The 102,267-nt window shown below is 40.8% G+C and overlaps 2 protein-coding genes across 5 annotated transcripts; one reads left to right on the top strand and one right to left on the bottom strand.

The window, feature by feature from the left end:
• Positions 1-1,593: 1,593 nt before the first annotated feature.
• On the bottom strand, positions 1,594-55,240 carry dcun1d1 (DCN1, defective in cullin neddylation 1, domain containing 1 (S. cerevisiae)). 4 transcript variants are annotated; one of them, XM_078563960.1, is made up of 7 exons: positions 55,036-55,240; positions 46,772-46,988; positions 24,136-24,304; positions 16,289-16,419; positions 12,010-12,092; positions 4,288-4,384; positions 1,594-3,418 (listed from the first exon to the last, which is right to left on the bottom strand). In XM_078563960.1, exons 1-7 carry the CDS (start codon positions 55,036-55,038, stop codon positions 3,339-3,341), a joined length of 780 nt encoding a protein of 259 aa, XP_078420086.1. In that variant the 5' UTR covers positions 55,039-55,240; the 3' UTR covers positions 1,594-3,338. The 4 variants fall into 4 exon arrangements, with proteins under 4 accessions (XP_078420086.1, XP_078420084.1, XP_078420087.1 ...); XM_078563958.1 differs by lacking the exon at positions 55,036-55,240 and adding an exon at positions 54,326-54,344; XM_078563961.1 differs by lacking the exon at positions 55,036-55,240 and adding an exon at positions 53,767-53,875.
• A 4,402-nt stretch (positions 55,241-59,642) lies between these two features.
• On the top strand, positions 59,643-101,285 carry LOC144693854 (uncharacterized). The gene is made up of 8 exons (XM_078563953.1): positions 59,643-59,900; positions 60,840-60,998; positions 73,891-74,016; positions 76,920-77,060; positions 79,557-79,684; positions 96,668-96,800; positions 97,163-97,316; positions 98,382-101,285. Exons 1-8 carry the CDS (start codon positions 59,690-59,692, stop codon positions 100,900-100,902), a joined length of 3,573 nt encoding a protein of 1,190 aa, XP_078420079.1. The 5' UTR covers positions 59,643-59,689; the 3' UTR covers positions 100,903-101,285.
• The last annotated feature ends 982 nt before the right edge of the window (positions 101,286-102,267 follow it).

The following is a 102,267-nucleotide window of genomic DNA, read 5'->3' as shown; positions in this document are numbered from 1 at the left end:
TTTAAGACAGCCACCTCACCCTGAAGGTGGAACTTAAATCCTGTTTAAAATTCCACGATTAGTTACTCACCAACAATTCGCCATCCTGCTTGCTCCTGTCTGTACATGTTGCTTTGTTTTCAAGTTTACATAAACTTTAAAAAATTAGCAAGGTTATATTTCTCTTTCATACAGTTGGTTACTCAAGAGAGGTGCAGCTTTCATCATCGTAGGAGGTTCCAGATGAGAGTACAGACTCACAAAAGTACTCGAGATCCATAACAGTTTGCATGTCCAACTGAAGAACATTCTCATTAGAATCTTGGTTACTAAATGACTTTGTGAGGGAGAAATCCATCACTGCAGTTGTGATCTTATAAAAACAAGGGAAAGAAACCTCAAAATGAAAATGAAAGGACAATGGAAATAATGTGCAGACATTACAGACCTGATAAGGTCCATCACCAGCTCTGCTCAGTACACAAAAAGAAAGATCTGTGCATTATGAGATCTTGCATATTTTATGCATTGTATGTAAATTGTTCACTATACCAGTAAACTGAATTTCTCCAGATTCAAAGAAGCGCACGCTGGAAGAAGCAGGCAAGTAGATTGCACTGGTGAGCAACAAATCAAAATCTACCACTTTAAAAAGTGATTCATCTTTAATATCTTGATTTAAAAGTCTATATTGGCATCAGAAGTACCTAAATTCAAGCCATAACCAAAAATCATTGCTTAACCTTAGCTTCAAAATTTCCTTAGCTTACATTGTCTATATAACCTCATTTTAACAGCTAAGCCTTCTTTTCTTAGGAATCTTCTAATCTCATGTGCAAATGACAGTGGAGTTCTAACTGACTCCATGGTTCATACAGTACTCAAGTACATCACGTTTGCACAGTATAAGCTGCAAATTAGAGAAAATCTGCACAATAAAGCTGTATTTTCCATATTTCATGTACTTATTATAATTAGGGTCGACTCCATCTGAAAACTTAGTGTCACCAAAATATAAACAGTAGAACTGCACTTTAAAATGTACCATGCATCTTCAAAAGAAAACTACTGAAAGTATAATTTCCAAATTAAAACGAGAAAATAGATCTTCTAAAATGGTCAACCTTCTTTGATCACTTAAATGTCTTTGAATTGTTATGATATAGTGGAATAAAAAGTAAACCAGAACCTTATTGAAACTTTTTGAATTACCTATCAGTATTGAGTTGAAGTAATGCATTTTAACTGACGAAGAAACAGTTCAGTTTCAAAACAGTGGTAAAGCTCAAAATATTGGGCCGTTAACTTTTGGGGAAAAAAGTATGCTGCTCAAATAAGAGCCACATTTAGTTTTCCAGTATTCTAAGCAAGATGAACAGGCTTGCTTTACTCTTTAGGTGTATTTTAGTCATCAATATTGACTGACAAGTTTCACTTGGATTAACAAAATGGCTGAAGTCAAAAACTTATTTGGGCATGTAACAAACTGTGGAACCTAATTGAGATGTCTCTGCATTGGCTGCATGTCACAAATAAATGAAAAGAGCCTGTAACACAATTTCAGGATTCAAAGCACAGGTGAGTGAAAACTGATTGAAAGTCAACTGCATTAGATGGCAGTGTAACATCAGAACACCTATAAATTAAAGTTTATTAAACAATTTTAAAATGCATTTGAGATTAGCACAGGGCATAAGATACAGGTTGTTTGCATTGAAAACCCAAGTATGAAATCCAGATCAAGGATATGTAATAAAAAATAAAACATCCCAATGGCTATAGTCTCTTCCAGCTCTAAGCTTTTACCTGAATAATGCATCATTAGACCAACATGGGAGTCATTTACAGTAAGAATCAGATTTCGATTACTATTTAAATGATTATTCCACATATTTTAAACTTGAGTGTCTAGTTAATAAAAAGGCTCATCTTAAACCTGCATGGAACACTGACCTGAGAAATTAGTTTTTGAAACATTTCATTATCCTCTACTTTACAACCATTCATATGTATAGAGGGAATGATAAACAGACATGGCAACCTATGTGAAAGTTATGAGGAAACTACTGGTAAAACTATGCTAAGCGTACAAGCATCAATATCCATCTCACACAAACAGAAATTTTCAATTCTTCTCTCTGTCCCCCCCTCCCCGACCCCAATCCACCCCCCAAATATCAATGATAGTTGCCAAGTCAATTTAAACATCCCACTTTTCATACAAGTGAATTATGAGCTGGGTTGCAGGATCAAAACAGGTATAAAATATTTGCCTTTAGTACTTTCTTTAAAGCACAGACCATTTTAAACTCAAATAATTGAATGACTACAAACACCAATGAAAAGACGAAGGTATTTCTAGTCAACTTCCCATGAATTTCCTTGGATATAAAAAAGGAAGGTCTGTACTGTTTTCTTTATGTTAAGCATGGCCTGCCCAAGTTGAAAAAGTGGAAGAATTTCAGTTTCTCTTAGTCAACAGCACAAAACCTAATTTTAATAATAATACTGCAGTTGTAAAGGAAATCTGAAATACCATCCAGGGCACTACATATTGCAAATATCCAAGGCCAAGATGCAAAATCCAGTATCAGAATGGTGACAAGGTGCCTCTTGTATTATACCCGACCTAAATATGTTTAGCAATATGCTAATATCAGATGGTGGTTGGGTGGGGAAACTTCATTCTTGTCAAACAGAAAAACAAACAGTAAGTACCACAGATCTCATTTGTAGGATTTCACCATTCTAATGCCACTTTCGTTATGGAGCGGAACCAAATTTCGTGCATAGGCATGGTATGATCCAGTCTTCATAGAAAAGTAAGACTTTATGACAAGTAATCTGCCATAGAACAAGAAATAGCTGAAGTATTATTAGCTAAAGTAAGATTCTGTGATGGTCTAACTGCCTGTTTACATAATTTAAAAAGTACTAAGATCAAATCGAGGTTTCCATTTCAAACACAGATTTCCGGTGTCCGAGAATGCTGTTCAGCTCCTAACTGAAGGCAGCAATGTGCTTGATGTCGAAAAGCACTATAAAATTATCCTTTCAGAAAAGTCCTCCAAACAGGATTCCAAAGAATATACAGACGGAACTCACACTCAGTGTTGATGAAATTACATAAAGAGGTCCTGACTAAGACAGAAGCCCAAACCACCATTAAATGAATACGATATGATTGAAGAAAAGTCCTTTTTGGTGTTAACAACCCTCTGGATAGAATAAAAGGATTGATCTTCACTTCAATCCATTGATCTGCATTTTATTAACTAATTGTGAAATGACTGTGCATTATTTGCTGTATTTTTCATTCTGTACACATCATGTACATTTTGCGACAAGGCTTCCCAATGCTACACTGTTGTACTTTTTGTCCCAGTGATTTGTGGTCGTGCAAATTCCACAAAGTCATCAATAAGCACCGGCCATGCTCCTGAAACACATCAGAAAGTTGCGCATGTAAATTTTTTTTTAATCCCTCTAAAAAGCATTTTTATTTCATTTAAGATTATTAAATAATTTAAACTATTACTACGTACAAACTGTCAGCTTTTGTTCAGTAAATCTTATGTTTGCCAGGAGATGAGTACAACTGGAAAACTGAACTTCTACCATCACTTAAGAGAAAGTGCTCCCAAATCAGGTATTGCAAGGGTTAGATGCAGGGTACAACTTTACATGTTGCACCTCAACTTTGCCTCAAGTGAGTAGTCCTCCATTTTTGTACAAATGTAACATTTCTGTGGTTTTTTTAAGTGAATGCCAATTTTGTAACAAATTCAGGACGAGTCTGTTTGGCTCATCCCTAGCAAGGCTAAATCCGGGTTACCCAGATACACTTTCCTGAATTTGAGGTGTAATGTTGCGGTCAACCAATCAAGTCTAGCTGGATTCAAACTCGGGCCAGAGGTAATGGCCAGTATTCAACCCCGAATCTAATGTCACACTCATCTTTAACATCCCTATAGTAACTGATGCGATCTTGGCAGCTTTTGCTGACAAATTAAACTACTGAACAACAAACTGATTTGTTGTGACCTACATTTTTCTGACACATTTACTAGCCTATCTACCTCATTTAAACTGACTCCCTTTGATAATTAAAATCATAGAATTCACAGTAATGTTTGGCAAAGCATAAATTTACTTTGCAAGTAACTCACACTACTAAATTACAAAGTGAAAATCTTAGTGAATGGTTCCAAAGTAATTATCTAAACAGTTCAGCACTGGGTAAATAATAATCATGTAAGCTAAAGCAGCTACAGAATAATCTTTTGACAATTATTTTAGATAGCATACCTTCTTCATCATAATTGGACATGTCATCAGCAATCATACAGCTGAAGTCTAACAGGAGGTTCCAGGTGTCTTTAGGTATTGATCTTTTATGATGTTCCTAAACATAAATATGCACCAATTCTTTAGACATCAAAACCATAAATTGTGGCTTGAAAGTACGGAGAAACAGTAAAGTAATCTAAGCTGCACAAAACTAAAAATCTGTTTCTGCAATTTATGTCATGTTCACAACCTACTGCAATCCAACATCGACCTGAAGTAAACGCTAAAAATCTAAAAGTTCAAAGTAAAGGAGGTCTGTTATATTTACCACAAATCAACTAAGAATTTTACAGAGAAAGTTATAATGCATTAAGTGAATAGAGCATCTTCAGTAGATATTGCTGGAATGTCTGTCTCAACCAGGACTCGAACCTTTGCCTTGACTGGTGTTTTCCAGACTTTTCAGTAAAGTGAGTTTTACGATTTTCTCTGTTGGCCTGAGAATGGAGGATGAAGTGGCCAAAAACTTATACTGGGTCCCACTGTAGTCAGCATACTTATTGGAAGGCAGATCCACCAATCAATTAGACTGGGGTTGATCTGCTAGCGAACTCCATAGACCTGCCCCATATCTCTCAATATTTTTGGTTAATAAAAACTTATGAATCTCAGGTTTAAAATTAATGATTGATCTGTCATCAATTAATAGAGTTTTCCAAACTTCTATCATTCTGTGTTTAGAAATGCTTCCTAATTTCAGATCTGAAAGGTCTCGATCTAATTTTTAGACTATGCCCCATAGTTCTAGACTCCCCAACAGCAAAATAGTTTGTATCTATTTACTTTGCTCCCTTTAATATCTTGAAAACTTTGATCAAACCTTCCCATAACCTTCTAAATTTCAGTGAATACAACCCCAGCTTGTTTAATCTCTCCTGCAATTTAACCCATAAGTGTCAAGCTATCATTCCGGTAAATCTACAGTGCACTGCCTCTAAGGCCAATATATCCTTTCTAAGGTGTGGTGTCCAGGACTGCTCTCTGTAGTCCAGCTGTGATCTAAACAGGGCTTTGTGGAGCTGTAGTGTCATTTCTATCGCCTTGTATTCTGGTCTTCTAGATTTAAATTCCAGTATTCCATTAGCCTTTTTGATTATTTTCTGTACCTGTTCATGATATTTCAGTGATCTATATGCCTGGATCCTCAAGTCTCTTTGGATTTTCACTGTTTCTAGCTTTTCACCATTTAGGAAGCACCCGGTTCTGTTCCTTCTACGTCCAAAGTGGACAATCTCACATTTACCTACATTGAAATCCACTTTTCACAGTTTTGCCCATTCACTTCATCTATCAGTATCTCTTTGTAATGTTATATATCCATCTACACTGTTCACAATGCCGCCTTTGCATCGTTGGTAAATTTAGATATGTGGCTTCCTATCCCGTCGTAAGTTCTGAACAAATACGGTGAAGAATTGAGACCCCAACACAGACCCTCGTAGGACACCACTAGTCACTTCCTGCCAAATAGAGTTCTTGTCCAATATCTCTACTCTCTAAATCCTGTCACTTAGTCAATTTCCTAACCAGGTAAATAATTTGTCTTTAATTCCATGAGTTTCAATTTTAGCTAATACTTTCTTGAGGGACTTTATCAAATTATTTTGGGAAGTTCATATAAATAACATAACATCCTAAGACATTGCCCTGTCCACTACTCCAGACATCTCTTCAAAATAAGATGCGAGGAAAATCTTTTTCACCCAGAGGGTGGTTGGAGTCTGGAACAAACTTTCTGAAAGGGTAGTGGAGGCAGGTTCAATCGATGTATTCAAAAGGGAATTAGATTGCTACCTGAAAAGACAGAATGTGCAAGGTTACGGGGATAAGGCAGGGGAGTGGGAATAGGTGGAATGCGCTTTCAGAGAGCCAGTGCAGGTTCGACATGCTGAATGGCCTCCTTCTGCACAGTAAAGATACTGTGATACTGTATCAGGTTTTAAGATATGACCTACCTTCTAAAAGTTCATGGTGTCTCTTTCTCTCCCTGATCAGCTGAAAATTTTCAAGGTGTTCAGTCACTATCCTTAATTATAGACTTTAGTCATTTCCTGACAACAGATGTTAGGCTAACTGGCTAATAATTCCCTGGTTTCTCACCCCTCCTTTCTTAAATACTGGGGTAACATATAATTTTCCAATCTGAAGAATGGTTCCTGCATCAAAACAACTTTGGAAGATTATAGTTGGGGCATTTGTCTACTTTCTTTAAAACCCTGGGATGGAAACTATTTGGTCTTGGGAATTTGTCATTCTTTAGTACCATTATTTTCTTCATTACTATTATTTTGCTCATGTTAATTTTGGTGAGCCCTGTCCCTGATTCAATATTAGTTTGCTTCGGGTTTCTGGCATGTCAACCTTTGTGTCAGTATTGCAATAGAGGAAAAGTTATTATTCAATATGTCCACCTTTTTCTTATTTTCATTGATAATATCATTATCAGTTTTCAGCAGCCCAGTTTCCTCCTGGCCAGCCTCTTTTTCCCGTTGATTGATATTCCTTGCGAGTTTCTTTTCATATTCCATTTTTGTAACTCTCACTTTTTTTTCTCTCATAGGCTTTTCTCTGTACCTTTCCCATTTGCCAGGCTATGTTTTTTTTTTGCATTTCGCATGCTTTTACTTTTTATGTTGTCTGTTACCTCTTTAGTCGTCCATTGGTAATTTCCTTTGGCAAGTGGAGCTCTTGCTCTTTAGGGGCATAATCTGGTTCTGTATCACAGTAAATTATTTTTTGAACATCTCTCATTAATTCTTTGTTGCATTTACTCATTAACAGAAGTGTCCGGTCTCTATCTCTCTGCATTTCAACTTATTGTTTTCCTTTTACCTGTAGTGCCTAAATCACAATTTCTAACTGTTACTCTACTCTCTTCCCTTTAGTTTGTTTTCCAACTATTATCATTCTCACTGGAGCCTTCCCACAATGCACTAATTAAAATCCTGGTGACCACTCTCTTTATCTTTTCTGTCACAACTCTGGTTCAGATGGAGTCCATCCCAACCCCTTCCTCTCCCAGTACTAGTGCCAGAGACCCATGAAATTGAACCCTTCTTTCCCCACACCACTCCTTCAGCAATGTATTCACCTCTGTACTCTGCTTAGCCCTACACCAATTTGCACATAGTTTAAGTAATAATCCAGAGATTATAACCTTTGAGGTCCTGGCCCAACATCAATCACAATGACTGGATCCTCCCCTACCCTCTTCAAAATCCTTTCAAGGTGGTTCAAGATGCCCCCCGCTAGCACTACACAACATCAAATTCTCAACCTTGCTTACAAGGAATCCTATGAATCACCTGCAACTACCATATTACATTTTCCTCATCCTCTTCTCCACCCACTTTGGACAGCCTCATGCTCTAAAGTTCCATAGTCCTAGTGCATGAATCTCAAAAGGTTAGTATGTAGGTACAGTAAGTAATTAGGAAAGCTAATAAAATGTTATCATTTATTGCGAGAGGAATTGAATACAAAAGTAGAGAAGTTATGCTTCAGTTATACAGGGCATTGGTGAGACCACATCTGGAATACTGTGTACAGTATTAGTCTCCTTACTTAAGGATGGATGCAAACACGTTGGAAGCAGTTTGGAATCAACCAATACCTGGGCTGCCTTATGAGGAATGGTTGGACAGGCTAGACTTGTACCCACTGGAGTTTAGAATAGTAAGAAGTGACTTGATGGAAACATACAAGATCCTGAGGGGCCTTGACAGGGTAGATGTGGAAAGAATGTTTCCTCTTGTGGGAGCATCTAGAACTAGGGGTCATTTTAAAAATAAGGGGTCGCCCATTTAAGACAGATGAGGAGCAATTTTCTCTCTGGGGGTTCAGTGTCTTTGGAACTCTCTTCCTCAAAAGACGATGGAAGTTGAGTCCTTGAATATTTTTAAGGCAGAGGTAGATAGATTCTTGATAAGCAAGGGAGTAAAAGATTATCAAAGGTAGGCGGGAATGTGGAGTTGAGGTTACAATCAAATCAGCCATGATCTTATTGAATGGCAGAGCAGAGTTGAGGGGCTGAGTGACTTTCTCCTGCTCCTAATTCGCATGTTCATATGCAGTCCATATTCTGAAAGCAATCCACTTGATTAGCATCCATCTACCACCTTAAACATTCGTTCCCTCCATGGCTGGCACACAGTGGCAGCAGTGTGTAGCATCTATAAGATGCACTGCAACAACTTGCCAAGACTCTTGGACAGCACCTTTCAAACCCATAACCTCTACCACATAGGCAAGGGCAGTAGATGCTGTCCTGACTTTGAAATATATCATCGCTCCTCACTGTCGCTGGTTCAAAATCCTGACACTCCGTTCCTAACACCACTGTGGGTGTACTTACACCACAAGGACTGCAGCAGGTCACCACCACCTTCTGAAGATCAATTAGGAATGGGCAATAAATATTGACCTTGCCAGTAAGGCTCACTCCCATATACGAATAATAAAAAAAAAACAACCTGGTTCTGAACCTGCAACTTTATACAAGTTGTGACTGAAGTCTGAAGCAAACTGTCCAGATAATTCTTGCCCTCCCTTTTGTCTCAGATGTCTCCACTTCACTCTCCAGCTCCATGAATCTGAACCTGAGAGATGTGAGACGGGAGACATCTCCTGCCAACGTGTTCACTTGGGATAGTTTCACTGTCCACAAACTCCCATATACTGCAGTCAAGACTTAGAACCTGCTCTGTCAAATCTTAGTCTAAACTATATATAAATATCTATATATACTTTTTCTTGTCTTCAGTTTTTTTTAAATACACACTAACTTGAAAACACTAAAACACCGAACAATTTTTAAAAAAATACTTGCTGACTCAAGCTAACACGAATCACCATAAGTACTGTGGACATAAATCATCTCTTTCCCCCTCCCCTGCATTGAATTCCAACCTTGCCAAATTTGGAACTTTTATACTTTATTTACGTGCACTAGTTTACAACCAGAATGTTAGTGTAATTAAAATTGGGGATGTGCAAGAGGCCAGAATTGGAGGAGCGCAGATATCTCTGATGGCTGTAAAGCTGGAGGAAGTTAAACATCGGGAGGACGAGACCTTGGAGAGAGTTGAAAACAAGGGTGAGAATTTTCAGATAAAATTGGTGCTTAATTAGGGACAAATTTAGGTGCTGATAGTGACAAAAAGGTAAGATAGCAGAATGCTATCAAGGCAGATCCAGGCAGATCAAGGGTCAGTGCTTTGTAAAATCACAACACAGAAACACATGACAGATGCCCCTATGGCGGCGGGGTGGGGGGGAAAGGGGAGATAAAAAATAGAGATTAAAAAACAGGTTAAAAAGAAATTTTAAAATGAATAAATAAAAGTAAGTAATAAATTAAAAATTAGATTCAAAAAGGGGTAACAATGGAAGAGAGAATTCATGGTCTGAAGTTACTGAACTCAATGTTAAGTCTGGAAGGCTGTCGAGTTATAAAGTGCCAAATCAGGAGATGAGATGCTGTTCTTCCAGTTTGCGTTGGGCTTTACTGGAACATTGCAACAGGCTAAGGATGGACATGTGGGACTGAGAGCAAGATGGGGATATTGAAAAGGCATGTGACAGGAAGGTCTGGGTCATGCTTGCGGACTGAGCAAAGGTGTTCTGCAAAGCGGTCACCCAGTCTGCGTTTAGTCTCCCCAGTGTAGAAAAGGCCACATTGGGAACAGTGAATACAGCAGACCAAATTGAAAGAGGTGCAAGTGAAGCGCTGCTTCGCCTGAAAGGAGTGTTTGAGACCTTGGACATTGAGGAGGGAGGAGTTAAAGGGGCAGGTGTTGCACCTTCTGCCATTGCGTGGGAAGGTGCCATGGAAAGGGGCTGAGGAGCTGGGGGTGATGGAGGAGTGGATCAGAGGTCCATGACTATCAGCACCTTTAGTCTTTAACACTACCATTAACACTCCCTTTGTCTTGTGTCCATGGCAACTTTGTCAATCTCTCCTGAGCCCCCACTTATCCCTGACCTTCTATTTTACTCCATTTGCTCCACCCCTTAAGCAGTATAAAATCCATCACATTTCTACTTCCCTTTAGCTCTGAGTTTGGATGAGTTTAAGTTTAAGTGGATGTTGGTAGGCTGGCTAGCAGTGTCTTGGAATAATCAGGTCTAGAAGTAACAAAAGCATTGATGAGTGTTTCAGCAGGGTCCGAGTTGGGTGATGTTACAGAGGTGGCAACAGGTAGCCTTAGTGATGGCACAAATACGGTTGGAAGCCTTTCTTGGGGTCAGATAGAGCAGCAAGGTTGCAACAGTCTGGGTCAACCTCAAAGTAGCCAGGGTGAGGGATAGAATTGGTGGCTAGGGAATGGCATGTGGTGATTTATCAGTAATGAAGATTTCAGTTATGTAAGGAGATTGGAGAAGCTGGAATTGTTCTCCATAGAGCATGGAAGGTTAAGGGGAAATCTAATAGATGTATTCAAAATTAAAGAGATTTGATGAAGTCAGTAGGAAGAAATTACCACCCTAGACAAGTAGGTCAGCAACAAGTAGCCACAGGTTTAAAACAATGGCAAAAGTACTAGAAAGGAAAGGAGGACAAATTATTTCATTTTGAGGGTTATAATCTTGAAAGTGCAGCGGTATCAGGTTCCAGAGGAACTTTCAAAAGGCAATTAGACATTTATCTTAAGAGAATTAATTTTTAGGGTTAAGGGAAAAAGACTAAATTGCGCAGCTCTTTTAAAAGAGCAGGCATAGGTACGATGGACCAAATGGTGTCCTTCTGTGATGCAAGAGTCTATGATTCTGTCTTCAGGAGGACATGGATAAGTTAGTTGATTTGATGACTAGATAAAGGTCAGGAAATTTAAATGAGAAATGAGAGGTAGTACATTTTAGGTGGAAGAATAAAGAGAAGTCATATGATTTGATGGTAAAATACCAAAACTAGAAAAGTAGGGCCATTCAGGAATTCAGATATACAAATCTTTAACAGTGGAAGGGCCAGTTGTTGAAGTGGTTAAAAAGTACATAATGGAACTTAAGATTTCTAAATAGGGATATACACCAGGAAGTAATGCCAAAATTACAATAACAATTGGTTAGGTGCAATTAGAATACGGTGTTGTGTTTTGGGCGCCTTCCTTTGAGGAGAACATCAAGGAGATAGAGATGTGCGGAAGAGATTGAGCAGGGTGATCTCAAGGATAGAGGGTTTGGTTATGAGGACAGACGAGAGAAGTTAGGCCTCTGCCTTAAAACAAAGATGGTTAACAAAAGCTCTAACAAAAGGCTTTTGAAATTATGAGAGATTTTGCTAACCGAGAAAAACTATTCTCACTAGTCATTGTATCACTAGCTGAAAGATCATGTCCAAAGAAAAGGGAGTGGTTAGAAGAAATATGCACAGGGTTTTTAGGACAGGAAATATCCCATCAGAATTCATGGTGAAAGCAGAATCCATAAGAGGGAAGTGGATAAATATTTGAAAAATAAAAATTTTAAAGAATGGGAATGGAATAAGTGGATAGCTCTTCGAGAGCCAGCACGGGCACAAAAGCCAAATGACCTCCTTGACTGTAAAGTCCTGATCATAACCTGGTGTCTGCATTGCATAGAGCAGGTTTAACTTCTTTAGGGGCTGTCCTAATAGAAATCACTAACCCTGAAAACAAAATATAAATTAGATTAATTGGAAATGTTAATTCTTGTACTCACCAATAAAAACTTATTCCATAGATCTAAGAATTTGAATCGCCCAGCAAGTACTAAATTCCAGTATGCAATTGCCATTTCTAAATCTGCAAAATAAAATATTAAGTACATCTTCAGGTAAACGTCTACATCCATTCGAGAGCAGCATTACAGGTGTTGTAACCAAGTAATTTTTAAACATTAACTTTATGTAAATCTTCCTCCATGGCTGCTGTAACTACTATTTAATTAGAGGAAAAGTGATAAAAAAAACTAATTAAAATAGTAATTTAAAACACCGTTTCAGCACTTGATCAGTAGGAAATGTCTACAGAGATTAAGCTCACTAAAGATACACCTGTAGGAAGTTTAGAAAAGTACTTAAACATTTTAAGTCCCAATAGCTGGATGTATTACTGTTCTCAAAATATTTAAACTAAATCTATGTATTTACAGTTGAATTGTGCGCTAGTTGATAGCCCCATTAAACCCAATGTCATAAAAGGAGATGCTGCTTTACTTATAAAGGATAGATAAAGAACAATTCAGTATAATCTAATACTTACTAATACTGCACAACATGCCCATCCAAAGCAGACAAGTGGGGTGAGCAAGGGCAAATTAGCCAAGTATCAGCCTGTCAGTCATCTTAAAATCAATGGAAGTGGCCAGACACAGAACGGATTTTTAAAAATTGAATCGTTCATGGGCAGTAGGGGAATATTTTTAATATTAGTAGAGAGAGATTTTGGATCCATTGTACATTAAGTTCCATTTGTACGCAACTCCTGCCAACATGCAAATGTTGTTCCATTTATAAGCATCAACGACTGCTGAGTAATTAAAATAGTCACCTGATTTTGCTTTCCAGCTTATAACTGCATACTCCTGGTCCTATTTATGTAATTTTTTTGGTTAAGAGGAGGGATTTCAATGAACATATTTTCCTTCTTTTGCACCAAAGAGCATTCTCAGGTTAGGTTCAATATAGGCTAGCTGCAGAATACAGCTCCCTCTATAATTGCTCCAATACTGTGCCTATAGCCTAACCCAAATAGGGCACTTCAGATGATAGTCATCCTTACATGACCTGAGCACCAAATGCAGGTTGTTTTGTACTGCAACACTGAGATGCCAGGAACTGGATTTTGTCAGTCCAGAGTTAAATCTCCAGCTGTTTCTATATTTTTAATTGTTCACATTATGAAATTTGGTATAAAATTGTGGATGAGCTTAAATTCTTTTCTGGGATTTTGCCATCTGCCAATAACTGACCTGGGTTGAAAAACCTAGATCATGCCATCATGTTTTAGAAACAACTGCACAAGTTAATGGAAATTGTTTGCTTTTTCGTTAGTAATAGTGTAACACTTGTAATGAAACAACCAACATTCAGAATGTTCTTTACAAAATGGGAACCAAGTTGGATAGAATGCTTTGAAGTCTACAAAGTTAGATGAATTATTTTTACTTCCAGGTTTCTCAATTCTGCAAGTAAATTTGCACAAATTGAGGAGGCCATGTTCTCCAAGTATCTTTGTTGATGCCAGTAGTGAAGATTTATTTGACTCTGCTCTACCCTTTCAATCAAAGGACTAGACTACTTTGACCACATCATGGAGCTGATATGGAAATCAGTAGAGAACGATCACATTACTAATGCTCAAGACCACTAAGATGGGTTTATAAAAACAAACTGCATTAAATGTTGGTTATTCCGTTCATTATCACCTTAACAAATGTTAATTTTACAGGCAGATTAATTTTCTGTTGAAAGAGTAGGCTTCAAGTATAGAAACACAAATTCAGAGGTGCATAAAGATTAGGACAGATTTCTCATGACCTGGCGAACCTTCCATGAGTAGGTAAACAAAGACAATGACATACTCCACATTCTGCTAGACTGCCAGGAGAAAACTTGGGGGCACTTCATTTTTCTCTATTCTGTCTGACCCCACAAAACGAAACATTTTAGATCTAGAATTTTAAACCAAACCAGATGCAAACCATCAAAAACAATCAAAATCTTAATGCAGGGCATGTTAAATGGTGTTATCAAAGCATACTGCTTCAGGAATCCAAATGATCACATTTTGTGTTCCTGTACATTCTTTTTTTTTAAATAGTCAAGCACCAAAGTTGATTTTTCCTAAATTTGGGTTTCACAAATAAGTTGGAATAGAGCAAATTCAGACTACACTGACTTTTAATTTGTTCATTCATATTTAACCAGCAGTTTATTTGATACTTTGTGACCTAGTCAAACTTTCAAAGATAACCGTTTAATAATTGAAATAAACTGTTCAAAGTATGAACTCATTTTCAAAAATTTATTTTATAACAGTAAGATCAGCCAGAATGCCTGGAGGTAAAGGCACTTATTTTGCCAGGAATCATAAAAATCACATATTTAACAATCAGGCCAAAAGGATCAAGAATCTTCTTTAACTGATCATCTTTACACACGCAATGAAAGGTGACAACACAAGGTAACTTCCATCAGCTGCAGAATTAGCACTTGCAGTGGAAGAATCAAACCATCAAGTCTATACCAGCTTATGTTTAGCAATCCACATGTATTTATCAGAATCAGTTCTGACACAAAATCTCTACACAAAGCTTTGGCATGCCATTTCTCTTTTCAGATGAAGGATCTTCAGAGTATTTCCAACATTTTAACCTTTTTGCTCTCTCTGGTTAACTTTGCAGTTTATTCTGCAAAGATCACAACGGATTAAAATAAAAAATTCAAAATAAATTTAATTATTGCATGGCAATTTTGTAAAGCCATGAATGGTAATCATTATATTTTTTTAAAAACATTTTGCTAAAATTAATCTATGTTTATACCTTTGAAAAATTAGTTCTGCCCCTCTTGCATTCTGTTGCATGTGAAGGTCCTGAAGGTCTGCCTCCACACTTCTCCCTATTCCTCGTTATGGCAGCCTAGGTCTTGTTCCCAAGCCTCCTTTAGATTTTCTGTGTTGTCTGCAGACATGGAGATAAATATGGCGCAGATATATTTGGAAATTTTCCAGAGTGTGGGCAAATAGATTAGATGGGTCAACTTGCGCTGGAGTTGATTATCACTTGGTCTCAGAAGAAGTGAAAAGGCTAGATAAGATACTGGAAGGCCTTGTCTGAGCTATCGGACTCTAAAAGGGCCTTATGTCAGCTACTTGAATCTACCCGGTGACTACTTCTAGTTGTTTACAATTATACCAACGTGAATAGAGAACATGCAAGAGCATGTTTAATGAAGTATCTCTTTCTGGACTAATGGTACTATAAGACATTCACAGGCCCCTGATAGCCCTGTTTGGGAATCTAGGAAGGGCAGGCTGTTTTTGTGGGTTCACAGAGGCATTTTTCACTTCCATCTTATCCACCAATTCTGTTGGAAGGCTAAATCCTAAATGTGTGTCCAACAGCAGCACCTGAAGTTTGGAAGGCCGAGTGTTCTGCTCCACTTGGTGGGTTAAATGATGCAGGGAAGAAATTACCTGCTGTAACAGACTTAGTCAGGCCATATTGATATATAGAGAGAAACTATGTTCATTTTTATTATTTGTTCTTTAAGAACTCAGTTTGCATTAAATAATACGGAAGGTATTATCCAGGAATGATTTCCTGCGTAGCTATTGTAAGGGGAAAAAGTGAGTATTTTGTCGATAAATCCATGTTGCTACATATATATTGATCTGCGTTCCTCAATACATACTGAAATTTGACTTCAATATCATGAATGTAGTCAAAAATAGAAAATAACAAACCATTAATATCAAAGTTTTGTAAAAATGTTAGCCTAAATGTAAAAGCACTAGTCTAGGGCAAAAAGGTTCCAGAAGTCTTGATTAAATTGCTCTGATTGCTTGACTGTAAATAATGTCCCAAAGTTAAAAAAGTAAACAAGACTGACAACTTAAATTTACCATCCCTTACTTCTACCTAGACAACGACCAACACCAACTCCAAATTGCAACTGCCACATAAAACAATGCTTAGGTAGATTACAGTCATATGCCACTTCACTTTTTTCTGTCCTGTTATTAAACAGCCCCTACTAAAACAATTAAAAAAGGACAAATGATGACTCAAACATCAAGTCTGGGACACATTAGAAGTTTTGTATTCTTCTGCCATAAGTTTTCTCTTTGCATTCAGTGAAAAATCCATTCCCCACAGGTTGCATTACTCTGAAGCAGCTACAATAAATAAAGTCCATCAGAATGCTGTTCGTTTTTAGTTTACTGATGTACTGATTTTTTTTGGAATGTAAACAGATCTTTTATACTGCACTTACCTAAGCCCTTCTGGCCTGGGTTCTTTGCAAAGTTGAATGTGAACTGGTAAAAATCCTTAAACTTTGCTTGATCTTTTAATTCTAGTTCCAACTTTGGCAGTAGGATTTTCAGTTTTTCTATGCTGTCACACCTTAAGCAATAAGAAAAATGTTTTTCTTTAAATCAATATATCACATATTTCATCCATAGTTCTTACGGAGCAATTAAAATTCCTTCATCCTCCCTCTATCTTTCCAATCAGAAAGCTGTAGCATCTTCATTAGGCTTTAAGATCTGATTCAAAACACTTTTTATTCATTACTGCACAATGAAAGCCCAACAAATTAAGCAAAGGAGCTGGTGTCAAACTTACGAGTTTTTTAAAAATTCAAAAAGATCTGCATGCTTACCAATCACACTTTTAAAAGGATGATTCAGAATTCTGCAACTTAAAACATGTCAGTATATTTGTATGAAAGATACAAATAACTGAAATTCATAGTAAAATTGGAAAGGTACTGCATTTGGATGCCCTCAGAGCTTTGGATGTTACCATAAGGCCCCAATTCAGCTATTCATTTCTCTATATGGTTTTGTATTTTCCAACTATGTCTGAGGTAAGAGTCTATGCAAGGTCAGTTCCTTCCACCTCTTGAGAAGGAAATAGGTAGCTTGGAACATAAGGCAAAAAAGTTTGAGACAGAGTGGAAGGAAGGAATGGAGGAGGAAAGGCAAACAAGCAGGCAAAGTGCTAGCCCTTATAGTTTGCACTTTGTTCCATACAAACACATTTTGAGCTTTGTCTAAAATTTATCTGGTGCTCATGAGTTTTCGTAATCACAAAAATAGTACCTCTAAACAATTATAGGGTATGTCAAGTCATCAAACTTATGACGTTAACTAACTTCAAATTTTTGGAAGTGCATAGATGCCTGTATCAAATTCTGAATTACTGGTCCCATGGAATGACGTAACTGCCAAAGTGTTACAATGCATCAAAGTCACAACTGTGCAGTACCTTTGAACTAGTGCACTATGATTCAACTGAAAATTGATCATCTTTACAATACAGAAGAGAAAAACAGAACTAGGATTTTGGAGAAGACATAGTAAGTACTCTGTACACATGTGAAAATGCATGTTTGGGTAGCCCAAGGCTATTCCTAGTTCATGAATGTAGCATTTAGCTCTTAACCAGTACTGTTTTATAGATGTAAGTTATTACCTGGAAATAAAATATTTTGTTTCAAATGCAAAGTTTAAAAGTTTATGTTTTGGGACTGTGTTTAATTTAAAGTAAAATGCATTAGTGAAGGGGGACATGAGACCTGCTCCACAAAAAGCCTGGGTGGCTTGGTTGCTATGGAGCCAGCGAGGCCCAAATTGATTTACTGGGAAGAAGGTGCAAGATTTTCACACGTGTAAAGCACGACTAGAGCAGCTGCACTGACAGTGAATAGGCTTTTAGCCTCCAAGTCTCAAAGGGAAGTGTTTGGAAGATCAGGCTTTATGAACAGTCATACTTTGAACTGTATATTTAACTCCAAGATAGAAGTGAGTTGTGGGAAAGAAAAAGTAAGGAAGCCAGCCCACAGAAGCTAAGAATCACTTTAGATTGGCTTCTGGAGACAGTGTGAAGTACAACCGTAACATGGAATTTTCCCATATATCAACAGTTAAACAGTTAAGTTTTCTGTAGTTAAAGTATAAGTTGCCTACAAAAATAGCATTTTTTTCAATGTTGCTTTTAATTAATTTGTCTTCTGACCTTTCCAGTCAGTCATAAGAATATAAGAAAAAGGAGTAGGCCATTCGACCCCTCGAGCCTGCTCCGCCATTCAATAAGATCATGGCTGCTCTGCTTGTGTTTCGAATTTCACATTCCCATCTACCCCCGTTAACCTTTGATTCTCTTGCCTAACAAGAATCTATCTACATCTGCCTTAAAAATATTCAATGACCCCGCCTCCTGAGGCAGAGTGTTCCAAAGTTGCACAGCCCTCAAAAAATTTCTCCTCATTTCTGTCCTTAAAGAGCAACCCCTAATTTTAAAACAGTGCCCCCCTCCTAGTTCTGGACTCACCCACGAGGAAACATCCTTTCCACGTCCACCTTGTCAAGATTGTTCAGGATCTTATATACTTCAATCATGTCAGTCAATGGAAGTTCAAATTTCTTTTAAAAAGTTATCGGTCTTTCCATGGATTGTAACAATTTACACAATTTCATTAAGAAAGCAACTACACCAGCAGTTTCCAACACACAATTACAAATTTCTACGTTTTTTGTCATACGTCACGCTGTGGACTCAAAATTCCTCTTCCTCCATAAAATCTTCATTCGCTGAAGCTTGACAAATCTCCCTTATACGGACACATGAAAAATTTCTCAGGCCAGAGTTTTGACAAGTTACCAATAATTTATTTTTTGGACAATGCAATACTGGCACCTTACATGCTCTCCAGTTTGTATGATCACTAAATGAATTGTCAACAGTGGTATACGGTAAACCACGCCAGGAATAGATATAATGAAAATGTAGCCATATAAACTAGGCAAGCCTGATTGCCCAAATATCCTATGACCAATAGAATTTTCCTCTCCCAATGAACCTCAAGTACTAACTTATTAACCTGCACACTCACTTGCACTCCCATCCCCTCACCATGTAGGCACACTCTATATTTCAGTCAGCTACTTTTATCAATTAGCCACGGTAAAAACAAACGCTCCAGGCATTTAAATTTTTTTGGGCACTGCAGCTACCTCCATAGCCATAAAAGCTGAAGATATAAGAACAAGAGAAAGCCAGAAATAATAAGTTAATGTTTCAGGTCGACGTTTCATCAGATCTGATAAAGGGTCATCAACCTGAAGTGTTAACTGTTCTCTCTGCAGGTGCTGCCTGACATGCTGAGTATTTCCAGAATTTTGCTTTTATTCCAGGTTTCCACAACTGCAGTATTTTGCTTTTGTGACAAGAATTGGCCATTCAGTCCCTTGGGCCTATACACTATTCAATTAGATCATGGCTAATCTGCATCTCTACTCCACTTTCTCACCTTTGCTCTACCCATACCCCTTAATACCCTTACATAACAAAAAAACGATTTCAGTCTTGACAGCAGCAATTGTCCCAGCATTCACAGCCTTTAGGAAGAAGAGCATACAAATTTTCACTACCCTATGTGTGAAAAAGTGCTTTCTGATTTCTCACCTGAATGCCGACACTCTTATTTTAAGACAGTGTCCCCTTACCCTCGATTACCCCAGCAGAGGCAATATTTATTTCGATCCAATCAAATCCTTTTAAAATTTTAAGCACCTCGATCGCCCCTCAACCACTTATATTCAAGGCAAGTTTATGAAATCTGTCCTCACAATTCAACTCTCCAATAAAGGACTTATTACATTTGGAGAGCCTGCATTCCCTCATAGATCCATGATGACATCAATGCTGCTGGACACCAGGAGATCTCCTTGACCTGGAGCCAGATTCAAACTAATGTGGGAAAGGGGAAATCCATGCCACAGAAACTGCTAAATCTTTCTACACAGTTTTCTTTGCAGTCAGCAGCAAGCATCTTCGTTTCAGCACTGACTGTTAAATCCAAGCCTATATTTTTTTTTAAAACATCCATCCAATTCAACTCAACAGTCATTCGTCCTTCACATCTTTGGGCAACATCAGCACTGAGGTACAGATTTTAAATGCGACAGCAAAGTGTAATCCCTAAATTGGAACAGAATCCCTTTTTTTTAAGGCAACATTCAAGAGGATGATGATAGTATGGATGGGGCAACAAAGACTATCCAACTGAAGCCTAATGTCAAAATTGGTTGAAACCTGCATCAATGTATTGCAATATAGGATTAAGTAATAGAGTGAATGCAGAGTCATCCTGAAGTACTCCACTCATTCCCTCTCCATATACTCATTCAATTCATTTGAAAGCCTGCATAAACTGGACCTACTCAGTTGACATATGAGCAATATCATCAACAGCATCAGCAATTTGCTTTTATATAGCAAAATGCCCCATGTTGCTTCAGAAGTACAAGGACAAAGCAGACACAAAACCAAATGAGATATTAGGAGTGAGGAGGAAAAGGTTTGGCCAAAAAAGGTGGTGCTAAGGAGGAGAGGGAAGTGGAGGGAGGTAGGGGGATGGAGTTTAGGGCCTTCCTGCATACGAGCATAAGCAGCTATAGGCAGAGCCGCCAATAATGGAGTAAAAAGATAGGGATGCACGACTCTGCAGTCAGACAATCAGAGCATACTTCAGTCTAGGGGGGAGCTTGTAGCACAAAGGAGCCTACAGAGATGGGGAGAAATGAGCCCATGGAGAGAAATTGGAACAAGAACAATTATAAATTTGAGACATTCGGAGACAGGGCGCTAATGTAGGTCAGCAAGAAGGGCAGCAGAGTCATGAATCTGCTGAATTTACGCAGGATGGAAGGCAGCCCAGGACAGCATTAATACTGTTGAGTCCACATTTGGCAAAGCATGGGTAAGAGCTTCAGTAGCAGATGGGCTCAGGCAGGGGCAGTGGATAATAAAGTCATTTTGGAAGAAGTGCCAATCTTTGATTGGAAGGAAATGGAGTTGGAAACTAAACTCAGGGTCACACTGGACACTTGAGCTTGCAAATAGTCTGGTTCAATCTAAGACAGTGACCAGGGAAAGTACAGAGCTTGTGGTGAAGCCACTGCACCGAACGACTTCTCATCCTTGGTAGTTTCAACTTCCATTTTATTTCACCATCCTCTCTCTTCTGAGTTCACTGCCTTCTTATCCTCCCTAAATTTCTCCCTCCATGTTCATATTCAAGGCTACCCCTTGACCTTGCTGTCACTCGTGGTCTTATTAATCCCATTGTCAAACACAAATAAGGCCATCTCTGATCACTCCTTTGTATCACTCTACACACATATTCCTTTCCAAGTCCCAACCCCACCTCCTTCTGTATCTGCGCCTGAAAAAAAAAATCCCCTAATTCATTTACAACTGCACTTTCAAAATCCCAACTTTCTAACCTTTGGCCCTCTGTCTGCCACATTTCTTAGCTACTGATTTATTCAACCCCACCCTTTGAAGCCCGAGTCCCAATAAAACTAATGCTCTCTCTCACCCTGGCTTCTCCCCTAGTACGCTCCTCATCTCCACTCCCTTACGTCCAAGGGACAAAATACTTAAAAGAATATGGTGAACAGCTGGTTCAGCCATTCACAGTTAGATCTGGCTGGACCACATAAAGCACCATCAGGCACTGCCTGCTCTCGTTTGCTGAAACTGCTTACTATTCCACAATCATTCTGGAAACCAAGGATAACACCTTTTCGCTACTTCAAACTGTCATCTTAAACCCCATTTCCCTCTCTCCTCCACCCTCACCTCCAACAAAAGGTGTCAAGCTCATGGACTTCTTCGTCACTAAGGTCAATACTATCTCATGAGCTGACACTGCCTCATCCCTACCTTCCATGAACCTACCGGGCCAAACTTCCTCTAAAACTCCTGCCACCCCCGGCCTTGAGTGTGCATCTTTCTCTAGTTTTTCTCCTATTCCTCCTCATGCCTTCATCTTGTCCTTGATACCCACCTCCAGCTCCTTCGACCCTATTCCCACTAAACTGATGAACCAAATTCCATTCTTGGCCCCCAAGTTAGCCAATATGATTAATAGTTCTCTCTTTTCAGGTGCTGTCCCTCTCTCTTTTAAATTGGCCATCATCCCTCTCTTCAAAACTTAACCCTAACCCGTCCTTGCAAACTACAGTCCCATATCCAACCCCGCCTTTGTGTCCAAAGTCCTGGAACATGTTGTTGCCTCCCAAATCTATTCCCATCTTTCCTGAAAAACCAGACTGTTTGCAACCTTGCTGTCATATTTGACCCAGAGATGAACTTCTGACCATATATTCATGTCATCACTAAAGACTGCTTATTATTTCCACCTCTATAACATTGCCTGACCCCATCCCTATCTCAGTTCAGCTACTGCCTAACTCCATCCCTATCTCAGTTCATCTACTGCTGAAATATTCAGTCATGCCTTTGTGACCTCTAGATGACTACTTGGACTCCTGGCTACATTATAACCTCCATAAAACTGACATTCCAAAACGCTGTTTGCAATACTCTTAACTTACATAAAGTCCCATTCACCCATCACCCCTATTGCTCACTGACCTACATTGACTCGTGGTCAAGCAACATCTTGATTTTAAAATTCTAATCCTTTTTTCAAATCCCTTCATGGTCTCGCCCCTCTCAATCTCTGTAATCTCGCTCAGCCCACAACCATGTGAGATATCTGCACTCCTGTCCCATTTTTAGTCACTTCGCCATTGGTGACCATGCTTTCCATTGCCTTGGCCCCAAGCTCTGGAATTCCCTGCCTCTCCACTTCTCTACCTCATTTTCCTCTAAGATATTCCTTAAATCTATGACTTTGATAAAGCTTTTGGTCATCTGACCTAATATCGCCTTATATGGCTCGGTGTCATATTTGGTTGTATTATGCTCCTGAGAAGCACCTTGGGATAATTTGTTACTTTAAAAGGTGTTATAAGTTGTTGTATTTGGAGCCAAAGACAATGACTTGAGCTTTCCCAAAGCTTAGCTGAATGAAATTGCGGCTTATCCAAGACTGAAAGCTGGACAAGCAGCCCAACATCAGAGATAGTGGAGGGGTGAGAAAAGTTGTGAAGAGTTAGAGCTGGCCATCATTGGAGCACACATGGAAACTGACCCCATGTCTTCAGCTGATGTAACAGATAGGAAAGGGGGGTGGGCAGGGATAATTCTTGATGGACACTGCAGGTGAGGGTATAGGGGTGCAAAGAGAAGCCACTGCTCTGGGTACAATTGGGTAACTCGGGTTAAACCAAGCAAGACAGTCTCACCAAGATAGACAAGTGAAAGAGAGGTAATGGAGTATGGTGCGGTGGTCAACCACAAAGGGGTTGAGAAACATTGGAAGGAATAACACATTATAGTAAGAGAATATTATTTGTCACTTTTACTAAAAGATTGAGTAATTCTGAAGGGAAGAACCTGTTTAAACAGATAGTATTTTTTATTACAGCTTTTTATAATCTACCTTTTAAAAACGGTAGTTCAAGACAAACCATCACAGAAACTGCGGGAGTTAAAGTTTGAAAAGCACCAAATTGAAGTGTTAAGATCAAAAGGTTTCCATGTTGTTGAAAAAAATGATTCTTGAAAGGCAACACGTACAACTGACCAATATGATTTATTTTCCAGACAAAGGGTGATACAAGCTAGAATCCTGTCTTCACCATAAGTAGAAACTTTGCTGAAATCAAATAGAGAAGCCACAAAACAAGGGATTAATGCAAATGGCTGAAGTATTCCCACACCATGCAGAATGTAAGCAATTTCACTACCAGTTCACTGTACAGCACTTGCTCAGCAGCTGCCATTATTAGAACAAACATAGTCAAATATTGTCCAAAACAATTACGTGTATGAGTGACTACTGCTTGCATATATATATAGTTTCAACTTTGTGTTTCAATCTGGGGGAGCCCTGTATAAATGTAGCTGTGAAATCCCTTCTCTATACAGGAATGGGCAACAGAGCTTCAACACTCTTCTATGGCCTTTTGCTGTCTCTGTTGCTCTCTTTGCTGTTAAAGTTACCCTGTAATGTAAAAATTGCTTTAATAGAAGGGAAGTCCAAGATTTCAACCTACAGAACCAATTCTTGAAAACTAGGACTATAAAATCTATATAACTGCAACATGGATTTGAAGGGTTTCATAGTGAATAAACAAACAAGCTTATTAAACATGAATTTCTATTTCTAGACATGTACAAATGTATTATTTTACTTACCCTAATTCTGTCATACCATCTATGAATTCTTGTTTTGAGAATTCACACTGTGTGGCTGCTCGAAATTTCCATGCAACGACCAGTACACTGATACTGGCTGGATCCAATCCTAAATCATCACAGAACTGCTGAATACCGTCTATTCCTATTTTATTTTCATCTTGCGGATCTAAAAGCAAAGAAAAGTACACATTTACTCAGAATGTGCTAATCTTTCTCGAAAAGGTGTCTGGCTAACCCAGTTGGTTGCACGCATACAATTGAGTCTGAAGTTTGAGAGTTCCAGCTACACTTGAGCACATAATCTAGGTTGGCATTTCAGTGCATCATCAGAAGAGTGCTCAGATTTTGAGATATCATCCTTCAAATGAGATGCTAAATTAAAGGCCTGTTGTGGGATTGAAGTGAACATTAAAAATCACAAAGCATTGTCCAAAGTGAATTGCTCTCCTAGCATCCAAGGAAAATTATTGTCCCAATATCCTGGCCAACATTCTTACCCTCAGCGACCGCCAGCAAAACAAACGACTTACATTTATGTAACCTATATTTATATAGCACCTTAATAACAAATTTCAGCAACAGATGAGCCAAGACGGGGTGAAATTGGACAATGTTACAGCAGTGGAAATAGGCAATCTTAATGATGGCACAAATAAGAGGTCAGAAGCTCATCTCGGGGTCAAATATGACACCCAGGTTGTGGATAGACTGGTTCAGCCTCGGATTGTTGTCAAGGAGAGGTATGGAGTCAGTAGCCTACATGTCTCAAACATCTTAAAGCTCTTCATAATCAATTTTTTTTAAAATTCCTGTCCCAAAAACTTCTTTGCCTCCCTCTTCTCCTCCTCTAAAGCATGGCTTAAATTCTAAAACTGAGCTTTTAATCATCTTTCCTAACATTTCCTTATGATAAGCAGAAATTTCCTCCGATTAAATATTGGGAAGTCTGAAGTCAGCTCCTTGGCAGCATTACAAATTTAAAACGAAGCTTAAAGCATTCACAGGCAAGCTAACAGGTTCCTTGGAAATAATTTTAAAAACAAATTTTTTGTGGGGTTCAATTATTCTGCAGTGAGTGCAAAAAAAAACTGGTTTCCTATCAATGCCGAAACTTAATTTGGGCCCAGATAGGAATAAACAAACACCACCAAGGAATTCCCAATAAAAAAAACACTAAAGAAACTCTCCAGTGCCTTTACAGTGAAAGGGGAGATTGATGTATGGCATATGGGAATCATGGGATACTTGATTTAAAACTGAAAACTGCTAAAACTTGTATAATGTCTATGAGGCAGAGTGTCATATGAGAAGATCTAATCAAGAGGAAACAAGATCAGGGGAGGAGACAGAGCCATATGAGGAAACATGATTAAGAAAATACGAGATCAGAGAAAGAGGCAGCGTTAGGTGAAAAGATCCAATTAAAGAGGAGGCAGCTGGTCAAGTGAACTTTTTGTAACAGTATAAATTGACTGCTTAAACTATAGAACCCCTATCCGTGACAGCGGAGCTTCTCCTTGCATGCTTGTAATAAAGATCACTCGCTTGAACAAGACATCCAACTTGCAAGCTGTTTTTGGGTACCAAGGCGAGTCCTCACCCTTTCATATAGCGACGAGGATGGGATATGGCACATCTGGACCACGACAGTGAGGAACTGACCAAGGGGTGAGTATCTTTTATTTTACCACCCATAGTTAGGAAAGATCTACCATGCAGTCGCAGGACTGGCAACTTAAGTGGGTATCAAACAACCAACACCTGGAGACTCGAGTGTCGAGCAATCAAAGCAAGTGCCAGGGTAGAAGGTAGCAAGTTGAGAGGGCCAGACAGACAGCCATGCTGAGAAAGCCACAACACAAAGCCAGATAGTAGGTGAAGCCACGAGGGGGGTTTGGGAGGTATCCCGAAAGCTGTTACCACGCAGGAGACCGCACTGAGAGAGACCGCAAAGCAGACCTTCACAAGAGATCGAGCTGCACAGGGGATTTAAAGGGTATCCTGTAGGTCAACACTGTTCAGGCAGACAATACTCTGGCAAAATGACCGATAGTGCTGAAAAGCCTGGATTGGAGACCAGAGGGGTTCCTTACCAGGTTTATAGCAGATAAATATGAGAATCTGATCAGGAAAAAAGATGGATGAAAATTTAATGACCCACCAGAAGCACAAGGAGAATGATGTAAGGGCCAAATGAAAGATAGGAAGGATAAAGCAATTATGAACATAATCAATTCTTATTTGGGATTCTGCCAGCGAGTTCAGGAACAAGACCAGGCCAATAAAGAATTGGTGGTAAAAACAAACCCAGAGAGCAGTCAGGGAAAGTTTAGTAGAAATTACATTGGAAGTACCATAGTAGTCTAGAATGCTGTTGGAGGGACAAAAGAAGGAAAACTTGTGTGTGCGTGTAAGTCTATGTTGACATTTGGTCTCTGTGCGTTTGGAAGCTGTTGAATAGCAAATGTGTGTGAAATGTCTCTGAGCAAAGTTGCATCAAGTGGATGTAAGCTAAAAAAGAAGAAACTAATCATGATAAAAATAAGAATTTGAGTGATTGGAATGACTTGAAAGGCTGACACATAACCTCTTGGAGAGTTTGTCTGTTTGAGAGAATTTACTTTTTGCTGTCATTTCCAATAACAGTTGTTGAAAGACATTCGAAGAAAGAAGAATTGGGATTGTTGACGTAATTGATTTATTTCTGTTTACCTTCCTTTAAAAGCACGTGCTGCTCTTTTCTGGCTGTGTGTGTATGGATTTATTTTTTGTATGCATGATGTTTGTATGTGTGAATGTGTAACTTTATGATTAGGGTTAAGGGGAGGAGTACTTTATTTTGAAATGTTTGGAGTAATTATAATTCATTCTAATTAATTCTGAGTTGGATTGGATTGGTCTTGTGTTAAAAACTTCCTGCAAAGTTCTCAAAAAAAAGAGGGAATTTATTCTTAATATTCTTAATGTTACTAATTGAAACTTGGAAATAAACATTTTAGGACTGAAACAGCGGGTGATCTAAATTCAAAAAAAAGAGAAACAGAAGTTTGGAGACAGATGACAATTAATCTAAAATCCTGCAAGCCACAGGGTTGAGGGAAATTAACTAGGTTTAAAGATTTAAGTTACTGGGTAAGAGTGACTTTCAGGGAAACTCTAAAGCTAAAACACTTTGGCACAACTCTGGATGAAGCTCTAGTAATTTTTAAGTTCTAAACTTTAGTACCAAAGTTACAACATATACATGGAAAGTAGGTCTGCATTTGGACTGTAGTAGGTAGTGCATGATTACATGATTGCCTGAAGCAGGTAGGAGGTCAGATACAGAAAAAAATAATTAGGAACCTTGTAGAGGCAGCAGGACTACCAAAGAAAGTTGCAGTAGTTAAAAGTTCTCTAGGAGATCATTACCCCAATCCAGCAGGGAAATGCGTGGGTAGACCAGGCACAGGGGGAGGCAACAAGATATGGCGGACCTGATTAGGACCACCGGGGACAAGGGAGACCTGGAGATACTGAGAGGGGCAGTCAGGTAATCCTTAAAGTGTTACTAGAGAAACCAGGATGGCAAGCATGGTGAAACAAACCCGATGACATTATGATGAGTAGTGACACTTTGTGTGTATGGACCGTAAGGGTAGGTGAGGATGGAAACACTGGTCACAAGTAAAACCATTTAATGGCTGATTTGTTTACTCTACAGGGAGATCAAGGTGGATCCCAGAAACTAACAATATTGTTACAGGTTGAATCATGGGCGACCGATACAGATTGCGATATGCATTGGACTACTGGCTACAACAGTATCCACATATGCCAGGTAGTTCGGGAAGGAACAAAAGACAACCCTTACGGGACCTGACCAATGAAGTGTGCTACTCTGCCCAGAACTGGAAACAGGTCCAGCAAGCGGATTAGTGTTAGTAAGAGAAAACAAAGGTATTATGTGACAATGTACACCACCAGCTGATACCCAAAGTACTGAACATCAGAGTTAGGCTTACCCATTTGGTGCTCAACTAAAACTTGGGCACTAACACAGCACTGCTGAAGCAACAAGCAGTCCAGGTCAGTAGCAGAAGCAGGGGAGATCCCCACCTCCAGAGAAAGGGGTGGAGGAAGCGCAGCTTGGTAAGTGACGCTACTGTGCAGTTTAATACAGGAACCTCAACAGTAAGTTCGATTGATCTGGCCTTGGTGGGCCATAAGGTCTGTAAATTAAGCATTCAACTTAAAGAAATATTTTAAAAAGAGCAAGGAGTCCAGGCCTAGGCAACTGTATTGGAGGGTCACACTCAGACCATTAACGAATTGATTAATGAAGGCCATAATGCCTCACGTAAGACAGCCCAAAATGATGTCTGTAGTACTTGTGGGTCATGGGTGCTTGAACAGACATGGGGTAATCTAAGGCAAATTCATGAGGGAGAACTACCCAAGTGGATTACAAACAAACAGTTGACCAACCTGTCTATAAAGGCAGGGTCGAACATAGCCGGCTGCCAGCTCAGGGGTTTAATTTATGTGTATTCAGCAAATACTGAATGTGTTAAGAAATGGATTGTTGTTCGGCATGGTCTTAGCAATCCTGCTTTTGACAGAATTAACACCAGGAAGAACCTTGTATAGAGTAGAGAATATAGGAGTAATTAGAGGGGATTATTATGTAAGACACTGTGTTGTGTCATCATACGTAGTAGAGAAAGGGGGAAGCATGATAAGTACCACTTTAGGTGAGTGCAGTGTAGGGTCCTCCACAGTGGTGTGCCCCCACCCAATATACGAGAAGGCAGAGACCAGTTGTGGACTTACAGCAATGGCTAATTGTACAATGGAAGCTATAGCAGCTGAATTGGAACCAACACGAGTAGCATATCTGGGCAAAAGGAGATATTGTATCACTACATCATGACAGGAATACTGCCATGGGAATCACCCATGTCCACTGACCAACCATACCGAATGTCTACACCCCTGGTGCAGCTCGGATGGGAAGGGTTGAACTGGTAGACATCCACAAGCAGGAGAAAGTTTTTATGCAAGTTGAGGGAAACATGAAGGATAACCTGGCACAATATGTTAGCCAATTCTCCTACCAATACCCACACTGCCTGAGCACCTTGATGCAATACGGGGGGCACTTGAAAGGGTGGATAAGACATACCATGCTCTGCAGTAAAAGAGCAAGGACATTGAGCAGATAGACGACACCACTTAGTGGGAGGACCTCTGGAATCGGGACCTCAACGTGCAGATCCATCTGTGGATCCGGATTATCTCCCACGTTTTGGTGGTTGCCCAGTTGGTGATGTTGCTGTATATGACTTGTCTCTTGTGCAGACTAAAGAGACAGCAAAAAATGTCACTGGTCAATGTTCTGGAAGGTACAGAAAGAGAACTTTTGAAAGGTGGGAGCACCTACTGGGGAGGATCAGTTTAGTCCTTAGTGTACCCTAAGCAGAGATTGCAAGCAGGTTATAGTTTAGCTTGAGTAGAAGTTTAACCCGGGTTATAATTTATTTCAGCACATTCTTAGCATAATACAAAGTATCAATTACAGTCTAAGCCTGGTCACTAGGACACAGGTGAGGTTGTAAGAGGATCCTCGGTAAGGATTCGAGGCTCGTCGAAACCGGTAGGATCCCTGGATTATTCGATGGGCAGTGGGTTCTATGGTAATGCCTTCCTTGGGCCAGAGATGTTGGCCAAGTGCCAAGACGGGGCGCTCTGACAGGGGGAATTGACATATGGCATAGGGGAATCATGGGTAACTTGACTGAAAACTGAAAACTGTTAAATCTTGTATAATGTGTGTGAGGCAGAGTAGATCTAATCAAGAGGAAATGAGATGAGGAGAGAAGACAGAGTCATACGAGGAGACATGATCAAGAAAAGACGAGAACAGGGAAAGACACAGACAGGTGAAAAGATCCAATTAAAGAGGAGGCAGCTGGTCAAGTCAACTTTTTGTAACAATACAAATTAACTGCTTATACATCGTGTTGTAAAACCCCTACTCGTGAGAGTGGGCCTTCTCCTTGCATGCTCATAATAATAATCGCTAGCTTAAACAAGACATCCGACTCTCAAGGCGTTTTGGGGTAAGCCCTCATCCTTTCAACGGACGTTGGTGATGCAACGTAAACAAAGGTGAGGTGAGAGTGACTGCCCTTGACATCAAGGCAGCATTTGACTGAGTGCGGCATCAAGGAGCCCTAGCAAAACTGGAGTCAATGGGAATCAGTGGGAAAACTCTCCACTGGTTGGAGTCATAACTAGCACAAAGGAAGGTGGTTGTGATTGTTGGAGGAAAATCATCTCAGTTCCAGGATATCACTGTTGGAGTTCCTCAGGGCAGTGTCCTAGGTCCAACTCTCTTCAGCTGCTTCATCAATGACCTTCCTTCCATCATAAGGTCAGAAGTGGGGATGTTCGCTGACGATTGCACAATGTTCAGCACCATTCGTGACTCCTCATATACTGAAGCAGTCCATGTCCAGATGCAGCAAGACCTGGACAATATTCAGGCTTGGGTTAACAAGTGGCAAGTAACATTCGTGCCACACAAGTACCAAGCAATGGCCATCTCCACCTTGAGAGAATCTAACCATCGTCCCTTGACATTCAATGGCATTACCATCACTGAATCCCCCATTATCAACATCCTGCAAGTTACCATTGACCAGAAACTGAACTGGACTAGCCATATAAATACTGTGGCTACAAGAGCAGGTCAGAGGCTATGGGTCCTGCGGCAAATAACTCACCTCCTGACTCCCCAAAGCCTGTGCACCATTTACAAGGCACAAGTCAGGAGTGTGATGGAATACTCACCACTTGTCTGGATGAGTGCAACCCAACAACACTCAAGAAGCTTGACAGCTTTCAGGACAAAGCAGGCTGCTTGACTGGTACTCCTTCCATAAACATTCACTCCCTCCACCACCAAAGAAGGGTGGCAGCAGTGTGTACCATCTACAAGATGCACTGCAGAAACTCATCAAGGCTCCTTAGACAGCACCTTCCAAACACATGACCACTACCAGCAGAAGGACAAGGGCAGCAGATACATGGGAACACCACCACCTGCAAGATTCCCTCCAAGCCACTGACCATCCTGACTTGGAAATATATCGCCATTCTTTCACTGTCGTTGGGTCAAAATCCTGGAACTCCCTCCCTAACAGCACTGTGGGTGCACCTACACCACAGGGACGGCAGTGGTTCAAGAAGGCAGCTCACCACCACCTTCTCAAGGGCAAATAGGGATGGGCAATAAATGCTGGCCTGGCCAGCGATGCCCACATCCCGTGAATGAATTTTTTTAAAAAGCTGGAACAATAATAACACCTACCCCCAGCACAAGCTAAGAAATACTCCACATTTGTCTGCCACTTTGTGCACATTTCATACCTATAGACCCAAACATTCCTCTTCCTTTAGCAACCTTTAATTGCCATTAATTAATTACTCTCACTCTTTCCTCCTATGCCATCTGTTGATGTTCTATCCCTGTGTTACTTTATGCTGATTGGTGTTGAATTTTTCTATGCATCTATCATTGTACTGGGTCTCCAAATTTCCCATCTGAACATTATGCCCTGCAAATTTTTATCTTTTATACAATCTCACGTAATCAAATTAAACATTCTGCATAAATGGTAGTCATTCTAACAGGACATCACTAGCTACCATTTCATAGTTTTAATATTCAAAAAGCTATGTTTAGATGAATTAACTGAATAGTAGGCTACACATAGGCTGGTATCAACCAGCTACATTAGAGAAAAGCTTGCAACATATAACCAAGACAGAGGAATGGAACAAGATGCAGACTGTTGCACATGAGACCTGCATCCAACTTAGATAGAGCTACAAAATTCTGTAACAGAATTTGTGATAACTTTATCTCAGCAGCAAATTTAATACTTTGTGGGCAATTAGAATATAGGCCCAGAATTTGCTGGAGCTGGGCATTCCCCAGTCTAGAAAAATCTAATGGGTATTGTAATGATACTCAAAGGAATCTGTCACATCTTTGGCTAGAGTGGTGTAGCTATTTTTGTCTAAAGTATTACATAATTGCTAGGACCTAATGCAAGTTTTAGTAAGAATGCCCAAACTTCCTTTTGACTCATTTAGAATATATTAAGAATGTTGAGTATATGAAACGCTTCCCAGAAATGTCACACTTAACTTCCTATACTTTCTTAAATCACATTTTACTGATAACCCACCCTTAGTCAGAGGCTATGCAGTTTTATGACAAGGAGGTACATCACAAGAGATCTACTATCAATATATTAAAACTCCTACATGTAACATGTACTTCCTGTAAATGCCACACAAATCAATTTTTTTTTAAATTAACACAACTATTTTGGCTCATTATTTCCACAATTCACTCCAGCTCTGGTCCTCCTAGCTTTTGACTTGCATCCTTTAGCTGCAGGTGGTCCTGTTCTTAATAACTTCATTCATCTGTTGCTGAAGACTTGCCCAGCCAGAACTCTGCTGGGTGCTCCTTACACAACCCAAGAGCCAACGGCTCTGCCAGCCCCACCCAGCTCCTAAATAAGGGCACGTTGAACACCAGCTTTAGATTCTTTGAAGGACTTGTTAAAGTTAATAAAATAGCACAGGAGCCATTTCAAAGAACTTAAAGCTGGTGCTCAGTTAAAAACTTGACATTTCAAGGGTTGAGGTGGTCAGCAACAGCTTCTCTATTTGAAGTAGTCCCTTGGCTTTTCGAAGCACAGAGAGCTGACAAGCGGTCAGCACACAGTATATGCAAACCAAGTGCTTTAAACAAGAGCCAGTTTCCAGCTCAGGGTTGGGAAGCCATCCTTACAAGTCCAAATTGTTAAAATGTCATGGGAGAATGGATAGACAGGTCAAAGCTGACAGTTTCCATTCTCCTATACTCCAACGTCCACCAGAAAAACTGCCAAAAATAATCGAGCCCTACTTTCTATGCTTCCAAGAACCCAGCATCCTTCTCAGAGGTTCTCCCAAACTCTCATTCTCTCCTGCATAACCTTTGGTTTGCTCTTGTCCAGATCCCAGGAGTAGGTCTGAGTAAACCCCCACCTGAGCAATGCCACACCACTTTCGCACAACAGTAGCCTCTATTCTACCTTCTTCCACTATATCCTGAATTTTTTAAAAAAGCTTTAACAAAGATGAATTGAATGCATAAACAAAAATAATCAAGATCACCGATGCATATTTTCCTCAAAATATAAACATAAACACTTAATTTGGACCAGACAAAAATGCTGACACTCCCTGGGCACTTAATAAAAATGTAACTTGAATTATTCAGTGTCTTGATACAATGGCATGCTACATGAAATAAAATAGCATTTCCTTTGACTAACAGAAGTCCCACTAAAATATTAAAAAGCCACGTCTGCACTCGGACATAAAAAAAACTTCAAAATACTAAATACTATGCATTTCTGAGTTGGCACCTGCAATTCATAAATAATATCTCTGAACAAAACAAGGATTCAATGACCTGAAACTTTGTTTTAACAATATAAACAAACAGGTATAAATACATAATTACATTAAAACATACATATTTTGCAGCCATCTTTTCTTCAAATTCAACATGCATTGCAGAGATCAATCAGTTGTAAGATTGACTATATATACCATAGGACCTCACTATTGATTCCTACCTCTGCCAGCTCTCATAGCAGTGCACATGCAATCATTCTTCCATTCAAGCCTTTGTTCGCAGTTGTAGCATCTCAGGCGTTGCTTCTTTCATAATCTTTTTCGAGGTTGGATCTATTCCATCACCATTCGAAGATCTCAGTCTTCAGCTATATAGTTAAATGCCCTGACCATCACATTTAACTTGCTAAATCATGCTCTGGTGCAGAATGGAAGTCACTACTCCTTATTATTTAAGTGTTGATCATTTACTCCTAGTGTATACAAGCACTTAACTTTCACACAAACTAAAAAAAGGATCAGTTCTCAGATTTCAATCTCCTTTTCCTATGAATCAGCTCATATACAAAAGCCATTATGCTGCAACTTCTGACTTTACCAAATACCCACATGTCTCTATATCTCTTGGCATGCAAGGTCTCCTACCTGTGGTTTTGCCAACAGCAAGTATATGCATAGAGACACTTGAGCCAATTTTCCTGACCTATTGCCTTTCAATCATCAAGAACCCCTTATAGTCCAACTGCAATAAAGTGTAGAACAACAACAACTTTGTTAAACCTGGCCACAAAAGCAAACAGTGTAAGAAAGGAGAAACTTAAAAAAAACTGTACCACAATTGTAGGCATGGGTAGTTCGTATCCAGGGCAGAAAATTTGTCCTATGTCAGAATCCGATACATTAATTACTGCCACTCCACTCTCTTAAATTACATCTACATTCCTTCTGAAATGCTCAAGCTGAACTAGTATCTAATATACTAAGTAGCAGTCTATTCCAGGCACTGAATTTTGTGGTAGAAGCAAATAAATAAACTGTAGATAAATAAATTAAATAAATAAATAAATCAATGCTCACTGAAATTAAGGTGCAAATCAGACCAGAACTTCCAGCGCAGATACATATGCATTTAAACACAGGAATCACATTTGCTGTTCAAGATGCACTGTCCTTCCAGAAGCTGTGCTGAACTGGTGCCTCACTGAGATTCTCAACATTCAAACAGATGCAGTGTGAAGTTGGGGTACGTGTATGATAGATACCCAATAAACACACCAGAAAAGGTTAGAGTTTGTCCATTCAAGTGTAAGTGATTTTTTAAACAATGTGTTAAGTCTTAATTACTAGCACTGAAAATTTACTTTTACAAACATGGAGACACATTCCTGCAGATTTGAATTATCATCGGGAGATTTCGAAAACAATTTAAAAAATTTTTTTAAACATTGCAAAATCTAGATCAATCAGCAGTGAAGCAATGGTGCTTGCTGCTGACCTCAAAGATAGATGCCCACAAAGATCTACTGCTTTCTCTGGCTTGGATTTCTCCTTTCCCCGTATCAGTTTGAATCTGATCAAGTTAAATGGGATCTTTAGTCATCCAGCAATAGTAATATCATCGCAGGATAATCAGCCAATGACACAAGTATTTTCATAGCAAACCAGGAAGCAAGGTGCACTGAGACACACAGTCTAAATGAGGAAGTTAATTCAATGGAAACGATGTATAGAAAGCGAAACAGAAATGGAAAGAAAGATGGGATTAGGAGAGAGAAAAGTAAGAGTCAGAAAGAAAAAGGCCCAGGTTTCACTTCTAATTAAATTTCACATAGAGCTAAATAAATGATTCAGACATACTTGAGGTTAAGGAAGAAGTTGAAGTATCAAACTAACTTTTAAAAAGGATTTTAAAATGAAATTCCACAAATATAAAATCAGTTTCTCAGGGCCTGTGAGGCTGCTCAGCAGTAATTCTAAAACTTAGTATGCTGTTAAAAACCTAGTCACACCTCATTCAACGAGTGTAACTGTTTCCCAGTGCTTTTACAGCAAAATTAATTCCGTAGGAGACAAGTTCTCGTCAGTTCAGTCCCTTCTATTTGATTGCAGTCTGGGGAGACTTCAACAGCACATCGCGCATGTGTGGACTTCAGAAGTTGCTGTCAAAGCAAACGCCGACAGATTTGCAGTCATTGCAACAGCAAAATTTGGGCCTTTTTCTTTCGGACTCTTACTTTTCTCTCTCCTAATCCCATCTTTCTTTCCATTTCTATTTTGCTTTCTATACTTCATTTCCATTGAATTAACTATTCTAATTTATACTTCCTCATTTAGACTGTGTGTCTCAGTAAGCATTCTTTGTTCTGATTAAGGAGACACACTGTTGCTTGCTCTTTTCACAAGTCTCAGATCCCTATAGAGGGCACCACACTGTTATTGAGTTTTAATAACAGCAAATCCCAGTACAAAAACCCATAGATAGTCTGTGGACAAGTGTGAATGTAATGAATGGCGAATAAAAAGTACTAGCCCCTGACTACAAAATCCGAGCCAAAATGTTCCATGTGGCTATTGCTTATGCTCTCATTACCCTCAATGTAGGTATACTCAAAATATTTCTACATTCATATCAATTCCTTTTATTTTAAGAAAAACCTTGATAATCCCACCATATGTTTTTCCGGTGATAACAGATTTAGCATTAACCACGATGATTAGCTTCAGAATGGTTTCAAATGTAATTTGCCTTCTAAATAACTTTAGCATGGGTCCATCATTCTAGTGGAAAAATGTCACAATCAAGAACTTCCCTCAGGAGTTTCATGTTTTGAAGTCATGATAACCTTGCACCATTCCAGTGTCTCTCACTACATTAAAACCCAGCCTACAGATGGTTTCTCAATTCTTTACAAATGGGGATAGACTAGCCTGCAGTGTAGACTAAGAGAGATAACTTTCTTAAAATTTACTCATAATGGCTAAACATTTAATCTATTTAAAACAGTTGGAAAGGAAAATTTGAGTGAGAAATGTGGAGGAAAAAACTAACACACTTTGGAAGGTAAAAACAAAAGTAACCATCTTTCCTTCATTCATTCACCTTTCATGTAATTTTCAGGGTATATTGTAGTACTAAAATCAGATCAGTCAGTTCCAGTCTGCTTAAAGGATCAATGAGTGAAAACTCAGACCAAATAAAAACTTAAAAACAGCAAGAAAATTATACTAATACAAAATTATACTGCTGCCTTTCAAACCGAGTCTTTTAACTTCGAGTTATGGTTATGTCATAAATCAAAGTGGAAAGTGAAGGGAAGAGTAATTTAGAGACAGACTCTGGTAGCCAGTCACATGACAACATTGACAGCAGCCTGATAGCAAGCCATGCACCTGTAACCCAGCGGGCAGACTTCAGGTAAAGTGGTAAAGGGGATTGAGAGAGAGAGAAATGTAACTGGTGCCCTGTAAAAATTAAGCTGAAGCTTATACAGTTTGCCATTAGTTTGACAGTTCCAGTTGCCACTGGTCCAAATCTGTAAAAATGATTACATGTGCAGATTGACTGTTGCATTTCCTCAATTATAATAGTAACTACCACTTCCAAAGTGCTTCATTAGCTGTGGAGCACTTTGGGGCCAAGTCATGAAAGGTACCATATAAATGCAAATCTTTTTAAGAAAAAGGTCATACGTTCCAATTGTGTACCCCAACACAGAAAGGATTTCCTTTGTCCTTTACACAAGTCAATGTTACAAGCATGTCCTCTTTTTCATTAGCATGCAATGCATTTCACAGATTTCTCTTCCTAACAGCACTGTGGGTGTACCTACACCACGAGTACTGCGGCGGTTCGAGGTGGCGGCTCACCACCACCTTCTCAAGGGCAATCTGGGACGGACAATAAATGCTGGCCTAGCCAGCGACGCTCACATCCCGTGAAAGAATAAAGAGAAAATCAGTAGACTGCTACTGGAAGAGAATTTAAATTGTTAGTGGCCTGGTGAAATCATTGTACAAGGTTATAAAGAAAAAGCCAGCTCAGCTTCATTTTCCAACCATTTCTTGCAACAACAAAAAAAAGTCTTTGTAGTTTTGGATCTTAGTCCAAACTGTAAATAGGTATATAAAAACCCAACATCATAGAGACAAAACAGATTACTGGTTTTCCCAAAACACACAATCTGTGCATTTATCAATTAATTTTAAGGTAAGATACAATAAAAAACTGATAAAATTCAAAGACGTGGTCAACTGAACATTTGTTCTGTATTTGTGAGGAGTGTATAAAGACAGCAGGACATTTAAAACAAGGAATCTAGAACGTGATATTGTGAATGTGTCCTTGTCACACAGGGATAAATTCTTACTAGAATACAACCTTAAGTATGATTATCCATTTTTGTAATCTGCATAGTGTAGAAGTGTGTGGAAAAGCTTATCAATGTGGTATTTTCAGTAACTAGCAACAGCATAATAGACAAAGTATTGTGCGAAACTGAAAAGTCATTGGCTTTTTTTTTTAATTAACGAGTTGTCATTTGATACCTTTTTCCATACAGAAGCCAATTGTACATAATCTGGGTTTCGTAATAATATTGCAAACGGACTGAGGAAAGCCATGTCAAATTTAATTCCTGTGTATCAGATACCATGTATGCATGTCCATATAGAAGCATAGGGGATAAAGGCAGTCAGGGAACACACACAACACAAAGAACATGGAGGGGAAAGGATTCCAGTAAAAGTCACCTATTCCTACTAACAAATACAAATTTGGCACTCGCAGAGGATGTACCCTGAAGGCAATATGATTCATGTGGTGCTAATTAGGAATACACAATTTAGACAATTTCTGGAGGCAGATTTCAGAACAACTATATTTACCATTCTAAACAATTACATCTTGTTTTAATTAAAATATTTCTATCTATATTTGGATTCCAAATTTAAGTGTGGACTTAAAATAAAACAGAAATTAGCAGAAAACCACAAATAGGCCAAAGTGGAAGTTAGCACCTCAAAAGCAAAGATCCTGACAATTTTTTGGATATATTATTTCAACTCGGGTTCCAATATTTTATCACAAATATTGTTAAATCATTTCTTAAACTTAGTCAGAGAAAAGTTAATTCAGTAATCTTTGCAGTATGCAGACCTAATACAGATGGGCAGCTTACATGTACCAGAACTAGATGTGAAACGTTAGTCGCATGATTATAACTTCGTATACATCTTATTAAAAAATTTCTCAGTGAAACACTTTTTTTTCTCTCAAGGAAATATGCTTGTGTTTTGGCTGCATACTCTTCACTCAAATGGTATCGCATTTACCTAGTTATTAATAGTCCAAACTTGCTCTTAGCAGTAAATGAGAAAGCAGCTTTACAGCAAGCACCACATACTAGTGTCAGCAGATCAATCTATTTAGTAACTAACTTCTTTCAACCCTAAAACCCTCCCTTTTTCTGACTAGAATACTGGAAGGTGACCAGTGCCTGCGACAGGTCAAAGGTTCGTAATTTCCAGGAGATCTTTGCCATTGTAAAGGCACACTAACACTGCAGGGCCCAATTTACAGTCCAGAATTCCCAGGAAATAATGGGGTAACTTCAATAGTTACTGATACGACTTCATAATTTCCTGAGACTTTTGGTGCCACCCAGCCATTCCCTTCAACAATACAGCCGAACAGTGAATTATAACTCTGGCTAATTAAAATAAATGGAGAGACTGAATTTGCTGAATTTAACAAACTGATTCCACCACTGCCACTTAGATTTTTGCAAGATGGCATTGATGAGCAAAGTATACAAGACAGAGACAAAATCGCTTTTGGACATATAATAGTTGCTATTTGGGAGGAAAAATGGAAAGAGGCGATATATACTAAATGGTACAATTTTAAAGGAGGTGCAGGAACAGAGTCCTGGGGGTTCACATATACATTTCTGAAAAATTCATTCACTGTATCTGGATGTCACTGGTAAGGTCAATTAAGAGTCATTCACATGTGGTTATGGAATCACATGCAGGTCAAACCAGGTAAAATGACAGAATGTGTTCCCTAAAAGACATTAGTGCACCAGATTTTTTTTTAAAAACAAAAAGTAGTTTCATAGTCATCATTACTGATGTTATTTCAGATTTTATTTAATTAATTTAACTTAAATTCCTCAGGTGCTATGGTGCTGGTTTGAATTCATATCTCCAGATCATTAGTCCAGGCCTCTCCAGGTATTAGAACTGCTGTGCTACTGTACCCTTGTTGGTGTCAGGACAAGTGTATAAAGCTATTAAAAGAGCATTTGGGAAATGCTTTATAAATAGAGACACAGTACAAATGCAAGGAAGTTACATTAAACCTTTATAAATAACTGGTCATATCCCAGCGAGGGTATTGCATCTAATTATGGGCACCGCACTTTAGGAAGGCCATCAAGGCTTTGGAGGGAATGCAGAGAAGATTTACCAGAATTATACGAGGGTTGAGTATGTGGAGAAGCTAAAGAAGTTGACAAAGTTTCTCTTCTCCTGCTCCAAGGAGAAAATTAACAGAGGTGTTCAAAATTATGAGGTGTTTTGATAATAGATAGAGAACTGTTGCCATTGGTGGGTGGGTCAGTAACAGGGATACATTTAGCATAATTGGCAAAACAACCAGGAGAGATGAACAGAATTTATATTCACACCAAATTATGGTCAAGAATTCACTGCCTGAAAGGGAGGTGGAAGTGGATTTCGTACTGTAGTAACTTTCAAAAGGGAAACTGGACAAGCACTCGAATAGAAAAAAAATGCAGGGGCAATGGGGTAAAAAAGCAATGAATTGGGACTAGTTGGATAGTTTCTTCAAAAGAGCCAGTACAGGCACCGTGCACTAAATGGTCTCCTTCTATAAGATGAAAATCGATGAATCTATAGTGCCTGCATTCTACATTTACCTGATCAAATCAATCCAAGAACCCACCCCTTGTAATTGACTGTAATGCAAATGTGAATATCTTCACAGAATCACACAGTGTAGAAGAGGCCCTTCGGCCCATCGAGTCTGCACCGACACGTGAGAAACACCTGACCTACCTACCTAATCCCATTTACCAGCACTTGGCCCATAGCCTTGAATGTTTTGACGTGCTAAGTGTTCATCCAGGCGCCTTTTAAAAGGATGTGAGGCAACCCGCCTCCACCACCCTCCCAGGCAGCGCATTCCAGACAGTCACCACCCTCTGGGTAAAAAGGTTTTTCTCACATCCCCCCTAAACCTCCTGCCCCTCACCTTGAACTAATGTCCCCTTGTGACTGACCCTTCAACTAAGGGGAACAGCTGCTCCCTATCCACCCTGTCCATGCCCTTCATAACTTTACTTATATCTCACATTGCTGAATGCTAGTTTTTTTCCATTTATAGGGTAATCCTTGATACACTGTGAAATTGTCTCTTGGGACAACTGTTTTCTGCTCTGTTTCTTGAAATCATTCTAATGTTAATCAGGGATACACTACAGCACCCATTCTACACTCAACAGCTCATAGTCAGTCTTGATTTATATTTGGAGAGTTAATGAACTGCTATTTTTCTAATAATCCTTTTTCTTATGCCAGTATTTATTTCCATTCATATATTTTAGTGTCTTGTGGCCAGCTATAAATAAACAGAATAGATTGAAAGTCCCACAGAAAACAAGCAGCAAAATAAATTCTTAAATATCCAGTGATTCCCAATCTGCTGCCGTTCTCATTATGGAGAATTTTAATTTTTCTTCCATCAAATTTTGAAAAATTCATCACAGGAGACCAAACAGCACCATGGACTAACTAATGCTGTTTGGTGAATTCCAGATCATTGGCTTTGAGACAGGAACAGGGGAGGGGGGAGAAAATTTGTAGAAGGTAAATAAAAAGACCAACTAGCTATTCTTAAAAACCATGTCTTTGCTAACAAATGCTCACATTTTGAAAAAAGTCAATACTTCCACCCACTCAAAAGATTAAAAGTTGAACATACACAGCATTAGATAAAAAGAAAACTGTCTGAATTGCCAGGAAAAAACTTAAATTTTGATTAAAGTAGGCTCAGCCATTTTGATCTAAACAAGAGTTGACATTCTAGATAAATGGAATACTGCTGAAATATTCTATGATAATTGTAGGTTAAAATGCATTTATATGAAACTTGACAGGAAACATGAATCTCAACAGCAATTATCTGAAAACCTATCATTTTCACTTTAATACGCTGAAGCATTTCTTTCAAACTTCATTGATCCAAGTGAATAGAGCAAAATCTTGAGCATGTCCATCATTAAAAAGAAGCAGATAATGCCAAGAGGATACAACAGTAAGTACACTTCAAGACTAGTTCACTGGCTGTGAAACACTTTGGAACATTCTGGTATTGTACTTAACTTGAGGTGTCAACCCAGTGTTCAGACAATCCTACAACAAAAGTCTTCTGCTCATCTCCAACACAGGCAATGGAGCAGTTATTAATAAAATGAACGCCCTTCACAAAAAAAGAAAGATGCACTGCAGGCTATTTTAATAAGAAAAAATCATAAAGGATGCTGAAATGTTATGGAATAGCAGGATAGAAAAATACCAAATTCTAATACATTAAACTTTTCATAAAGCAAAATCAAGAATTAGATGCAGAAAGCTTTTGACACAATCACATTTTTAAAAAAAATTAGTTGCAATCAGTTGAGGTATGTAGAATATTGACAAACTAGAACACAAATTTTGATGTTTATTCAACTTTCAAAAAGATAAGTATATTCGTTTTTATAATTCCCTCATCAAGTACAGAGGTCACACACAACTTTGATGTAGCAAGACCTTTCCAAAATATCAGCCTCTACTACAAGTGCAGTACTGTCGTTCTGCAAGTTTGCATCTCCATTACTTCAAATATGCTCAAGGAATGGATTGGATTCAATTTTTAGAAGTCTTCAGTGCGGTTTTAACTAAAAGCAGCAAAGATGATCACAAATGCAGTTTTTGAATTTTACTAAGGCCAGTAATATCTTTTCCATTATTCTGAGAAAACCTGACCAAATCTGAAGTTGCACAGCTGTTAATTCCGTTAAAGGAGCAGGCGGTAACTTTGAACTCTTGTTTGGATTCCAACTGTTAGCTCTACAAGACTACTGTGACAATTAAAATTCAAAGTACTCGCATAGCATTTTTCATATAACCCTGCTTTGTCTGAACAATTCAAGACAAACCACAGACTACTATAAATCCTTAAAAGTGAACATATTTCAGCTAAATTGTCACCTTATCCCTAATGACATAAAGAAACACATTTAGCAGCATCTTTTATCCATCTGTATCCCCATTTCCCCCGTCACTAGGCCAAACTTCCTTAATGCTCCTTCCCCCACCCTAATGCTGAACTTGCATATTTCTCTGCTTTCTCTCCTGGCTCTCCTCGCCCTCTCGGAGCTGATCCTGTCCATGAGACTCACATCCTGATCCCTCGATCCTATTCCCACTAAACTGATCACCAACTTCCCCTCCTGACCCCCATGTTAAGCAATATTGTGAAGAGTTTTCTCTCTTCAGGTATTGTCCCTCTCTCTTTAAATCTGCCTTCAATCACACCTCTTCTCTAAAACACAATGCTTGACTGTCCTTGCAAACTACCATCCCACCTAAAAGTTTCTTTTCCCTCTACAAAGTCCTAGAAGATGTTGTTGCCTCCCAAATTTGTTCCCATTTTCCCCAGTACTCCATGTTTGAATCCCTCCCATTAGGTTTCCGTCCCTGCCACTGTACCAAAACAGCTATCAAAGTCACAAATTAAATCTATGTTATTGAGGTAAAGGTAAACTTTCCCCCCTCATCCTTCTTGACTTGTCTGCAGCCTCTGACACGGTTTACCGCGCCACCCTCCCCAAACACCACTGCACTGTCGTCCAGTTGGGTTTGATTGCTCTCATCTGGTTCCATTCTTATCAAGCTTATCATAGTCAGAGTATCATCTGCAATGGGTTTTTTCCCTGCTCCCACGCAGTTAACTCTGGTGTCTCGCCCAAGGATCTATCCTTGGCCCCCTCCTATTTCTCATCTACATGCTGCCCCTCGGCACCATAATCCAAAGGCACAATGTCAATTGTAATATGTAAGCTGTTGACACCCAACTCTATCTCACAACGACCTGTCTTGGCCTCGCCACTGTTGTTAAATTATCAGACTGCTTATCTGGCATTCAGTACAGGATAAGCAGAAATTTCTTCCAATGAAAAATTGGGAAGATTGAAGCCATTGTTTTCAGTCACTGCTCCAAACTCTGCTCCCTAGCTACCAACTCAATTGCTCTCCCTGGCAACAGTCTGAGTCAGTATGTTCACAACCTTGGTGTGACATTTGATCCCAAGATGAGCTTCTGACCTCATTTGTGCCATCACCAAGATCAAATATTTCCACCTCCATAACATCACCCAACTCCATCTGTCTCAGCTCGTCTACTACTGAAAATCTCATTCATGCCTTTGTTACCTCTAGACTCATCTATTCCAACGCACTCCTGGCTGGGCTCCCACACTCTACCCTCCATAAACTTGAGGTCATCCAAAACTCTGCTGCCGGTGTCTTAACTCACAGCAAGTCCCTTTTCCACTGCTATTCTTGTGCTCACTGACCCGACATTGGCTCCCACAGTCAAGCAATGTCTTGATTTCAAAACTGTCATCTTTGTTTTCAAATCCCTCCATGGCCTTGCCCTTCCCCATCTTTGTAGTCACCTCCAGCCCCACAACCCTCTGAGATATCTGCACTCCTCCAATTCTGGCCTCTTGGTATCCCCAGTTTTAATTGCTCCATCACTGGTGAACGTGCCTTCAGTTGTCTAGGTCCCAAGCCATGGCACCCTCTGTGGATCTCTACCTTGCCTTGTTGGAGCGGGCTGTGTGCTTCAATGATCCCTTGAGAAATGCCATCAGGACCTCCTTGCTCCTGGTAGGGCACCCATGGCAGCAAGGTCAGGGAGAGTTGTCAGACAAACTTCGGTCCAAAAAGTCCTCATCAGCAGAACAAAGACTGTGCATTTCACCGGCTGGTTCAAAACGCCACCTAAATCTGACCACCAACCTTTCAAGGTCATGTGTACAATGACGGCACCCCAAGATCCCCACGTTAAACAAAGTCATATGCAGGGCTCATCCTGTGGCGTTGGAGAATTGACAACCAGAACAGGGCTGTGAATCTGCAAGTCACTAATCAAGATTCTGCACAAAGGTGATAGAAGCATGAAAATCACTAGATACCTGCGTTGGGACAAAGGTGTCTTTGGGCAGCAGCATCTGTGACTGAGCAGTCCTCTTCTGGATACTCTCTGCTTACCTCAAGTGGGAATGGGGTTGGAAAGGTGCCCTAAAAATAGGCTGTTCCACTTTCTTTTGTCTGGGGAACCACACCCTGTGGGATCACTATCTGTGGTCAAAGGAGGAAAACTTTAAATTTTGCAACTCTGAGTGTTAGAACATTCATGGATAATTTCAAGAGTGGCCAATCATTCAAAATGGCAGCAACATGTCCATCAAGCTGCATCATGTTTTGAGTCACAACATCTTAATGATGAAGCAGAACAATGACAGAAATGGAAAGAAAAGGATGCAAATCTTGCACTCCGGATCCCACTACCTCGTTGGACATTCTGCCCCATGTACCCAAAGAACTGTGGGTCGAAAATCAGTCTATTCAGTTATCTTAAGACCCATGGCAGAAACCCACGACCCTGAGCAGACATCACCTTTGAATCAAGGGACAATAAATGACGAGATCCCAAGCTCTGGAATACCCTCCCTACGCCTCTCCACTACTCTACTTCGCTTTCTGCTTTAAGACACTCTGTAAAACCTTCCGCTTTGACCAAGTCTTTCTGGCCTAATATCTCCTTATGAGGCTCAGCGTCATACTTAGTTTTAGAACACTCCTGTGTAGCACCTTGGGACATTTCATTATATTAAATGTGATATATAAATATAAATTGCTGCTGTTCTAATCCTCTAAGCAGCTGTATAGAGCTCCCCTCCAAATTGAACTTTGAGTTAATGCACTATATACACTGTGACTCAATCATACAGATCTTGCATGTCCCCAGGTTTGATCCATCAGACAACTGCAAAGAGGCCACTACATTTGGATTTAGTGACCTCAAGGTTTGAGTGATGCAGAAAAATAAATGATCAGGACTCATTCCTGATTGCTATGCAGCAGCTACCCTTGATAGAATACATTTGGAATTCAAGAAAAATACAGGAGTGGGCACAACTGTGACACTCCCACAGATGAATAGTTTGCCAACATTTACTATCCAGGCACACATTAAGAGCTGCTGTTGAGTGAGGTACCAGAGGTCTTCTTCCAGCCATAAACCATAATCTATCACATCACCATTTGTGAAGAAATGGGATAACGGTAGAAAAATCAATATTAAAAAAGCAGAATTATTAGTTAAAGCCTAGATATAGATAATTTGCAAAGAACCCTCAAGTCTAATCATGCACAACATAGCAGATTGTGACCCACACATCCCACAGATGTCTTACACGCAGAAAAGTTTACAAGTATATCTATTTGCATCATTGAATATCATGTGGCAATTTAGCAGAAAGTAGTCAAACTGTAATGTTTACTGTCCCATATAACTGCACACATTAGGAAAACAAATGTTGGGAACGCTGCTCACAACATGGATGCCTGTACGCGGATACATCTGCAAACAGGATCAAAGCCTTGGCTACAATTGTTCCATACCAATGCCTTTTCAGTCAGTTACTAAAAGTGTACATGCGTTGATTTGCCTTCAATTTGTACTTCCTTGCAAAATGTGCCCTGTCTATTTTTAATGACATGGATTTCTCGTGAAACATAGGTATAATCTATGATACAAAACTGAAATGAAATCAGCCCATTCTACTATGGCACTGGAATACTTAAAACAACTAGTCCAATTAGTTCCTTCTTTGAAAAAGTAATGACCTCTTAGGAGTGGACTCAAATACTACAAAAGCTGTACAGAAGGCCAGGACATATATTTCAATAACTCTAAAAAGATCCTAAAGGCAAAGTGTTATAGATCAAAGCCATTGACTGTAGCTTTGAAAGAAGTCCCACACTTTAATGAAATAAATTTATGCTTTAAAAATGCAAAAATTGCACTTACCTCGGTATCTATGGTATAATTGTTCTAATCTCTTTCTATCCAATGAACCTTTCAGACTTTCACGAACATAAAGTTCTGGATTTTGAAAAAAATTGTCTGTAGCAACATCTAACTTCCAGTCATTCTGCGATAAACAACATACTGCAGTTTTCTCACTGGACTGTGTGAAGACCATAAACTGACGCACTTTATCCTTCTGTGAGGACTTCAGCTTGTTCTGCATAGAATAAAGGAACAAGTTGTTAGTGCTTAGCTTATGCTTTGATTACTTGGTCAAGTTTTACAAATATGCAGATACTTAGACACACAACCAACCAAGTCCCAGAGCACTTAGCATATGCCACTGCAAAAAAAAAGCTGATCCCATTCAACATTAAGTTTTATTTTTAAAAAAAGATCATCAGCCTTTTAACTACAGGTGCCCATTGTAATGATCCTGCATAACTGATGCATAGAGTATGGCTCATTTTTTCATCTCATTCTTCACTAAATTTAGCAACTATATTAGTTATATCTGTAAATTATAAGCATTAATACCATAAAAAGGATGCTTTATTGCCCAAATACTTGTGGATTTAACTTTCCAGAAAAGTGAAAGAGTGAAAGTTCAATAGCTGCAGATGAATTCACTTTCATAATTGGGTTTCCTTGGTTTAAGTCAAATTATTAAACAAAATATTGCTCAAATATTGTGCCATTAGAAGTTGGGGAATATGTCAACTAATTCAGCAGCTCAAATCATATCGTGAGATCATAGAGGAATCCTGATAATACTGGGAAACCTTCAATTCAACCTAACCAGAGAAAGCCAAGTAGGGGAAAATAAGCAATGTACAGTAAAAAATTTTTTTTCAAAAGGTGTTAATTTGAGGTTACTTTGTTTCTAAACTGAAATATAGACAGACATCAAGAATAATGGGATAGAATATTTCCCATAAAGCAACAAAGCCCCCCTCCTTCATCGCATCTAAGTCAACTGGAAGAACAGAGGTTATAGACAACTTGTAGCTTCAGATGTTATACTGTGAGCAATTTGGGAAATGGTGATAGACTGTGGGTGAACATGAGGAAACTTATTTTATGCTGCGAGTGATTAGGATCTGGAATACATTGGCCGAGCATAAGGTAGAGGCAAATTTAACTGTGGCTTTCAAAAGGGAACTGCATATGAGTAAAGGAAGGGGAGTGGGGCTAGCTGAGTCACTCTTACAGACAGCAAGCATGAACATAATGAGCCAAATCGCCTTCTCCTGTGCTATTACCATTCTATGATTCTATAACATGCAGCTCCTAAATGAAAAACATGAGGCGCAGATATCAGCTAGTCCAGATTAAGTACACAGGTTCTACACAACATAATCAAAGTTGCAGCAGTTCTACTTAATATGCCAAACAAATCCATTAGGATAACAAATAAAATATATGCACTTATGTAATTAGTGTAAGTTATAGAAAATAGTACACTGACAAAATGATTTTTAAAAAGTTTAAATAAATACATCTATAGTTGCAGTATGAATTAACACATTCCTTTCAAAGAACGACTGACAACCTGTTGTGTCTATACATATGAATGCAACTATTACATTTCAGCAAAAAGATCTGCTGCTTTGTCAGCACTTCACAGTCAACCAAACAATGCAAAAACAACACATTTACTGAAGACAAACGTCACAGAGACAAAGATTTTAAGAAAAGGGACAGAGCCAAAGCAAGAGATCTTAGATGCACTGACTAAAAGCTTGGTAAAAGAAGCGGTGTTAAAGAGTTATTAAAGACAGGGAGATGGGAATGTGAAAGATTTCGGAGGGGGTTTATAGGGCTCGAGGTAGTTACAAAATGAGGGTGGTGAGACCTCTTAGGGGATAAGCATTTTAAATTGGAGGCACTAGGAGGCACATTGTAGGTCAGCAAGGGCAGCTAATGCAATAGAAAGACTTGGTGCAGGATGTGACAGAGGCAGTGGTGAGGCCAAAGATGATAACTTGGGTCTTCTCAATGTTTCATGGCTTAAACCAAGGCTGGCTGTCAAATAAGCAGTCTGTCAAGGGAGCTGATGGAGAGGTTGAGCTGGGTATCATCAGCACACACAAGGAAGCTGACTCCTTATCTGCTGATAAAGTTGCCAATAAGCAGCACATAGAAGAGGAACGAGGGTTAAGGGTGTAAACTTCGGATTTCCAACTCCATAACATTGCCTGACTTCACCCATCATGCTGCTGAACCCTCATTCATGCCTTTGTTACCTCTCGACCCACCTATTCCAATGCACTTCTGCCTGGCCTCCCATATTCTACCATCAGTAAACTTGAAGCCATCCAAAACTGCTGCCTGTGTCTTAACTCACAGCAAGTCCCATTGCCCTATCATTCTTGTGCTTGCTGAACTACCTTGAGTCCAATCAAGCAAAGTATTCAAGCAACGTTGTTGCAGGTGAATGGATTGAGCATTTAACATCTTTACTTTAAAATTCTCATCCTTGTTTTCAAATGCTACCACGGCCTTGCCCCACCATCTGTACAATCTCCTCCAGTCCACAATCTCTACAATCTCCTCCACAACCCTCCGAGATACCTGCATTCCTCTAATTTTGGCTTCTTGTGTATCCTTAATTTTAATTGCTCCACCACTGCCTTCAGTTGCCTAGGCCCCAAGGTCTGGAATTGCCTCCCTACACCCCGCCATCTATCTAACTCATCTTTATGAGGCGCCTTAAAATCTTCCTCTTTGATTAAACCTTTGGTCAAGTATCTCCTTATGTGGCCTGGCATTATACTTTCTTTTATAATGCTTCTGTGAGACATTTTTTGATAATTCATTACTTTAAGGCACTATATAAATACAAGTTATTATCATTGTCATTGTCGTTGTCCTCCAAGATTCAGAGATACAAAGAGAGGCCTGTAGTAGAAATGATATAGGTACAGTGAGGTTGAAGAGCACATTAAATGAGATGACAGAGAAAGAAAAGACAGATTTAGGTCCAAAATAGACAATATTGGAGGGAGAGATAGGGGCTCTGAGAACCCCTGACCCCTGCAACACCCTTCCTGGAGCATGGGAAAGGTTTGCCTTAATGGTCAAGAGTAGGGAGTTAAGCAGCTAAGGAAAGGATAGGTTCTATTTTAGTAACAAAGAAAATTTAAGAGCTCATCACACTTGTTAGAGGGGAGGATGAAGGGACAGGGGAGAGAAGTTCAAACTCTTTCGAGTTATCAACAGTCACAGATTGCAACTCTTTCGAGTACAATCACAGTTCTTGGTTTTTCCGGGAGTGGGACATGATCCCACAACCCTCTGATTCAAAGGCGAGGGTGCTATGAACTGAGCCACAGCTGACACCTTCAACAGGAGTGATGTTAAGTGTGGCTTATCTTTATTGCCCAGGATGATCGCAGAGTAGTGGGCAGTTTTGGCAGAGAAGAACTCAATGTGGACCAGCCAAATCTGGCAATGGGTGGCTTAACGGAGTTGAGGTGAAGATTGAAACCAGAGGGTGAAGCAGTAACCACAGAAGCAAACAGCTATCAGCAGAGATAATTGAGCACCATAGGAACAGCATCCAGAATAGGATGGGAACCAGGAGGAACAGATCAGATCTAGCCAGCAGAGTGAAAAGTCTCAGGGGGAGAAGCAGAAACTGAATCTACAAGAGCACACAAGGTAGTGGAATAGAAATACTCCAAAGAATACAGTTTCATTATAGAGCAGGAAAGCTGCAAATCACAATAGAGCTCAGAAATTAACAGAGAATTGGGATTACATTCAGACGAAAAATTCTATACAAGGCCCAACGCAGCACAAAGTGGAAAGCCACATTTTTGTTCAGTAACATATTTATCAGGACGTGTGCAACAAATATTTAGTAGAATATTCTTTTTGTATGCTAATGGAAAAAATATTTTTACTCAATAAAATTTGAAGTTGTTTGAATATTTTGGACATGGCTTAAATTATGCTATTTTAATCTTCCCCATTGTAGCTAAAATACTGAAACAAAAATAAGGCCTAGGTGAGCTAACATATGGAAGTAAAACAGAAAAACACACACAAAATGTAGCCCAACTCTATTTAAGCATAACCCAATCATACTTATCTTCTATGCTTGTGTAAATTATTAAGGAGCCAAGGGTACACCCCCTACCTCAAAATGAGCATTGTACTAACATTTTGTTACAGGCACCACCAAATATGTTTTTGTCCTCCCTCATAGAAACTAAAAATAGCTTCCTGGTGCCAAAAACAGGATTGATCTGGCGCATCCCAATGACATTAGAGCATGTATTTCTGGACTGAAACCCAAGATGCTGTGTATCTGTCAAATGGATTAGATCTCACGAGAGATCAGATTTCGCATATACTTTTCAAAATGTTACAACTTCTTAATTAAATATTGTGATTTATTAAGTGTTAAATGATTAAGAGATAAGAAATTATAGAAATAGCTACAATTGTTTAAATGGATTCAAGACACTAGTTACACAAGTCAAATAAAAGTTGAATCTTAAAATTTCTTAAATTGGTTAAAGGTCTTATGATAACAATTTGTAAAAATCGAATTCAAATAAAATAGCTTATTTTAAATTCTTAGTTCCATAGTCCACCATTCAGCAAATCAGCCAAAATATAAAAAGTAAAAACATTTATCAATTGTAATTAATCTTCAAAAGTAAATTGTAGTCACCATGCTGAGTTTTAAACAAAGTTAGGAAATCCTTTATGCATAGATCAGAATTTTCCATTCAAATGTTATGCTCCAGAAGTTAGTGGGATGTAGCATGGTTCACTTGAATTCTCTGCATTTTTAATGGAGTTAATTATTAAAATTTAGATGTTTTAAAATCTGCACAAAGGAAGATTTATACAATCTGTGAAGAAGATTCCAATAAAACAATTTTCTTACAAAGTAGACAAACAATATGGAGCACAGTAATATCATAGCTGTCCAACTATGCTGAGAAACATGATTTCTGGTATAAAAAATTCACAGACTCAGTGGGATGCATTTTCTCATTGAACGTATACACAAAATCTTACTGCAAAGCATTCAAAAGTATAACACTTTACAATATGCATCTAAACATCCTGCATTTAATTGCAAAATGTAGCTTTAAAAAGTAACTCTGCAACCCCAAGAAAGTTACTGGGATTGAAAACAAATGTTCCTTTTTCAAAATCCACATACTAAGGAAACTCACACATTAATGCATAACTAAAATAGAGTAACAAAAATTGACCTGGTCATTCAATAACTCTTTACTAAATAAAGAATTCCAAAAAGATATTAAGCGAGCATCAGTTCTTTTTCCAATCTCAACATCTTCAAAAAAAAGATGGAGTTTGTTTTCCTTCTTTCTAATTTATTTCCTTCCCCACTTCATTGACTACTTGCTGCTGTTTAGTTTCACAAGTTGCAGGTGTTCCCTAATAGCTTGCCTAGATAGCCATTATTCATGTGAATCTTGACTGTGTGTCGAGGTGTCAGCTGTGGCTCAGTTCATAGCACCCTCGCCTTTGAATCAGAGGGTTGTGGGTTCATGTCCCACTCCCGGAAAACCAAGAACTGTGATTGTACTCGAAAGAGTTGCAATCTGTGACTGTTGATAACTCGAAAGAGTTTGACTGTGTGTCAGTGCACTATTCAAACACTGGGGGCATCACAGCTGATCCCAATCCAGATAACCTTACCCAATGTCCACACACATGGACTTCCAGGCTAGGTTGCTGAATTACAGTCAAGAAGCAGGAACCCTGGCTCATTTTGCCCTCTCTAACCCAGCAACTCAAACCAACTGTAGAACTCCAAATTGCAACTTAGCTGAGATCAACTAACTCAGACCAGGATAAAACCTAGGGATCTTCCTGGGAAAGACAGAAATGTTAAAAATCAATATTAAAGATAAACACATCTTACTTGCATACATAATGTAATTTTTTGCCTAAATTTGCCAAGCTAAGCACAAGTGATCCAAAAACAAAGCACAAACTTTTATAAATTTTAAAGAACTAAAATTACAAAGTCAAAATGAGCTAGTCTGATCTGAGAAATCTAATAGGTTTGTTCAATTTGTTACTAACTTTTGAAAAGTCTTAGGAATTTCTAACCAAATTTCTGCTAAAAGAAAAATAATAGTTCAATGTAGTGAAATGGACATGCAGCGTCCTGTAGACTAATGATGTATGACAGTAGTACAAGAGATGTGTGAAAATATTGTTTGTGTATTTTAACATAATTTTCAGAACCCATAATGATAATATAACCTGCAAAGCTGGTATTACAACGGTAATTTTGTCCCACTTTTAGTCAGTTTCAATTCAACTTTTATAGTGTTTCATTCTCAAGACACAGGCATCTCTGACATTTATTGCCCAATCGCTAGTTGTCCTTGAGAAAGTGGCAGTGGACTTTCTTTTTGAACCACCACAGTCATTGTGGTGACACGTTGTGCTGACAATGCTGTCAGATGAGTTTCAGGGTTTTGATCCAGAGAGAAAGAGCAATATATATCCAAGCATAGATGCTGTGTAGCTAGAAGAGGACACTGGGGGTGATGGCTGTTCCCATGCACCTGTTTTCCTCCTTCTAGGTGGAAGGTTGTGGGTTTGGGAGGAGCTTTGACAACTTGCTGTAGTGTTGTTATCTGTCGACAGGACACATCACAGCTATAGTACACTTGTGGTGGAGGGAGCAAATGTTTTCTGTGTTAAATGGGGTGATCAAGTGTACTGTATTGACCTGAAAAACACCCTAAGATGCATTTCACAAAAGCATTCTAACTTAGCTATCAATACAGACACCAACCATTATCATATTCTATGTTCTTGATATTCTGTGACATTTACACAAGGACTGAACGATTAGGCTATCACCATTGAAGTGAGAGCATTTAGAAACAGTAATTGCTAAGAAATTCCAAGGCCAATATATATCAACATGCCCATCGTTATAAGATAAAGAACAGAAAAGCAATATTCAGTATTTAAATCATGCTAACCTCGTAAAGAATTAATATTGTTACAAATGGCCTAAGTCAACAGCACAAGAGCTGCGCAATTTTTTGGGGGTTTGAAACCTTCGATTACACGACTTAGTTCTTCATTCAGGGGTAGTAATTTGTTTCTCCATATAGGTTCAAAATTGCATGATAAATACGGAAGCACAAATGAATGCAGCAACTACTTTTGTCCCTATTTGCAAAGTAGTTCTCAACAAAGGGTTTCTTTGCAAACTGTACATTCAGCTTGACCAAAAATCAGACTTGCCACAAAATATTAACAATGTTCAAGTATGATCAAGTCCTGATTAATAAATCCTACCAAGGAAAGAATCATTGAACAGCAGCAAGGTACTGTGCAAGAGCTGCATAAATAAAAATGTATCCAACACAATCCTTTCAACTTTTGGTAAACTAAAAAGCAGCCTTCCCCATGGCAGTACTGATAAACCTAAAACAGAATTAATAAAAACTAACATTTACAGATGGTTGTTGCAAGCGTTGGCATTAACTACAGAGTATTCGCCCCATTAGAAAATGAGTTGCTATTCCTATTTACCAGATAAATACAAACGGAGTAAAACCCAAGAAACCCTCTACAGTGGCGCAGTTTAGACCAGAAAGGCATTGGAGGAGAGGAGAGGAGGGGGGGGAGAGGAAGAGAGCATTTTATTTTTTAAAAAGGCACAGAAACACGGGAAGAGGACAGCAAGAGTTTATATAATGCAGAATATGAAGGGCAGCCTGTGAAACCGACCCCCCCCCCCAGTCCCCGCTACACAAACTCGTCCACATTTCAGTTTAAAAATAAATCATGGAGAGGAGGGGGGGGGGGGTTTAAAAAAAAACCCCCAGCACACATCCGTCTGCTGTAGGCCTGGAAAGCAGCGGGCCTCGAGTGACGATGGCGCCGACCGCTTTCCTCTAGGCTGCCGGTAGAGAGAGTCCCACGGAGGGGAGGGCCTGTCACTCGGGCCCTCCCTGATAGAGCTCACACGGGGCGGCGGGGAAGGGAAAGCTATTCAATGGTGAAATGTGTGTCGCGCGCGCGGGGGGGGGTGGGGGGGGCGGTGTGGGAGTAGAGGCGGCGGCGGCAGCAGCCGGGGCCCGGCTTGTGGCGAAACCGGAGGGCCAGGCCAGGCCAGGCCGAGCCGGAGCAAACCCGAGCGGCGGCCGCCGCTCCAAAGGGAGGGGGGAGGGGGGGATGGCGTGGAGTCGCCCGCCCGCCGGCGCGATTACATTGTGAAAGATCATTTGAGAAACACTCACCATCTTCAAGCGCTCGGGCCTCTTTAAAAAATAAAAAGAAAAAAAAAACGGACAATTAGCAGTCACCGTGGGTGACACTCATGCGCAGTGCAGCGCACTCTCCCTCTCCCCCCTCCACACACACACACACACACACTGAGACTGAGAGACTCTGAGGGGAAAGTTAGAGCCGCCCGTCGCTCGCTGCCTTGCAACCCCGGTCACTGCGGCCACGGCCACGGGGCGGGGAAGGAGGGATGGGGGATGAGCCAAACTTCACTGGCAAACTCAACTCCTCCTCGACTTCACTTACAACCCACTGTAGGCAGCAGCAGCAACGCTATACCAGACCACTCAGTCTCTCTCTCTCTCACTCTGCAGCCAACTATCTGCTGAAAATATTTCACAAACACATTGAGGAGGAGGGGGGGAAAAGTTGAAAAAAAAATATTATTTTGTGTAGGTCGTGAGGGTAGGGTCATTAGAGGAGGAGCTTTCGAGGGGAAATAATTTTTAAGATGTATATTAACATAAAATAATGCACCACTTCTCCATAACATACACAAGCACACAGTTTCAAGCTGTAACTTGCAAAAAGGAAAAGCCTTTTACAGTCTCGCTGCGTCAGAGTGCCATGGGAGGGACTTTACTCGCTCAGCATCAGGTGATTGGCACAGCGCTGAAAATTTAAAATGTTCATGACATTGGCATCTCCGATTTTTTAAAAGATGCAATCTCGTTTGGTTGATTTTACTATGCTCCCTGCACGTCTTGTTATGTCAGCTGTAGCTCAGTTTGGCGAGTAGCGCACTGAGTCACAAGGTTGTGAGTTGTATTCCCAACTCCAGGACTTTAGCGCAAAAAATCAAGGCTGACGGCTTCAGTGCAGAACTGAGGAATTTCTGCTCTGGCTCAGATGCTTGTTTTGGATGAGACCTTAAACCGAAGCCCCATCCGCCCTCTCAGGTGGACATAAAAGATCCCAGGGCAATATTTTGAGGCAGGGGAGTTATCCCAATGTCCTGGCCAATATTTATACCTCAATCAACAACACAAAAACAGATCATCTGGTCATTGTCACATTGCTATTTGTGGGAGCTTGCTGTGTGAAAATTGGTTGCTGCATTTCCTACATTACAACAGTGACTACACTTCAAAGGTCTATGGCTTCTCTGGCTCTAAAAGCGTTGAGAAGTCCTATAGCAGTGAAAGATGCTCATGAATGCAAGTCTTCATTTTCTTTCTTTTACAAAATGTATGGTTGTATTTCATTCCCTGTTTCTAAATTGTAGATCTACAGCTATACCTCCAATCTCTTTTTAGTGATGCAGTGGTCATCCTTTTCTTTGAGTAAGAAAGTGTCTTATGACTAATCTGGATATATTCAATGGGTGGTTGTAGGTAAAATTCTGGTCTGTTGGGCTAAGTACTGCCTACCAAATTTTTGCTAAGCATGCTGAAAAATGTCCAACTGGGGCCAAGATCCCTCTTGTCCCTTTCGCTCTTATAGCTTCACAGCTAAAGTAAACCTTCAAGATTAGGTAGCCTTACCTAGTAATGATGAGAAGATTTCTGTATGTATTTCCCCACAAATGGTTATATATTATGATAAAAGCAAAATACTGCCGATGCCGGAAATCTGAAATAAAAACAGCACGTCTGGCATCTGTGGAGAGAGAAACAGAGTTTACATTTCGAGTCGAATATGAATCTTCTTCAGAACAGTTATTATGGTGTTTGGCTTGACGATGCATCCCCTCTCTAACTCAAATTGTAATGATTTACCCTATGAAAATGTGGTGTATTAGTTTGCAATCTAAGAATTACATAGAAAGTCAGATTCAGCGAGTCGTTGGTCATGAAGTTGAATGTTATTTAAATAATCGGTTGTATAAAAAGTCAAATTCAACAAGAGTATAATTTATATTATATACCATTAGTTGCGCAAAATAGTTTTGCTTTGGCGAGTGAGCCCTATCAAAATTCTGTGTGTGTGTTTGTGTGTTCCAACTACACTGATCAAAATTACTCCGCGGAATACATGGCATGCTGTACCCTTGTCATTATGGAAATTTCATCTACGGTAAAGCAACTGGTCGGCTTCAATAATGATGGCGGAATTTGGCATAAATAATATGAAATATACCTGTGGGATAGGACTTGAATACATTTTGCAAACCCTTGCCTCAGATTATCAAATACTTGTAGATAAAGAAAAGGAAGAAAGAACTTACGTTTATATAGCGCCTTTCACGAACTCGGGCTGTCCCAGAGTGCTTTACATTTATATGTTTACCATAGTACGAAATGCTCGTCAAATAATATCAATATTATTACAAATATCAATCTGCATAATACAACGTTTTGATTTTAAAAAGTCCCAGCTCCTCAAAACCAAATTTACAGAACTATACGGAGTCACAGATCAAATTATAATTGACCAAATTAATTACACTCTGATGTAAAATGTCAACATTCCTTGTCACTGCTCATTTTCCAGCCAAGAAAACGCATTTGTAGCAAATGTAACGTTATATAATTTGACGAGGCAAAAATAAGCGGAACCTCCACCTTCAGTAGCAAAACTGCTGAAATCATACCTGCATGTTTAGACAACATTGAAACAGCACGATTCCACGGCATACTCAGCATATTATTTGGATCAACTGTTACTAAGTTGTTGACTCAGTAATATAATATATTTCCCAAATTTCTTAATGACATTTTGAAGATCCCGCCTTCATTCCTCAAATGTGGCAAGCATTAGTCATTGCGCAGGAGTGCCTCCGGCTATTGGTTTTCCATTCAAGTAATGGCAACAGAGAGAAAGCATAAATCCTGATTACATTGCTAACACAGAAATGGGTTTTGTGATCCGATCTCCAAATTTCAGTTACAGTTGTACTTATACAAAGTCTGGACCTATGTGTAGACGCCCAGTCACATTTTGGGTGAACATCATACCTAAACTGGAAGATGTCTTCCATTCACAACTAACAAGGAAGCGTTAGTTCAGTATTTTTTGCAACAAGTTGGGGAAACTGTTAGGTCTGAAAACTCAGATAAGGTGCCGTAGATTTAAGATATGAGTTTTATTTATTATCTAACGGACCGTTAGTGACACGGTGACATCGTTTATGAGGACTTAGGTGAGTATTAAATCATGTAATACACAACTTGTGTGTTAAGTAAACACACCTTAAGGCAACGTTTAATTAGTGTTTGGTGCGGAGATTTTGTTGATTAGAAAGTTCTTGAGGATTTCAGGCTCCACTTTCCCTTTGCCTGGGTGTTTTGCACTTCTAGCCTCTGGTGTGTGACATTTGGAGTGTGAAAAAGACACACTCGTATAGTATGTGTGTATTTAGGTTAGTTTGATGCTTTGTGCCATTACCCCAATACAAGATAACATTGTAAATGGCTTGCTAACCACAGTCTATGAAGCCTGTAAGATGAGATATAAATGCACGTCGTTGTTGTCATGTATTTGTTTATTTCTATACTTCACCCGAATCTATAACCGTGAAGAGAAAACCCCTCCCTTCTTTCAAAATGGAAATGAAACACTAAATGTGAAATCAGACCCTTCCCCGTAGCCTTGTAAATGTTCCCTTCTAGTATTTATGGTGCGAACGTCAGTATTGAATCTGAGCACGAATACTATTTCAATTCATTGAGACCTCTGGTTATTAAAAGAGGCGGATTTGTTTTAAATCGCAAGGCTGCATTATATAAAATTACATTATTCACAATCAGCATATGAACAATAGGATGTTACTCGAGACAGGTACGCAAGTATCGAAACTCATGTTAACAGTCTAATCCTTGTTACAATCCTAAGTAAAACAAAATGCAGTTGTTAAATATAAAATTGCAACGGCGACAAAGCAAATTAAAGACGGAAGTTGGATTTAGAAAGTTTAGTTAAAACACTCGATGACATAATTTAATGATGAGGATTGTATAGATCACATCACGCGCCTTTAATCTGATTTCGATCAACCAACTCCGTACAAAAACTTTAGAATACTTCGCACTTTTACTTATTCCAAACTTTATTGCATCTTATTAATAATTTGAAATATTTGTTTTAAGAAAAGACTCTTAAACTTTGTAAATATTTGTAACTTACTTATTCAGTCTCTTTGCAACATGTACCTGTAGATTTATTATGAATTTTCGTCTTCTGGGAATCGGTTTGAGAATTCCAGAACTCAATTGAGTAGCAAGCAAAATCATCAGGCTAAATAAAAATATACTCTCCTGTATCCAGACTAAAATTCACGCTGAACTGATCAATTTGTCTCTTACACACAAACATCGATGAGTAGTTTGAATTGGCCAGAATAAGTAGTTTCAACCCTAGTTAAATCCTTCAGCTTTAGATGTCAGATCGCGATTTGAATAAAATTGAAACTCTATTTGACTCTATTTTAAAATACTGTAGTCAACAAAACTGCAGTGTGAGTGAACTGACCGGGACTTCTCAAGTCGCTGTGAACGAAACTTGTAGTTGGCGCGTTTCAGTTAGGATGCACGTGGTTTTAAAGGTCCAATCGGCAGGGAGTGGGGCGGGACTCCAGAAGCCCAGACTGTACATTTAGACCTCGGCGTGGATTTGCGAAACAGTCGAGGGAAGTCTGACTGTCAGTTCGGGGTTTTGGGAGCTGATCCAATGGAGAGGTACGAAGCTGCCATGGTGCTCGGAGCGCTTGGGAATGTCATGGGCTATCACAACATTTCCCACGAGTGCAACAAACCTGGGCTAAAATTGACGGAGACTGATTTATCAGGAGAGATTGACACGATGATTTCGAAATCACTTCAGTGGCAGGTTCCATTTGATACTCTCATGCACATGGCAACTGCTGAAGCATTAGCTTCTGGTGAGTTTTCCTTTGGTGTTCGCTTTCCTTTCCTTTTGCTCTTTTGTTTCTTGCCTTGTATCCCTTTTTCTCTCTTCTCTTTCGTCCCTGTTAGATGTGATATTGAAGCATTGCTGTCCATCAACTGCTTGATATCTCTGCTCACCCATAAACACAGCTCATTCACACCATTCCCCTGCACAGATAGCCTTCACGTTATTTTATCAGTGAAGATACAAATGTTAAAAGTGTGGTTCTGACACCACTGTCTGATACTTCGGACCGCTAAAGAGCGATTTTGGAACGACAACATGCAATCTGAGCGCTGTTAACGTAGCTAAATGCCCGATTGAAACGATTAACACGACACCGCCCTTTCCAGGTACTATAACAAGCTCGTGGGCTCCTTAAACTCATTTCTCAAAAGTAGCATTCTAAAACGAAACAAAAATCCCAAGCAGAATGCTACATTTCATTCATATTTGCACTTGAAAGGTAAACTGCCAAGTGCCTCCAAAGACTAACTTAAGCCCCGTTTTATTAATCGTGCAGTAGTTCAGACAACAGACTAAAATTATCGTCACTAGCAAAATGAAGACGTCATTTTCATCAGTTCCCTTTCCAAATATCACATCATTTTTGATTGTGCGGCATAGCGTATATTTTCGACATAAAAAGTTAACGGTGGAGTTACACCCCTCATATAAAATGTGGGAAATGCACCGTAGCTCTGTTAGCCAGGAGAAAACACTGATCTTTCGGGTGTGGATCCTTCAACAGAACTTTAACCTGATACCTATTTCCAGCATCTTCAAATGATTTTTTTTTGTTGTTACATTCTTTTTATTATTGAATGGATTGCGCATTTAAGTTAGCTCTTTCGTGCGTTTAAGTTTTTTTTATCAAATATTACCTTATCGTTAGCATGCTAATAGTAATCAATCTGTGCTATTCTTTCAGGATGGGATTCCTTACAAGAACTTTGCAGCCAGGCAGCAAAGGGATATCTCATTACATTGCATAGATACCAGAAACGTCAACCAAAATCAGTATTAGACGGAGTCCAAGTGCGGACAAAAGACTACACTTCTAAAAGATACACCTCCTTAAAAAGAGGAGGTGAGAGGCATTTCATGTAATTTTAAGCAGTGTCTATTAATTGCACATCAAGGCTGTGAAATATTAATGTCCTGACTCGGGGAAATATAGGTAAATTAGAGTTACTGTGGAATGAAAATAAAGAATAATTAATAACCAAGATTTAGTACAAACCACTATTGTTCAGATTTTAAACTAAATAGTGGAAACAGGGGGCCAAATGTGGTATATCAAAGAGTAGAGACAAGGTAAGAGAGGAAAATAGTAATATGGGAAATGAGGGTTGGAGAATGGCAGGAAGGGACAGAGAGAAAAAAATCTAAGAATGTACCAAGGATCAAGACCAGATGTCACAAAGATAACAAAAAGGCAAAACTAAAGGCTCTGTATCTGAATGTGTGTAGCATCCATAACAAAGTAAACAAATTGATATTGCACATTAAAGTAAATAAATACGATCTGATAGACATTACAGAGACATGACTGCAGGATGACAAGGATTGCCTCTTGAATATTGAGGGATATATGACATTCAAGAAGAATAGGAAGCTAGGTAAAGGTGGAGGGGTAGCACTGTTATTCAAGGATGGCATTTGTGCAATAGTTAGAGGTGACCTTGGTTCAGGAGACAAGAATGAAGGATCGGTTTGGGTGGAGAAGAGGAATAGTAGGGAAAAGAAGTCACTAGTGGGAGTGGTCTACAGGCCCCCTAACAGTAACCATAATATAGGACAAAGTATACATAAAGAAGTATTGGGTGCTTGTGATAAAGGGACAGCAATAATCATGGGTGACTTTAATCTACATATAAAGTGGAAAAATCAGATTGGCAGTAATAGCCTGGATGAGGAGCTCATAAGATGCTTTCAAGATTGGTTCCAGAACATGCTGCTCTAAGAAACTATCTAAGAGCAGGTTAAACAGCACCTCATCTTCCGACTAAGCACTTTACAGCCTTCCAGACTGAATATTGAATTCAACAACTTTGGATCTTGAACTCCATCTTCCATCCCCACCCCCTTTCCGTTTCTTTCCCCTCCCTTTTGTTTTTTCCAATAATTTATATAGATTTTTCTTTTCCCACCTATTTCCATTATTTTTAAATCTATAACTGTAATGCCCTGTCAGTCTTTCCACCCACCCCCACTAGAGCTGTACCTTGAATGTCCTGCCATCCATTCTTAATTAGCACATTCTCTTAGATAATATCACCACCTTTAACACCTCTTTGTTCCTTTGTCTGTAACATCTTTTGATTATCTGCTCCTATCACTGCTTGCTTGTTCCTACAACCCCCCCCCCTCCACCACCTCCAACTTCTCTTCCCCGCCCCCCCCCCACCTTAAACCAACTTATATTTCACCCTTCTCCTGATATTGCTCAGTTCTGTTGAAGGGTCATGAGGACTCGAAACATCAACTCTTCTTCTCCGCCGATGCTACCAGACCTGCTGAGTTTTTCCAGGTAATTCTGTTTTTGTTTCAGGTTATATTAGACTTGGTATTGTGTAATGTGACAGGATTAATTAATGACCTCAGAGTAAAGACATCCCTAGGTAGCAGTGACCACAATATGTTTGAATTTTACATCTGATATGAAAGGGAAAAGAGTGGGTCTAAGACTAGTATTTTAAACTTAACTAAGGGCAACTATGTGGACATGAAAGCTGAACTTGCTGAAGTTAACTGGGATACTAGGCTAGGGAATAGATCAATAAAATAGTGGCTGGCATTTTAAGGGGATATTTCAGAACACTCAGAATAAGTATATTCCTACCATAAAGAAAAATTCTAAAGGGAGGACCCACCATCCGTGGTTAACTAAAGTTAGGGAAAGCACCAAACTTAAGGAAAAAGCATATAACTGCACAAAGTTGAGTGGCAGATCAGATGATTTGTCAGAATATAAAGAATGGCAGAGAAAAGGAATCAGGAAAAAGAAATTAGATTATGAGAGAAAGCTAGCTACAAATGTAAAAATGGATAGCAAGAGTTTCTGCAGGTATTTAAACAGGAAGAGAGTAGTTAAAGTGAGTGTTGGTCCTCTAGAGGGTGAGAATGGGGAGTTAATAGTAGATAATAAGGAAATGGCAGACAAAATGAACAAATAATTTGCTTCTGTCTTCACTATAGAAGAGACAAAAAACATTCTAGTAATAGCTGCAAATCAGGAGTGGAGGGGAGAGAGGAACTTGGTGAAATTACAATCACTTGGGAAGAGGTACTGAGCAAACTGATGGAGCTGTGGGCTGACAAGTCTCTAGGTCCAGATAGACTTCATCCTAGGGTCTTAAAAGAGGTGGCTAATAAGGTAGTAGATGTGTTGATGTTAATTTACCAAAATTCCCTAGTTTCTGGAAAGGTTCCACCAGACTGGAAAGTAGCAAATATAACCCCTCTATTCAAGAAGGAAGGGAGACAGAAAACAGGAAGCTGTAGGCCAGTTAGCTTGATATCTGTTATGGGGAAGGTGTTAGAGTCGATCATTAAAGAGGTTATAGCTGGGCACATTGAAAAATTCAAGGTAATCGGGAAGAGTCAGCATGGTTTTGCAAAAGGGAAATTATGCTTAACCAATTTATTAGAGTCCTTTGAAGGATTAATATGGATAAAGGGGAGCCTGTAGATGTACTGTACTTGGATTTCCAGAAGGCATTTGATAAGGTGCCACATCAAAGGTTATTGCGGAAAATAAAAGCTAAGAGTGTAGGGGGTCACATATTAGCCTGGATAGAAAATTGGCTGGCTGGCAGAAAACAGAGTATGCAAAAATGTGTCTTTGATTGGCAAGATGTGATGACTGGAGTTACGTAGGGGTCTGTGCTGGGGCCTTAACCTTTTACAATTTACAGCAATGACTTAGATGAGGAGAGTAAAGGTAAATTTGTAGAAGACATAAAAATAGTTAGGAAAATATGTTGTGAAGAAGACATGAGTTTGCAGATGGATATAGATAGGTTGAGTAGGTGGGCAAAAATCTGGCAGGTGGAGTATAATGTGGGAAAATGTGAAGTTGTTCACTTCGGCAGGAAGAATAAAAAAGCAGAGTATTACTTAAACTGAGAATAACTGCAGGATTCTGAGGTGCAGAAGGATCTAAGCATTCTTGTGCATGAGTCACAAAACATAAGTATACAGATACAGCATGTAATCAAAAAGGCTAATGGAATGCTATGCTTTATTATGAGAGGACTTGAACATAAAAGTAAGGATGTTATGCTTCAGTTATACAGGCATTGGTGAGACCACATTTCAAATGCTGTGTACAGTTTTGACCTTCTTATTTAAGGAAGGATGTAAATGCGTTGGAGGTGGTTCAGAGGAGGTTTACTAGATTGATACCTGGAATGAGCACTGTCTTATGAGAATAAGTTGGACTCAGGCTGGGCTTGTTTCCACTGGAGTTTAGAAGAGTGAGGGGTGACTTGATTGAAGTATATAAGATCCTGAATGGTTTTGACAAGGAGGATGTGGAGAGGATGTTTCCTGTTGAGTGAATTCAGAACTAGGGGGCACTGTTTTAAAATTGGGGGTGGCCCTTATAGGACAGAGATGAGGAGAATTTGTTTTCTCTCAAAGGGTTGTATGACTTTGGAACTCTCTGCCTCAGAAGGCAGTGGAAGCTGGGTCACTGAATATTTTTAAGGCCGAGGTAGATAGATTCTTGTTAGTCAAGGGAATCAAAGATTATCGGGGGTAATTGGGAATGTAGAACTCAAAACACAAACAGAACAGCCATGATCTTATTGAATGGCAGAGCAGGCTCGAGGGGCTGAATGGCCTACTTCTACTCCTATTTCATATGCTCGTCTTTCAATTGATTTAGTTGACACTATTGTCCTCAATTGAACCTGAAATGAGATTACAGTTTTGGAACTATTTCATTGAATATGTTTTCTTCGTGTATTTTATATGTTAAGTTTGTGTGTGATTGTTTTGAGCTATTTTGTCACTAGCTGCTGCCAGGGTAGACATGAATAGCCAATGTGCTCCTTTTAGTCAATGTATGTATGATGATATTCACAGTGAAGGGTTAGAGACCGACTGCTGTGCAATGACTGTAAATTAATCAAGTGATAATTTACACTTAGTAACACCAAATCACAAGTTGATTATTACTTAATCTGAATTGGAGATGCCTTTATGATACAAGGTGAACTCTGCATAAATGAAAACAAAATAATTTATGAGTCAACTTCAATACTCTTATAAATAGAGGCAAATCTTCCTGGTTGTTCACAAGTAGATTGAAGTATATGGAGGAAAATCACAGAATCAAAGAATCACACAGTGCAGAAGAAGCCCTTCAGCCCATCGAGTCTGCACTGACACGTGAGAAACACCTGACCTACCTACCTAATCCCATTTTCCAGCACTTGGCCCATAGCCTTGAATGTTATGACGTGCCAAGTGCTCATCCAGGTACTTTTTAAAGGATGTGAGGCAACCCGCCTCCACCACCCTCCCAGGCAGCGCATTCCAGACCATCACCACCCTCTGGGTAAAAAGGTTTTTCCTCACATCCCTCCTAAACCTCCTGCCCCTCACCTTGAACTTATGCCCCCTCATGACTGACCCTTCAACTAAGGGGAACAGCTGTTCCATATCCACCCTGTCCATGCCCCTCATAACCTTGTACACCTCGGCCAGGTCACCCCTTCTCTCCTCCAACGAAAACAACCCAAGTCTATCCAACCTCTCTTCATAAATGATCAACTGTACTGAACATCATAATATACCATGGTCATCGAAGGTATCCTGAATTGCAGAAGATATCACATGACTTTGATCAGGGCAACCTTGGTGCTGACAGTACTGGAGAAAGAGAGTTAAGGATTTCAAACAGGGAGTTAAGGGTGAAATGAAACAAAGGGCGGAATTTTCTCAGAATTGCACTAAGCGCTGTAGCAAGCGGGTAAAATGGAGTCCTGCCCACCAACAAAAATGGTGGTTTTTCACACCGTATCTTCCTGAGACCGCCTCATTATTTATTCATTCCCGGGAAACAGGAAGTTTCCATAGCGAGCGGGCTCTCATTCACCAGCTCGGCATCACCCCGCTGTTGCATCATGCCAGCCACCATCTTTAAAAGGCACCCACCAGCAAAGCACTCATCGCCACCAATTCATCACCGCTGCCTGGGAGACATGGCAAGCAAAAGAAAAAAGACCGCAGCCCCCCCGCTTCAATGATGGGCCCCTCAAGCAACTGCTGGATGACTTGGAGGCCTGCCAGGATGTGCTCTACCCTCACTCTGGCTGTAGGATGGGCAGCAAATTCACCAACCTGGCTTGGGAGGTGGTAGCAGCAGTGGTCAGCGCAAATGCCCTGTAGAGGAAAACAGCCACCCAGTGCCACAAAAGGATGAACGATCTCCTCCGTTCCACCAGGGTAAACATTCTTTTCATCACTCTAAACTCACATACTCTCAAATCCATCACACATCCACAGGGCCCTCACTCACCGTCAGTGCAAGGGACATCACCATTCATTCTTTCACACACCCCATCATTGTCCTCATCCCATCCATGGGACCACTCTCCACCCACACAGGCCGGGCATACTTATCAGCTGGCCTGGCAGGCATCCTGATGCACTCTCCCCACCTCTATCCATGCAGGACAAACTGGCACATAAAAGGAGGGAAAAGTGGCAGACAGGTGGAGGGATGCTGGAGATCAAAGTTCTGACAGAATTCGAAAACAAAGCCATCCAGCTGGTCAGCGATGACCGGGACCGGTCCTGTGCTGACGGTGAGGTCGGCGCTGCTCTACCAAGTGAGGATCCAGCAGTGCAACATCCATCAGACAACCAAGCTGTGAGTGATGTGTCCTCTTTCACAGGCCACTGCCCTGCACTAATTATCTCCCCTTGCTTTCGCAGGCACATCTGCCAAACAGCCAACAGAGTCCATGACCCACAGCCTCCAATTAAGCCCCAAAGAAACCTCTGAAGAGGAATCTGAAGGCACCCTCCCTGAAGTCCCGTCACAGTGCTCACCCACACCCTCCACCAGCGCAGAGACACACACCTCGGTGGGACCTGGCTTTAGAGTAGCCTCGGGGTCATAATCTGGTGAGCACATCGCACTTTCTGATCCACAGCAGGCGGAGGCAGGGACTTCCCAAGTCCCCAGAGGACTGCTGGAGGCCAGAACATTGAGTCCGAGTCAGATGATGAGCCTCTAGACTCAGTCATGTCACAGTTGCTGGAGCTGCAAAGGCAAGCTCGGGAACATCAGGAAGGGATGTCCGCTGCACTCCTCAGTTTGCAAGGCACGATGGAGGAGTCCATTCATCTTCAGGCTGAGGTCATAGCACCGGCATGCCAATGCACTGAGGTCAACACTGGCAGGATGGCGGCTGCTATGGAGACCTTGGTCCAGGACGTCACTCCTGCACTCCAGCCCGGGTTTAACTCCATTGCTTATGTCATAGTTGGCCTCCAACAGTGTGTACATGAGAGGGGTGCTGGGCAGCTCGATCTCAGTCCAGCTACCCCTTCCGCTCACGGAGTCAACCAGGGACCCTCAGGCACCCATAGGGAGAAGGATCAGCAGGTGCACACTCTGGGGCCATCCACACAGGCGACTCTGGGAGTGACCGGCTGATCCAAATCCCCTATTCCTGTGATCTCTGCAGATCCAGTTTCACAGGCCGAGGAGGGTGCCACTGCCACACAGCAGGACCCCGAAAGCAGGCCAAGGGGCACCAAGTCTCGGACCTCCAGAGGACGCCCACCAAAGTCATCAGAGACAGGGCGTCACAGTCAGCAGGCTGACTCCGTCTCTGCTGTGGATGTCTGGGGAGCACAAAAACGTAGCTGCTGGATTAGGAAAGTTAGGTAAAAGTAATCTAAAGTTTCATGGCTGCGTCTCTGAGATGGCCCTGATCATGGAGCGCAAGTGAGCTGCCCTCGGCCAGACAGAAGACAGACATTCTCAGAAGCTATGTGAAGATCTATGGAGTGTCCTCACTGCAAGTTGTCATCATCCTCCTGTGATCGAGCAACTGTTATGGCCTCCACTGCATCTCCATGACAGGAGCATTCTCACAGAGGGTATTGGTGCTGCCATAAGCCAGACTGGAGTCAAATATTCACAACTGCGATGTGAGGACCTATGGGGACACCTCACTGCATTCCGTCATCATCCTCCACAAATGTGGCGGCTATGAAAGCCTCCCGAGCACGCCTGCCTCGCCTCCCAGTGCGAGAGCCTCATCCCCATCGTCATCACCACTGAGGACCCCCTCACCCTCATCCCTGTCTGTGTCCTCCTCATTGGAGGAGACCTCCAGCTCCTCCATCTCCTCCTCAGCCAGCTCCTCTCCCCATTGCCGCGCCAGGTTGTAAAGGGTGCAGCAGATGATGACGATGTGTGACATCCTCTGTGGACTGTATTTCAGGGCTCCACCAGACTGGTTCACGCACCAGAACCGCATCTGCATCATCGCGATGGTCTGCTCCACCAAGTAGCAAGTTGCAGCATGAGCGTCACTATAGCATTGCTCTGCTGCAGTCTGAGGCTGCCGCATGGGTGTCATCAGCCATTGTCCCCAAGGAGCCAACCCTGCAGCCTCTGTGGACTCTGGAAGGCTGCCGGGATCTGCGAGCGACTCAGGATGTAGGCGTTGTGTACACTCCCTGGAAACCGTGCACACACCTGCAGGATGCGTTTCTGGTGGTCGCACACCAGCTGCACGTTCTGTGAGCCCTTGCAGTTGATGTAGTCCATCGAGTGTAGCGACGGAGACCTGAGTGCCACATGAGTGCAGTCAATCACACCCAGCACCTGTGGGAATCCCGAGATCAGGGTGAATCCAATGGCCCTTGCATCCTGGCTGTCCTAGTCCCGGGCAAAATGCACAAAGTTGTGTGCCATGGAGAAGATGGCATCCATGACCTCATGGATGCATTTGTGGGTGGCGGATTATGAAATCCCACAGAGGTCACCTGTGGAGCCCTGAGAGGAGCCACTGGCATAGAAATTGAGCGCCACAGTCACTTTCACAGCCACTGGCAGTGGATGCCCTCCATGTCCCCTTGGCGCTGAGTCCTGCAGTAAGTGGCAGATGTGAGCCACTAGGTCCCTAGACATGTCGTCAGCGACACTGGTTCTCAGTCATCTGCAGGAATGGCAGGCGGCGTCTATAGACCCTGGCTGTCACTAGGCGCCGACCAGCCACGGCTTGCTGTCGCTCCTGGGCAGCGTGTGCGGGAACCCCTACTGCCCCTTCATGAGGTTGCTGCTCCTGCCTTTGCGCAGCCAGGAGCCTCAGTCACTCTCTCCTCAGTCTTTTAGCGTCTCTGTAGGCCATTGGGCATACAGCTAGGTCACCAGGATCCATGATCCTGACATGGTCTTCCTGCAGCATGAAAGAGAGAGAGAGACGTGGTTATCATGGCTGTACTTATCAGCTTTCCTGGCCGTGTGTGACTGCCCCTTAATGCTTCCCAGCAAGTGCTGGTCACCCCTCGGATGACCAGAGATGAGTGCGCTGCAGGGCTGCCCTGTCAACCTGCGACATGGGGGACACTGGTCCAAACTGGGATGCTGAGATTGCAAAGGGCTGTGAGCGCCTCCAGCAGTGACTGCTACATGGCCAGCGTTGGCGAGGAGATTGTACAACGTGTGCAGTCCAACTGCTCCGTGGTCCAATAAATGGTGGTGGATTCGAAGTCTGTAAACTGGAGAACGCTGCTGCTCGTTCACCTCAGTTCCCCCAAAGTGAAGGCCACCAAGTGCATGTCGCCTGTGTGTTGTTGTGAAATAAGTCGGCGTGCTTTCCCGCCAACGTGGATGGATGATATGGCGGGGTTCCAAGAGCCTGGTGGGATGGCCTTTTAATTATATACTGATATATTACAATTAGCTCCCCGCCAACCGATGGCAGGAAACGTTGGTAGTGGCCTGACCAGACAATCGTGACCTGCCTTCACGCCGTTGTGAAGCAGGTCACGCCATATTTTCTGCGCATGCCACCTATCACACCTGCCACCAGCGGGCTCGGAAAACTCCGCCCAAAGCCAGGAGGTGACAACACTCTTAAGGACTTTGGAGTGGAAATGGAAATTGGAGTTTGGATGGTAGTTGGTGATAACAAAATGGCTTAGGTATGCCTTTTAAAGAGTATGAGATGATGGCAGTTTTGAATAGGGGGGGGATGGTGCCTGATCAGATGGACCTCGTTACAATATTAACGAGCATAGAATAATGAGACATAACTAAATGATCACAAATTGGATGGGAGAGGCTTAAGAGAGCAAGAGATGGTCCTCATAGAAAAAGTTGAATTTGGAGGAAGAATTAGGAGTGGTAAGGAGGAAACTACAGAGTTATAAAGAATCAGGATGAGTGAGTGAGAGGCTGTGAGAAGATTGGAGATGGACGTGAGGTCAGAAGGAGGTAGTGGCTGAAGCACCTGTGTGGATGGTCCTCCCTTTGGAGACCAAAATATCCATAATTTCTTTGCAAAATTTTAAAAGTTGAGGTTGGAAAAGCAGCTAAAAGAGTTTGCAGGAATGAAATTGAGGAATCTGAGATCATTGGTCCCCTCCATAATGTTCCTTGAATTGTAAGAAGTTTAGCTTTAGAGAGGGTGGTATGATACCGTTAGGTGTGATTATGCCAAATTATAGAATGGTTACAGCACAGCAGGAAGCTATTCAGCCCATCATGTCTGTGCTGGCTCTCTGAAGGAGTAATTCATCTAGTGCCGCTCTCCTGCCTTTTCCCCTTAGCCCTGCATTTTTTTCCTTTTCAGGTAATGATCCAATTCCCTTTTGAACACCTCAATTGAACCTGCCTCCACCACACTCGAGGCAGTGCATTCCAGATCTGAACCAGTTGCTGCAGGAAAATATTTTCCTCATGTCGCCACTACTTCTTTTGCCAATTACCTTAAGTTTGTGTCATCTTGTTCTTGATCCTTCCCCCAATGGGAACAGTTTCTCCCTATCTACTCTGACCAGACAGTGGAAAGCTGGCCCAGTCATAGAACAATTGCACTTAAGCTTATGGCCCTTTACAACATCCCTACTATTACTTCAAAATACCACAAAATAAATCATTTTGTTATGTAGGGAACTGTTATGACTGTTATGTAGGGAAAGTTGGTAGTCATCTGCACCACCATATCCAACTAGAGAGATGAGAAATACTGTGGCAGATAAAATGAAAATCTTAAATGTTAGTTAAATTAAGGGATAACCAAGCGTCAAAGCTTGGCTTGGATAAGAAGGCATATGGCATACTTACCTTTATCAGCCGAGATGTAGAATATAAGAATAGTGAGGCTATGTTGAAGCTGTATAAAATGCTAGTTAGGCCACAACTGGAGTACTGTGTGCAGCTCTGGTCGCCACGCTATAGGAAGGATGTGATTGCACTGGAGAAGGTGCAGAGGAGATTCACCAGGATTTTGCCTGGGCTACAGCATTTCAGCTATGAAGAGAGAATGGATGGGCTAGGGTTGTTTTCCTTAGAGCAGAGAAGGCTGAAGGGGGTACCTGATAGAGGTATACAAAATTATGAGGGGCATAGATAGGAAGAAACTTTTCCCCTTAGCAGAGATGTCAATAACCAAGGGGCATAGATTAAAGGTAAGGAGCAGGAGGTTTAGAGGGGATTTAAGGAAACATTTTTTCACCCGGAGGGTGGTTGGAATCTGGAACACACTGCCTGAGGGGGTGGTAGAGGCAGCAACCCTCACAACATTTAAGAAGTATTTAGATGAGCACTTGAAATGCCATAGCATACAGGTAATGGGCCAAGTGCTTGAAAATGGGATTAGAATAGATAGGTGCTTGATGGCCGGCATGGACACAATGGGCCGAAGGGCCTGTTTCTGTGCTGTATAACTCTATGACTCTAAAGCATAAGCAAACACCTGCCAGGATCTTGAAGTAGTTGAGGGAGGAAATTGCAAAGGCCCTAGAAATTAAATTGAGTGCCAGAGGACTGAAAAGGAACTAATGGAGTATCCATTTTTTAAAAAGGAAACGGTGTTAATTTGGGTAATTACAGGCTAGTTTGCTTAATATCTGAGGATGACAAAGCCTTGATGAAATGACCACCTATCTAAATAACAAAAAAAAGTTAGAAGTCAGTTCATATTTCAAAAGAGATGATTCAAACACAGTGAATTCTTTGAGGGAACAGACATGATAGATCGGGAAAATAGTGAATGGACATTAGGAAGGTTTTGATAAGTTACCATATGGGAAATTGCTAGTGAAGTTTAAGGGATATGGAGTTACAGGGAGAATAGCAAATGAGAGTAAGTTTTAGAAGGGAGAAATGGAGAATAGAAGATTTTAGGTTGAAAGTGGATAGTGATATCCCTCAGGATTTCAGTTCTGGAGCACTTCAATTCACCATGTATATCAATGATTTGGTTATAGACCAAAAGGGTGTGGTGTTGAAATTTGCAGATGGTACCAAAATGTGATCTCTAGTTAATTCTTTAGAAGATCAGAGGAAGCAATGTCGGGGATATTGATAAGATAATGGAATAAGCTGAAAAGTGACAGATAGGACTCAATTATGGTAAGTGTAATGTGATGCATTTTAGTTTTAAACAAGCATTAATTATATTTTGAATGAAAAAGGGCTCGGTGTCATAGAAGAGAAGAGGGATTTGGGAATTTGTGTACACAAAACGTTAAAGGCAACAGTTCAGGTTGATCAGGCTGTGAGAAAAAACTAACAACATTCTAGTTTTATCTCAAAAGATACAGAATATAAATGCGAAGGGGTCATGATGAGCCTACGTAAAATCTTAAGAACACAGTTAGCGTGTAGGAAGGATATTGAGGCTTTGGAATGGGTACAACACAGATTAGCTAGATGCTATCTGGTATGAAAAAGAACTTTAAAAATTGGATCTTTTTTGTTATAACAATGTAGATTAGAGAGCAATGTAATGTGATAGAAATTATGAAAAATAAGATAGGTGAGATAGGAACAAACTGTTCCAGTAGCTTTGAGTTAAAGAATGAGGCCACAGATCCAAGATTGAATGCAAGAAAGTTTGAACAGAGCAGGAGAATTCTCTTAACTCAAACGTTGTGTAGGGTTTTGCATGCGCGTGCGTGTGTGTGTGAGGGGGATGTGGTAGGGTGGACAATGTTTGAGGTAATGGTGTTCAGTGTAACAATTTCAGAGAATCCGCAATCTCTGACAAGATCTTCATGTTACAATTTGGAATGTAGGGACTGTACATATACTTTACTTTTCTATTATCAACAGAGTAGCTGGTAACACATGTCATTCTGGGAAAAACAAAGATGACCAGGACAGAAAACTACTCAATTTTAGTATTTTGTTTTACAAGCAAAAGCAGTAAATGTGAGATTGTACATAACTCAAACTTCTGTTCAAAGTTTAAATAATCCAATTAATTGTCCTTTTAAAAGGCATCCAAAATAAACTGGCATTGTAAGTGTACATATGACATTAGTGAATGCTTGACGTTTTGGTGAATCTTGAACAATTCACTGTAAATAGTCTGTATTCAGCAATTTTGTGATAATACGAGTAGAAATTCCATTTCAAAGCTAAGGGTACAGTTTACACTTTTATGTTTGAATGCATATTATTGATTTTCATTTCAATAAAACTTGAGTGGCATATTTTTAATGTACATAATATTTATTAATAATGAGGTTGAAGTCACCATCAGATCATAATCAAGGGCTTTAGTAACTCAGTCAGCACATTAAATGTTTCCTCTACTTAGATATTTAAGGAATGAGATAAAAGTTTTATTATTCATCATGATTAAATCAATGCAGTTAAAAGTTGGCTTTTTAAATGTACTAATAATTAGTGCTTGTTTACTAACATTGGTATGTACAAGTGATGTGGAATTTGAAGCACCGCTATCAATCGGCTGTCACGTGCCAATTCACAGAACCTAAATTTGGAGCAGCTGCAAGAACAATGTGTGTCGGTATGTGCTATTCAAAGGCTGAGCAACTGAATGACCTCCTGCAAGTCAGCATTGAATGTGGTCGAATGACGCACAGTTATCCAGCAGGTAACACGTAAAGGATTAAGTAATACCCTTTCAGCAATAAATGCGTATGTCTGATGACTATCAAGAGAACTGTTCCAATGTGATAACTAAAACCATTAAATAAATTTGTTCATACTTTTTGCCGATAGCATTTAAGTATGCTGGGTTAGTTAAGTACCGGGATGTTAGTTCTAATGCTATACTCAAAAACCAACCAAAAACTGCATTTTACTAAGCAGTTATTACAGCTTGGCCTACATCAGCTGTGTAATGTTGTAAAATGTAGACACTGTAAATAATAGCACATCATTGAAGTAAACAGCAAATCTATGCTCTCTATTCATAAGTAAAACAATTAGGAAAAATAAAGTAGAAAATTATGTAACATTCTTTAATCAACATATTACTGTATCAGATTCTGCTTTATTGCATCTTGTCTAAAATCTCATTTATAATACATAGAATTACACAGAAACTGACCATTCCACCCAACCATTTATAGTATTTATGCTCCATATGAGCCACCCGTCATCCTTCTTCATCTAACTCTAACAGAATAACCCCTGTTTCCTCCTCCTTTATATACTTATCTAGCACCTCCACCACCAGACCCCCCCCCGCAACCCCTCACATTTAAATGCACCTATAGGGCCAAATGTGCCTCTGGGCTTTGGAAAACCTGACCTGCACATTTCCGCAGCTCATGAACTGCACACCTGACCCATGTGTGAGTTCACATGTCATTTTCGTCTTTTCACACCAGGGTCAGGTTTACGAGCCGTGCTGGAGTGTGGGTGTGAAGGTGGGCCAGTTAGAAGGCCCCCCTCAGTTCTCCAACACAGTATCCCAGCTCCCAAGTGTTTAAGGGCCCCCTAAAACTCACCTCTCACCTACCTCACCCCCCCAAAAATCCTATGCCAGCCTGTGCCACCCCATGCCCCCATAGATCATCCATGCCCCCTTAATGCCCCCATATATTGTCCATAACCACTCACGCGCTTGTACTATGTACAGTCCTCAAGATTCCATGCAATATCAATGAAAAATATTTTACATTCCTTGGGAGGAGGAAAATCAGGTTTCCTCCAATAAAAAGCAAACTGTGGCCTTCACGCAGCGAAACTCACCTCCGCACCCAGACGAAAATTCAGCCCATTCCGTCCATGTCAATTAATCCCTGCGGTAGCAAGTTCCACATTCTCACCATTGTCTGGGTAAATAAGTTTCTTCTGATTCCCTGTTTGATTTCGTGGTGATTATCTTGTATTGATGGTCTCTAATTTTGCTCTTCCACACATATGGAACCATCCTATCTGTCTTTACTCTTATCAAAACCTTTCATAACTTTAAGACCTTCATTATGTCGAGGAAAGAGACCCAACTGTTTTAACCTATCCTGATAGGTGTAACCTCACATTCCTGCTATCACCCTTGTATATCCTTTATTTGCACCCTCTCCAGTGCCTTTTTATAATTTAGCAGCCAGAACTGTACCCAGTACACATAACACTCCCCCCTTTGCCTCCTCCTATAATAATACTGCATGTTGGGCAAAATTATAAGGTCCCCCACACCACCCCAGGAGCGGACTGGGATACAGGGTTGGGGGTGGTGGGGGGGGGGAGCTGCATGATGGGGTGAGAAGGTACAGGGTAGAGAGCCCATCACTTTCCTGATCCCCATGTCCCTCAATTAAGCCTGGGGTGCACAGGGTCAAGAACGGCCTTCCTGCACGGAGGCCAATTGGGGCCCTTAAATGGTTACCTAAAGGCCTCGCCACCACCATTGGTATTCAACTAACATCAGGCAGAGGCCACGCAATGTGGGCAAACCACCAGATTAACACTGGCAGATAAGCCTGCAGCCTGTTTCGGGGCAAGTCCCTCCTTGGGCATCCTGTGCCCATGAGGGGTCCGCACAGGGCAAGAGAAGGATTGGCAGGAGCCCCCTGCTGCCCTTTACAGCAACCCCCCTCTCTGACAGACCTTGGCAATCCCACCCCCTTTACCTGTATTATGGTGTTCCAATGACAACCCTCAGCCTGAGGCCTACTGCAGTACTGGGAGTGGCAACCACTCCCTGTAGCACTTCTGGCACTGGAGATCTGCAGGCTTTTGATTAGCCAGAAGCTGTCTACCCTGCAGGAGTAATTTATGCGGAAAATGCCCCTGCAAGAACCGGGTATCCTAATGGCAGTCAGTAGGCTGTGCAATTGGGAATGGCCGCAGTGCAGTTGCCACCGGCTGTCCAGCCGGAGTATGAACCCGCCATCGTGACCATTAAATTCCACCCCACCCATTGTATCACTTGAGTGTGATGCAGCAACATGGCTTAAGAGAAAGATGCAAATTTATCTTCCCAATTCTCTGCACAATGAGTTCTCAAACTCAGCTGTGGCATCAAGGGTCATTTAGTAAGAGGACTTAAGGAGGGTGCAAAGATTATAGGGTGTGTCTTCTGATCCACTTTTGTGCATTTGCTAGTGGATGATTCAAGTGCAGCATTTGGGACTGGTATGAAAGTGAAAACCTGAAAGGGAAGGATATATCTTCACCTGTCATTCTGTCTATGTTTGAGATTTGTACCTTCATTATATTTAGGTTTGCACTGTATTGTTTGTTTCAATATATTGCACACCATCATGCTGTATAATTCCATACATTGACTTTACGCTGGTATCTTTTATGCACCAGGATTTTGCAATCAAGCTGGATCCAAAATGGCAGGCCTACTGTCTGAACTTAGTTGTGTTATTTTTGCTATTATGGAACCAAACTGTATAGTGAACTGCACATGTCATCTTACAGATAAACATTTTATGTTCTCAAAAATATGCATTGGAAAAAGCTGATACTTTATTCAAAACACCAGACTGGTTCTAATTTACTATCTGAAACATTAACACTAAACATGTTCATCTGTAGGGTTTCTAGGTACTTTCTGTACAGCACTTTTTACATCATATGCTATTCAAGGGAAGCCCATTGTTCAGTGGGGACGTAGAATGATGGAAGTGATGCCAATTGCAGAACAGCACTGTGAAAGGAAGATGAAGCACTTTTCAGGTAGGGTTTCCAGCTTGCCAATCTATTTCTTAAATAAGACTTATTTTTTTCTTATTATTCGGACATTTATTTTTAGATCCTGATAGGTATAATACAACATTTCTATAGAAGTAAATGTAAACTGTGAAAACATTTTGCTACATATGTGTTAGAAAATGTTCGGATCACAAAGATTTCTGTTTTCACACCTTGCAATATTTTTCATGTACTTTCATTGCAGAGTATAAAGAAAGGATTTTGCATTTAACACACATTTATCTTATAATAATAGTTCCAAAAAATAATTTAATTAGAATTACAATACTGGGTCTGCCATGGATATTATCTTGAGATTCAGCAGACTGTTTGTATTAATAAGCGATCTCTCCATCTTGTGATCAAGATTGTTCCCATGCTGCCCAACATTGAAACATACCATCCAATGGGGGGATGCAGGGTGAGGGCATAACAATAGGACCCCTTTGCAATCTGAATTGGATGTCATGTCTTCCTGATGCGTGCTTCTTCAGTTTATCAGTAGGCAGACTGATAACACCTTAGTAAGATGAAATCTGCAATAAATAGTTACCTTCACTATATTTTACAGTAAATGTGCTGAGCAACTATTTTGACCAAATCTTACCTATAATCCCACTAACTTCAGCTCTATCCAGGAGAATAAGCAAAATAATAAAAATGCAACCAATTTTCTAAGACCGCTTTTCAACTTGAATGTGGCCAGCCATCTGAGGCAAAGTTGACTTCCTTCCTAAATGAAAACTGCCTGCTCTTCACTGTCCTTTCTTTTAGCAGATCTCACCAACTGACTCGTCAGCTTGAGTCTTTGTTCTCTTGTTTCCTGGCTCACAGAAAATAGGGCACTTGATTCATTGCCCTGCCCCGATTGGGTAATTGCTGATCAAACCTACTATTGAATATGATTAGTCAGAAGAGCTGCTCATTAAGCGTAATATAGACACACACACACACCAACCAAGTGTTTATCATTTAAAAACTATTTTCTGTTTTTTCTCAAAATAAATGGGACAAGTGTGACATAATAGGGGCAGTTTTAACCCTTGCTGCTCAGCCGAAATCAGGTAGCCGAGTGGTTAAAATCACCAGTAGAGTTCACTCACTGATGTCTCATATTGATCCTGCAGCTTCTTCCAATTTTAACTTTTTCCAGACAAGAGGCAACCTTCCTGAAACTGGCAGGGTTCTTCTTTAAATATGCAGATTGGGCTGTGAGGACATCATGGTTGTATTTTTTACATGTAACTGAATTGGCAGGCTTAACATCTCATCTGAAATGTAGCACTCCTCCATTATTACATGGCAATATCACCCTCGATTGTATGCTCCAGTTTCAGAAGTTTCATGAATCCGTGATTTTTTTGACCCAGAGATAATAATGCAACCAATGAACCAAGGCTGGTGCTAATCAGAAATCCCAATACATAATGTATTGGGGAATCAGCTGCCTCGGAAGCCATCTCTTCCTGGTAATTATAATATAATAATTATAGCATGTGACATTGCTAAGTCAGCTCCCTAATGAACAAAACTTAAGAAGAAAATTTGGATGCTAACATGACATGAAAGGTTCCCCATAAGAGTTATGACAGATAGGCAACCGAAGCATATATACTTACTGCAACGAGCATCAGATCATCCCAGCTCAGACATCATAAATAAGATACAAGGTAAAGAAAACTCATACCTTTCCCCAAAAATCTGTCCTCTCCACAACCTTAGAGCAGCAGTGTAGCACTTTGACTCCTTTCTGCTGTCCTCTTTGTCTTTCCGAAAAAACACTAGCAATATAATGCCATATTAAGTTGGTTTGGTGGTGCTGGCTCACCTCCCCAAGAATTGCATTGACACATTCCAAATTCATTCAGCCACAACTTTTGTATTTATTGAACAAGATTTGAATTCGGATCAGAGAAATGATTAAGTCAGCAGAGCAACCAGCCCCCTCCTCTATGCTGAAGGTTGAAAATAAAGTGCAATCACAGCATAATGTAATCAAATTCATTAGATATGACTTATATCTTGTAGCATCTTTTTTCTGATAAACAATCAGAATTACCTTTACAGGAGCAACAATGGACATTGAGCAGGAATTAGATGATGTTAAAGGAAATGACCAAGAAATAATTTTAGGAGACTTCTGAAGAAGAGATAAAGATAATGTGGCAATTGGTTTTGGGGAGAAAAATCCATAATGCAGAGAATGGTGGCTGCAGGCTGGAGCAGAGAGGAGGGCAAGTGGAGGCTATTGTAGGTTGTAGGATGTAAACCTAAAGATTTCAGTAGGGTGGAGAGAGACCATGGAAGGATAATATTGATAGAAGTATTGGCAATTCCTGTGTTTTCAGGTTTTAATTTTAATTAGTTTTAATTAGAATGTCTATTCCTGTAAATAATTCATGTGCAGATTTTAAATATATTGGCTATATTTTGTGTGAGTTATTTCCTTTACACAGTCCTTATATTTGCTCATATTCACAGATTATCGTGAGAACTGGTTTTCTTTTGAAACAAAATGGCAATTTTACCTTCAATTGAGGGGAATTGAGAAGGATGGCTGTGATAATGCTATGTTTCCTAGAATCTATGATATTGAAGAACAAAACAAGGTACTCTCTGGATAGAAAACAGCCTAAATGCCTAGTAATTTGATGAATAATGAATTTGCTTATTTCTAATCGGTCTTTCTATCTCTCTCTCACATTCCCCTAGTTATGTTAGCATCAGTTCAAGTCCCCGCAAATTTTTAAATTTGAAGTTGAAATAATTCTAGCATTACTACTAACATTTTAAATGCAGCATACTCCACAATTAACGAAGACAGTTAAAGATATCTGCTTTGTTATGAAGGACACATTCATATTTTATGTTTTCCTATCCTATGTTTTCTTATTGTTTAAATTTTGTTCGAAAGAAATTTTAAAAAACTATCTGTAAATATTGTGAAATAAGTATATTCATAAAGCATATAGATGAACTTTATTAATGATTAAATATTCAAGAAATGCACTATTGTTAATGGACTATAAGGATACAGGTATAATACACAGAAAACTATCAAGAACTGTAAGGATAAAATGAAGCTAGCCAAAAGTATTCTGTGGGAGACAAACTTTTATTTGTAATGCATCAATGCTGTAAATACTATTTTATAACATACAAAAAGCTCCCCATGTTAAAAATTGCTGACATGTGTAATAATACTGAACCCTTACTTTCCTTGTTGCAGTAGAGCCAGTACATTTAAAATCTGGATAAAATTAGTCACTGCAATAGATATTCTGAAAATTAACTTTTGAAAGTATAGTTATTGATTCAAGAGGGTAGATGGGCAATGAATGCTGGTCTTGCCAGTGACAACCATATCTTTAACCATATAAATGGATTTTTAAAAACTGCAGTCATTTGCACTGTAACAGAAGCAGTCACCACAATACAAGTTTCAGATAAATCATAGCTTTGTCAAAAAATAATCTGCATGTTATTGATTACCTCCATTTAGAAAAATGAACACTGTCAACGCTAACCTCCATTTAAGGTGTCTCCCATTTTAAAAAAAAAGATGCCAGAAGCACTTTAATTAGAAAATTAGTTTGTCTTGTCATAATGTGGGTTTGCACTGATTGAAATGCACATAATTATCTCTGAATAGAGCTAAATGACTACTTGCTATATTAAGCGTCCAATTTTGATTATAGAGATGAACTGTAGGACGATACTCGCAATGGAATCTTAATCCTGTGAATCATTGTTATGATAAATTATTCCACATCTTTTTTTATGGGGTTTATCCCTGGACTTGCACTTCTTGAATCAAAATCTATTTGTTCAGAGCTGAGGCATTACTGAACATACCACAGAATTCTGAAGTGGCTAGTTAAGTTTAAGTATATTATTATATTGAATAGTTTTCCCACACATCACAATTAGAATATGTCTCACATTGTCACAAGAGCATGAAACCATACATGGTAGCAAGATTATGGATGAATGCTTTGACATAATCTTACTTGCCTCTTTAAGAATCACATTCATTTACGATGTGCCTGTGACCTCCTTCTGGAACACATGTTTTATATCAGTAGTGGTTTACAGATAACAGGCATCACTGTTACAAGTAAGAGACTGCATTGTTTCCAAGAACAGTAACACATCCCTTGCTTAAAACAAACTTTTTGAAAAAGGCCTGTGAAAAAATTAGAATATATGACTTGGAATAAAAGGTTTTTATGAAAAATAAAATCAGCCTGTCAACAACAACATGCATTTATGCAGTGACTTTAATGTGAAAAACATTACAAGGCATTTTATTGGGGCAGGGGAAGAAATGAAAACTAAAGGAATTACCCCAAAGTGCTAAATGAGAATAGAGAGTAGATTTATGAGGCATGGCAGGTGTTACTAGACAGTGGGAATGTACCTGTAGATGGAAAGTAGGTCAATTTTGTACCTACATTAGAAAAGAGCTTGTCTGAAACAGGCAACTCCAGATCCATTAGTCTTATTTGTAGCCCATTTAAATAATGGAATTGAGATGTAAACTTAGATATATAATAAAAAGAAAGAAGTTGCATTTATATAGCATCTTTCACAATCTCAGGAAGTCCCAAAACTGCCAAATAAGTTCTTACCAAGTATAGTTACAGTTGTAACTTAGTGATCACGGCAGCCAATTTCCACACAGCAACATCACACACACAGTAATGAACTAGTGACCATTTAATCTGCTTTCAGTTATGTTGCTAGAGGAATAAATATTGGTCAGGACATCAGGGAAAGCTCCCTGATCTTTAGATAGTGCTATGGGATTTTTACATCCATCTGAAAGGACAACAATGGCCTCCATTTAATGTTTCATCCAAAAGATAACATCTCCAACAGTGTAGCACTCTCTCAATTCTACACCTGGAGTGAGATCTGAACCCAGAAACTTCTGACACAAGAGGTGAAAGTGCTGCCACTGACCCAAGACTGATACCTGTAATAACATAGTAAACAACAGTCAACATGGATCGAGAAGGGGAAGATCCTACCTCAGCAACCCTCTTGACTTCTGTATGCACTTTAATAAAAGCTACAATGTGTAGTACTTAGACATCCAGAAGACATTTGACAAAGCCCTGCATGAAAAACTATTAGTTAAATTCAAAGCTATTTGTATTTAGGCTAATTCTTTGTTACGGATAAAGAACAAGTGATTCTGGGGTGTTTGGGGAGGAAAAATGTAAGGTGCTGTAGGAATTGATATCGGGATCACTGCCATCTCTAATTTACATTAGTACCTTGAACTCAGAAATCCAAATAATTGATAAAGTTTTCAGGTGATACCAAACTAGAATGGCAGTGGTGAAAGGAGGAAAATGAGAAATTGGAAATGAGTTGAACAAAATATTTAAGTGAGCAAAACAATGGCAGTTTGAAATTTAATGCTTGCAAAAGTAAAGTGGAGTCAGAAGGAAAAATGGGCCACACATGTGCCACCCTGGTATTAAAATTGCTAAGGATGAAGTTGAAAGAGACCTAAGAGACTTGGATGCTATCATATCAGTAGTGCTGAGTTCTGTTCAATATCCAAAATGATACCCGCAGAATGCGCATCCACAATTGGGGCATAATGCATTGGACGTCATATCGATGAGGGTGTTAGTGTGCATGCTGAATGACTGCTGGAAGTATAGAGAGCAGGCTGAACATGATGTTGTCATTTTGGAGCGCTATACTCCAGCTAACACTCTCTTAATCCCATACAGTGGAACATGCATTCAGTGTGCCAGCTAGAATTGGTTCCTTAGCCAGCAGTGACTGACTCAGCTCATTGAAATTGCTGCTAGTATAAACACATTTAGTCTGAGGGTGAGAAATGAGAGTCTGAAACTTGAGTCTTAAACTTAAATAAAGGCAATTACAAGGGTATGAAGGCAGAGTTGGTTAAAGTGGAATGGGAAAATAAATTAATAGTTAAGACATTAGAGAAGCAGTGGCAGACATTTAAGGAGATATTTCATAATTCACAACAATGTCATTCCATTGAGAAAGAAAGACTGAGAAGGATCCTCCATCCGTGGCTAACTAAGGAAGTTAAGGATGGTATCAAATCAAAAGAAAAGACATATAATTCTGCAAAGATTAGTGGTAGCCCAGAAGATTGAGAAAATTTTAGAAATCAGCGAAGGATGACTAAAAAAATAAAGAGGGAGAAATTTGAGTATGAGAGAAAACTAGCAAGCAGTATAAAAACAGACTATAAAAGCTTCTAGGAGTATATAGAAGTAAAAACAGTAGCTAAAGTGAGTGTTGTTCCCCTAGAAAATGAGACTGAGGAATTAATAATGGGAATCAAAGAAATGACAGAGGCTTTGGACAAGTATTTTGTATCTATCTTCACAGTAAAAAAAATACAAAAAACACCCCAAGAAGTAGAAAATCAAGAGGCAAGAGGGAGGGAGGAACTTAAAAAAAAACACAATCACTAAAGAAAAAGTGTAAGAAAAGCTAATGGGACTAAAGGCTGACAAGTCCCCAGGACCTGATGGCCTGCAACCTAGGGTCTTAAAGGAAGTGGCTACAGATACTCTTCCTACTGCATAGATTATTTTGTTGTTTATGTTTGAAAATTTATTGAAGATAACCAAGCCAGTGGTAAAATGGGGAATATAAACAGAAAATACTGGAAATACTTAGTAGATCTGGCAGCATCTGATGTTCTCATGAAAGGTGACAGATCGGAAATGTGAACTCTGTTTCTCTTTCCACAGATGCTGCCACACCTGCTAAGCATTTCCAGCATCTACTGTTATTATTTCAGATTTCCAGCATCCACAGTATTTTGCTTTTGTATTGGTGATAAAATAACATCAATACATCACTATACAGCTTTTGTACCCAAACTCTCAAAAATACTGGACCCTCTAAAATGGGAAGTTAAAGGCAAGCTCATCTCTGAAGTCTGAGTCTCACCATCAATAACTTTTCCCAAAAAGTAAACAAAAAGTTGTCATTAACTTGAAAAATCATTTTCTTTTGTGAATATTTTTGTTTACACCAAGATGAGCAACTTTGAGGACTTAGTGACCTTGAAAGTGTTGGACAGCTGAATTAAGAGAGAGATATAAGGTTCATTAATCACCTTCCAGCAACCATCTTCTTTGTGCCTTGTACTGTCAGGGTCCATAGCTCCTCTAAAATGTTCTGCTCAGTGATGTCATTGCTACTCAACATTTAAACAATTCCATAAAATTAAGAGTATTTTCAGTAGCTTTTTCCCCTCCAAAGGGAAACACTGTGAAATTTCCTTTTTAAAATAAAACTACAATTAGAAGCTTCTGATGGGTCAGTGGGCAACATGTCAGATTGAACCCTGGTCATGTTCTGAGCTAATGATCTCCCCCGAGCAACCTTGGGGTACTACTATTGGCTTGTGTTGCTGGGACATTGAAAAGAAATATGAAACAGGATTCCAACTCCTCATTAGAAAGCAGATATGCGGGCATCTGGCAAGGACAGGACAGTACTTAGCTGTGTTGCCAAATAACTTGCATACATTTATTTTCTGTGATCACACATTAAAAATAGTCCTACTGGTGCAATTTAGCAAGTAATTCAACAAATTGTGGCCCTCAGGAACAGAGGGAAAAGAACTGGAAGGAAAGAGAAACACATCAACTAAAAACCTAACTTCAAGATGGTATTATACATTGTAAATATTGTTTGCATGAATACATAGGGATTGAATCATTTTAGTTGTTTTCATAATTTCATTCAAAACAGATAAGATAGTTCTCAGGGAACCTAAAGCATTCAGACACTTTTGTTCAGCGGTTTCAATGTGCATTGCTCTTGTTCATTTAAAAGGTAATGAAAATTTGGGCTCTTCCAACCCCCCCTCTCCCCGTTGTTTCTGATAAAAAGCAGATATTTTTAAGGTTATCAGTTGGCAACGCTTTTGCCCCAAATCAGAAAGGTCCCATTACATGCTTTAGCACATAATCAGAGCGGTATTAAAGGATTAAGCACTAAACCTGTCTTATTTTGGTGTAAATAATCACAAGGAGGTCTTGTGGCATAGTGGCCTCAGAGACAGAAGCTCTGGGTTCAAGACCCACTCCAGGACTTGATGGCCAAGGAAGGTGCGTTCATAACGTGGCCAAACTGGTTGGACAGAATTTTACGAGTCGGCAAGCGGGGGTGGGGCCCGCTCGCCAACGTGTAAAATGACGCACCCGATTTAAATTTTCAGGAAGGCGGGAGCACAGCCAAATCAGCTGCGTGCCCGCCGACCTGTTAATGGTCAATTGAGGCCATTGACAAGGTCAATTAAGTAATTGAAGGACCTGCCTGTCCAACCTTAAGGTTGGCGGGCAGGCCAGGAGCCCCGGCGGGAATTAGAAAAAATATGAAACCACATCCACAGGCGGGGTGAGGTTTCATGTAGGCTTTAAAAAATTTTAATAAAGATTTTGTAAAAATTATGGACATGTCCCAACTCATGTGACATTGTCACATGAGGGGACATGTAAGGGAAATTTTATTTTTCTATTTTTGTATTTTTTTACATGTACAGCCGATCTCCCTGAGGCAGCACTTAGCCTCAGAGAGATGAGTGCGCTCTTTTGTGTGCATGTGCAAAAGAGCGCACTCTCGATTTTGGGAATTCGCCCCGCCCGCACAGGGAGCATATAGCACTTTTGTGCGGACGTCACCCTGAGCACATCTCCAATCAGGGGCATCGATCGGAAGCGTGCCTGTAAGCGCCCGCCCATCAACTTACCCCCCCCAATGGGGGCAAAATTCAGCTCGTTGAGTATCAACTTGTAAATCCTTCCAACATACACTAATGCAGCCAGTAAGAGTAGGAGAGATTCCTGGTGAGCCATGATGGAAAGAAAATTAGGCTCTCTACCATCACTATCCATAGCTCTGGACTACAACATGCATGTTAAGTGCATGTTTCCATAGCAGCTCAGTCCCCTTTGGGGGTGGGGTGGGGTAGGGCCACGGTTGGTGTGCACCACTTGGCGCTAAGAGCATGGGGGGGTTCGATCCCTGGGGCTGGGGTAGATTTGGGACCTACGTCCTTGCCCTTGGTGGAGGTCGTGATGTTGTGGGTTGGACACCCCTTTGGACTGAGAACTGAAGAGGAAATGATCCCAAAGTACAATTCAAACAGGAACAATGCATTCTCCCCGTATTCAGGAGAGCACCAGGTGAATATTAAATGTCAAATGTGATTCAGTTCATACCACTCTGGCCTAACCCAAAAGGTTCAAGACTCACTCCAGCAATTGAACACAAAAATCAAAAGCTGATACTTGAGTGCTGTGGTGTCAAAGGTATTGTCTCTTGGTTGAGATGTTAAACTGAGACCCTGGGTGAAATTTTCCCAGAATCGCACCAAGTGCGGTCACAGGCGGGTAAAATGGAGTCTTACCTGCTGACAAAAATGGCGGGTTTTCATGCGATATCATCCTGAGCCCACCTCATTATTTATTCACTCCCGCAAAACACGCCATTTCCCTGGCAAGCGGGCCCTCATTCACCCAGCTGCCATCTTTAAAAGGCAGCCACCAGCACAGTGCTCATTGCCACCAGCTCACCACCGCTGCCTGGGAGACATGGCCAGCAAAGGAAAAAGACTGCAGCCCCCCCGCTTCAATGACGGGTCCCTCAAGCGACTGCTGGATGCAATGGAGGCCCCGCCGGGATGTGCTCTAACCCCTGCTCTGGCCGCAGGATGTGTAACAAAATCACCAGCCCGGCTTGGGAGGTGGTAGCAGCGGTGGTCAGTGCAAACACCCTGCAGAGGAGGACAGCCACCCAGTGCCGCAAAAGGATGAACAATCTCCTCCGTTCTGCCAGGGTAAGTCACTCTTTTCATCACTCCCGACTCTCACACTCTCAAACCCATCACACATCCACAGGGCCCTCACTCACTGCCAGTGCAAGGGACATCACCATTCACTTTTTCACACACACTGTCATTGTCCTCATCCCGTCCTTGAGACCACTCACCTCCTACACAGGCCAGGCATACTTATCACCTGGCCTGGCAGGCATCCTGATATAATCTCCCCATCCCTACCCATGCAGGACAAGCTGGCTCACAACAGGAGGGAAAGGTCGGAGACAGGCGGAGGGATGCCAGAGTCAAAGATCTGACAGAATTTGAAAACAGAGCCATCCAGCTGGCTGGCGATGACCGGGACCGTTCCTGTGCTGACGGTGAGGTCGGCGCTGCTCTATCAAGTGAGGATCCAGCAGTGCAACATCCATCAGACAACCAAGCTGTGAGTGATGTGTCCTCTTTCACAGGCCACTGCCATGCACTAATTATCTCCCTTTGTTTTCGCAGGCACATCTGCCAAACAGCCAACAGAGTCCATGACCCAGGACCTCCAATCGAGCCCTGAAGAAACCTCTGAAGAGAAATCTGAAGGTACCCTCCCTGAAGTTCCGTCACAGCGCTCACCCACACCCTCCACCAGTGCAGAGACACACATCTTGGTGGGACCTGGCTTTTAGAGTAGCCTCGGAATCACAATCTGGTGAGTACATCGCACTTTCTGATCCACAGCAGGCGGAGGCAGGGACTTCCCAGGTCCCCGGCACTCGGAGGACTGCTGGAGGCCAGAATGTTGCTGAGTCCGAGTCAGATGATGAGCTCTGGACTCGGTCATGTTATAGTTGCTGGAGCTGCAAAGGCAAGCTTGGGAATATCAGGAAGGGATGTCTGTTGTACTCCTCAGATTGCAAGGCACGATGCAGGAGTGTATCCGTCTTCAGGCTGAGGTGATAGCTCCGGCATTGCAATGCACCGAGACCAACACTGGCAGGATGGCAGCCTGCATGGAGACATTGGTCCAGGATGTCACTCCTGCACCGCTGTATGGGCTCAACTCCATCACTGACGCCTTAGTTGGCCTCCAACTGTGTGTACGTGAGAGGGGTGCTGGGCAGCTTGATCACACTCCAGCTACCCCTTCCGCTCACGGAGTCAGCCAGGGGCCCTTGGGCACCCATAGGGAGGAGGATCAGCTGGTACACACTCCGGGGCCATCCATCCAGGTGACTCTGGGAGTGACCGGCCCATCCAAACCCCCTCTTCCCGTGACTTCCACAGCTCCAGCTTTACAGGCTGAGGAGGGTGCCACTGCCACACAGCCCCCAAAAGCAGGCCGGGGCCCACCAAGTCTCGGCCCTCCAGAGGATGCCTGCCAAAGTCATCACAGACAGGGGGTCATTGTCAGCAACTGCCTCCACCTCCGCTGAGGATGTCTGTGGAGCACCAAGACGTAGCGGCAGGGTTAGGAAAGTTAGGGTAAAATTAGTTGCACAGCCTGGGCATGAGTGTTGATCACTTGTACATACTGTTCACTATTGTCAATAAACTCCTAAGAATGTCTCCCTGCCTGTGGCTCCTTGTTCTGATGAGCAGTGTTCTTGTCACTCAGATGTGAAACCTTTCTGCACAAGATAAAGACAGGAGTCTCAGTCCAGGGTCTCTTCCCTATGCTCTGTGCAGCATTCAGACCACAGTGATGGTCCAGCCTCACACTCCCTAGAAACATTATTAATGCCTGCACCTCAGTGGTGCTGGTCATTGCTGCCAGAATGTCGTGGGCAGGTGCCACAGAGTTCTCTCATTCTCTCTGTGTGCTCTCAGCACCTTTAAGGTGGGACTGGCCCCCATCACACCAGAACCTGTGACCAGTGATGCTGTGCACCAGCTCCTGAGGGGCTGAAGTGCTGAAGGCGGACACAGCATCAGATGCATCTAAAGATTCATGGCTGCAGCTCTGAGATGGCCCTGATATTGGAGCGCAAGAGAGCTGCCCTCGGCCAGACAGGAGACAGACATTCTCAGAGGCTGTGTAAAGATCTATGGCGTGTCCTCACTGCATGTTGTCCTCATCCTCATGACATCTCCATGAAAGGAGCATTCTCACAGAGGGTATTGGCACTGCCATAAGCCAGACTGGAGTCAAACGTTCACAACTGCAATGTGAGGATCTATGGGGACACCTCACTGCATGTTAGACCATAAGACATAGGAGCAGAAATTAGGCCATTCAGCCCATCGAGTCTGCTCCGCCATTCAATCATGGCTGATAAGTTTCTCAACCCCATTCTCCCGCCTTCTCCCCATAACCTTTGATCCCCTTACCAGTCAAGAACCTATCAATCTCGGTCTTAAATACACTCAATGACCTGGCCTCCACAGCCTTCTGTGGCAATGAATTCCATAGATTCACCACTCTCTGGCTAAAGAAGTTTCTCCTCATCTCTGTTCTAAAAGGTCTTCTCTTTAATCTGAGGTTGTGCCCTCAGGTCCTAGTCTCTCCTACTAATGGAAACATCTTCCCCACGTCCACTCTATCCAGGCCTTTCAGTATTCTGTAAGTTTCAATCAGATCCCCCCTCATCCTTCTAAACTCCATCGAGTATAGACCCAGAGTCCTCAAACGTTCCTCATATGTTAAGCCTTTCATTCCTGGGATCATTCTCATGAACCTCCTCTGGACCCTCTCCAGGGCCAGCACATCCTTCCTGAGATACGGGGCCCAAAATTGCTCACAATATTCTAAATGTGGTCTGACCAGAGCCTTATAAAGCCTCAGCAGCATATCCCTGCTTTTATATTCTAGTCCTCTCGAAATAAATGCCAACATTGCATTTGCCTTCCTAACTACCGACTCAACCTGCAAGTTAACCTTAGAGAATCCTGGACTAGGACTCCCAAGTCCCTTTGCACTCCAGATTTCTGAATTCTCTCCCCATTTAGAAAATAGTCCATGCCTCTATTCTTCCTACCAAAGTGCATGACCTCACACTTCCCCACGTTGTATTCCATCTGCCACTTCTTTGCCCATTCTCCTAACCTGTCCAAATCCTTCTGCAGCCTCCCCGCCTCCGCAATACTACCTGTCCCTCCACCTATCTTTGTATCATCTGCAAACTTAGCCAGGATGCCCTCAGTTCCTTCATCTAGATCATTAATGTATAAAGTGAAAAGTTGTGGTCCCAACACTGACCCCTGCGGAACTCCACTAGTTCCGGCTGCCATCCTGAGAAGGACCCCCTTATCCCCACTCTCTGCCTCCTGCCAGACAGCCAATCTTCTATCCATGCTAATATTTTGCCTCTAACACCATGGGCTCTTATCTTACTGAGCAGCCTCCTGTGCGGCACCTTGTCAAAGGCCTTCTGGAAGTCCAAGTAGATAACATCCATTGGCTCTCCTTTGTCTAACCTACTCGTTACCTCCTCAAAGAACTCTAACAGATTTGTCAGGCATGACCTCCCCTTGATGAAACCATGCTGACTTTGCCCGATTTTACCATGCACTTCCAAGTATTCTGAAATCTCATCCTTAATAATGGACTCTAAAATCTTACCAACGACCGAGGTCAGGCTAATCGGCCTGTAATTTCCCATCTTTTGCCTCACTCCCTTCTTAAACAGGGGGGTTACATTAGCGATTTTCCAGTCCTCTGGACCCTCCCTGACTCCAGTGATTCCTGAAAGATCACCACTAACGCCTCCACTATCTCTTCAGCTATCTCCTTCAGAACTCTGGGGTGTAATCCATCTGGTCCAGGTGATTTATCCACCTTCAGACCTTTCAATTTTCCTAGCACCTTCTCCTTGGTAATGGCCACCATACTCACCTCTGACTCTCTTGAACTTTGGGGATGTCACTCGTGTCTTCCACTGTGAAGACTGACGCAAAGTACCTATTCAGTTCCTCCGCCATTTCTTTGTTCCCCACTACTACTTCTCCAGCGTAATTTTCCAGTGGCCCAATGTCCGCTTTTGCCTCTCTCTTACCCTTTATATATCTAAAAAAAACTCTTGCAATCTTCTTTTATATTACTGGCTAGTTTACCCTCATATTTAGTCTTCTCCCTCCTTATTTCTTTTTTAGTTGTCCTCTGTTGGTCTTTGTAGGCTTCCCAATCCCCTGGTTTCCCACTGCTCTTTGCCGCATTGTATGCTGTCTCTTTAGCTTTTATGCTGACCCTGACTTCCCTTGTCAGCCATGGTTGCCTCGTCCTCCCTTTAGTATGCTTCTTCTTCCTAGGAATGAATTTTTGCTGTGTCTCCCAAATTACTCCCAGAAATTCCTGCCACTGCTGTTCCACTGTCTTCCCTGCTAGGCTCATCTCCCAGTCAGTTCTGGCCAGCTCCTCCCTTATGCCTCTGTAGTTGCCTTTATTCAACTGTAATACTGTTACATCTGATTCCAGCTTTTTCCTCTCAAATTGCAGGGTAAATTCTATCATATTATGGTCACTTCCTCCTAAGGCTTCCTTCACCTTAAGCTCCCTTATCAAATCTGCCTCATTACACATCACTAAATCTAGAAAATGTTGTCATCATCCTCCACAAATCTGGCAGCTATGAGGGCCTCCCGAGCATGCCTGCCTCGTCTAGCCTGTGCAAGAGGCTCATCGCCATCATCATCACCACCGAGGACCTCCTCACCCTCATTCCTGTCGGCAGCGTCCTCATCCGAGGAGACCTCCAGCTCCTGCATCTCCTCCTCAGCCAGCTTCTTTCCCTGTTGCAGTGCCAGGTTGTAAAGGGTGCAGCAGACGACGACGATGCGTGACACCCTCTGCGGACTGTATTGCAGGGCTCCACCAGACTGGCCCAGGCACCGGAACCACATCTGCAGCATCGCAATGGTCCTCCACCAAGTTGCGAGCTGCTGCATGAGCCTCATTATAGCGTCGCTCTGCTGAAGGAGCCAATCCTACAGCCTCTTGGACCTTGGAAGGCTGCAGGGATCTGCGAGCGACTTAGGCTGTAGACGTTGTGCACACTCCCTGGAAACCGTGCACATACCTGCAGGATGTGTTTCTGGTGGTCGCACACTAGCTGCACGTTCAGTGAGTGGAAGCCCTTGCAGTTGATGAAGTCCACTGAATGTAGCGACGGAGACCTGAGCATCACATGAGTGCAGTCAATCGCACCCGGCACCTGTGGGAATCCCAAGATCAGGGCAAATCCAATGGCCCTTGCATCCTGGCTGTCCCAGTCCCGGGCGAAATGCACAAAGTTGTGTGCCATGGAGAAGATGGCACCCGTGACCTCATGGATGCATTTGTGGGTGGTGGATTGTGAATTCCCACAGAGGTCACCTATGGAGCCCTGAAAGGAGCCACTGGCTTAGAAATTGAGCACCGCAGTCACTTTCACAGCCACTGGCAGTGGATGCCCTCCATATCCCTTGGCACCAAGTCCTGCAGTAAGTGGCAGGTGTGAACCACCAAGTCCCTAGACATGCGCAGTCTTTGGTGACACTGGTTCTCAGTTATCTGCAGGAATGAAAGGCTGTGTCTATAGACCCTGGGTGTCGTTAGGAGCCCACCAGCCACGGCTCGCTGTTGCTCCTGGGCAGCGTGTGCGGGAGCCCCTGCTGCCCCTTCTTCATGAAGTTGCTGCTCCTGCCTTTGTGCAGCCAGAAACCTCAGTCATTCTCTCTTCAGTCTTCCACGGTCTCTGTAGGCCATCAGGCACACAGCTAGATCACCAGGATCCATGATCCTGATGTGATCCTCCTGCAGCATAAAAGGGAGAGAGACGTGGCTGTACTTAGCACCTTTCCTGGCCTTGCGTGACTGCCCCTTAATGCTTCCCGGAGAGTGTTGGTCACCCCTCGGATGGCCAGAGATGAGTGCGCTGCATGGCTGCCCTGTCAACCTGCGACATGGGGGAAACTGGTCCAAACCAGGATGCTGAGATTGCAGAGGGCTGTGAGCACCTCCAGCAGTGACTGCTACATGGCCAGCTTTGGCGAGGAGATTATACAACGTGTGCAGTCCAACTGCTCCGTGGTGAGGGGTGGGGAGGGGAAGGGAGGGGAGGGGGGCGGGGTTCGGTAAGGTATGGAGTGTTCGGTGGCACTTTGGTGCCTCTGCGTTGCTTCCATGGGTGGGCAGGCTAGGAGCCCAAGCCCAATCATATCATTGTGGTTGCGCCTGATCTGTCTCACTGGCAGAGGCATGGTCAGTTTGTATAGGTGTCCTTAATGCGTGGCCACTTCCCTCACTTACCCTGCTCCCCACCCCTACCTCGATTGCCTGTGACCGGGATACAGTGTCAGGGCAGCACTTGACCCCACCGACAACGGTCGCCTCTGAGGCTGGCCAGCACTTGCCGCCGGACACCCGCCCGCCTGCCCCCAGCAGTTGCCTCTGAGGACAGCCAGCACTTGCCCCCGGACACCACCCCTCCTCAGCACTTACCCCCGCCCCCCGGTGCTTCTGAGGCCTGTAAACAATGGGCGAGCTGTGGAGAACGCTGCTGCTCACTCACCTCAGTTCCCCCAAAGTGAAGGCCGCCAAGTGCACATTGCCCGTGTGCTGTTGTGAAACACATCGCGTACTTTCCCGCCGACGTGGACGGATAATATGGTGGGGTTCCAAGAGCCTGGCGGGATAGCCTTTTAATTATATGCTGGTGCATTACAATTAGCTCCACGCCAACCGATGGCCGTTGGCGAGCTGAGCAGATGATCGCGACCTGCCTTCATGTCATTATGAAGCGGGTCACGTCATATTTTCCATGCACGCCACCTACCATGCCCGCCACCAGCGGGCTCGGAAATTTCCGCCCCCCTGGCCACCTTCTCAGGTAAAAGATCCCGCAGCACTATTTTGAAGAAGAGCAGGGAAGATATACCTAGTGTCCTGGCCAATATTTATCCCTACATGGGCATCACAAAACAGATTATCTGATCATTATCACATTGAGATAATGTGGGAGTGTGCTGTGTACAACTTGGCTGCCACATTTCCTACATTATAGTCAGTGATTACACTTCAAAAGTACTTGTTTGGCTGGAAAGCATGTTTGGACTTCATGTGGTTTTGAAAGGCGCTATATAAATGCAAGTCTTTCCTTTTTCTAACATTCCTCCCTCAAACAATATACCCAAAAACCAGATTGTTTTGTTATTCATTTGCTGTTAAAGGACCTTGCTGTGCATATATTTACTATTATATTTGCTTGCATTACAACAGTTAAAAGTAATCATCGACTAAGGGTCTATATAAATGCAAATTCTTCTTGTCTTAACCCAACATTTCATTATCTCTCCAAAAGTCTTGTATGTCACTATGAGTGTTTTTTTTTAAGACAGATGAATGTCTTATAGAATTAAAGATTACCTGACATGTCAAGATACATTATTATTAGCCATCTGTTCTGTGCCAAATTGTTTGTTGTCCAATTTCTAAGTGAGTTCACGTTACTCATGCCATTGCCATAATCATGTCAACATTTACAAATTAATGAATTAATTAATTAGACTGATGAAATGCAACTGATGTATTTTGCAGAGAATAAGGTTTTCAATGCAGAGGGATCTGGGTGTCCTCGTGCATGAATCGCTGAAAGCTAGTATGCAGGTACAGCAGGTAATAAGGAAGGCAAATGGAATTTTGGCATTTATTGCTAAAGGAATAGAGTATAAAAATAGGGAAGTGTTGTTGCAACTGTACAAGGCATTGGTGAGACTGCACCTGGACTACTGTGCACAATTTTGGTCCCCGTACTTGAGGAAGGATGTAGTTGCACTGGAGGCGGTTCAGAGGAGGGTCACTAGATTGATTCCAGAGATGCGGGGCTTGTCTTATGAGGAGAGATTGAGCAGTTTAGGCCTATACTCACTAGAGTTTAGAAGGATGAGAGGAGATCTAATTGAGGTATATAAGATGCTAAAGGGGATAGACAAAGTAGACATGGAGCAGATGTTTCCCCTTGTGGGGCATTCTAGAACGAGAGGCCATAGTTTTAGGCTAGGGGGTGGTAGATTTAAATCAGAGATGAGGAGGAATTACTTTTCTCAAAGGGTCGTGAATCTGTGGAATGCACTACCTCAGAGTGCAGTGGATGCCAGGACACTGAATAAGTTTAAGGAGGAGATAGACAGATTTTTAATTAATAATGGGTTGAAAGGTTATGGGGAGAGGGCGGAAAATTGGAGTTGAGGTCGAAATGAGATCAGCCATGATCGTAATGAATGGTGGGGCAGGCTCAAGGGGCTGAATTGCCTACACCTGCTCCTAGTTCTTATGTTCTTATAAGGTTTTTTGAGCTTCCAGAGTGGCTTCTTGGCTTTTCCAACAATGTAAGCAGGCATCAATGGTACAAACCAGACAGGGTTATCAGATCCCTCTGTGCTGCAGCATCATAACATAGTGACTTGGCTAATGGCTGACAAAACTCAGCACATTTTTAAGCAGGACTTAAAACACAGAGGCACAGAGGTATGACGTATATGCAATAACATATAACCTTTATCCTCATCCAAACGACATTCAAAGCAATTAAGATTTTCTTTCCCCTATGACAGAAAAGTTTATTACTGCATTGCTATACTATTTGTACTCTATATTTTTAATCTTGAAAATTTACAAGGCTAAGTTTACCAATGCTATTTAAAATAGGAACATAAATGTGGTTCCTGTTGACAATTTATATCCTGCAATTCAATATTTTAAATTTGAAACCTGTTTTCTTTCCCTTTCCTCTTTTATTGTGAATGTGATCACTTATTAAGTTCCATAGATATTGAAAGCCCAGACAGTGAGTAAGAGCAAGCTATTTGATCTGGAGGGCATCATAACTATGCCCAGTCCTGTCCTCATTCTGCATCCACACATGTAAATTATAGCACTGGATAGGGATCAGGGAATTGGAGCTCTAGCTGATTTTCCTCTCACTAACCTGGGGAACTTTGTTTTCAGTGCTGATCATGCAGAGCAGTTCAATAAAACATACCCATCTGGAAATTGGATCATAGCCAAATTGGTATGCAATCCTGGTACAGCACACGCTGCACATGCCCAAAGAGGTCAGTAGGAGGGTCACATAAAAATTAATCTGCCAGTCTCTTTAGGATAGAATTGACGAGCTGTGGGCACCATTCACAGCCTAAGAGGCAGCTCGATGGTCACAGATTGACAGCCAGGTAAGGCAGGGAAAAGCAATCTGGAATTTTCTCCTCTAGGCTCCACAATAAAGTAAAAAAAACATTTGAAGCTAACTTTCAGATAGCAGCCTCCAGCTGAAGGACCATTGGTTTGACCGCTGAGCACCTGAAGAAACTGACCAGAGCAGGCAGACGCTTGCTGCGATCATTCACAGGCCACTTTTGCAAAGGGCCCTGATTTGCTTATGGAGTGGGTCTGATACCAGTTTCAGGTATGCAGTGTGGCTACCTATGGAAGAAACCTAACCAATAAGGCAGATAGCACACTTCCAATGTGGAATGAGTGAGCCCATGTGCCCCCGCACCACCCCCCACCACCATATTTAACTTTTAAATCCCGTTTTACATCTGCAAAACAGGCACAGTGTCACCTAATTTTTAGGCGAATATTTTTAAACTCAATTCTTTATAAAAGTCATTACTGTTATTAGATTTGATACTTATAATTTATTTTGAACACCTTGTAAAACAAGACAAGAAATAGCTGTTATAGCCAATTTTATTGCATCATATTAGGTTATTCCTAATTAGGTTACCTTGACATATACTGCTAGATTGAAAATGACAGCTGCACCTCTTTTTAAAAATATGACAGCTGTATAGACGCTGGCGTTCCGAATCAAGTGGAATGAGTAAAGGAGTTGAAACAACATTGATCGCTTATGATGCACTTTTGTTTGCTGGGAAGGATTGGAAGAAGCTGTGTTATTCAGCCATGTTTCATTGGGGTAAGAACTGAATAGAATTTTGTGCTAGTCTGTTGGATAAATATTTTCTAGATTTCAGACCCACAAAACTGATGGCAGCAATAGAACATTTCAAGCTTTATATAATCACAAATTAATTTTATGAGAGGAATGTTATAATTACTATAACTGTCTTTTACCATTACGGTGAATATTCACATTTATTGCAATTGAAAAAAACCTGTCAAAGCACCATTTTATGAAGTACTAACATTTTAATATGTCTGCTAATTGAATGGCTCAATCTTTCCCTTGAACACCAAACCAGACACAGTAAGCAAATACTTTTCTCTTATCTAAAGAAGTAATCATTACATGTTGCAAATTATACTATGACCTTATAGGGGAAAGTGATGCAACAGGTGCCATCGCGGGCTCCCTATATGGAATTCTGTATGGATTTGACAATGTTCCTTTGAGCCTTTACCAGAACTTGGAGTTCAGAGATCATCTAGAACAGCTGGGGAGGCAGCTGTATCAGGTTGCTAGTGCAGACAGGTAAGCCCAACAAATATAGAAGTCATTCAAAGTCTAGAGTTACAGCTCAATTAATGAAAATGTTAGCTGCACCAACATTGCAAACCTTGCACACTAATTTTCAGCAGCTTCAGCAGATAAACTTTCAAGTGGAGTACTTTCTGTGTGTTACTTATATAAAGTTTAGTTAAATGGTACTTACCCAATACAAATATTGACAAACTTCCAGGGATGCCCAATCTGTAAATCAAAAATGGAAAAAAAACTACCTGAAGGAAAATAGTATCATGTGGAAAATATTTATTCATATAGAACGGCATAACACACTAGCAAGTCAACATACACAAATATCTAACAATCCTGTGGGTTCTCTTGCTGATACATTACTTACTTTACTGATACTGAAAGATATAGTACTCATGATGTTTTCAGTACTGCTTATTTACCATGTTATAAACTTGCTTAATATCCAAATAATTTTGTTCCACCTTTCCCTGCCACCACCCTCCCACGCCCCAGCAGGAAAAAAACTTTTATTTGCAGTTACTTATAGAATAAACAATTTTTTTGCTCTACTTCCTATGCTGGACTTTGCATAGTTTCCTAAAATACAATTTATTGGCTGGTCATTTGATCTTCATTTTTGTTGTTTTTCATTCATTCAAGTTTTAGTTGATCACTTAATAATTGATTGTTAATTTCAACAATGTGCCTTTATACAGTGCTTTTACTATAGAAAACATTCACTTTTCAGAGGAAAATGTATGGATGCCAACTTTTTATGGAAAAAATTAAAAAAGATGATTGAAAGCTTGGCTAAAGAGATAGGCTTTAAAGGTAGAAAAAAAGTAGCTGGGGGATGGTACGTAGGAAGGGATTGTTAGAGAGAAAGACCAAGACAGTTGAAGGCTGTCACCAATAGAGGATGGAAAGAGGAGGGATACATGGGAGTCCAGAATAACAGATTGAAGAGAATGGAAGAGAAGTAAAGCTGGAGAAAGTTGCATGAGGTTTGATGGAAACACATCTATCTTTTCAATAATATTCAAATCCTGTACTGCTGTCCAAACTTTGATTTTCTTGCAGATCTTTGTGTTTCAGTGCAGATCATAGTCAAGGAGATGAGTCTGTAGACGTGCATCCAATTGCCAGGAAGTTTGTGAACAAGCGCACAACCGATGAAATCAACAATCTGATCAATTACATAGTTCAGCTGGAAAAGATAAAGAATGCAAACACCAAACAGTCTGTACACCTAACAAATGAGTTGACTACAGCACAAGTTGGCACAAAAGCAAAACCATCTAAAACTGAAGGAAAGCCTAGACCCACTAAATTTCAGCTTCTTCAGTCAAGGTTTACAAAATTCGGTCTTCAAAGTAAACTGGAGAAACTACAGCCTCCTGAGCCTAAGAAAAAAACAGTTTTAGAACAATGCAACAGTGCTGCAGATCCTCAGAGTATTGCAGTCAATTTTTCCACAACGGACAAAAGAGACACCAACTTTAGTGAAGTGCACAGTCCTACTGACTTAATGGTTGAACAAAAATGTGAACCTATAGATAGTAAAATGGAAGATCGTGGTCTTGAAAAACCAATTGCAGAAAACAATATCACAACTCTGTGTCACGCTACTGCACAAGCTCATGGTCTTCTTCCCAAAGTTCCCACCATAGACAGTAGACACACTAACTTTACTGAAATGCAGCAGACTATTGACCTGGGAGCTCAACAAAAACGTGTGCTTCTAGTTGGTAAAAAGAAAGATGCTGCTCTTGGACAATCAGGTGCTGAAAGTGGTACCACACCTCTTTGTCCAAATACACTACAACCTGCAGGGAAGCAAACATTTCATACAGATAAACCTGATGATACATGTTCAGAGGCTATCAGCGAAGTTGGTGTGCATATCCAACTGGATTCTCAGACTAAAAACAAAATAATTACTTCGGATGAACCAATTGTGCAAATGGTCACTGAAATCTTATATCCAGCTACACAATTCCAAGCTAATTATCCAATTAATAATCTGGCAAAATCTAGTAGCGCTAGTAGTGATGTTGACGAAAATGATGTACAAAATGTAAATTTTGCTGAAAATATAAACACCAAAGTTCCTTTGGGAGAAACGGTTATAAACTCTTCATTATGTATTTCCAAAATAAGTTCTTCTGATATAACCAATATCCATGAAAACGACTTCCAGATATCCAAGTATATCCAAGAAGGCTCAAGGACACCTCTAATAGGAGACACCAGTAAACCTAATGTTATTGACCTTCCCCATATTATGACTAATGCTGGACTGCACTGTTCATTACAATGCATTGAAGATTCTTTATCTATGAAAAATAACATAGAGGAAAATCCAACACAAACAGGGAAGGAAAACACCAAGGAAACAACCAAATCACCATGCAAAAGCCCAGAATTACTCTCTGACACATGTAAGGTGCAAACATTAAAAGAAACTCCACAAAAATCGGAACCTGCTCTCACGACTGAAATTGTAACTTTGCCAAACAATGAATCACACACAATAAAACAATGCGAGGAGCAAAATAGATGCGCCCCCAATCAGTCTAATGACTTGATCCTTGTAGCTGAACAGCACAGTGTCATACCAAAGGAACAAGCTCTACAAGTGCTAAAGGAAAATGCGGGAAAAACAATTTCACAAATAACAAGCTTTGAACCCTTCATCAACTTGTGTAAGAAGCAACCTCTAAAAGAAGTTGCACCAAAATCAGAGCCTGCTACATCTCCTAAAATCCTAACGTTGCCGCACAATGAATTACAAGAAACAAAAGAAGAGGGTTCTCAAAATAAATACAAATTAAATCATTCTGGAGACTTGGTCAACACCACCAATCAGCAGGAACAACCTCAGCAAATACAGAAGGAAAATACAGAAGTTAATTCACAAACCAGAAGCTCACAATCATTCACTGACTCATGTGAGAAGCAAAAGCTGAAGAGAAATCTGCAAAAAGCAGAGCCTGCTATCTCTAATAAAATTCACATTCTCCCAGAAAATGAATCTCAAGGAAAGAAACAGGATGATAATCACCACAAATATATTCCCCATAAGCCTAGTGACTCAGTGAACTCAGCTGTACGACTCTCAGTTGTGCAAGAGGAACAGCCTCGAGAAATACTAGAGGAAGTTGCAGAGGCAACAACAATTTCACAAACTAAGGACCCTGAGTCATACAAAAAGCAAAAGCTAACAGAAATTCCGCAACAATCACAATCTGTTATCACTGCTAAAATTCTGACATTTCCATGCAACGAATTGCTTGAAATAAAAGATGATTATCAACACAAAGACATGTTCAATCAACCTAAGGATTCAGTTAATGTAGCTCCATGTGGAATGTTAGAAGAACATCCTCCTTTTGTTGATCAAGGTACCAAAACTGAGAGTGCTCCCTCAACACAGAACGACTGTCCAGGCAACACAGCTTTTAAAAATAAACCATGGAAATACAAGGCATATAGTTACGCTGATCCTTCAGTGATTTCAAAATCAAACCGTAGAGTACTGTTGAGGGCCACTGATGTGATGCAGTTTTCCTTACCACCCACAACCCCCCACAACCTTTGATTTCCCCTAAGTATGGCAGACCATAAGACAAAGGGTGATGTGAATTCTGGAATGTGAAGGTCAGTTAATATCCTAGTGAAGTTGTTTCATGTGATATCAGCAGAAACTGGAATTTCTCCAGAAACTGGCAACTCAATCTTGGGTTTTAAAGAGTATTGAAATTGTATTTATGCAGCATTAGCTGGTTGTTTTAAATAGTGTTTTATGACTCACAGCTGGATCCCAAAGGCTTCATTCCAATGATACAGTTCAAGGAGCATTAGTTTCATGAGAAAACATTTACCATGCCTGTTCAAGAGGGCAGACATGACACAATGCCACAAGTGACCAAGGGATAGATTGGTCAGTCAATTGCAGATTAAAATCATCACTCTTTTATTTCACCTCCATGATTTGCCAAATTATTTTTCATCAAGTTTCTGATCTTTTAAGGCAATCATTTTGGTACCTTAATGCTAAATGGATCAACCTTAAAAATTAATTTCAAAATGTAATGCAACAGAAGTAGAAATTTAAAAACAAAAAGCTAAAAGTAGAAATTTGATTTCCAGTACTTGCTCATCATTCATTAGAGAGGAGAAAATACTTTTGTTGCATTACATTTTGAAATGAATTTGTGCCACTTTCTTCTGCAGCATGGTAATGTTAATCAGTTACTATTTTCCTCATTTAAGAAGTGGTAAAAAGCATGTACAAATATAAACCCATAAACTCTTAGCATTCCACTAATAAGGAATATAAATATTAACGTAAGTGTCTCACATTTAAAAAAAGTGGAGTTGAGGTCAAGATCAGATTAGCCATGATCTTATTGAATGGCGGAGCAAGTTTGAATGGCTTATTCCTGCTCCTATTTCTTATATTTTAAGGTGCAATAATTATTATTTATACAATTATTAGTCACAAGTTATGCCATACTTAAATGCTGGTGCAGTCAAATCCAGAGTAAAAGCTGCTCTTCCTGTAATTTCATGTTTAAATCTCTCTCATTAGACCTCCACCCCAGTCAAAAAAGCACCTTTCACTTCTAAACCTTTCTGCAGCCTTCAGCATGGTTGGTCATACCACTCTCTCCTCCCATTGTCCAACTGAATGGGATTCCTCTCATTTGGTTCCAGTCTTAGCAATTCAATTAACTAGAGCATCTTCAACAATGGCTTCTCTTGCAGTTCCTGTGTGGTTAACCTGAGTGACCTAAGGATTTATCCTTGGAACCATACTCGTCCTCATCTAGATTGCCCCTCAGCAGCATCGTCCGAAGATGACACCGGGTTTCACATGTATAGAAAACATTCAGCTCATTTACCCACCCACTACAACCTCAGTTGTTAGCTTCCTTGTCCAATATCAAGTTCGGGATGACCC

Source organism: Cetorhinus maximus, chromosome 19 (genome assembly GCF_964194155.1).
Source record: "Cetorhinus maximus chromosome 19, sCetMax3.hap1.1, whole genome shotgun sequence".
Lineage (NCBI taxonomy): Eukaryota > Metazoa > Chordata > Chondrichthyes > Lamniformes > Cetorhinidae > Cetorhinus > Cetorhinus maximus.
This window is presented reverse-complemented; position numbering and strand designations above follow the sequence as displayed.

Coding starts and splice junctions, on each gene's coding strand:
- dcun1d1 (XM_078563959.1), bottom strand. CDS start 46,994: ATGCAGAACAAGCTGAAGTCCTCACAGAAGGATAAAGTGCGTCAGTTT. Junction 24,305..46,771: donor ATTATACCATAGATACCGAG/GTAAGTGCAATT, acceptor CTTTGCTTTTAG/ATCCGCAAGATGAAAATAAA. Junction 12,093..16,288: donor CCCAGGCCAGAAGGGCTTAG/GTAAGTGCAGTA, acceptor TTTATTTTGCAG/ATTTAGAAATGGCAATTGCA.
- LOC144693854 (XM_078563953.1), top strand. CDS start 59,690: ATGGAGAGGTACGAAGCTGCCATGGTGCTCGGAGCGCTTGGGAATGTC. Junction 79,685..96,667: donor ATATTGAAGAACAAAACAAG/GTACTCTCTGGA, acceptor AAAATATGACAG/CTGTATAGACGCTGGCGTTC. Junction 97,317..98,381: donor CAGGTTGCTAGTGCAGACAG/GTAAGCCCAACA, acceptor ATTTTCTTGCAG/ATCTTTGTGTTTCAGTGCAG.